This window comes from Orcinus orca, chromosome 19 (assembly GCF_937001465.1).
Source record: "Orcinus orca chromosome 19, mOrcOrc1.1, whole genome shotgun sequence".
NCBI classification, from domain to species: domain Eukaryota; kingdom Metazoa; phylum Chordata; class Mammalia; order Artiodactyla; family Delphinidae; genus Orcinus; species Orcinus orca.
Window position 1 is genome coordinate 48,385,052 of NC_064577.1, and position 131,596 is coordinate 48,516,647.

At 48.2% G+C, this 131,596-nt stretch overlaps 6 protein-coding genes, 1 long non-coding RNA gene and 1 other non-coding gene across 27 annotated transcripts; 2 read left to right on the forward strand and 6 right to left on the reverse strand.

The window, feature by feature from the left end:
• Window positions 1-19,924: 19,924 nt before the first annotated feature.
• On the reverse strand, window positions 19,925-24,113 carry MRM1 (mitochondrial rRNA methyltransferase 1). 2 transcript variants are annotated; one of them, XM_012533751.3, is made up of 5 exons: window positions 23,332-24,111; window positions 23,037-23,130; window positions 21,085-21,217; window positions 20,863-20,982; window positions 19,925-20,658 (listed from the first exon to the last, which is right to left on the reverse strand). In XM_012533751.3, exons 1-5 carry the CDS (start codon window positions 23,892-23,894, stop codon window positions 20,513-20,515), a joined length of 1,056 nt encoding a protein of 351 aa, XP_012389205.1. In that variant the 5' UTR covers window positions 23,895-24,111; the 3' UTR covers window positions 19,925-20,512. The 2 variants fall into 2 exon arrangements, with proteins under 2 accessions (XP_012389205.1, XP_033287490.1); XM_033431599.2 differs by lacking the exon at window positions 20,863-20,982 and having other exon boundaries at window positions 23,332-24,113.
• Window positions 24,114-24,939: 826 nt separating this feature from the next.
• Window positions 24,940-33,452, reverse strand: DHRS11 (dehydrogenase/reductase 11). 2 transcript variants are annotated; one of them, XM_004271722.3, is made up of 7 exons: window positions 32,853-33,452; window positions 29,847-30,056; window positions 27,425-27,519; window positions 26,663-26,792; window positions 25,944-26,036; window positions 25,680-25,745; window positions 24,940-25,555 (listed from the first exon to the last, which is right to left on the reverse strand). In XM_004271722.3, exons 1-7 carry the CDS (start codon window positions 32,982-32,984, stop codon window positions 25,514-25,516), a joined length of 768 nt encoding a protein of 255 aa, XP_004271770.1. In that variant the 5' UTR covers window positions 32,985-33,452; the 3' UTR covers window positions 24,940-25,513. The 2 variants fall into 2 exon arrangements, with proteins under 2 accessions (XP_004271770.1, XP_049557352.1); XM_049701395.1 differs by lacking the exon at window positions 32,853-33,452 and adding an exon at window positions 30,438-32,837 and having other exon boundaries at window positions 24,940-25,745.
• Window positions 33,453-35,286: 1,834 nt separating this feature from the next.
• GGNBP2 (gametogenetin binding protein 2) lies at window positions 35,287-66,632 on the reverse strand. Of its 8 annotated transcripts, none has more exons than XM_033431592.2 (15): window positions 66,498-66,632; window positions 65,737-65,923; window positions 58,408-58,488; window positions 56,604-56,857; window positions 54,445-54,543; window positions 49,806-49,931; window positions 49,603-49,716; window positions 43,473-43,682; window positions 42,267-42,441; window positions 40,924-41,118; window positions 38,796-38,943; window positions 38,317-38,442; window positions 38,086-38,234; window positions 36,964-37,212; window positions 35,287-35,930 (listed from the first exon to the last, which is right to left on the reverse strand). In XM_033431592.2, the coding sequence occupies exons 2-15, from the start codon at window positions 65,827-65,829 to the stop codon at window positions 35,727-35,729; spliced, it is 2,223 nt and encodes a 740-aa protein (XP_033287483.1). In that variant the 5' UTR covers window positions 65,830-65,923; window positions 66,498-66,632; the 3' UTR covers window positions 35,287-35,726. The 8 variants fall into 8 exon arrangements, with proteins under 8 accessions (XP_033287483.1, XP_033287484.1, XP_033287485.1 ...); XM_033431593.2 differs by having other exon boundaries at window positions 43,479-43,682; window positions 66,482-66,614; XM_033431594.2 differs by having other exon boundaries at window positions 40,939-41,118; window positions 66,482-66,614.
• A 52-nt stretch (window positions 66,633-66,684) lies between these two features.
• Window positions 66,685-71,698, forward strand: LOC125962007 (uncharacterized). The gene is made up of 2 exons (XR_007473254.1): window positions 66,685-66,979; window positions 67,118-71,698. It is a non-coding gene; the product is annotated as an uncharacterized LOC125962007 (long non-coding RNA).
• PIGW (phosphatidylinositol glycan anchor biosynthesis class W) lies at window positions 71,683-77,015 on the reverse strand. Of its 5 annotated transcripts, none has more exons than XM_049701394.1 (2): window positions 76,998-77,015; window positions 71,683-73,535 (listed from the first exon to the last, which is right to left on the reverse strand). In XM_049701394.1, the coding sequence occupies exon 2, from the start codon at window positions 73,521-73,523 to the stop codon at window positions 72,015-72,017; it is 1,509 nt and encodes a 502-aa protein (XP_049557351.1). In that variant the 5' UTR covers window positions 73,524-73,535; window positions 76,998-77,015; the 3' UTR covers window positions 71,683-72,014. The 5 variants fall into 5 exon arrangements, with proteins under 5 accessions (XP_049557351.1, XP_033287500.1, XP_004271772.1 ...); XM_033431609.2 differs by lacking the exon at window positions 76,998-77,015 and adding an exon at window positions 75,380-75,516; XM_004271724.4 differs by lacking the exon at window positions 76,998-77,015 and adding an exon at window positions 74,904-75,038.
• Window positions 75,561-110,039, forward strand: MYO19 (myosin XIX). Of its 7 annotated transcripts, none has more exons than XM_033431601.2 (27): window positions 75,561-75,701; window positions 76,360-76,516; window positions 77,321-77,549; window positions 77,723-77,876; window positions 81,285-81,423; window positions 81,728-81,903; window positions 83,734-83,847; window positions 90,372-90,504; window positions 91,146-91,215; window positions 91,750-91,867; window positions 92,520-92,616; window positions 92,755-92,831; window positions 94,495-94,585; window positions 95,048-95,219; window positions 97,201-97,274; window positions 97,972-98,093; window positions 98,291-98,404; window positions 98,652-98,828; window positions 99,157-99,309; window positions 100,265-100,372; window positions 101,270-101,340; window positions 102,953-103,056; window positions 105,086-105,234; window positions 105,357-105,486; window positions 106,809-106,894; window positions 108,111-108,413; window positions 109,300-110,039. In XM_033431601.2, the coding sequence occupies exons 4-27, from the start codon at window positions 77,865-77,867 to the stop codon at window positions 109,426-109,428; spliced, it is 2,919 nt and encodes a 972-aa protein (XP_033287492.2). In that variant the 5' UTR covers window positions 75,561-75,701; window positions 76,360-76,516; window positions 77,321-77,549; window positions 77,723-77,864; the 3' UTR covers window positions 109,429-110,039. The 7 variants fall into 7 exon arrangements, with proteins under 7 accessions (XP_033287492.2, XP_033287494.2, XP_033287495.2 ...); XM_033431603.2 differs by having other exon boundaries at window positions 91,765-91,867; XM_033431604.2 differs by having other exon boundaries at window positions 81,755-81,903.
• On the reverse strand, window positions 107,800-107,929 carry LOC117202133 (small nucleolar RNA SNORA11). Its single transcript, XR_004484318.1, has one exon. It is a non-coding gene; the product is annotated as a small nucleolar RNA SNORA11 (small nucleolar RNA).
• On the reverse strand, window positions 109,923-118,604 carry ZNHIT3 (zinc finger HIT-type containing 3). Its single transcript, XM_004271726.4, has 5 exons — window positions 118,225-118,604; window positions 118,094-118,125; window positions 112,820-112,906; window positions 111,745-111,828; window positions 109,923-110,438 (listed from the first exon to the last, which is right to left on the reverse strand). Exons 1-5 carry the CDS (start codon window positions 118,308-118,310, stop codon window positions 110,257-110,259), a joined length of 471 nt encoding a protein of 156 aa, XP_004271774.1. The 5' UTR covers window positions 118,311-118,604; the 3' UTR covers window positions 109,923-110,256.
• Between the last annotated feature and the right edge of the window lie 12,992 nt (window positions 118,605-131,596).

A 131,596-nucleotide genomic window follows, 5' to 3' on the forward strand; every position in this document is an offset into this window, starting at 1 on the left:
TCTGCCTGCCAATGCAGGGGAGACAGGTTCGAGCCCTGGTCCAGGAAGATCCCACACACCGCGGAAGAACTAAGCCCGTGCGCCACAACTACTGAGCCTGCGCTCTAGAGCCCGTGAGCCACAACTACTGAGCCTTCATGCCACAACTACTGAAGCCTGTGTGCCCAGAGCCCGTGCTCCTCAGCAAGAGAAGCCACCGCAATGAGAAGCCCGCGCACCACAACGAAGAGTAGCCCCGGCTCACCACAACTAGAGAAAGCCCACGTGAAGCAACAAAGACCCATAAATAATAAACAAACTGACCTTTCCCATGCATTATCTTAATTGGTTTAAACCTCACAACAGGGTCCTGGGAGGTGGGCAGAGCAGATGTTTTGAACCCATTTCTTAGATGAGGAAGGTTCAGGGAAGGGAAGGAATTGAATCCAGGTCACACTCTCCAGAGCTAGTGACCATGATAATACCGACAATCCCACAGTCGTTCGTGTTCATTCCGTGCCCGGCCTGGTGCTCAGCACTTTCCAGGCATCTGACGTTCACACAGTCCCATGGGGGAGATGTTATTATTATCCCCATCTCCTCGTTTCACAGATGATGAAACAGGCACTTAGAGATGTTAGGCATTTGGGGGAAGCCACTTGGAGCCAAGCCCCAAGCCGCCTGACTCCACGGACCCTCCCTGGGGTGGGTCCCCTGAATCCCTAGCACCTGTGACAGTGCGTGGCCCACGAAGGGCCACTGAACATTTGCAGCATGTTCATTGGCTGAATAAGTCCGCCCCCCACTGCCCTCGCCCTTGGCTTCTCCTCCAGGGCCGTTCCTGCCCTCTCTCCTGGCTCCTTGCATGGCTCCAGCCAGACGGTGACGCATCTCCCCCAGGAGGTTAGGGTCACAGAACCCACAGGCCCCCCAGGGCGGCTGGGAAGTTGATCCGCCACCTCCCTCTCCACACCTACCAGCTTTCAGGGATTTGTGGTTTGATCCAATGGCTCCCCCTTGCCTCAGTTTCCCCACCTGTGCCAGAGGTGAGGAAAGGAGGCAACCAGACTACCCGAAAGGAGGTCCCTTTACTTCCTTCTGCCCCAAGGGGGTGCTGGGGATCCCCTTTCTCTCTAGATCCCACAGAGCCCCAGACACGCAGTGAGGGGCCTGCAAGGGGAGAGACCCAGGACAGGTATGTGGAGCAGTCAGGCCCAGCTCTAAGGTATGCATTCCTAAACAGGCAAGACGCTAACATCTGTGGGCAGGGGTCTCTCAGGGGTGGTCCACCGAGGGGTAAGGTTTGAAGGCCCCTTTGGAACACTGCCAACTCCAGCTGCCTCCAACCCCAGGCGTTAATCAACCAACATCACTGAGAATTTACTGGGCCTTCAGACAAGGAAAGGATGCAAGATGCCACTCCTGCAAACCGACAGCCAAGAGGGACACCTCACCCGGGCACACTGAGCGCCTCTGCGTGCACAATCTCGTTTAAGCTTCCTAACAACTCTGAGAATCATGCCCATTTCACAAAGAATGAAGCAGAGGTCTCAGTGGCCTGCCCCTAGTCCCATGGCTAGGACACAGCTAAACAGAGACCTTTGAATTCAAGGCCTTTGGCCTTGTGCCTGCATCTTGCCCTGGAGCAAAGCTGTTCCCTTGCCAACATCTCTCAAGGCTTCCTTTTTTTTTTTTTAAATATATAAAATTATTTATTTATTTATGGCTGTGTTGGGTCTTCGTTGCTGCTCATGGGCTTTCTTTAGTTGCAGAGAGCAGGGGCTACTCTTCATTGCAGTGCGTGGGCTTTTCATCGCAGTGGCTTCTCTTGCTGCAGAGCACGGGCTCTAGGCACACAGGCTTCAGTAGTTGCAGCGCACAGGCTCAGTAGTTGTGGCGTACAGGCTTAGTTGCTCCGCGGCATGTGGGATCTTCCCGGACCAGGGCTCAAACCCGTGTCCCCTGCATTGGTCGGCGGATTCTCAACCACTGCACCACCAGGGGTGTCCTCTCAAGGCTTCCTTTCATAGAGGCTGGAGGCCTTAAACATACTGCTTCCTCCCCAGCATCTTACCTGCCCTGGGCTCCAACGGCAGGTAAGGTGGGCAAACCCCACCTCCAGGTGGGTCCTGGGTCTAGAACCATGGGCTTTAGTGGTCAATGACAGGACACCCAGCTCAGGGTCCCCCCTACACAGCTGGGCTCCTCCGGCCTCACCCCCTGACCTCCATCCCCACACAGCACCTCTGGTCTCTCTGTCCCTCCCACTGCCACTGTTCCAGTCTCTACCGCTTGGGGCCCCGTGCATGACCAGGAGTCACGAGTGGGAGGGACAATGCTCCTGACCCCGAGCCCGGCTTCTGACTTCTCCAGTGCCCCTCGCCTAGCCCTAACACCGGCGTCAGGTCCCATGTGACCTGTTTCCCCCTCAAAGTCACTCCTGCCAGGCCCTCAGGCCACAGCACAGCCAGGAGCTCCGAGGATTGACCGATGTCAGAGCGCCACCTAGTGTGCCCGGCGGGCGCCCTGGCCTCAGCCTGACCCTGCCCTGTCTATTCACTTTGTCTGGAGCAGGGGCTCTCATGGGGGTAGGGGTGAAGACCAGGAAGGGTCTCTACCCTGGGACTCATTTCCCAAGGGCCTCAAATCCAGCCTGCTGACATTCTGTCCCGTGACACTATTCCTCCGGTCACAGAGAGACCCCAGAACCTAGTGAGAACCTCACAATTCGAAAGTTTGCCCCATCACAGGAGAGCACTGCCCACAAAGCCCTGATCTGATAATTACTGTAAAGCTTTAAGCGAGCTTTCCAATAGCCTAACCACGTTGCATTATGTTGTGTTCATTGGTGAAAAGTCCTAGCCACCATTTTGGTAACCCCTCTTTATTTTGAACAAGAGCGTCACATAATGAACAGTGTATGGAAACCGTGTTCCATCTTTCTCTCTCTCTCTCTCCCTCCCTCCCTCCCTCCCTCTCCCTCCCTCCCTCCCTCTCTCTCTCTCTCTCCCTCCCTCCCTCCCTCCCTCTCTCTCTCTCTCTCTCTCTCTCTCTCTCTCTCTCTCTCTCTCTCTCTCTCTCTCTCTCTCTCTCTCTCTCTCTCTCTCTCTCGCGCGCGCGCGCGCGCGCGCTCTCTCTCGCTCTCTCTCGAACGGGCACTGAGCATGGGCAGGGAGGTCAGGCAAATTTGGATTTGAAGCCTTGCTCCATACGAGCTGTGTGACCTTGAAACATTCACTTAAACTTTCTGAGCCTTACTCTTCTCACCTGTGAAATGGGGTTGTAATGAGCATCATGTGAGATGACAAACCTGAGGCATTCGCCAGCGTCAGCCACTTACCAGAGGCTCAGTACCGGCCAGTCTCGTCTTCCTCATCTCCCATGGGGACTCAGCACCTCGAGCTGGGTCCCCGCCGTTTTCTTGGTCTCAGAGCACGTGTCACAAGCATGTTGCATCTCTGTTTTCTGTGGATGTGTCCATGTCTGCAGCCCGGTGGCAAGCCAATGGTGTGTATCGACCAGCAGCTGAACTGAATGTCCCCAGGCCAAACGGCCACACCTGTGAGGACAGCCCATTCTCCAGGCCAGGGGCAAGACCAACCCAGATTTCCAGCCCTGTCCAAACAAACATTTCCTCTCCCAGGGCCTCAGTCTTCTCCCCTGTGAAGCGGTACTGAAGCTCCTGGCTTGATAGGGAATAAAAAGGACATATTTGGAGGTACTTGTAAAGTGTGTAACACCCAGCAGGCCCTCCCTAAGTAGCATTTATTATGCTGATAGTTGGGAGGGCCAGTTGGTGTTCAAAGCTATGTCGAAGGAAAACAGAAAGAGCAGTGTCATCTCAATTCTGCAACAGAGACATCGGGGCAAGGAGGCTGAGGGCAAGCTAGGGAGGGTGAGAGATGCTTAAAACAGGAAAAATTAAAACCAAGTCAGGGTCTGGGCCAACAACTTATCTACAAATAAGGTGTCCCACAGGCCAGGGGTAACTGGGTCCGGGAGGCCTCTCTTTCCCCCAGGCTGGGAATGGGGAATGGGCCAAAGCAGGGTGGGGGACAAGGGGACGAACAGCCTCTTTATTAACACAATTATTTTATTTGCTGAAAGGTAATCATCCTAAGTGAGGTCAACGGGCGGCTGGACCGAGTTGCCATGGCAACGGAGACCTATCACTTCCAGCAGCTGCAAGGGCTGGAGGTTCCTGAGGAAGGATCCCCCCAGACCTCTCTTCTCCCCCCAGAGAAGGGCTGAACGAGACCTGCAGGTGTTTGCTCTTCCCCCTCCCAGCTCCAGTGACAAACCAAGAGTCCCTGGGAGAACATCCCAGTGCAGGTTCGCGGGGGGTCCATCCTAGGGGAGAGGGGCCTCTGCGTCCATGATCTCTTTGCATCCCATAATAACCTTGCAAAGAAGTGACTAAGCATCGCCTGACCATTTCACAGATCGCTGTGGATCAGAGAGGCTAGTGACTTGTCCAAAGACACACAGCACTTGAGGATTTGGGGGCTGGAGTCAGAAGACTGAGGCACCATTTGCAGTTGCCTCAGAGACAGGGGCTGTGACATTGACAGGGAGAGATTGGACCAGAGTCTTGAATGATCAGAAAAACTGGTGTGGAGGAAAAGTTGCTAAACTAGAAATCGAAGACGTCTGGGTTTGAGTTCCAGTTCCCCCCTCACAGGTCACGTTACTCTCAGCAAATTTGCTCTGAGCCTCGGTTTATCCAAAGCGTTCTGCATCTGTGACTTGTCAGACTCTGAAAGATTAAGCAATGACCAAGACATGTTTCCCCATCTGTAAAGTGGGCCAACTAAGGCCTGCCCTGGGGACCCAGGACGTCAATGGTGCCTGGTAAACTTGTCCCAGTGTACAAACAAATTAAGAAGCTAGTTCTGTCATTTTCATCCAACTCTCAAAGGGTGTTAGCTCTGCAGAGAAGGGCACAAAACACGCCCTGCCCCCAAATCCTCCAGCCCTGAAGTCCAGGAGACAGCACAGCAGAGGTAGGCCCAAGGAGGGGTACAGCCAGGGCGGGAGTGGCATGGGTGGGGGTGGGGTGTCCATTTGGCTTGTGCCCACGGCGTCTATTGCCCCCTGGTGGAGGAGTCTGACACAGCTACAAGGGACAACTCTGCAACCAGAAGGAATTCAGATGGGGGTGGGGAAGGGACAGACAGGTTCAAAGGGAGTATCTGGGCAGGATCTGTGGGGGCCAGGGGCAGTGAGACTTGAGCTGGGTCTCCCAGAAGGTGGACCCGGGGATGGGAGCAGGAAGGAAGACATTTCAGGTAGTGGAAACCGCCCGCAGTAAAAGCCTTCAGACTGTCAGGTGCCACGGGGGCTTGGGGAAGAGGGTTTGGGTAGGGGGAAGGGGTAGAGCAAAGGGACTTCAAGGGGCCCAAGAGGACGTGGGAACCAGCCTGGGGCAGATTGTGGATAGCTTTGACCTTGAGGCTAGGAAGTCTGCACTTTCTCCTGGAGGCAAGGAGGCACCATTGAAGGTTTCTGAGCCAGGACAGGAAAGATCTGATTTGCATTTTAGGCTTATCATTTGGACAGGAAGTGGAGGCAAGAAGGCTCTGGGAGCCACCTCCTTCCATTAACAAAAGTTAACACCTCATGGCCTGACTGGAGACCTTACAAGCCCTTTTTTAACCACTGCACACGGGCCTCAAGCTGTGTGGGTTCCCTGCCTGGAGGCAGGTGCTGGGGAGGGTGAAGCTCCAGGATCTGCTTCCCACTCTGGCCTCCTTCAGTCAGGGCCCCAACATTGACTGAAGAGCTATGTAAGTCCCCTGAAAGACGAAGGGGGGCAGGGAGGGAGCCCCCTTTACTGAGGGTCTGCTCAGCTCCTTACCTTTTACCCCAGGTCCTCGTGACCGTGGGGCAAGTGCCCTGAAGTAATTATCTCTGTTCCAAAGAAGGAAACCAAGACCTGTCCTAGTTAGGAACAGCCCAGGACCCCCAGGGCTGGGACACAAGCCCAGGTGGGTCTGACCTCAAAACTCCTCAGACCACAAGCAGGAAGAGAAACCAAGGCCTCAAGGAAGCAAGGCCCCCTCCTCCCGGAAGGAGGACCACTCTGGCCCAGCTACCACGGGGAGGCATTCTCAAGACCCCTGTCCCCCTCCTGCACACCCCCCAGTCCCTCCACCAGCCACGTCAGGATCCCAGCCTCCCATGGACACACGCTCACACACACTCATGCTGAGTTCTGGCGTATCGAAGACATTCACAAAGAATGTCACAGTTCCCCCAACTTCCCAGTTTAGATGCGCCAACCTCGTCCAAGGCCACCGATCGGAGTCCCTGTCCTGTGCCAGATGACATTGATAAAGGCAGGACACAGCAGAGGGGCCGCCCAGGGTGGGGTCCGTGCCCCACCAGCCCTGGGGGACCCCGAGTGGGGGACCTGGCAGACAGGAGAACTTCTGAGGAAAGGGTGGGCCCCCGAAGGGGGACAAGGACAGCAGGTCTCAGAGAGGCATCTGGGCAGGAAACAGACTCAGAGGCAAGGAGAGAGGCAGAGAGGAAGCAGACAATTCTAGTTCATAGCTGAGCCTGGCAGCAATGCCCAGGGCGCTGGCCACACTCCAGCCAGGTAAGAGCGCCAGCTCGGGCCTAAATTTTAATCAGTGGATCTAAGCCTTGGCCACAGTCAGCGGCAAGGAAGATTAGCAGACACCTGGGAGGGAAGGAGGAGGGTGCACATGGAATCTCTCTGGGGGGAAGGGGGGCTCAGCACCCCTTCCCACTCCCTCAATCTCAACAAGCCTCAAGTGAGACACCAAGAAGAACTTACCAACCAGTGAGACCCAAGGATGCCTGAGCAGGGGAGGCTCAGAGCGTTCAGGTCATCCTTAGCTGAGGAGAGAGGTCTCAGCAGAGGAGCTCCAGTGTCCCCATTGTCCCCTTCAGGCCAGGCTGTTCCAGGGGTGGAGAACACATTCCCGCCCCCCAAGTGCTCTGGAGACAGGGTGGAAAGTAGGAGGCGACAAAGGGAATCAGCTGCCCAGCATAACTTATTACCATCTAGGTGAGATTAATCAAGCCCAGAAACCTCGAGCACACCCCTAATTAGTTGCTACTGATAACTATATTTGTCATGCTCTCCAATTATTCCACTGTAAATTTCAGAGTTTAATTGCACCTTGTTCTTCATCGAAGTGTCACTGTTTGCACATGCTCCCCTAATTCTTTAGCAAATTTGACAAAATTCAGCATTAAATATAGATTATCTTTAGATTTCCATAATTAACACAACCAAACTGTCTTGGGCCTAAATATTTCTCCCAGCACCATAAATCTGGCCTGTCCCCGGAACCCGGAGAGCCGCTCCCAGCTCTCCCGGCAGAGGCCGTGGTGAGAACACACATGCACATCTGCGAATTCACATGACATGCCTGTGCAGGGCTGGGGCAGAGGTGGCGGGCGAGGCTTCATTGAGGGCACACACCCAGGGCACGTTCCACCCCCAAATGCGTTGGAGGCCCCATCGAGGCTGCTCGCTGGGGCTTCTCAGCTTTGTCCCAGGGCTTAGAAGGCCAGTCCAGCACCACGGCTGACCTCTGCCCCTGGCAGGTGGGCTAGAGGCCAATGGCCCAGCCTACAGTCAGGCCATAAGCCACTTCACCCCACGAAGGCCAAAGGGCCCCTGGGTGACCTTTACCCCCATTGAGGCCATCCTTGACGTTGGATGTTGTGCTAGGAACACGGCCCCGGCAGACAGAAATGCCCTCTGTGCCCACCCTCTCCCTGGCACCCTCCCTGCCCAACCTTCTCTCCTAATCCACTCTCTCCAGACTCACCAGGTGCATATATGTCCATTCAACTCTAAACATTTACCTGGGGCTCTTAGTTCAGGGGGAAGGGAGGGGAGGGAAGAATTCATGCACCGCCCCCTAACATCAGGCTGTGAGTCTTTTCTACCAGCCCCCCAAACCGCAAATCTAACACCCCAACAAAGCCAGCAAGGTGTCCCATTTCCAAGATGACAAAGGGGCAGCAGGGGTGGGTAGGAGAGGACAGGGAAGCCTATGCCCGATTCAGAGCCCTCCCGGCCCTTGGCCCCTTGGAGGACCTAGATCCATATCCCGGGTTTACCCCAAGTCAAGTCCCTTCCCCAGGCTGCCTGGTTCATGGGCAGCAGAGCATCAGGAGTTCAACTGCCAGCCAAGCTCATATCCCCTGCTGCAGCCACACACACACACACACACACACACACACACACACACACACACTTAGATCTATACACAGATACAGAGACAAATGGACACAAAGATGCACAGAGACACACCACCGACACCCAGGGACACACACAGACACCCAACATCACACACTGACACACAAAGACGGACATACACAAACAGAAACACACACCCCTCTGCCCCAGCCTTGTAGGAAGATGGGGGCAGCCAGACAGAGAAATGACTCCCTCCCCAGAAATCAGTGGCATATCCAGAACCTCGCTGTGCTGAAGGGCAAGAGCGGGCTGGGGGCTCTGGCGGACAGCTCTTCAGTCCTCTCACCCGCTTAAGAATCCTCAAAGTGTACTAGCAGCAAGTTTGCAGGAAAATCAATGGCCTTTAATGAGATTTGATTTTTGGCCCCAATGGCGGGTGCTGGGCTGGGGGTTACATGGGGATCTCTGGGTACAGCATACAAGGAGATGGGCCCAGGCACAGCTTGCAGGGCTGGGAGGGACCAGGCAACCAGCCCTGAGGAGGCTCCAGGGCCAGTAGCCATCAGGACAGGCATTGACAGAGGACCAACAGAGGGGAGATGAGGCTGCCATCCAGCCCCACCCAACCAGGCTGAGTGGGCCCCTGGGCCGGCTTGGGCGTCTCCAATGGCCAGGCTGGGTTCTGGATCTGGATCCAGGAGTGTGGATTCCCAGCCTCAGAAGGAATGAGGGGCCGAGGTCCTCCCGGGTCAGAGGGGCTGGCCAAGGCCAAGAACAGTGGGAAGCAGCACCGGAGGGTGGTGGTCGTACAGCCCACTCAAGGTCATTGGCTTTGGAGGGTGGTGAAAGGCAATTACTGAGCACCAGCCAGCCTCCAGGCACTTATCGTCATTCTGCAGAAAACCCTGCAAGAGAGGCAATGGCCCCTTGCTCAGCTGAGGAAAGTGAGGATCACAGAAGTTAAAGAAATTGCCCACAGCCACCCAGGCTGCAAGTGCCCAAGGCAGCACCGGACCAAGGTCTGCCTGAAGTCTGTGTTCCCTCAATTCATTCTGCTCGTTAGCAGCACCTCGCAGGTGATGAAGGTGCCACATCTTCACCTCTCTTCTCCTCTTCCAGCCCAGGGCTCCAAGATCCTTGGGCCATCCAGGTCAGAGCTTGGATTCAGGCTCCAGGGTGACGGGAACTCAGGAAATCTCCTCCACAGCTCAACCCCAAATTACAAGACTTCCCCGGACACAGAAGAGAGGACACTTGTCAGGTGGAATCCTGTCTACCCCACCCCACAGGCTGAAGTTCCCTCCTTCCTTACTGAATCATAGAAGGGATCAGAGGCCAACAACCCAACCTTAACATCATGTGCCTGAGGCCCCTGTGCCACATCCCGCCTGAGTGGTCATCTGAATGCTTGCACTCCTCCAGTGACGGGGAGCTCACTACCTCCAAAGTACCACATTCAACCTCTGGAATCCTGTTAGATTGAGCTGCTATCTGACTCCCCGAGCCTCCTACTGGGCCCAATCCTGCCCTCTGGGTCATTGCTCTGCTCCAAGAAAGCGCTTCTGTAATTTGAATACTACGGCCACTGCTCCTACCACTACCACCCACGTGCTTCCGCTCTCCTGGCTAAACACTTCCTCATTCCCTCAACTGTTGCAAACTGTCCTTCCCTATTCCCTCCCACCCACCCACCCAAAGGTGTCAGCAGAATTGTTGACTGCAGAGAGGAGTGGCAATGGATTCTTGGATATGACACCAAAAGCACAGGCAATAAAAGAAAAAATAGATGAATGAGACTACATCAAAATTTAAAACTTCTATAACAAACTAGTGATATTGCAGAAAAGAAGCAGACTCAGATATAGAGAACAAACTAGTGGTTACCAGTGAGGGGAGAGGGTAGTCTAGGAATGGGGGAGTGGGAAGTACAAACTACTGGGTGCAAAATAGGCTCAAGGATGTATTGTACAGCACAGGGAATATAGCCGCTATTTTGTAATGCTCTAAAAGGAAAGTAATCTATTAAAAATTGTATAAAAATGACATTAAAAAAATTTTTTTAATGTAAAACTTCTGTGCATCAGAGGACACAATCAATAGAGTGAAAAGCAGCCTACAGAATGGGAGAGAATAATTGCAAATCACTATCTGATGAGGGATTAATATTCAAAATATATGAAGAACTACAACTCAACAACATCAACAAAAAAATAACACAGTTAAAAATTGGGCAAAGGACTTGAATAAACATTTCCCCAAAGATGATTTACAAATGGCAACAAGCATGTGAAAAGACGCTCAGGGACTTCCCTGGCAGTCCAGTGGTTAAGCCTCTGCGCTTCCAATGCAGGGGGCGCGGGTTCAATCCCTGGTCGGGGAACTAAGATCTCACATGCCGCCTGGTGCGGCCAAAAAAAAAAAAAAGACGCTCAACATCACTAATCATTAGGGAAACACAAATCAAACCCACAGTGGGATATCACCTCACACCCATCAGAATGGCTACTATCAAAAACAAACAAACAAACAGAAAATAACAAGCGTTGGTGAGGATCTGGAGAAACAGGAACCCTCATGCACTGTCAGGGGGATTGTAAAATGGTGCGGCCACTGTGGAAAACAGTATGATGGTTTCTCAAAAAATTAAAAACAGAGCTACCATATAATCGAGCAATCACGCTTCTAGGGGTATATCCATAAGAATTAAAAACAGAACCTCAAAGAGATTTGCACACTCGTCGTGTTCATGGCAGCACTATTCAACAATAGCCAAGAGATGGAAGCAAACCAAGTGTCCATCAACCGATGAATGGATAAACAAAAGGTGGTATATACATACTATGGAATATTATTCAGCCTTTAAGAAGGAAGGAAATCCTATCACATGCTACATGGATGAACCTTGAAGACATTATGCTAAATGAAACAAGCCAGTCATAAAAAAAAATACTATATGATTCCACATATATGAGTAAAGTTGTCAAATTCACAGAAACAGAAAATAGAATGGTGGTGGGGAGAGGAATGGGGAGTTGTTTAATGGGTGTAGAGTTTCAATTCTGTGAGACGGAAAGCTCCACAGATCTGTTGCACAACAATGTGAATATACTTAACTACTGAACTGTACGCTTAAAAATGGTTAAGGTGGTAGGCAAAAAAGAAGGAAAAAGCAAAGATTTTGGAATTAGACAAAAGTGGGTTTGAGTCCCAGCGCTGCCGTTTCCTAGCTGCATGACCCGGGGCAAGTTGCCAAATGTCTCTGAGCCTCAGTCTCCCCCACTCACCAAGGACTGAGAGATTCTTACTGAGAGGGTTGCTGTGAGCATTATCTGATTGACAAAGCCCATGAAGGACCTCGAACGTGGTCACCGTCGGAGGGATAAATTAGGAGGATGGGATTAACATATACACACTACTATATATAAACTAGATAACCAACAGGACCTACTTTATAGCACAGAGAACTATACTCAATATTTTGTAATAACTTATAAGGGAAAAGAATATATACCTACACACACATATATATGTATCGCTGAACCACTGCACTGTATACCTGAAACTAACACACTGTTGTAAACCAAGTATACTTCAGTTAAAAACCGAAACAAAAAGAACAAAAAAACCCCCAAAACAAACAAACAAAACCTCCGGGCATGGCTGGAGCATCAGAATCATATTCTAGAAGCTACCCTTGTGTGGGAGTTGCTCGGACCTCTCAGATTGGAGCTGGGGCAGCTGACAGCCCTGGACTGACTGTCCACCCCCAGCCATGCACGCGCCTACCCACCCCCCCCATTCTCCCTCCCACCCATTTCCTCCTGCTCTCCTTACTCCTCACTCCACCACCAACCTCCTTGGGAGCCTAGAGCACACCAAGCCTGCCCCCACCAGAGGGTCTCTGCTCATACTTGGTGTTTCCACTGCCCAGAATGCTCTCAGAGGGCTCACCCCTTCTCTTTCTTCAGGTCTTTGCATAAAGGTCACCTTTTCAAGGGGGCCTATCCCTAACTACACTATTCAAAATGGAGCCTTCCCCCAAACTGTACTTCCATCCCCCTTCCCCTGCTCTATTTTTGCATAACACACTATATAATTTTACTTATTGATTTTTGCTGACTCACTCACTGCTGTATCCCCAGCTGGCATATAGTAGATGCTCAATAAATACTTGTTAAATGACAGCATGAGCTAAGCCTTGGCTGTCTGTCCTCAGAGGCCCTCTGCCCCGCCCTCTATTCCCATCCTAGCGGCAGGGTCTGCAGCTTTAAGGACTCCCACTCCCAGGTCCTGGCAGGAGAGGTGGGAGCCCTTCTTGCCTTGCAGCCCCAGGTTCTACAACTGCCACTCCATCAGCCTGGGCACCGATCCTGTCCGTCAATGTTGGCCTCCGGCAGCCACACTTGGATGCCCACCCCAATCGATAACTAGCGGCTGCCATCGATCTGCCCTACAGGGTAGAGCCAGAGGAGAGGAAAAGAGAGGGACATACAGGATGTGGAGACACAGCCCCAGAGAGGGAGCAGCAACAGGGACCCCCAGTGACAGGCAGACAGGATGGAGATCATCAGAAAACAGAGGCAGAGCTGAGAAGGAGAGAAAGAACCAGACCCTGAGCTAAGAAGGGTAAAGAGGCTGACACAGAGGGAGGCCCCCAAGAGAGACAGAAGAGGGGGGCAAGGAAGAGTTCTGAAGGCCTACCTTGTGCCCAGGGCATTTTCTCTCAAGCCCCAGCACAACCCTGGGAGAAAGCCAGTTTGGGCACCATTTTACAGGGAGGAAACTAAGCTGAGAGGTTCAGAAACTCAGCTAAGGCCTGAGCCTTTAGATGTGGGAGCAGAGCCAGGATTTAAACCGAAGTCTGGGTGTCTCTAGGACACATGCCACCCACAGCAGCCCTGGGCTGTCACTCTGGCCTCCCAGCCTAAGCATAACACCCACAACTGAGCCGGGAGCTGGTGGAGGTGCTCCCGCACTGGGATGACCCACTGAGAGCTTGTCGAGATGGTTGGGAAGAGGTGGAGTGAGGAGACAGGGTGGGGTGCTGCATGGGGGTGGGGCCTGGTGTTGGGGTGAGGGAGGGTGGCTGTGTGCAGATGTGGCTTGGCCTCCTGGGCAGCAGCCTCCTAGCGGACGCTTGGGCTGCAGGTCCTCTCCTGCCAACCCCAGCTCCCCACCCTCTCTCCCTTCCCTCCTTCCCTCCCTCCCAAACCCTTCGGACTGCCACACCAGGACCCTGGGCCAGTTACTCAACCCCTCAGGGTCCACTGTCTATAAACCAAAGGTAGTAACAGTGCCCACCCCAAAGCACCCTAAGGATTAATGGAGATGAGGCACGTAAAACTGCTAGCGCGTGGCACATACGTAATAAACATTCGTCCCATCTCCACCATCATCATCATCATAATCATCATCGTCATCACCCTGCTGCCAGCACACCGCTTGCGGGTCCCATACTCACCATGGCGAGACTGTTGTGTATGTGTATGGGTCTCAGGGCTCTGACTTAAACAAGATCCAGCCCCTGGCAGTGCCTGACCTGCAGCTAGTACCCCCATCTACGGGAGGGGCATCTGTGCAAGGCCTGGATGCAGATGGGTCTCAGCAGGGCTGAGGGCTGAGGGGTTCTACAGAGCATCCCCTCAGCCCTCGATTAGCTTCTTTGTTTCAGAGAATCAAGAGCAGCTGTGGCTGGAGGACCATTTGCATCTTGCCTCCTCTGAAAGGTGAAAGGTCAGGACCAGCTGGAAACATGCTGAGAGGTTTGCCCCCCACCCCACCATAGAGAAGAGGAGGGGGAGGCAATTAGTCTCCCATCTCAGGACCTATTTGCTTGTTCATTCATGGTTTTTAAACCCCCAGTATGTGCCTGGCCCTGTGCTGGGACCCAGGAATACAAAAGGAGTAAAGCTAAATAACTCCTGCCCCAGAGTCTAAAGGAGGGGAGTGGGTGTTCCTAGGCAGTGGGAGGGGCTTAGTGTCTGCAGAGGCCTGCGGGGAGGGCTGTGAGGCTGCTTGCGAGAAGGGACCAAGCCCACTGTCTTACTGTCTCCCTCGTTCGCTGACTTGTGTCTCATTTTCTTCTTTCTGAAGGAAACTGTTCAGCCCACTGACGTTTTTTTGAGGTGATAAACCACAAAAGGTACCACTTTTTAGAGTCTCCCTTCTGACACCCACAAACGTCAGCAAAAAGCAGGGTGTCTGAGGCGGACCAGGGTAGGGGCGCAGAGGTAGCAGGAGAACGCAGAAGGGGCCAAGTTCAGCCAGACTGCTGAGTTTGGGGGCGGGGGGTGGGAAGCCCGGGCCCAGCCCCTCCTCCCGGCCTGCCGCAGTTGGCGAAGGGTGTCCTCTGAAATGGAATATTGTGACAGAGAGGGCAGGCAGGGGCGAAGGACAGGCATTTCCATAAGAATCCTTCTTGGAGTGTAGTGGAGGGGAACCTTGTTTAGAAGCAGCCTTCCCAGAGCCCGAGGTATAAATCTCCCCGTCCCAATTCAATGACCAGCCCCACTCCCTTTCCCAGTCTGGGGAGGAAACTGGGACAATTAACTGGGGCAAAGTTCACGCCCTTTCCTGCTTCTTTGAACCTAATGGTCCTCGGGGCTCTGGCCCTGCTCCCCTACCCCAGTTGGCTAAACAAAGTCCTGCGGTTTAAAATGATAATTCTGAGAGCAGTTGTTGTTCCCTGTACAATAACAACAACGACTGCCATTGTAGAGAGTTTAACAATTTACCAGGCTGTGAGTATCGTGTCCCCATTTTACAGAACTGAATAGATGTCCTAGAGGACGGCCACTTGCCTTAGGTCGTCCAGCTAGGAAGAGGTGGGTCAGGATGCGAACCCAAGATCAAGCTATGTTCACACCGAGTCACGGGAGATTCGAGATTCAAAAGGAAGGAAGAAGCGGCCAGGCTGGGATGCAGTGGGGATGAGAGGTTGATGGGGGAGGGGAGAGGAAGGGGCAGCCTCAGGTGCTACACCCCCTGACCAGGCCCCCAGGACCTTGGGGGGAGGGGACAGTGACAGCCTCCAAGCCAGTGGACACCTCTCTCCCACATAAAACTCTCTGTATGTGGGTCTGAACACAGACCCAGGAGTGGGGAGCGGGGAGCTCTAGGAGGCACCTCCCCCAGCAGGATGAGCTGAAGACCACCAGGGAGGTGTTAATGAAACAGAGAAGCTGCGAATAGACCCGGGAGTGATTCCAATCTGACACCTCCACCCAGCCCCCACCAGTAATGAGCTGGGACCTGCCCTTCTCCCCAGAGAGGGGGACTCCTTGGGCATCTCTGTGGCCTCTAATGCCTCCTTTGATCATCATCATCATTATTCTTATCATTGTCATTACTTTCACTGACATAAAAAAGCTCACATTTATTGAGCACCTACTGTGTCGCCGGCACCGTGCTAAGTCCTTTTTATACATCCAATCGTTAATGCTCACAGTGACCTCTATGATAGGTACTGTTCCTATCTCCATTTCACAGATGAAGAAACTGCGCTTCAATCAGGTTAAGTGATTGGCCTGAGGCCAATATTTGGACCCAATATTTGGACCCAGGACTGTCTGATTCAGAAGTGTGTGATTTTTTTTTCTTTTTTTTAATTGATGTAGAGTTGATTTACGATGTTGTGTTAATTCCTGCTGTACAGCAAATTCTTTCCCATATTCTTTTCCATTATGGATTATCCCAGGACATTGAATATAGTTCCCTAAGAAGTGTGTTCCTAACGCTTTCGCCACCGGGCCTCTGACCAGACCCACACAGTCCTCAGCAAGAAGGTGGGAGGGGTGTCTGGGGAGAGGCTGGGAAGGCCAATCCTTGGGGCACTGGGGACCGGCGCACACCTCCACGAAGGGAGGTATGTGTGTGTGGCCCCGGGGCTAGAGCCGGCCTGGTGAGTAAAGGCAACACCGTGTGTCCTGGAAGTTCCAGAACTGGGAAGAAAGAAGAGCAGGATCCCAGCCTCCCTGGGCGCTCTCGCTGGGTCTCCTTTCCATCTGTGTGCAGTAAGAGTTGGGCCAGGGGGCTCTGAGGAAGGACCTCCAGCTCTGCTCACTGCCTGGGGAAGGGGATGGAGAGAGGTGCTGGCTGGGGAGGCCTGAAGTAGTGGGCTGGGGGTGCTAGGAAGACCCCTGCCTCCCGGCCCAGGAGGGAGGGGCTGAGCAGCTCTGAGAGTGGAGTCCCATGTTTGTAAACATCATTAATCAGGGATTAGCAGATGGGCATGCTAACTGCACCTGTGGAAGCCAGAGACCTCAAGGTTGATTACATTTGCAAACTGTGGGGCCCCCTGGTGCCTGGCCCTGCAGGAGTGGGGAGGGGGTCGAGTTTAGGACCCCAGCCTGGGGGAGGGTACTGGCCATTTAAGCTCCTGCCAAAAAAAGAAAAAGATGCCAGCCCTGGAGGGGGGCAGGGGTGCTGGCCACAATTGAGCTGCTCTGGGAACACCAACCTTCTGAGACCTGTCCCCTCTTGGCTGGGGGACCCTGACAAAGGAGGGTCCTGCAAATGTCATTTCAACCCCCGCCCCTCCCCCAACTCCCTCTGTTCTTGGCGGTAAACCATTGTGTATTGCAGCTGAAAGGGGCCCTAGAGCCTATGGGGAAATTGAGGCCAGGTTGGTAGGAGGGCAGAGCCCAGTGCCCTGACCTCTAGGTTGGCCCCCAGGTGCTGTGAGAACACCTTGAAGTCTGAGCGCGTGGGGCTGAGGGCTTTACGTGCACTGTCTCATAATGATCCATACCACGATCGTCCAAGGTGGACACTACTGTCCCCATTTACAGATGAGGAAAACCAAGGCTTGGAAAAGTTAAAGGACAGGTCCGCATTTACACCACTAGCAAGGGTCAGACTTGGAACTCAAAGCAAACACTGCTGAATAGCCAAGGTCACGTTCTCAGCCACCACTGTGCTCTCCTCTGGCTGCATCCCGTCCCTGCCGCCCTTCATACCCATGGCCACAGCCACCCCAGCTCCTGGGCTTTTAACCGCGCTTGCTGAGCTGAGCAGCCTCTATGAAGCCAGCACCAGAGGCCACGTGCTAAGAGAAGCAGGCCTCATCCTCGGCCTTAGGGCCTCAGGTACACTTTCCTCGTCTTGGGAGTGCCTGGTTTGCATGACATAACTACACACCTGTGTGTACCTGGCAGGTAATTAGGGCCTCAGTTCCCTTTGGTCCAAGTGAACCTGTCTTCCCAGAGTACAGCCAGCCTGCCGCCCAGGGGGTGAAGCAGGGAGGAGCCGCCTGGGCCTGGCTGTTTGCCCAGGGGAGTGGCCCTCTAGGTGGCCCAGACCACTGGGAATCAGAAAGCTGATGACAGCAGGCCCAAGGCAGGTTAGATAGGGTTCCAGACACCACGGAGGAGTCCGTGGGAAGGAGGGGGCTCTGGACCCCAAGGACACCAAACCCCAACTTCTAGGTTCCATGCTGGGTTTAGTTCTAGAGAGCAGAACTAAATTCTGTACCCACACATGCAGGGGAGCACCAGGACACCTCAGTTTGTTTTCATCAGGTCTATTAGTCTGGGTTCTCCAGAGGAACAGAACCAGTAGGAGATATATATATATATAAACATCCACATACAGATACACACTATGTATGTTATAAGGAATTGGGTCATGTGACTATAGAGGCTGACAAGCCCCAGGTTCTGCACGGTGGGGCTAGACACCCAGAAGAGCTGATGATGTAGTCCCCATCTGAAGGCCAGCCAGCTCGAGACCCAGGAAGAGGCCATGTTTCAGCTCCAAAAAGCAGGGAGAATTCTCTTACTTGCAGAAGGGTCAGCCTTTTTGTTCTATTCGGATCTTCAACTGATTGGATAAGGCCCATCACACTGGGGAGGGCAACCTGCTTTACTCAGTCTACCAATTTAAATGCTAATCTCATCCAAACACACCATCACAGAACCACCGAGAATAATGTTTGACCAAATATCCAGTAACCCCATGGCCCAGTCAGGTTGACACATAAACTGAACCCTCACATCCAGGTTTGTATTATCATGTGCCAGTCTTGGGGTGCACAGCCCTGTAGTTTACAGAATACTTTTTATTTTTACAACCTCCCTATTGGGGAGGGGGTAGCTGGAGCAGGTAGTGATGGCACTATCCCTATTTTACAGATGAGGAGACCAAGACACCATCCAGATAGGAAGCCACAGAGTCAGGGCTGGATCCAGCATCTTCTGAAGAACCTTGGGGACAGGTGAAAGGTTGCTTGGCCCAAACTCTCAGGCATGCACTCAAAAGCATAGGTGTGAATGATGTGGAAGCAGCTGGACACCTGCAGGTGGTTTGAGAGCCAGTGATTCTCGAACTGGTTGCACGCTGGCATCAGCTGGGGAACTCTTAAGAAATGCTGGTGCCTGACACCTTCCCCAGAGATGCCAATCCAATCAGCCTGGTGCCTCTGGGCACCTGGACTATTAAAGTGATGCCTCCACCCACCCACTCCCTGATCCCAGGACACTAAGGCACAGCCACAGTTAAAAACCACACTAGGCTCTTGGTCAAGAGTGCAGCAGGGATATGGGAGGTGGTGCAGTACACCCAAGATGGACACGTGCCAGCAGAGGTCAGAGCCTGTGTGGCAGTCAGGGGCAGAGCTCAAGGGGGGACCTGGGCAATGGAGATCTATGGCGTTTATGAAGGGATTTCTTCCTCCTTCTTGAGAGGAATAACTTTGAATTTAAAGCCATCTAAGGCATTTTTAAAACAAATTCAAATGTCTTTCTAAACTGGCATCACCATTAGAATTCCAAGATAAATCCATCCCACAGAGAAAGGGCAGTACTACTTACCAAGCACCTATGATATGTAAGGCACTGAGTTCCTATCACCCTCTATATCCTCCCGGCCACCCAAGAAGGTACGATTATCCCCCTCTGACGGAGAAGGGGGCTGAGGCGCAGGTGGGTAATGAAATGGCCAAGGTCACACAGCATCGGGGTCCGCACCTAGGGCTGCTGTCCTCCAGATCCATGCTCCAGAGCACTGGTTCTCAACCAGGAGCGATTCTGTCCCCCAGGGGACACGTGGCAGTGTCTGGAGACATTTTTGGTTGTCACAACTAGGGGGAGAAGTGTGCTACCAGCATCTGGGCCTCTGGGCAGAAGCCAGAGATGCTGCTAAACGTCCTACAATGCACAGGACAGGCCTTCACACCAGTTACCCAGCCCAGAACGTCAGTATTGCTGAGGCTGAGAAAACTAGTGGTTCCCAGTCTGGGCTGCACATGAAACCCATCTGGGAAGCTTTAAAAATTCAGATGTTCGTGTTGCACACTGACCAATTACATCAGGCTGGGAGGGGTGGGTCCCCAGTGTCACTTGTTTTTTAAAGTTTGCCAGGTGGTTCCAATGTGCAGCCAACACTGCTCTAAGTTACTTATCCTAGTGGCCTCTGCTCCACTTATGGGACCCTGGGGGAGGAGTACCAAAGTTGTCTGGGTTGTACAATAAACAGCAATGCTGCGAGGTCCTCACCACCTCCCAGAATCAAAGGCCAAGGCTCTGGTTCAGCGGGTCCCTCCACAGAGGCAGACTGACTGATGACTCACCCATGGGGGTTACTGGTGGGCCAGTAGGGTGAGAGATATTTGTTAATCGTTCCCCTGCCTCTGGGTGGGGGGGTGGGCGGGGCGGGGAGGGCCACAGCCAGGAATCTCCCCAGGTGGCTGTGAAAGCAGCCCGAAGACTATGGACCAAAGAGCGAGGCTGCCACCTAATGGAGAAATCAGATATAATGGCTCACTGGTTGAGGGCCTGCTGGATACCAGGTGATGTTTTATTGGATTCTCACAACAGCCCTGTGAGAGAGGTGGAGACAAGGGCCCCAAGACACAAAAAGATGAAGCCACGTGCGCAAGGCCCCAGTAGTGCAGGGTTTGAGCCTGGATTTGCACCTGTCTGGCCCGCAAGAGAGCCCCGGGCTTCCCTCTACATTCTCACGCTGGTCCAAGAGGAAGAGGACCCCTGGACTGGGCCGCTTGATTCCTTTCTGATGTCTGAACTTCCCCTTGACTTCCAGGCAGGGCCTGGAAAGAAAGAGACCCTCTGTCCCAGCACAGCCTGGAAATTAACAAGCTGCCATCTCCAGCTGCAAGTCCAAAGCCAAAATGGGAAACTGAACTTCCTCTGGTCTCCACCACAAAGCTCCCAGCCCCGGGAGAGCGGTTTCTAAACATGGGCCTGGGTGCACATACTCAGGCAAAAGGCAAGAGACCTTCAAGCGTGTGGATGTGTGTGCCCCCACAGCACACACACAGCGTGTGGATGTGTGTGCCCCCACAGCACACACACACCTCGGACGGTCCAAGTCACCCCCGTCTTGCCTCTCCTCTTCTCATCCGGAGGACAGTCCTGGGTGCTGAGCCACTCTGGGCACTTCAGACGAGGCTGAGGGACCTTGGGGGCCTTGAAGAGGTTGCTCTCTCTTCCCTTCCACCGGGAAACCCGTCCTCTGGCTGCAAATGGAGTGAAGAAGAATTCCTGCACAGACAGAAGGACGACGATGGAGAAGAGGAGGGACCATGTGCCAGGCACTCCCTCGCCTCATCCTCAAGAGGATGCAGGTATTTTCCTCATTTGGCACATAAAGCAACAGAGACACAGAAAGACTGAGAAACGTGTTTAGGATGAACCAGCTGTACATGTGTGATTAAAGGCAGAGAAGTAAGGGGAGTGGAGACTCACCTGCAGCCACGGAGACATTTAGAGATTCGAGTCCAGGAGGCAGCTGCCGGCCGGGCCGGATGCTAAGGAGAAGCTGGCAGGAGGCCTGCACCTCCCGGGACAGACCAGAGCCCTCGTTCCCTGCAGGGTACGGGGGCCAGAGTGTTAGGGAGGCCCCAGCTGTTCACACAGGCACTCAGAAAATGCACGTCTGAGCACAGAAAAGCAGGGGCATCCACCTACCCAGCACTAGAAGAGTAGGCCGGTCCCAGAGGAACTCCAAGCAATTAGTGATGGGGATCTCAGAAGACAGGGAGATCTCAGGCCCCGGGCAGCCCACCGTGCCAGCCACGAGCCAGCCCTGCCGGGCTTTGGCCTGAAACAGGGAAGAAGAAAGCATGCTCTAGCTCACCAAACCTTCATCAGAGCCCCGGCCTTGCCCATATATTCATTCCCTCGCTGAGCCACTAGATTCAGTCAGTAGTTATTAAGCACCTAGAACGGGCAGGTTCTGTTCTAGGCACTCGCATAAGGCAATGAACAAAACAGGCCCAAATCCCATCCTCGTAGAAGGGTGGTCAGGGAAGGCCTCACTGAAGTGACATTTGAATGCAGACCTGAAGGAGGTGAGGGAGCACCACGTAGACATCTGGGGGAGGAATATTCTAGGCAGAGATCAGTAAGTGCAAAGGCCCAGAGGCGGGTGCTTACCTGGCATGCATGAGGAACAGCAGAACAAGGTGGCCAGTGGAAAGGGAGCCACTGAGACAGGAGAGGAAACAAAGGGCCACGTGAGGTAGGACCTCAAAAGCCACTGGAAGGCCTTTGGCTTTTACTCTGAGAGATGCAAAGGCTTTGAAAGTTTTTTGCGCAGAGAACTAGTAACATGGTCTGACTTATGTCTCTACAGAATCACTCTGCCTGTGTTGAGAGCCACTAGCAGAAACAAGCAGACCAGTTAGGTTTCTGCAATGATACAGGCTAGAGATGATGGTGGCTTGGACCAGAGTGGTAACAGTGGAGATGGTGAGAAATGGTGAGAATGTGGAAGTAACATCAAGGTAAAAACAAAAGGATATGCCAGCAGGTGGGACATGGTGAGAGTAGGAAGAATCAAGGAGGGTGCCAAGGCTTTGGGGCGTAAACAACTGAAGGCATGGAGGAGTTGCCATCAGTTGAGCTGGGTAAGTCTGCAAAAGGAACAGGAACATTTGGAAATCTTGTTTGAAATGACCATAAGACAGAAAAAAAGAGCTGTTGAGCAGGCAACTACATATGTAAATCTGAGGTTCAGGAGCAAGATCCAGGAGGGATACAAGTTTGGGAGGCATTCGAATATAGATGGCATTTAAAGCCATCAGATTGGATGCGGCCAACAAGAAATGAATATATACAGAAAAGAGATCCAAGGACTGTGACTTGGGAGCCCTGGGAGAGGATGGTCAGGGAAGCTGCTAAATACAGGGCAGTACTGCCCCCTTGTGTCCAGCAAGGGAAGCACAGCTGAAGAAAAATGTGTATGGACCAGGAGAGGGGTTTTATTAATACTTAGGTTTGCCCCTTCCTTCCTAGGTATTGAAGTGGTTTTTTTGGTGGTGGTGGTGGTTTTGAGGGTTTCTTTTGTTGCTTTGTTTCTTCGCTTGTGGGAAGGACGAGGGGAAGGGCATAGACTAGTCCCTGTTCAGGTTGCCTTTCAAGCCGCGCCCCTCCTGGAGGAACCAGGAGCCATCTGTTCCTCACAGCTGAGCATTTACTGAATACCTGCTTACTGGGCAGTGAGGCACTGCGTAAACCCGCAGGAGGCGCAAAGATGTACGCCTCGGAAGGGAGTGCAGTAAAAGTCCCTAACATCAGATTCTGCTCCGTGCGTGTGTGCTTTCCTTTTTTTTTGGCCGCGCCGCGGGGCGTGTGGGATCTTAGATTCCGACCGCGGATGGAACCCGCCCCCCCTGAATTTGAAGCGCGGAGTCTTAACCACTGGACTGCCAGGGAAGTCCTACCATGTGTGGTTTTTAAAACTCCGGATCTTTCTCTTCCTAAAGGGATTTAGAAGGATGTAGGAAGCGATACCAACACGCCCTCTTCTCTCCCTTTCGTCCATCAGCTGCTAGCTGGGGGCCCTTGGAGAGACTTAACTTGGCTCATTTCTTCTCCTTTACTGACACCCCGCCTCCCCTCCTTCTCCGCGCCATTACCTGTAAAAAACCGGCCAGGTCATCAGTGGAGAACACGTCCATCACCTCCATAGCCCCGGCGCTGGCCTTGCTGACTACAGGACTGAGCGGGCAGCTGCAAGGTTTCCCCATGCCACCGTATGAGGCTGGGTGATCTCAAGCCCGGTGCCGTGCCCTCCCCCCAGGCCCCAAGAGTTAGGGGTGAGAATTTTGGCGTTGGGGAGGCCTGGCTGAGGGACCACCCAAGAGTCAAGGTGCTTAGGAACTCGGCTGCGCCTCCAAATTGGGGCACACGGGGAATAAGGGGAGGCCATGCCTGTTTCTCCGACTGGTGATGACTTTATCCACTCCGAGAAAGTGAGCGGAGCGCAGCACGGCCCCAAGATTCCGGGGATCCTGTAGCCCCTCGAGGACGAGCCACAGCTGCTGGGGGTCGTCTCCTGGCCGAGCCTCCCCGGCCTCAGCCCAGGGCCGGGGCCGCAGCGGGCTCACTTCCATGCAGACGCCCTGGTGGACCTGGTAGCGGCACAGGACGTCCAGCTTCCGCCGACTGGGCCGCAGAACCGGGATGTCCCGCGCCTCAGCCGCGCGCAGCAGCTCGGCCCGCTCCCCCTGCAGCCTGGACCTACCGGCCTGGAGCAGGAGCCGGGCCACGCGTCGGCGGGCGGCCCGCAGAGCCAGGAGACACGGGGACAAGCCAAACAGAAGCTCCAGCCCCCCGGCCGGCCGCGGAGTCGGCGCCAGGTCATCCAGGAGCAGGCGGCTTAGCTCCTCCCCGCCAGGCCGCTCCCCACGCCCCGACGCTTGGGAGAAACGACGCGTGAGGAGGCGGCCGCAGCAATGCCAGGTCGCGCCCCCGACGGCCGAGAGCAGTGCCATGGTCGATGCCCCAGCTGCGTCCTCAGGAGTGGTCAACCCCGCCGGGGCCCGCTCTCAGGCCCCGAAAGCGGGTGAAGGGGACCCGAAGGCTGCTCCCGGCCCACCCCCTCAGATACAGGAAAGGCCAGGATTCCCAGTCGTGTGCTGGCCAGAACCCGGCCGCGGAACCTAGACAGGCCCCTCCCGGCCCCGACGTGAGCCACTCTGCTTCCGCGTTCGGACGGCCCCGCCCCCGGCCTGGAGCCGCACGGCGCATGCCCACAGCGCCCTCTGCAGGGCCGGCTGAGCGACGACTTCCACCGCTCAGTCACTGGCCCGAGGGGTGCTCGCCGGGGAGCTGACCCTACTGTGGGCTGCGTTCTGCACCCTTCAAGGTCCCAGGAGGCTGGAGGACCTCACTTACCCTGGTACCAGCAAAGGACACTTTAAGGGGATGTACTGGCTTTCCTATTCAACCTGGTTAGTCGTGGTGACTCCCTCCCCACATCCGGTCCTCCACCGGGCGCTGGTGACTTTCCTCAGAAGATTCTCCCACATCCAGCCCCTCCTCTACACCTCCATTGCCTGTCAAACCATCGGCACCAGTCAGCAGGACCCCACCAATAACTTGGCTGTGCCATGGTGCTGATTCTCTAAGTGACAGCTCTGTGCCTGACCTGCACCTGCTGACAAACCAACCGATGCCCTTGGCCCACAGGTAATGGCCAGACTCCTTGCTCAGCACTCAGACCTCCGGGGGATCCAGGCAAGGAGCTACCTTTTCAACCCCACCTCACTCCTGCACTAAGTTCTGTGCTGTTCCCACAACACCGCATGCTCTTCCGGGCCTCCCCGCCTTGCAAGCCCCGTTGTCTTCTTTTCTGGCAGGCAAACTCCTACCCATTTTCAAGACCCAGCTCAAAGGTAATGCACACTCCAGGAGTGATGCCCCCAATCCATCCACCTTCCCACTCTCCTGGAAGAAACTCTGAGACACAACCATTCCTGATCACAGCAAGGGGGAAGACCTGAAAGACACTTCCGAAGCCAGGGCAGGTTTTCGTAGTTTTTCTTTTTTAATGATCACAGTGAAACCCACATGGGAGGCAGGCCCTGGTACTCTGCTGCCATAGAGTGGAGTGAGGACCCCACCGGGGGCTGAGAAGCCACAGTGGGGCTGGAGAACTGGGACGGGGAATAGATGGGGTGGGGGGTGGGACGCAGGGAAAGGAGGAAGCCCAGAGCCCCGAAATCCATTCAGATGGAAGGTGAGGGCTTCCCTCTGCCGCCTCATCCTGAAGGGACGGGGGTGGGGTGCAAGAAGATAGGGGAAAGCCCCACTTTTGGCCACAGCCCCTTTCCCAGGTCAACGGGAAGAGGCCAAGGACAGCGAACAAAGGCCAAGGAGCCCAAGAAGGACTCAGCAGGGCAAACAAACACCTCCTCTCCCCTGCCCATTTTGCAAATTCGGTGGAAACAATTTGACAAGATTATATGAAATCTCAAACAAGTTTTCTAGCCCCTGCTGGGGGTGGGGAAAGGAAGTGGAATCCAAGGGTCCAGAAATCAACACCCCACATCCAGAGGCAGGTGCCAAGCCTTGAGGGGCAGGGAGGGAAGGAGGAGCTCCCCACAGGAAACTAGGTCACCTGCTCCGTGGGCCTCATCTGGATGTCTCCGATCTGCAGAAGGCACAAGGCTTGAGGCAGCCAGGACCCTCTCCCCACCCCCTTAAAGCCTCCCTGCTCTTCTCCTCTGGGGACGGTCGGGCTCCTCTGGGGGATGGACATCCAAGGCCAGACTCACCTGGACATGTGGCGGGGTGCTGAGGACATAGATGACAGCCTTGGCCACATCCTCAGGTTTGAGACACTGAGAGCACCAGGGGAAAGGGGTGAGATGAGGGCAGGATGGATCCAAGTCCCCTCCCACCACTGAGGTCCTCTCCAGCACCGCCATTCCCACCCCCACCCTGCAGGAGGGGCGACAGGCTGGCTAGAACAGCGAGGTCTAAAGGCCAGGGTTCCCTCTGCCTTCATTTAGGAAGTGAATGGCTTCACTGGGCCCCACCTTCATGTGTTCATAGGTGGCAGCTGCCTTCTCAGGGTCCTTGTCATGGAGTTTGAAGGCGAATTGTGTCTCCACCACTCCTGGAGAGATGCACTGGGCCAACAGAGACAGCCTGCTCAGGAGCTGAGCCCCAGGCCTTGGGGAGGTTGCAGAGAAAGGATGGAAGCCAAAGGGCCCCAGCTTCACAGTGATGGCTGCCCGATGTCCAGCAGCCACCTCCTCCCTCCAAAGCTGCCACTGGGGATTATCAGAATGATTCCTACCAGCTACAGAGCCATTACTATAAGCCAGGTCAGTTTTACAAAGTGGTGTCCCTTAAAACCTCATAACCTGAGAGGTATTATCATCTCCATTTTACAGATGAGAAGACTGAGGTTTGGGGAGGTTGAGCGAGTCACCCAAGGTCATACAGCCTTCAAGGAAAGAGCCCAGAGTCCCCCTTTCCAGCCGTGGTTTCCCACAATCCCTTGCTTTCCCTCAGTCTCACCCCACCATGTTCCCTTCAGGTCACCCGCCTCCCACCTCAAAGTCTGAGAAATGCGGGAACTCAGGTACTCAGCAGGGCCATGCAAGTAGCCGCAGAGCCCAGTAGATGTGGGCCCAGTACAGACCCGGGAGCTCTAAGCAGTACAGCCAGGACATGGGCCCCCGGGCCGCGAGTGTGTGGGGTGAGCGGGCCTGTGCCTCTCAACCCCCACCAGGGCCAGGCCACCCCTCACCGTGGCTCGGATGTGGGTCTGGGCCTCCCGAAGCTCTTGCCTCAGCCCCTCTGTCAGCGCAGTGACGGCATACTTGGTAGCACTGTAGAAATGGGCCACGGACTGGGGTGGCACTTGGTGGCCAGACATGCTGGGTGGGAGGAAGGAAGGGGAAAGGAGAGAGTGAAGCAGTGCCCCCTGCTGTACCAGCCAACCCCACCCCCTGGACGCCTTCTAAGCGGGACCTCCAGAGGCCATCCTCAGGGCCACTGGCCCAGCTCCTGTAATTCAAGCAGCATCTGTGAGCCCCACTCTTCCTAGAAGTCCTCCCTACGCCGACCACAGCATTCACCCTCCAGTCCACGCAGGTTGTCAAAACACGATTTCATCTGTGTGTTCTCTGATGTGGTTCTATTGGGAGATCTGTGGGACAGAGGCCACGTCTCCGGGGACTCCCCAGTGACAGAGACTGTGCAGTCTTTGTGCCACGAGGTGAGGTTCATGCTGCGGCCTGAGGAATGGAGAACCTCAGTCCCAGGAGAGCCCCCAGGCTTCAGCTGCAAAGGGGCTGAGCTACCCCTTCCAGCCAACTAGGGGCTGGCATTTGACACATACTATTCTTCCCCTCACCACAGTCGTGCCATTTGGATATTAACTGGGTGTTAAATCCCTGTTCTACCACCCAGGAAACTGAGGTCCAAGAGGTCAAATGAGCCGCAGCAGATCACCCAGCTTGGAGGGTGCGTGGTGATCTGAACTCTAGCCCTCGGCCACCGGCCTCACCTGTTGATGTTAATGATGTGCCCGTCATCCACCTTCCGCTCCCTCATGGACTGGTAGGCTTCCCGTGTGCAGATGCTGAGGGCCAGCACGTTCACCTGCAGGCCAGAGGGGCAATGGGGTGTCTCCAGCTTGGGCCCATCTGAGCAGGTGATGGAGCCACAGAGCACCCTGCGGTTGGGGGGGCAGGTGGAATCCAAAACAGAGTCCAGATCCTACCAGAGACCAATGAAGGGGACAGGGCAGCTGGCTTTAGGTTCCTCCCCCTCAAGTCACCAGCCCCAGCTGACAGCAGAGGAAGCACCTCTCCCTGGACGATGCCCCCCAAACGCACCCACGACCCAGGAACCCTCCCTGTCTTGGCCGTCTCCTGTGCAAACAGCGGGACCTCTACCTTAGGGAATCATCTCCTTTCTTCTCCAAATGCCCTACTCTTCACTGGCTCGCCTCTCTCCTAAACAGCCTAAAATCCATCCAAAAAAGACTTTAAAAATCTCTCTCCTCAGGACAGATCTTAGCCTCTCCCCACCTTACCCACTAGTCTCTGTGCCTTTCCTGTCCCTCCCCTGAGACTACAGTGGAGAGGAGAAGGCCTGATCCTCCTTCATTCCACGCCTTCCTTTAACCTCTGTTCCATCTGTAAGACTAGGCACAGAGACTCTTCAGAGCGTGGGGTAACTTGTCACAGGATGGCAAGGGACGTCCCAAGGGCATGGGGGCTTCCTGCCTTCCTTGGCCCCCTCCCACTCCTGCTCCTCTGGCAGAGGTGACCCCAGATCCCCGCCCTTCCTGGAGCAGAGGCCTGAAGAAGTGTCGCTGCTCTAAAGCTCCTGCCCAGCCCCACCCCTTTAGCCTCACCCACGAGGACAAGCTGCGATAAAGCTTTCAGCAGGTCTTCGCTCTCTCCTCTGGGGAAGAGAGGAGACCAGCCGGGAGATTAGATGTTTCTCTTTATCGGGTGTCAGAGCCAGGCATCAGGACAAATACTTCGGTGTAAACCTGCCCCAGCATTCACGGCAGGACATAAGAGGTTTCCAGCCCTGCTTCTGGCCCTCTTAACAATGTGGGTTTCTGGGGCAGAGAACTGAGCTCCTGAGGACGGATGGATGGAGTAAGAGAAACAGATCTCCTTGGGCCAGGGGAGTGGATTCTCCTAGGTACAGGGGTCAGGGGTTCCCTGTGTGTTCAATGATGTGGTTCTATTGGGAGATGCCTCATAAGACGATCCTAAGAGAATTACATAGTGTTCAAGCTGAAAGGGGTCTCAGGGATTTAATATATGTGCCTCGCTTTACAGATGGGTAAGCTGAGGCCCAGGTTTAAAGACTCCCTTACTGCAGGTGACGACCGCAACTCGGATCTCCCAGAAGGCTCTCTGAGGGCAAAGGCAGTGCTTCATCTCCCGTTTATTGTTTCAACTTCCATTGCATATTTCTGGGCCCAAGCCCCTGTTAGGTGCTAAATCTATTGTGAGCACATGTGAAAAGGATTGTGAGGGGAAAGAAGCATCCCATTTACACAACGCTTTCGACGTCTCAGAATATTTTCATACCCCAATATCGCCTCACAATACAGTCTAGAAGTTGAAAACCCATGTCCTGAAGGCTGTGTTTGGTCCACACATGGTTTCGAAACATTTTAAAATTCACTTCCAATATGTATTGGAAGGTTTCATATATTCAAAAATTACCTGTGGAGCGTTTGCAGGCTGAGGCTATGACAGAGAGTACAATAGACAAAACTCCTTGCCCTCCTGGAGCTGAGGTTTTGGTGAATGGGCGGGGTGAGGTTCCACATGAAAATCTAGGTCCCCTCTGCTCTCAGAGAAGTCACAGGATCTGCCCGCACTGCCCAGACTGCAGCGCAGCCACCCCCAGACATCCATGTGCTTTCCCATATGACCCGCCTCCCTCCTTTATGTACCTACCCAGCCCCAGGGGACACTGGAGTTTGTGACCCCAGATATTGATGGTCTAGGTGTGTTTCATCCCAATTAAATGTGACAAGACTGAAGCTCAGACAGCGTAACTACCTGCCTGAAGCCACATAGTTACTGGCGGGGCTGAGTGAGATCATCATCTTCTTCATCTCCTGTCTCTTGGTTCCTTTTCTTCCCATAAGACCATGGTCCCAAGGCCTCAGCACAGTGCTGACACTTGGGGACGTTCAATAGAAAGAAATCAGCCTACACTTTAAGAACTGCCCCCAGGGGCTCAAAGGAAAGAAGAATGAAAAAGATATGGCCATTCATCCACTCTCTCTCCTTCAGGGGAGGAGAAGCAGGGGAGAGTGCCCCAGGTAGGAAACTGAAGGCCCCTCTCAGTAGATGTCTATCCCCAGCAGCCCCCTGGCTCCTGGCTCCCCGCTCTTCTCCCAGCCTCTCCCCCATCCCTGTCATCCCCAGCCACAGGCCTGCAGCCCTTACATTGAACATGTCCTTCCAACCGCTGGTGCTGCCTGAGAGCAGGGTGTCAGGCCGGGCCAAGCCAGCGTTGTTGATACAGATGTCCACACCACTGTGCTGAGAGCGGACCGCCGAGAACATGGAGAGGATGTCCTCCTCATTTGACAGGTCACATCTGTAGGGCATCAAAGTCCCGGGGTAGCCTGCACTCTTACATTCGGCAGCCAGCTCCTATGAAACCCAACAGGGGTCTAACTGAGGTGAGCCGCTCACTCCACGCCTCCCCACCCGGAGATAACCTCCCACCGGTGTCACTGCTCACAGAACTCTCGCCTTTGGTGGCCAACTTGCAGCCACAGAGATGTTGGGACTGCCCATCCCCAAAGCGTGTCCTCTTTGGTCAAAGTCCCGGGGGTGGGGGGTGGTGAGAGCTCTCCCTGAGGGAGGGAGGGGAGGCTGAGACCATCCATGGAGGAACCTGAGGGATTAACTCGAGTCTTCAGGTCTAAAAGGGGAGAAGGGCTGAGGCTGTGAGTGTGTCAGGGAAGGGGCCCAGGGATCCTGGGAATGGAGTGATATCTCTTTTCTGACTCTCTCCCAATAGGAACACACCTCCGCTCATAGGGGAGATGCAAGCCTCCCCTATGTCCCTCTCCGGACTCAACCCCCTGCTGCTTCTGCCAGTGCCAAGAGTCACTGAGCTGGTTACACCAGGGCCTCGATTCTCTTCTCTCCCATCACTCCATCCAGTCCCTCCCAGAAGGGCTTATATCTAAACTATCGCCCTCCCTCCACAAACTGCAGCCAGTTGGCTCAGAGTCCTCACACGTACTTTTCAGTTGAGCCCAACTGCCAGTCTCCCCTCATTCCGTCTATAGAAAGGGTCAGGAAGTCGGGACGGATTCTTTCTCTCTGACCCACGGTGCACCACCTTCCACCCCAAAGTTTCTCTGGATACCATGAGCCAAGCCAGGTGGCAGGTGACATTGGGTACCCCTGTGCATTGCCAGGGTCCTCAAGACACTGAGGATCCCTGAGAGAGAAAGATCTGAGAAAGACGGGCCATTGAGAGATGGCTATGAGGGAAGCTGCCATTCAGAATCAGGAAGAATCAGGAAGAAAACAAGCTATGTGGTAGCCTTGGAGGCCAGTGACCGGGCACCCGAGCCTCGTGAAGGTGACTATGTACATGTGTGGGAGGGAGAGGGTTGGCGGGTGCAGGGTGCCCTAGAGGAAGGCCGGCTTGGCCAGCCGCCCTGGAACACCTTCCTTCCCCCAGACCAAGCTGAGAGTAAAGGGTCGGGTCAGGTGACATAGGAAATTCTTTTCTGCTTTAACTTGCCAAGAGCTTAAGAGGTACAGTCCTCAGGGACCCAGAAGTCCCCTTTCACCTGATTTCACCTACTCAAGACCACCTCACGAAATAGGGCTGCTCACTGTAGGAGGCCAGAGCTCAAATTTTGTTTTAGTATCGACGAATGAGTGAATCAACCAGCCAAAGCAGCCTGGAATTCTCCCCTCCGCTGGCATTCAACTTCTCCCTTCCTCCTCCGGACTCAAAGCCCTGCAGGAAAGCCAGAATGGAGGGACTCCCTGTCACTGCCTTCTATGCTCTACCTGTCCTCATCTATCCTCAAAAATGACCCGAAATCATGTCAGTCCCGTCACAGCAGAACCATTCTTCCCTCATTAAAGGAGATACCCTGGGGCTGAGTGATCAGCCTGGGGATCTCCTTTGGGCTCAGGAACCCCTTTCCTGGCTGGTTTGGGGTCGGGAAGTGGTAGGAAGAGAAGGCAAGAGTGGCTTTAGAATTAGGGAATCAAGTGGTCTAATCCCTGGTCTGATCCTGTAGGCTCCAAAGTGCGGGCTGGGCCCTGAGCGCCTCAGGAAAGGAGAAAGGGAGGGGCAGAGTGGGGCAACAGTATAGCCAGGTGACCTTGGGACTATCTAGGAGGCTATAAAGTGCACCTTTGGTCAGCAGCAGGGCGGCGGGGTGGGGGTGGGGAACCGGGGGGAACCGTCCTCCTTCCGGTACACCTTCCCGCTCTGCCCCCACCCAAGGCCTCCTCACCCTCTCCCAGCCCAGGGACTTTGAGCAAGGGTGGAGAGAAAGCTAAGCACTAGCCCAATTCCTGAGAGGGGTCTTGCCAGGGGCAAATCCAAAGTGATCCTATGATGGAAATTGCTTGTATTCTTCCTCCCTGCTCCAACATAGCCAACTTCATTTCAGTTTTCTCTGAGCTCTTATCGCTCACAACTCTTGGGGGTCCCAACCCATGTTAAGACAAAAACCAGGAGGTTCAGTTCCACAATGCTTTGTCCCCCAGGGCTCACATGTTCAATGTCCCATTTCACCTAGTCAGTCCCACCTGGGACAGTGAGATTGCAGAAAGGTCTACCTATATATCCCATTTGTCCCTTATGTCCATCGGGTAGGGGCTAACCCTCACATTTTGGGGGAAGATGGAGCTGAGCCTCTTCGGAAAAGTTCCACTCCCACCCCAACCCCACTCGCAGTCCTGGGTGAAAATGATCATGATCAAAACCTGCTCACTTTGCTTGGCTTTGCGGGCTAGGTCTGGGGACCAGAGGAAGCAATCCAGTAGCCAACTTAGCCACTGAGGCGGGAAAGCTTTCTTTCCTTCTCCCTGGCTTAGCCCCTGATCTCTGGCTTCTCCTTCCTCAGCCAACCCGGGCATGCAGGTCGGAGAGAAGGAGAAAGATGCCAGTGAGTCAGAGATTTGGTATACTGGAGTAGAGGCTGTCAGGAAAAAAGGCTCCTTAAAAGACTGGACTTTGAAAAGCGAAGGTGGAGTCCTGCCCTGAGGGGTCCAAAAGCACCTAGGTCCCCTCCACCTAGGCATCCGTCTCTCTTGCCCCTGAGCCTGCTGCAAGTGACCCTGGGGTGGCGGGCAAGTGAGGGCAGCGTGACAGCTTGGCTCCGACCACTCCCCATCCCCCACCTGGACCCTAGCGCGGCCTAAACGACGCCACCCAGAGCGACCCTTTCCCCAGCAGGGCCTTACCTCGATGTTGCTCACGGTGCGGGCACAACCCACCACCTTCAGTCCCTGCTGGACCAGGGCTCGGGCCACAGCCGCGCCGACGCCCCCCGAGGCTCCCGTCACCAGTGCCAGCCGGTCACGCCACCGCTCCATGCCGGCCCTGGCCAGGGTCCCGAGCCGCCCGCCCACCTCTCTTGGGGAGCCGAGCACTTGGATCGCAGAGCTCCGCCCCGGGTCGTAGGGACCCGGCCACTCTCTTGTCACCACCGCGGCAACCGCCCCCGACCTGCCCCAGTAACAGCTGCGCCTGGACCTGCCTCCACTCTGGCCTGCCTCCGCCCCCGGCTCCACCCTCCGCTGCTCCGCAGTTGCCAGAGGACCAACAGCGGCCTGGCCACCCCGCCCCCTGCGCGTGCATTGAGGGCACGACCCCGCCCCCTCCGGCCCCGCCCAGTCTGCGCCGGGAGGAAACCGCTCTTCGCGGGACAGGGCCGGAGGGTGCTGGGAGCTCGCGGTCCTGCTTTCCTGGTGAGCTCCTACCCTCCGGGGAGGAAAACGAAGTTTCGCGGGGGCTTGCACGAGGCCCGAGAACGCACGTACTCCTGCCTCCTGCTCGGTCTGCCTTCCCTGTTCCTGACCCCTAAGGCCAGGAAGAGAAATTAAGGGCACTTAAGGTGACTCCAACGCCTTCCTAAACCAGCCGGTGGCTGATGGGAAGGATTCAGCTCAGAAAGGGCTGAGTGTCTCAGCCATAAACGCTGGGTGACCTTGGGAGGGGCTTTCAACCCTACCTGACCCCTTGGCCTTACTAACCAAGGAGAACTGATGGTTAAAAATGCAAAGACCCCCAAGTACACGGGTATTGGGGGGGTTGTGTCCCTAATGGCCTACAGTCTACAACTTTCCTAAGCCTTCCCACTCCCATTGGAGCAAATGTATCACTGTGTATGTAAGAGATTAAAGCAATAGCTAACATTTATTGAGCGCTTACTGTGTGACAGGCACTTTTATAAGCACTTTAAATATATTAATATGCCCAAGAGCCATATGAGACAGTACCTATTAACACTTTCATTCTATAGACTATACTGAGACAAATGTGAAGCCTGGCTTGGATGGCAAGCAGTCCAGTATTAGGCCAGGGGATGTGCTCCTAAACTGCCTTCACTCCACTCTCCTTTGTCTCTTCTTAGGTTGTTGGTTCTGTCCAAAGTAGAACTCACTTTTCTGACCACTAAGGATATTCCATCAAAGCATGAAAACTGCTTCACTTCTGCATTCTTTATATAGCCATCCTTCCAAAGAGAAAACATCTCTGCATAACTACTGGAATCCTGCTACTGCAAGCAATGGAATAATCAGTGAACGTGGCTGGTTTATTCATTCAACAAGCACTCCTGTGTTTGGCCCCAGAGGCAAAGATTAAAACAAAATAAAACCAGCCCTTGCTTAATTTAGGGATCTCAAGAGAACCTGACTGCGACAGGGTGGTGGAGAGGGGTTTGGGCTCAGAGCCAAGGGCTGTGGGAGACCCTTAGTCATTTTTTATGGATTCCAGGATGAAAGCAAACAAGAGTCAGAAAGAAATGACTCACTTTATCTGCCCCAATCCCTATACAACACTTCGATTTGAAAAGACAACTCAGGGGTGGATCAAAAAAATGCCACCAACTACAAAAGTTAAATCTCACTAAGCTTCTGCTGTTGCCCATTTGAAATCTGATTAGTAGTCTGATTAAGTGGTAGAAAGCCTATAAAATTCACTCCATCCCCACCGCACAGAGGTATTGGCCGTCCCACTATTTGTCTGCTGCCCACCAAGTATCAACCTGTAGACACAAAACTCTAAGCACATGAGTTTACTGAATTATTGACTCAACCTTTTAAATGGCAGCCAAATGCTACTCCTAGGGGAATCTCTCCTCCTTTAGTACTCACAGACAGCTTGTGAAAGCAGTAAACTGTAATGCCACAGTGACCTTATTGTTGGAAACCAGATAAGGAACAGGCACTTATACAGACTGCAGTGTGGTTAGCCCTCAGTGCTCTCAGTTCTCTACATGCTGAGTAATTACTTATCAGCAAACCTTTGGTTGAAATTCTGCCAAGTTTTGTTCTCATTCTTCTAGTTCAATATGAACCTCTGAATTTAAGGTGCTTTGTGTTATGTATCAGGGAACTTTATTAATAACAGCAATTAAAAGTCTCATGAGGAAGTAAGATGCTAGCCAGTATTTAAAGGTATCGCAGCAAACTTATTCTTTCAAAGCAGAAGCCTGGAAACTGCTTTTCTCGGTTGTCAACTCTGATGAAGGGAAGAATTTGTCTTCAGCAATCTGTCTCTCTCTCCTCATTTGCTCCTCATCCTCTCTAACATCAACACTGGCCAAGTACCAAGACCACAGGTGGCAAATTAAAATACTGCCACACATTAAGCAGAAACATGTACACCAAATTTTACTATGCGTATTAATAAATATTCTTTATTTTAAATTTTGCACATTGCGCTTTAACATTACATCCAAACATTTCGCAAGTGGATGTCTACTTTGTAAAACCATATATTCAGCTCATTGTCATTTCTGTACAGAAGTATAAGTACAACATTACTTTTTGCCACTAAGTTGCTTTTTAGTAAGTCTCACAGGAAGAGAAACATTTAATGAAAAGGGATGGCTTAAATCATACGGCAGGCCTGCGCAGCCACACAACTAAAGACACAAGCCTGAAGAAAGAACAAACTAAGGAGGTTACCTCCACCGTCTCCCAAAACAAGAAAGAATCACATTGATTTAAGATAAAATTTTGCCATAAGTCACTAAGAGTTTTTTTTGAAAGAGAAGGCGCAGTAGTCATCTTGAGTGTTTCATTGAAAGACAGAGCTATTTTATTTATTTAATTTGCTCCAGCTGTTGTCAACCAACCACTACAAATGGGGCTCTTGTGATCATTTAAGCGGCAGTATTTATTAAATTTCTCCTTCAGATGCTGTCGGTATTGTTCTCTATTGCTGTAGAAAGACTGGTTATTAGCCATAAATGACTGTATTTCATCTTGTGAGATAAAGATTTCCTCATCTGAAGTACATTCAGACTCATCCTGCAAATTAAAGCAGTAGTTAAGACTATGACTTAAATTAAGAATGCAAAATGCTATGGTGATGGAGGACAGAGAAAAATTAAAGCAGTCTAACCTTTAGTTTAATTGGAATGTTTACAGGGTAAGCATAATGTCACTCTGTCTTAGAAAGTACTAAGTAAGAATAAAAGGCAACTCAACTTGGTTTAAAACTCTGGATCTGTAATTTGTCCTAGAAGCCTACAAGCAGACTCCCAACACACTTCAGCCTTCAAAAGTGATTAGGGATGGTTACAAATAGCTACCAAACTTTAAATAACCTGACTTATCTCTGGCTGGTTCTATGTTGAAACTTTTATCTCTACACATTAAGTAAAATATAACCTTTTTTAAACTTATGAAATACATAGCATCACCATTAAACTTTACAACCATATAAAAAAGAAAAAACCTAATATTCTAAAGGATTTGGTTCCCTTGGGATCCCATAATGACTACAGAAAAGATACCACCCTTCTCCTTCTTTGCCCCTCCTCCAAGTCCCACACAAACTATGCACTGGGTCACTTGCAATCAGGTATAATTCATCTAAAGTATCAAGAATTGGAGTCAGTAATAAAAGATTTTCCAGGTTCAGTTATATGCTTTTATCCTACATGACACCTAAAGGAAGTAACCTAGAAAGTGGGCTCTAGTTCAGATTCTATATTCTTTCCTGGTCTGGAAGGGTAGCTACCATAAATTGCCACTCAGAAAGGCAGTTTGCTTATAATAACCCTCGTCAAGGAGTCAGACTCCTGGACATAATGCAAACTCTATCCCCGTCTCCCAAGTAATCTTTTCTACCTCTGAGACAAAGGAAGACGAGGAAATGTGCTCCAGAGTAGTTAAGTGGTAGAGCAGGAATGAAGTCACCAAAAAATAATGAAATACTGCCCTTAACTGCTTAAAAGCCTCCTCCCATTCCCAACGTTAAACCCTCAAATACGTTCCCTCCCACATCTACCCCGTGAACAATCAGTTATCCACAAAAAGATGATCATGGCTTACTTACAAGGAGTTCAACTAAGCTCTTGGCACCTTTTCCGGAATCAGGACCAAACGACGTTTCTGTATGTTCTGCAAACTGTGGTACATTTTTCCTATGCTCAAACCAAGGCAGTGGCTGCCCACCCTTTTCAGAGGTACAACAGCTTTCAGGATGTGTATCTTTGGTCTTGTCACGGTGAAACACTGTGTGCACGGTATTTCCTGAGGCCTCTCGATTGCCTGGATCTGTAATACAGCTTCCAAGCTTTTGGATCTGAAACCACAGCAAAAGGACTTCTCAGGTAAAAAGGCAGGGAATAATAGCAATTATTATTTTTTAAAGAAAAAAAATACCCTGAGAGTGTGTTAAGATTTTAGCAGGAATACTGAATAACAGCAACAGCTGGCAGTTACCAGGCATTTACTGCACACCAAACACTATGCTAACCCACCAATATAATTTCACTTCATCTTCACAGAACCTAACCTGACAGGGACTATTATCTACATTTCACAGATGGGAAAACAGATCAAGCAAACTGCTCAAGATTACAGAGCTAAGGGGCTTCCCTGATGGCGCAGTGGTTAAGAATCCGCCTGCCAGTGGAGGGACACGGGTTTGAGCCCTGGTCCGGGAAGATCCCACATGCCACGGGGCAACTAAGACTGTGTGCCACAACTACTGAGCCTGCGCTCTAGAGCCCGTGAACCACAGCTACTGAAGCCCACGCACGCAGACCCCGTGGTCAGCAACAAAGAGAAGCCACCACAATGAGAAGCCCGCTCAGTGCAACAAGGAGTAGCCCCCGCTCACCGCAACTAGAGAAAGCCCGCGCATAGCAACGAAGAGCCAATGCAGCCAAAAATAAATAAATAAATCAATCTATTTTAAAAAAAAGATTACAGAGCTAAAAGATTAAAAACTATTATGAAAAGAATGAATTGGATTTATGACTCACATCGACTGTTGGACAAATGACCACATCAGACATACACATGCATATAAATTCACAAGATGAGCAACCAATGGAACTGCATAGGTACTCATTCTTAAAAAAAAAAAAAAAAAATCCTAGCAGCTAAGCTGCACACTTGCCACTCCAAGGAAAAGAACAAAGGTTTAAGGATTCCAGGTTATGACACTTACATGTTCATCACATTTCAACATCTTGCTTTTCTTTTTCTTCTTTTTATTTTTTCCTTTGGTGGTGTTCTCTTCAGAATTTGCCCAACATTCAACACAACTATCGCCATCATCCTCTTTATCTTCACAGTGATGAACACAGGAGTCATCACCTGCAGAAATCAATAATCTCTTATTTGGGTGTTTAAATCAGCCATGTAGCAGAAATAATTGGGAGGCTTAATCTGAACCTACCGTGTTCATCATGATTACAAATGCCTTCAGTGCAGGCAACGTCCGAACCCTCCCGAGAACCAGTTTCACTCCCTTCCATGCTAGATGAATATCCACAATCACTACCATTACAGTGTGGCGATAAGCCTGAGTATAAATCAAGTGAGAGTTACAATTAACATGCCAATAAATATATTAAGACAAAGAATGAACCAACTGGGGACCACAGAAAAATTTCAAAATTGATGGCTTACTGAAAGTAAAAAGTGCATTAAATAATGAAAATATGATTGGAGCTTTACAATTTTTGATTTTGTTATTATTTAACAAATCAAACACCATAAAGAAAAAGGAAATACTAAGTGTCTGACTAAATTTTATGATATTCTTAGGGCTGTAAAGCAGTTCCTAAGTTCTAGGTTACAGGATCTCTAAAAGCTCTTATATTTAAAAAAAAAAAAAAAGAATAAGGAGTTAATTTTTTAAAACTATTTACTTACCTTTCTTTATTTTAGGAGACCCCAAAAGATTGCCACTGCTAGGACAGGTACATGATGTATTTTCATTGGTAACAATTACTTCTACACAACTATTACCATCTTCAGTGCTGCCACAGGCTTTGCAGCTGTTTTCTATGAAGTCTGTTTCCTTTAAGGATCAATATTAAGAGATAGTAAAAAGCTTTACCTCCATAATGGCTATATTTTAATTTTCTTAACCTAAGATAGGAGTTACAAGGTTAAAAATTGAAAAAAATTATTCTCATGAAAAATCACTAATTCATTTCAAGACCAAGAACCAACAAAAGTAAGTTAAAGACTTAATGGTATCAGGGAAGTCTAGGAGAGCTATTCTCAAAGTGCAGTCTGCTAACCCCAGGTCAAAACCATTCCCTAGGTCAAAACCATTTTCATCATAACACTGAGATGTGATTTGCCTTTTTCATTGTCTTGACCCTTACACTGATAATATAAAAGCAATGGTGGGAAAAGTTTCTTTAGCACAAACCAAGGCAGAGGCAACCAAGTATGTACTAACAGTCACCGTATTCTTCACTTGTCAAGCACTCTCATCAGGAAATAAATAGATAAAACGATATTTCACTTATGAATGTCTTTGATGAAGCAGTAAAAATGTGAATTTTATTAAATATGAACTCATGGCGTAGAGGTCTTTTTATTACTCTGTGATAAATGGGAAGAATGCTTAAAGCACTTTTGATGCATACCAATGTATAATAGTTGTCTCAAGTAAAAGTACTTGTGCAACTGTTTAAGTTGCAAGCTAAACTAGCTGCTTTTTCCTGGAACATCAATTTCACTTGAAAGAAAGAATAAGAGACAAATTATGGTTATTCAGACTTGGATATTTAAAAGACATTTTCTCAAAAATGAATGAAATCAGCCTATCTCTTCAAGGAAAAAAATGGACAGTCAATGATAAAATTCAAACTTTCAAACTACAATCAGAATTTTGAAAACTTGCATACACAAGCACAATGAGCTTGAAGCTTCCCAATACTTAAAAGACCTTTCTGATCAGATGAGTAGTGGTTTTAAGATGATTATATGATATTATATAATGAATGTCAATATCTGGAAAGATCTGCATAACTCAGTGAACCATTATCTTTCAAATGACCAATGCATGATGTTACAGAATAATGCATAAATAAAATCTATTCAAAGTGCCAAGACAGACCAATGGGTTTTAATTTAAAAGTATGAAAAGGTCACTGATAAGGTGTCATGTTCCACATTGCAACTAATCTTTAAGAAACTACCACCTGTCAAGTTATAATGCCAAAGAAGAATATCCACAACTATCTGAAAAGGTTTATATTAAAATACTCCTCCCTTTTCCTACTATATATATCTGGGTGAAATCAGACTTTCTTCACATGCTATAACCAAGCAACATATGCTAACAGACTGAGTGAGAATTTACCTGATTCCTTTTAAGCCAAATATTAAAGAGATTTACAAAAATATAAATTAATGCCACCCTTCTCAATTTTTTCTAGTTATTTTTAAAAAAATGTTCATTTTAACATATAGTGGGCTTATTATTTTTAAAAGAATAATAAATAACTTTAAATTTGTCCATTTTAATTTCTAATACACTAAATGCTGATAAGTATAACCCACATAAACAAAAGCTCACTGGGCTCCCCAATTTTTAACAATGCAAAGAAGGGAATTCCCTGGTGGTCCAGTGGTTGGGACTCCACACTTCCAATGCAGGGGGCATGGGTTCGATCCCTGGTAGGGGAATTAGGATCCCGCATGCTGCGTGGCACGCCCAAAAAAACAAAAACAAAACAAAACAGAAAAATGCAAAGGCGTCCTGAGACTGAAAGTTGAGAACTGCTCTAGGTCATGCATGGAGTTAACTTTTCACATTTGGACTATGATCTAGCAGAATACTAAGGTCATGTAATAAGTTAACTAGCCAACATTGTCTCTAGAAAACAAACAAACGACATTAAAGATTTTGGTTTATACAGATTAGAGTAAGAAAAAAAGCCAATAAAGAAGCCAAAGGAGCCACATTCTGGGAAAGCACAGTAAAAGTGCTGAAATCTAGAAATAAGCTATATATTTATGAGTCAATATCAAGAAATACTACCTTCTCTTGGCTTACTTCCTTTTCATCTGCTGTTTGTAAGGGAGTAGGAATATCACATACACATTTATTTTTTCGTCTATTCTTCCGTTTTTGGCGTTTCTTTTCTTGCTTGAGTTCTCTTACTCGTTCCTCCTCTGAAAATTCTTCACAAAGTTGTTCCAATCGACTGATACCCTGTACTTTTTCCACAGTCATCTATTATAAAACAAAGCTGAGACTGAATACTGGCCCAAACTTGCCTTTATTTTCCATGGAAATTCTCACTTGTTAATTTTAAATGATATCACACACATAGAAACTGGTATTTCATGCTGCAATTTTGTCAGGTTAGTTTTCTCATTGTATGAAGAAATGGATGAATATTTACTTTGCTGTGTCTTGTCAGGCAGTCCCCACAAAGAATTTTAAATTTTAATACCTTAAATGATGACAGTCTTAAAATCTACTCAGTAAATGAATATACAACTAATTCCTACCGGAAAGGTAGACTTACACATACTCCAATTTCAAACCAGAAATATTCTAGTTTCAAATTTCAGAATTTTAACACAGCAAAGTAAATATTCATCTATTTCTTCATACAATGAGAAGACTAACCTGATTAAATGATCTAGTTTCTGAAGACACAAACATTCAAAGAGAAAAGGAATAAGAAATCTGTTCAGCAAAAACTAGCACAAACCTCCTCAGACTCCCCAGAACAGTGTTTAAAGTTCATGGATGGGCTTTTGAAAAAGGGTTTATAGCTTTCGTACCATTTTCAAAAAGGACTGGTGACCAGTTAAAGAGTTACAACCATGCCCTAGAATATAACAAAATATTCACTAGCGAAAACTTTATGTTCTACAGAGTATAACTGAAAATAATGTTACCAAATGACAAACATGAAACCCAATACCAGCATTATAAAGAGCCTTCAGTGTGCTTCTAAAAAGTAGCTCTTATATCATGGCATTCAGACACCATTTACTCCATATGATTGGAAAGAAGCAGGCAAACTGGGACTCATTAAATGTTTCTAATTTTGATGCTTATTTTTGGGTTGCTTTTAACTTGTCAACAGTTATGTTTCATAGCAGCTTCTCATTAAATAATCATCAATTTCAGTTTTCTACTTTCAGAATGTCTAAAAATCAAGGCTGGCAGAGGAACAGGATTAAAAAACAAAGAAAAAAAATCCATAAACAACTTCTAAATTTCAGTTCCCCAGCAAACTCCTCTCCTAACCCCCCAAAAGCCATGACCAGTAGATCACAGCTAAGGCAAGGTAAGAGTGGTGATTAAGATTCAGTCCAATAACTTAACTAAGCAATCTGGACACTGAAGCAGTCCACTGTTCTTACCTCAAAACTCTTGCGTAAAGCATCAACACCAAGATAGAAAAGCATCTGCCACGTCTGCTCTTCTGCCCGTAGTTTTTGCCAGATTCGATGCAGTCTTTCATAAAGATGAATTCCCAAGCAGGTCAGAACTTCTTCTTGAGCTATATCTATTGTCTTAGCATGCCTTTCTCTTCTCCTATAAAGGAGAATAAATCACACATATTTCCTAATACCCTTAAGCTGAAACAGTAAAAGATGGATAGCACCTGTGCAAGTTCAGGTTTTAAACACAGTCTGCATGCCTAGTAACAAACTAATAACAAGACAGTTATACATTCAAACTCAATGTATATATAAATACACGAGCACACATGTATAAAACCAATGAGAAATACACATGCAGGTAGAACTCAGCCTTAATATTGCTAAACATAAGGTAATTCAGGAACTGGCCCTAAAGAGATGTTTTCCGGAGCACAGAGAAGTCATCATATGTTAAGTGTCCAGCTCAAGTAGGCATGACAGTTCACCTTCCAATTACCGCAAATGCCTGTTTGGTTTCTGTTCTTTTTTTTGAGGAGAAAGACAATACCACCAAAGTGATTCAATCATGGGCAAAAGCCCTCTAGGCCAGTCTTCAGTAGAAGTGTTCATGAACTTCAGTGATAAAAGGAGTGTTTGTATTCTGAATGCCTAGCAGAAAGTAGGCACTCAAATGAGAGTTGATACACAAAACACAAGGGGAGGTGGGTTCAATTTATTGTGAATAACTTTTTTGACTTTCTTTTTACAACAAAGCCAGAGATAAAATTTTAGCTTCCTATATAATTTAGTAATAATATACACAGTTCATGAATTACATTCAATGAAGTATTTCTTAACCCCCTGCTGCAAAGATCTCACTTCCTATGCAAAAACCATCATTATAAACAAAATTTAAACATGGAAACGCATGGATGGAGGGGGAAAAAAATTCCTTCTAATCATTTTCAAGTGAAAATGATAAGCTATAATAATGAAAGCCAAAAAAAGCCTTACTTCAAGCAACAAGGAGAAGACAACTGATCGACATTTTCTCCCTGTTTTTACTCAGTCAACTAAATGCATATTTTAAAGAAAGCAAAATCTTTACAGGCACACTTTAATTTATACATGTATCGTATGTACTGAGGCAGAAGGATAAAATGAAGCAAAGCGCTAGATAGCCCATTCTAGCAAATTACATACTCATACCCTCCTGCGAACTCTGGCTCAGCACGACCCAAAAGATGTGCAATGAAGTCTGTCTCACAGCAAACATGTATGTGTCGCTCATGTGGACAGCACCGCAAGCCTTCATAAAGTGCAGCACAGTAGCCCTTCTCTTTGCTGCAATCAAGTTCACCAATAAGGATATTGTATGCTCGGAGGACTTTATTTTTGCAATCAGTGCAAAACCTGTTGAAAAGAAAAACCTCAAAATTAAGAACTGGCTGTGTAATTATTTCATGAGGTATATAACAGTGTACTAGACAATGACACTCCCCTCCCATATAGAGCATTAAAAAAAGCCTCCATACACACATGGAAAACATACACATATAAGGTAAATACACATTTAGGAATTACATGGGTATAGCTAGATCTCCATTTGCAAATGCTTTTTAAACTAGAGAAACACATGGGCCTAAAAGAATGAGGCAGATAAATACCTGTTAGTGCATAAAATACATGGCCAGAAAATATTAGTTGCCAAGGACTAGCTTATCTTCACTTCAAGAGCTATTTGTGCAGGTCAGAAAATAAAACAACAGAGGCTACCAACCAATGACTCTAGGATCCCTCTCCTTTCAGCCCCTGAAGATAGTTGGTATCTTCAGCCAGTACACCTTGATTCAAATTTTTACATTTTAATACATCACCAGCTAAGTATGTGGGGTGGGAAGGGCAAGAAGAATGGGAAAGTGGTACATGTAATTTTTACTTTACTGGTAATTTCCAAAATGTCAAATTCTTTCCTCCAAAAGAAAATGCATGTTTCTCAACACTCAGTCATAATATAGACAACATATATGTAGAAATGTGGTTTAAACTTGACTGTACAAAATGTGGTAAAAGTACAGAAGAGCATGTGAATGTAGAAGGATGTAGAAAAGTTTTCTTTTAGAAACCATTTTTTTTTAAATACAACTTTATAAACAATTGAAAATAACTCACAAATAATAGAATTAGGACTACGACCGAGCAATTTACAGAGAAGTAACTTAAGGTGGTGGGCAATATATTCCACTATAAAGAGCATCAATAGTAATCAAAGAAATGCAAATAAAATCAACAGTAACTAATTCACTATTCAATCAGAAAGAAAAAGAATAAAGCCTGGTTTCTTTATTTTTGAATTCCTGAAATAAGGAAGAATTCGGTCTGGCGAAAAAGGCAGGCTCACAATATTCATAACTCTGAGAAGATCAGCTGTGGTGGAATGAGGAAATTTTGCTCTCTTTGATTTAGATTCATCTACCCACATGAGCTTATCTATTCCCATAGCTTCAGTCAACATGTCTGACTCTCGACTCTACAGCTCTGCTCAAGTCTCTGTCCTTGCCTGAGGACCAGACCCATATAGAAAAAATGGGCAGCAACACAGATGTCCAAAAGGCAACACATTAAATTTGTTGTCCAAACCCAAGGGCAACACGGTTCCCTTCTTATGTTCCCTTCCATCTGTGTTAAGAAATCACCATTCAATATGGGGATATATGTATACATATAGCTGATTAACTTTGTTATAAAGCAGAAACTAACACACCATTGTAAAGCAATTATACTCCAATAAAGATGTTAAAAAATAAATAAATAAAATAAAATGCAATACAAAAAAAAGAAATCACCATTCACACAGTCACCCAGGATGAAACCTCAGTTAATTCCAACTCCTCCTTAGGTCCTGCTTTTAGGGGTGGAGCCAATTGGTATCAATTCTTTCTAAAATTCCCTTGAAGGTCAATTCTTTTCAATTGCCTAGACAGTTTTTAAAAATGCTTAACAGGTTTCCCTGCTTCCACTCTTACTAGCTCTAATGCATCTCTCATACCAAAATAATTTTTTTAAACAAATCTCATTGCCTCAATCTCAGCTTAAAAAACTCCCCACTGTTTATGAATAAAGTTCAAACCCATTAAGGCCTTCAATGACTTCTCTTACCCAATCTACTATTTCCAGCCTTATTTCCCAAGATTCACCTCTCCCTTCATGGTCCCTCTACTCTACCCCGCCCCCCTATACACACCAGATATATAATGGACTTTTTTTTTTTTAATTGAAGTACAGTTGACTTACAATGTTGTGTTAGCTTCTGGTGTACAGCAAAGTGATTCAGATATATAAATATATATATTCTTTTCCATTATGGTTTATTACAGAATATTGAATATTGTTCCCTGTGCTAGACAGTAGGACCTTGTTTATCTATTTTATATATAGTAGTTTGTATCTGCTAATCCCAAACTCCTAATTTATCCCTCCTCTATTCCCTTCACCCTTCGGTAACCATAAATTTGTCTACGTCTGTGAGCCTGTTTCTGTTCTGTAAATGTTTCACTGTATCATATTTTAGATTCCACATACAAGTGATATCATATGGTATTTGTCTTTCTGATTTACTTCACTTAGTATGATAATCTCTAGGTCCATCCATGTTGCTGCAAATGGCATTATTTCATTCTTTTCTATGACTGAGTAGTAGTCCACTGTGTGCGTGCATGCGTGTGTGGGTGTGTGTGCATGCACGCACACAGGAAAGTTGAATTCTAGTTATGGGAATTACAGAAGGCTTCTTTAAGGATGGACGTGAAATGAAATGAATATATGTTAAAACAGAAGCTCTAAGCCCATTTTGTGAACAGAGGCAATAATGTTGACAAGTAAAGTTAAATCATTATGTTTCACTAATGCTTAAAAAATAGACACAGAAATATACAAAAATTAACCCAAAATGGGTTAAAGACCTAAACATTAAGACCTGAAACTATAAAAGCCCTAGAAGAAAACATAATAATTGAATAGATGATGATTTCTTGGATATGGCATCAAAAGCACAGGGAACAAAAGAAAAAATAGACAAATGAGACTATATCAAACTTAAAAACTTCTGTGTAGCAAAGGAAACAATGAATAGAGTGAAGGACAACCTATGGAATGGAGAAAATATTTACAAACCATATACTGGATAAGGGGTTAACATCCAGAATAAATAAAGAACTCTTACAACTCAATAACAAAACAAACAAAAAAAGAACCTGATTAAAAAATGGACAAAGGACATGAATAGACATTTCTCCAAAGAAGATATACAAATAACTAATAAGCATATGACAAAATGCTCAATATCACTAATCATCAGGGAAATGCAAATCAAAATCACACAATATCACCTCAAACCCACTGTATGGCCACTATCAAAAAATTAGAAAATAGCAAGTGTTGGCAAGGATCTGGAGAAACTGGAACCCTTGCACACTGTTGATGGGATTGTAAAATGGTGCTGCCAGCATGGCAAATATTATATTGGGTTGGCCAAAAAGTTCGTTTGGGTTTTTCCGTGACATTGTACAGAAAAACCAGAATGAACCTTTTGGCCAATCCAATAGTATAGCATTTCTTCAAAAAATTAAACACAGAGCTATCATATAATCGAGCAATCCTAGTTCTGGGAATATATACAAAAGAATTAAAAACAGGATCTCGAAGAGCTTTTTGCACACACTCATGTTCACTGCAGCATTGTTCACAATAGCCAAGACGTGGGAACAACCTAAATGTCCACTGACAGGTGAATGTGGTGTATACATACAATGGAACATTATTCATCCTCAAAAAGAAGAAAATTCTGTCATCTTTTACGAGGATGAACCTTATGGACATTATGCTAAGTGAAATAAGTCAGACACAGAAAGACAAATACTGCATGATTCCACTCACATGAGTTATATAAAGTAACTAAACTGAAAGTAACAAAAAAACAGAATGGTGGCTTGCAGTGGGTGAGGGGAGGGGTAAATGAGGAGTTATTGTTCAATGGATGTGGTATAGCTTCAGTCATGCTACATGAAAAAATTCTAGAGATCCACTGTACAACAATGAGCAAATAGTTAACAATACTGTACTGAACACTTAAAAACTGTTAAGAGGGCAAGTATAAGTTATGTTTTTTTATCAAATTAAAAAAAATCTTCCCCTTGGTGGGAGAAATGGTCACGAACACAGAAATAAAAATACTTCCGCGTTTTCAAGCTATAATGTAAGTTTAGATTTTTGAGTAAATAAATGGTTAAATGTCATACAGTACCAATAATGAAACTTGAAATATCTTCCCCATATCTTACTGCTTTAAATCCTCAGTCTAATATGTTTGTACGTAATCATAAGTAACATAAGTAAACAGCAATTCAAAAATTTATATGTAAGCCACAAGAATGAAAGTGATTTTTCCTGTTTTCAAAAGTAACCTTGCACACAAATTTAAAAAACATTTTCTTGGGCTTCCCTAGTGGCGCAGTGGTTGAGAGTCTGCCTGCCAATGCAGGGGACACGGGTTCATGCCCCGGTCTGGGAAGATCCCACATGCTGCGGAGCGTCTAGCCTGCGCGTCCAGAGCCTGTGCTCCGCAACGGGAGAGGCCACAACAGTGAGAGGCCCGCGTACCACAAAAAAAAAAAAAAAAAATTTTCTTAATTCAGAGGTTTCAGTTTCCTAACACCTCATTTCCAATAATGTACTATCATAAAATTTAACTGGCTAAATAGTGTTATAAAATCTTTATTATAAAGTGCTCAGAAAAGTCCCCTAAATAAAGTAGAAGTGCCAAGAAGGTCCATTATTCAGACGTTTAGAAATCATTTTCAACTGACTGTACCTCAAAAACTCAACCTGTACCTAAAACAACTAGATACACAAGATTAACAAGGACTTGCAAATCTGGCATGCAAAGGTTCACTGATGCGCTTACTGTGTGCCAGATACTGTTCTAAGTAAGTCTTATTATGTATCATCAATCCTCACGACAAATTTAATCTTATAATAAATCCTATTAAGACCATTTCTATCATTATTTTTGTCTTAAAAAAGAAAAACACTGAGGCACAGAAAAGGAACTTGTACAAAGTTATAATCAGTAGAACCCAGATTCAATGCAATCTCCCTTAATTGCTCTCTTAATTGTACTTCTCCCCTCATCCTTAACATATTTATAAAATGGACTCCACCTTTCTTATAAATTACTGCCCCTTAAACACAGGAAATATCTAAAACCAATATAGGAAATTCCAAAACATTAGCTATAGTAACTAGTAATTTATCACCCGAAAAAGCTATCTTTTGGGGACCAATTCATATTGAATACAAGGATCAATTCATATTGAAAGAGAAAGGAATCTATAACAGACCTATACATTTATGTTTTACGGTTAAAAATCCCCCTCCCAAACTCCAAATAATTGACATATTCTCTACTCTCTTGGGTATAATCAACTAAGGCAAAAAACAAGAAAGTTTGTAATTCTAAAAAAAAAAAACACTTAATAAACTTAGTATGCAGGTAAAGTCATTAGCTCATTGCCATACAAACATCAGTGTTGATAATGCCCGTTTTTATTATTTACATGTTTTCTAGAAGTATCCCCAAAGTAATTGTGTATATCTCTCCCAAAGTCAAAGAACACACAACTACAAACCCAACATGTGACAAATTTATATGAAAACAGTACAACTCCCCCCCAAGAACGCCATCTCTAGATGGCTCCCTTACCAGTTTCCTTTCCTACTGCACTCTCCCTCCCTATGAATTTCCAAATGTTAATGACACTTAGAAAATTCCTTTGTAAAGTAGTATTCTAAAAAGAAAAATCTGAAGTTACTTTTATAGTACAGGAAGCACATGAATTCCAACTCTATTTTTAGGTCTTCACAATTAAAGAAAATTAATTCAAAATACTACTAAGTAAAAGCTGTTATTTTAACTTTAATTTTGAAAAATGACATCATGAAATGCTTCTATCATAAAAACAAGGAGTACTAGAATTTCCACAGTGATTAAGTACACTTTACTTGATTTACAGTTATTGTGCGTTTCTTGAAAGGCTGGCCTGGAACCAACAGGTAGAAATTACAAAAAATGGAAATGCTGGCCTAACACAAGTCAGCCAACACTGAGAGTCATCCTATAAAGGAACTGCCTACCCTAACATTAAACTCCGCCTCATGTCAGGTATTAACGGGAAGGCTGGAGTACTATTATGTGAAGAAGGTCAGTGACAGGTCAGTCTGGAAGACTGACAGCTAAGGCGCCTTCCAACTACACCATGATGATCTTTGGACTTACCTGTGTTTTCGCAGATACGTTTCTAGTGTTTCCAAAAGACAACTAGAGTCAATTAAAACTACTTCATCCCTGCATTCTTGGGACATTAGTTCCCATACGTCCATCCAACAACCTCTGCAGAAAGAATCAAATCTTAGTGAGAAGAAGGAATATACAAGGGTAAAACATTTAAAAAAGGTGAGTAAAGGATTGCTTGATTTTACCTGGCTGTTCCCTGGAAAGGTCCATAATGGAAAATGATCCTACACTTGCTGTCCTTCCTGTGGTCTTCACTACTTCTCTTATATGTACTTAACTTCTCTGAACTGAAACTGCTACTGCTCCCTTCACTGTAGTACAGTACAGTACAAAGCTTAGTGACACTGAGATAATCTGAAGGAATAATTTCTATAGTCTAAATTAAAATCATGAACTCTTTAATACATTAAGATATTAGTACGATAAGTTTGCAAATTTGTATATAATTACATATTTAACCATATTAAAATGTTACTTAGACAGGTGCTCATATCTTTATACAAAAACTTCTGCTCAACTATTAAGTTTACCTGATATAATTTAACAACATTTACACTTATCAAGATAGTAACTGGTTAAAATACTAAGCATTTTATGAGCAAATCTACTTGGAATGTTTTAAACTCAAAAGGGCTGAAAAAAAATAAAATATTTTCACCTATAAACATGGATCAATCTTCCACAAATTGAAAATTCTAAAAAGTGTTGATCTACTTAATGTGATTTTATAGCTAGCCCATGGCAACAAAATTCTTATCTACCTTCACATTTACAAGTAACTGGGAAAGTCACAGATTAATCTAATTATAGTAAATAAATTTTTATTTTTACTAAAATAAAGATAGCATACTAAGATGAACACTTTACACAGCCTAAATTAGTAGTAAGTACTATACAAATAATTTTTTGAAAACTTCCTAAAAACTTCCCAGACTCTCCCTCCCCCACAGGTTGCAATGTGGCACTGGTCATGCATTTTGCTTGGCTGCAGATGTGCATTCCAAGAGAAATATGTTTCTATATTCCATTCAATGATAGTCTTCTTGATTTTTCATGATTCTGAACAACTGGCTCCTGCCTGTTCTTCTGCAGGGTCTCACTACAGTCCTAGAAATTCATTACCTGGGATGCTTGAGATGGAAAAACTTCTGAATCTTTACTTAACCTACTCTATATACCTAAATAAGTATTTCTCAACCCCCTGCCCACCCTATAAGGTCATACGTACAATTCAGCTCCCTACTCCCATCTCACAAGGGCTCAGGCCAAGGATCAATGGTTCCTTATTTTTGAAACAAAAACCTCAATTCCTGCTCTGCCCTGCATCTTATATCCTTCTATTCTCATCTCCCAAATTTGCAATTTTCTATGCCTGAGTGATCCATAATCTAAAACTGAGTAACTCTCAAACTCAAGTTCTCATTATTGAGGAAAAGGTTCATGAAATCAGAGCTGGGGAATGATTATTATACCATCAGAATGTGAAAGCATTATTCTAAAAAAAGCTTGAAAAAAATTTCTACAGCTCAAATCAAGATTTTATCCATAATCTCTCCAGACCAAATGTCTTTATATCACTCCTTCCTTTCAAGATCAAGCTCTCTAAAAAAGGAAGTCTTTTCACTTCCTTGTTCTACTCCCACACCTTCCACTCACAGTTTAACCCATTACAACCTTGCACTGCATGCACTTTTCTACCCATGCTGATCTAGATTGTTTCCATTCAACCACAGATCTGCTCATCAAGATCACCAATTATCTCAGTGTTGCTATATCCAACAGACACTTTTGGGTCCCTGATAACTCAGCAACCTTCAACACAGCTTACCAACCACCGCCCGCCCCCCGCCGCCCCACACTCTTTTCCCTTGGCTTCCTCCTACCTCTCTGGCGATTCTTTCTCGAGTTTCTTTAGGCTTATTCTTTCTACCATTAAACTGAATTCCTCAGCATTCTTTTCTACTACTCTACTCTTCCTCTAGGTGATCTTATACAGTTGAACAACATGAGGCTGAATTGCGCAGGTCCACTTATGCACGGATTTTTTTCAGTAGTAAATACCACAGTACGACACAATTTGCAGTTCGTGGAATCTGAGGATATGAAGGAACCATGTATACAAAGGGCCAACTAGAAGTTACACAAATTTTCCATTGCGTGGAGGGTCGGTGCTCCTAACCCCTGCACTGTTCCAGTCAACTGTAGGGACTTCCCTGGTAGTCCAGTGGTTAAGAATCTGCTTTCCAATGCAGGGGATGCGGGTTCGATCCCTGGTCGGAGAACTAAGATTCCCACATGCTGCAAGGCAACTAAGCCCGCGCACCACAACTACTGAGCCCAGGCGCTCTGAAGCCTGCGTGCTGCAACGAAGATCCCACATGCCCCAACGAAGATCCCACGCGCCGCAACCAAGACCCGACGCAGCCAAATAAATAAATTAATTTTTTTAAAAAAAGAGTCAACTGTATATCATTCATCAGCTACAGGCCTACAACTCTGGCCTAGACCTTTCTTTCAGACCTCGCACTTACTCCCAGACAGACAATAACTTGGGTTTACTTGCATGAATGTGAGAATACTCTCAAGAAAACTGAACTAGATTGTTACTACTGATTAGGCTAAAAGGTAATTAACTGTATTACACTTTCCCCTGAAGAAAATCTAGAGAGAGAAAGGGGGGAACAACACAGGGAAAATATAAAAAGAAAAGTCATAGTAGCATATAATGGCAGTGACCATCCAAAGTGGAGGAGAAGTCTTGGCTAAGCAGACTAAACTCTCTGGCCTGCTATCTACATGGCTTGTGGGAATAACTGAAGCTACCTTAGGAGGTGTTGCTTAACTAACTCCACTCACACTGACTGCATAACTCAGCAAACAACCTTGCAAAACATTTGTCTTCCCATGTGGTGGGGCTAGAGCTGAAGCAGGATGTGAAGTCTGTGGAGGACTGTTTTTTGTTTTTAAGCTGAAATATAGGAAAACATAGCTGTATGTCAATTTAATAAAAGTAGATAACTGATGAAGCAAAGTCAGAGAGAAAGAGAGAAGAGGTGGAATCCGGAGCAAAAGTGGAAGGACTGGTCTTTGAAGGAAGGTGGCAATGAGCACAGATGTTTAAGATGTTGGGGTAGCTGTTGCTTTTCAGCTCCTCAATGAAGAATATTCATAACAAAAACACAGAAGGCAGCCTTTGTATTATATCATACTACTCTGTGGCTTTAGTCAACAGGTTATTCAGAAAAGGTTACTGTCTAATGAGAAAATTAGAATGGATTCTGCATTCAGAAAGTCAGGAATTCTTTAAAGACATTGGTAAATCAGGTATATGAAATAATTATCCTTAGATAAGCACTTTAGGTTGTGTAGAGCTTTACTGGGTTCAGAGCTCTCACACTTAGAAATCATATAAAGTGTGGTTCTTGTTTAGATCTTGATTCTAACAAATCAGTGTAAGAAGACACTTTTAGAGAGAGTTGGGGAAATCTGAATATGAACTGGGTATTAGATTATTATAGTTAAAAGTTTTGTTAGGTGTTACAATGGCACTGTCATGAAAGAAAATATCACTGCATTCAGAGATGAATGTGGAAATATGTAGTAGTAAAATAACATGATGCCTGGAACTTGCTTTAAAATACTTCAGCAGGGCTTGCCTGGTGGCACAGTGGTTGAGAGTCCGCCTGCTGATGCAGGGGACACGGGTTCGTGCCCTGGTCTGGGAAGATCCCACATGCCGCGGAGCGGCTGGGCCCGTGAGCCACGGCCACTGAGCCTGTGTGTCCGGAGCCTGTGCTCCGCAACGGGAGAGGCCACGGCAGTGAGAGGCCCACGTACCGAGGGAAAAAAAAAAAAAAAAACTTCAGCAAAGGAAAGGTGAACAAATGAAATAAATGTGGCAAATCTTGATAACTACTGAGTCTAGGTGAAGGTATTTGGGGGTAAGAGGGTCCTTGTATAGTCTCTCTACTTTTCTATGTGTTTGACAGTTTTCATAATAAAAGTTTAAAAACTTTTTTGTTCCTGAGTATAGAAAAAAAAAAGGATTATTAACTATTAACACACCACCACCTGGTCATCTAGGTCTTTTTACCAGAGCGGAAAATGTCAATTTAACAATGGTGTCAACACTACTAATGAGATATCCAAAATAAACTAATTTTTAAAATTAATTCAGAAGTATAGTTTTACATCATCTCATTCTCTCCCCAAACAAAAGTTACTTCTTAGAAACTCCCTTCAAATTCCACTGCTTCTCCTTACCACCCCCAACCCCAAGCAATTTTGAAGGGGCAACTGTGACACTGTGCTAGGAGATGGGGGCAGAAGCAGCCTTGGACACTGTAGCTCCTAACCAAGAAGAAAACTGCAAGTTAGTTACATAAATTCACATTGCTATAACTGATTCAAGATTTTTTTTTAAATCCTTGATAAATTATTAGGGAGACCTAGAGACAAGGAAGACAAGAAAAATAATTTATACATTATGACTATTACATAGATTAAAAAAACGATACCACGACTTTGAAAAATTTAATATTGGCTACATAAATTTCCACAAAGATCTCAACCTCCTTTCTCTGAAACATATTTAATACAAGGAAAAAAAAAACTTAAAAAAAAAAAATCAAACCTATGTAGTCCCAATGCAAAAAGGCCTACAGAACCAGGAGACATTTATTTTGACCAATTAAATGGTTTTTATGTTACAGTGTAAACAATTAATGAAATAAAACTAGCAGGGCTTCTTTTCTTTTCACCAAATGTGATCAACATTTATAATCTTAACACTGACAAAGCATCCTGATAATCATTTCTACTTACCCCAAAGGTTTTGGTTTGTGCGTATCTAAGGAGTGCAACTGACATCTCTTGTTCTTTTTACTTTTTGGAATAGCATCTATCATGTCATTTAGTTTGGACCTAATTAAAAATAAAACATTAAAGGTTTGATTAATATTAACTTTTCTTTAGAATTTTCAAAATCTCTATGCCTTTTAGTGAGAAGTATATGTAAAGTATTAGACATATCACTTACTTTGAAAATTTCTCATCAAACTCTAACCCAAGAGTCAGTACATTTATATTCCCTTTCCATTCACAGCCTATCGAAACATTGAAGACCTGCCCTATTCAACATACTCTTGCCCCTAGACTACATGTGTCTCATTCATCCCTGCATCTGCATTGTATCTAGCAGTGTGCCTGGCACTCAAATATTTTATGACTGATTGCTACCTGACCCTCAGCCATACTCCCTTGTCCAAACATTAGATATCTAAACATACACTATCCTTGGGAATTCCCTGGCGGTCCAGTGGTTAGGACTCCGTGCTCTCACTGCTAACAGCCCAGGTTCAATCCCTGGTCGGGGAACTATTATAAAATCCCACAAGCCACGTAGTACGGCCAAAAAAAAAAAAAAGGAAACAATAAAAGATACACTATATACACTAAAAGATACACTATAAACAATAAAAGATACAGTATATACACTATCCCTGATGAGGAGCCTTCAACAGAAATTTTATGCAAATATAGAAATACATAAGGCTAACTATCCAAACCCTGCATCCAATCAGCAAAGCTTGTCAACTCTAACTTTTAAATATATTCAGAATCAAATCATGTCTCATCACCTCCACCGTTACCACCCTTGTCCAACTCGCCTCTCTAGCTTAATCAACTGCAACAACTGGCCTCCCAAATGGTCTCTTTGCTTCTACAGTTTGCCTTTACACACTATGTTTCACTTAGCAGCTGGAGTCATCTTTTCAAAACAAAAATCACATTATGTTATTTCTCGATTCAAAAACCCTCCAAGGCTTCTTTTCTGAGGGAGAGTAAAAATCCGAAGTCTCTACCACCACCTCAAAGTAGGTTTGGTCTTCAGACCTCTTCTCTTTTCCTATTTACACTTACCCTTTGGTGATCACATCTCATCTCATGGGTTTAAATATACATATAAATACTATATATATGTTGATGACACAAATTTATATCTCTAGGCCAGAACTCTCTGAACTCTACCTGGACGTCCAACTGCTATCTCAAATTAACACATCCAAAAGTGAGTTCTGCAAAAGTGCTCCTCTCTCCTCCAGGCCTACCCACTTCAGGAAATGGAAACCATCTGTCCTGCTCTTTAGACCCCAAATCTGGGAATCATCCTTGATGCCCTCCTCCATATCCAATCTACCCAGAAATCCTGTTGGCTCATTCCTCAAAATATATCCAGGATCCAACCATTCCTCATTATCTCCGTGGCCACTATACTGGTCACTATTATTTCTTGCATGGACTACATTAAACAAGCCTGTTTCTCCACCCTTCTATGACCCTTCTACTTATTCTCAACACAGAGTTGACAGTAAGCAAAACTTCAAGGGAGACCATGTATTCCTCTGCTCAAAACCTTCCCAAATCTTCCCATCTCAGAGTTAAAAATACAAAAGACCTCAAGATGGCACTCCATAATTAGGCCTTTTAGTACTCCTGTGACCTCATCTTTTATTACCATTCCCTTCATTCATCTGGCTCCAGCCACAATGGCTCCCTTGCTGTTCTTCAAACATTCCAGGAAAACTCCCACCTCTGAACCTTTACACTTGCTGCTCCTTCTTTGCCTTCCCCCAGATATCTACATGCTTCACTCACTTCATTCAAGTCTATATTCAATGTCATTTTATCAGAGAGGCCTTCCCTGACCACTCTCCATATGAATTCTACCCACTCATTGTCTATCTCCCTTACTGGTTTGTCTTTGTAACTTAACATGCTTGACAAATTATGTATTTGTTTACTGCCTGCCTCTCCCCACATGAGAAAAGAAACTTTACAGTCACTGGCACATAGGAGTTACTCAATAAAAGTGTTGAATCTGGACTCAAGCTTTGCCCCAACCAAATTTAGAAAAAAAGCTGCCACTGTCACCAAGTTTAAAAATTTAACAAACTCATTGTTTCTTAATTGATTATACTCACCCATGTACATAAAATAATGTATAAAGCTTCTTTGCATCAGTCATGCAGCTTCGAGTTACAGATAGGACTCCCTTGGGCCCCACAGTCAGGGGTTCAAGGGCAGGATTTCCAGACTCTACAAGCTGGGAAAAGAGGCGCTCCACACTTCGACGACAACCAACACATGGGACAAGCTGAGAAAGTGCGCTCAAGACTTCACGCGATGTCACCACCATGGCAATACTTAGATCTTGCTGCTTAAGCATACTATGTCGCTGAGAGAAGAGGGAAAGAAAAATAGAGTTTGTAAGAAAGACATGAAATGACTCTTTCACCACTCTTTCTGGTTCCTATCCTTGTGCAGTGAGTACAGCCTGGGCAGGGCTTGCCATCTCTATCTGCAACTGAGTCAGTAAGGCAAGGCAGTCGGCCTTGTCCATGCTGTACTGAGTTTGCTCCACAAATCCCCGTTCTAGAATCTAGGGTATAAAAAAACTCCACTTAGGATGACAGGGCTATGCAGTATGTGACCCAGCATAGGAAAAAGAAGCCCTGCATGTGGAAATTTAGTGCCTGTCAAATGTGCATTAAGCTTAGTACTCTCACTTAAAATAAAAAATTTCAGAAAGGAAAGAAAGAAAAGAATAAAGACACAAAGCAGCTTTACCATGTCTTTTTCTCAACCTTTAGCAACACACTACATTTAGCTACACAAGTCAAGTCAGGATAGTGATCATGTAGAGCAGCAATTCTCAACCTGTAGGTATGGGCAGGTATGTCATGGATTAGTGGGAGAGAACAAGGCCTATCTTACCTATGTAGGAGCCTGCAGTGAGTAACTAAAATGCTGGTGCATATGAATGTTATCTGTTGTTATGACAAGGAAGAGAAATGACTGAGAACCATAGCTGTAGAGAAATGGGCAAAACTCATAAATAACTTCTACTTAGATGGAGTTATAGTTATACTACAAGTAATACCTCCAGTTTACAAAAAAAAAAAACAGATGAGAAAGTAAGATAACTCCCAAAAAGGATATTCTCACATTTACTATTAACCTTTAATTCAAAGTTTTCTCCAAAAGTTGAAATAGAATTTTGAAATAAAGTAACCATTTATCTTCCTTTACCTTGATCATATATAGTGTATTTACAAAGTATCACACTGTTTAATAATGAAATAAGACTGGGAGTTTTGGGTTAGTAGATGCAAACTATTACATTTAGAATGGATAAACAAGGTCCTACTGTATAGCACAGGGAACTATATCCAATCTCCTGGGATAAACCATAATGCAAAAGAATATAAAGAACATATATATGTGTATAACTGAGTCACTGTGCTGTACAGCAGAAATTAGCACAACATTGTAAATCAACTATACTTCAATAAAAAATTAAATTAAAAAACAAATAAAAATCAGAAAATTCACTATACAAGATTAATTTTTTTTACTGAACAAAACAATTACTACAGAAAAAAACGAAGTTCTCAATGAAAAGCTGTCTGCTCTACCTTCTAAAAACAGGGAAATTAAATTTAAACTAAATTTAAACTGGTGAAATTAAAGCCTTACAGACATGTAAAATGATAACACACCACCACCAAATCTTTCACATCACAGGTATGTAAATATACCTGGAACAATAGTAAAAGAAAGCAACCTCACTGCAATCTTAAGACCTAAAGAGTCCTAGGTAAAACAAAATTAATACTTACAGGTAAAATTTTAAATGACTCTTTAAAACACACATACATACATACACACACATGCGCACATGCGCACACACACACCATTTAAAACATTAATTTTTAAAACTATTACCTGAATGAACTGCTTTAGTTGTGCACCATTATTTTGATGCCCATCGAGATTTAACACATTGTCAGGAAATTCCATCACCATCTTAATATGCAAAAAAATAAAAATCAATTATTTTATCCTCTTTGAGCACATGATACAGACTATTTTATAGTCTCCTAGGATAGAAATAGACCCCTAAAGCCCAATTTGCTCCCTCCCACTTCCATCAAAAAGTTAAAAAAAATCCAAGTTACAGTTTCTAAAGCTAGAAATGGTATAGTCATTAAAATCAAGGGCACTGAAGTCAGGCAGACTTGAATTCAAATCCCAGCTCTATCACTTACAATTTATGTCATAATTCTGGGCAAGTTATTTAACCTGATTTTCAGCTTCCTCATTTGTAAAATGAGATTAAATAATAATTTTTCGTATCTCTCATCAAATGGGTTGTGAGGATTAAATTATATTTTAAAATGTTTGTTGCAGTGGCTAATAATAGCATTTAATAAGTGAAATAACCTGATATCTTACATTAAATATCCTGATATTTTCAGTTATTCCTCAACTACAGAATATAATAAATCTTACCATGTAAATGACTATATAATGACTACACACACACACACACACACACACACACACGCACACACACACTCAGAATAATACCCAGCACATAGTAAATGTTTGCTCTAATCATGAACCGAAAAAAATATACTGTGATATTTATTCGATTATCAAAATTCACTACCAGAGGAAGAGGGATACATAAAGCTTAAGGATGTCGCAGGATGTCAGATAATGGGAATTAGTAATCAGCACATTTCACTGATTTGTGACATCACCAAAGTACCTTAGTTATGTACCACTAGAAAAGAGCCATTATAACTGGAAAATGTCACCAAACGAAAGAAGCATACCAATTTCAGAGATGTTAAATGTGAAAAAAAAGTATGCCTTCAAAACAATGAAATAAAGTAACACATTTGTATCTTAACTAAAACACTGTTAAACATATCAAACATACTGTGCTAGAACAAACTTCTATTTCCAGATGACAAGGGGCACAAACTCCTACACACCCAAAGAGTGAAGTCAGGATAAAGAGACCATTTGAGGCAAAACCAAAAAACTAAAAAACCCCACCCACCTGAATATGATCTTAAAAAGATTCCTCCCTTCACCAACCAGCACCACAAAGACCTGCTTCTTTAATCAAGTGACCATTCTTTCCCCTCCACATTAGAAATGAGAGCCTAAAAACATGCTTGTCCTAGCAGTAAACTGAGGACTAAACAAGTAAGGCAAATATAAGCAACAGATATAAGATATTTTCTTTATTAAGAAGGGACTACTGGATATGTGAACTAGAAAGACAAGTGGATACTAAGGATGGACAATGACGCCAACACCGATTCAACAATCCAGAGGACTTCAGTGTATTTCACAGGCTCAAAAACTGCATGTACAATATGATTCAAATTTTTATGTGTATATTTTCTTACAGAAAAAGAAAATACATAATATATTAGATGTGGCTATCTCTAGGCAGTGAAAAGATACATGACTTTTTTCTTTACATGTTCCTATCTTTCCCAAATGTATTATAATACACATATACCACTTATTACCGGGGAAAGAGCTACTGTTCCTTGTTTCCAATTCTATATTCATTATACCATATTCAGAGACATGCTTCCATTTCAATAGCTTTTACTATTCTGGAAGTTTCTTCTTCCATACATACAGACTACATGTCCTTATCTCACAATTTTAGGATCAATTATCCAGTTTTCAGGTTAATCAACTTCTCTCCAGTTTTCCCTCTCAGAGTTGTCTTATCTCCAAAGAGTGGTGGTGATAATAATAAAGACATTTAATGTAGCTTTATGCATACTAGCCATTGCTCTAAACACTGTCATATATTAACTTTGCCAACAGTACAAAGTAAAACTGGTCATCTAGTCATCTTAATAATCCTGGTATTAGAAATCCTGACCCATGAAGACTGAAAAAAGAATAGTGCAATTAACTCACATTATGTTTTCTGGAATCACCACATGGTTTAAAACACAAAGAAATTAACTGTCAAGTCATAAAAAAGGTATAGGATAAACTTTTAAAGCCACATAGCTCAACAGAACACTGCAGGTCACTCCACATCTACCATTTAAGCAACTAATACCTTGATTTGCATTTCTACTTGCTTTATACAAATATACACCATTTCACCACATATTAATTGCCACCATAAAAAAAAACTGAGACAATTACCTATACTACTTTAAGATCAAAGTTACTCAATTTACCAAATCAAGGTCTCTCCAGTCCAGTTCATAGGTGAAATCCTAAATTGACTCCGTGTAAGTGAATTATTTTTATTCTGATCAACCATATTTTATTGTTTTAATAATTAAAGCAGGGGCTTCCCTGTTGGCGCAGTGGTTAAGAATCTGCCTGCCAATGCAAGGGACACGGGTTCGAGCCCTGGTTCAGGAAGATGCCACACGCCGCAGAGCATCTAAGCCAGTGTGCCACAACTACTGAGCCTGAGCTCTAGAGCCCACGAGCCACAACTACTGAGCCCACGTGCCACAACTACTGAAGCCTGCACGTCTAGAGCCCGTGCTCCGCAACAAAGGGAAGCCACCGCAATGAGAAGCCCGCGCACCGCAACGAAGAGTAGCCCCCACTCACCGCAACTAGAGAAAGCCTGTGCACAGCAACGAAGACCCAACACAGCCAAAAATGAATAAATAAATAAATTTATAGGAAAAAAAAAATTAAAGCAGAGGTCAAAAAATACACCTAACATACTGAGACCTACCAGCTGACCTTTAAAATATATATGTATGGGGCTTCCCTGGTGGTGCAGTGGTTGCGAGTCCGCCTGCCGATGCAGGGGACACGGGTTCGTGCCCCGGTCCAGGAAGATTCCACATGCCGCGGAGCAGCTGGGCCTGTGAGCCATGGCTGCTGGGCCTGGGCGTCTGGAGCCTGTGCTCCACAACGGGAGAGGCCACAACAGTGAGAGGCCCGTGTACCGCAAAAAAAAAAAAAAAAAAAAAAAAAAATATATATATATATATATATATATACATATACGTATATAAAATTTAATGGATAATACCTACTTTAGGAATCCTTTTTAAAAAGTCTATAAACAGGGTTAAAATTTAAAAAAAACCAAAAACCCCTCATTTCCAATCATTTCATTTTCACCTAACTAGTACAGATAAATGTCAAGATCAGGTCTATTACTGCATCTTTCCTGGGTTTCACTGGCTTGGATAATACTAAATTTTCTCTTGTACATACTCAATACCACTGGGTTAGAAACTTTGCACTCACACTAAGTAACTACTGTCCTTGCCTTTCACTTAGGACAATGGCTTTTTACCTTGCTGTTTACTGGCCAATCACTATATGCTCTTCAATGATGACACCACAATAAGAAAAAGGGAAAAAAGAAAAAGAGGAAGATAGAGGATAGCAGCACTATTTTTCCCCATTCTTTAAAACCACTTCCTTGACTTAATCTTCAGATTCTAGGTTACCTAAAGGAAGATGGTCATGTAAAGTATTTCAGGTGTGGTCTCACAGAGGAATCATTAGTGTTTGGCTTCATGATGAGGTTGCCTATCCCTAGCAAGCCAAAGATAGAACAAGTCATTGTCCTGCAATTACTGCTTTATAAAGTGTATTGAATCCATTACCCACTTTCACTCTTAAGTATCTGTCCTGGTTTCTCCTGACCACAAATAATCTGTTCTTAGCACATTCTCACAAGCTCTAACCCAACAATACTAAGCTTGTATTTATTAAAAATCATTGTCCCTTTAGTTTTAGTTTTTTACTTCCTTATCCTCACAGCCACCTGCAACATCTATCACCTTTGGTAAATTAGTTAAATATTTAATCAAGAGTTGAAAGCAAACAATAAATACTAAACTTCTAACTGATGCTAAATACCTAATCCCCAAAAGGATATGCTACATTTTAAAATCTTTTTTAAGTCTCAATCAAAAAACCTTTATCAGAGTTTCTAGTCACTTTTAGATTGGTTTGAATTAGAAGGGTAAACTGTGTTCCAGAAATATTGTAGCAATCTGACAGTATGCATCAATAATTTTATAAAAGGTTTTTATCCTTTGACACGTAATTTTCCTCCAAAACCCTGAAAAAAAATTGTTAATGCAAAGATTTATGCATTATTTATATTCTTAGAGTATTATTCATAGTAAAAACTAGAACCACCTCTACGTCCAACAAAGGGAGAATGATTACATTATGGAATGTCACACAACAAAGTATTACATGGCCACTAAAGCTGTTTAAGAATGACAAGAGAAAATGTTCTCAATATTACATTTAGTGAGAAAAAAGCAAGATATAAAGTGTTACAGAAAACGATACATCTCAACTCTGCATCTGTGTCTATGATGGGAACTACACCAAATGCTGCTATATTCTTAGCTATCTCTTGGAAGTAGGGTTAAGAATAATTTGTTTTGCAATTATTTTTCAAGATTATTTTATAAGGAGTATATATTTTGACTATTAATTCCTTTAAAAATACTTTAAAAATCTTAATTCTTCAAAGATGTCTTTAAAATAAAATCTGTATTCTGTCCATCTGCTATTCTATAATTCTAATAACACTGAAAAGCATTTTGGCTACATAGCGTACCACTTTCCTGAATATTCCACCAGTTTACTTATTGGAGATTTTCTGAAATACACCTACGTCAGCACTGTACTCAAGTATTCAAACCCACTGAACTGCCATATGAGTCTTTTAAATGCGGCTACAACATACCACATGAAAGAGGAGGCTACTTCCTCACATACAAGCTTGTTAATTTCATTTTACAAATCCAACTTAAAATTGCCCAGTTTACCTAAGTAGAGGTTTCAGCTTCTGTTACTAAAACGACAAATATTTGTAACTGATTGTAAACATTACAACTAGACTTAACATCTAGAAGCTAACAAGATTCTAAGACTACTGGAAATAATGATCACACAATGTTTCCTCAGTGCATTACCTATGGACCCTAGGAACAAAGACCAAACCAAAAGTTAACTTCAGGGTGACAATGCCATCAAACTAACAATGGACCCGTGCAGAACCCTCTGCTGCAGGCTTCTCCCCTCCCTCTTCCCCAACAGGTGTTTGCTCTACATTATTCCTTTAAGTAGCGTTTGGTAGAATGGTTCTGAAACTTGTTTCCCTAAATATGATGCATTCTTGACAAGATTTTTCACTAACCAGCATTCAATGACCGTGCATAAGTTCCATAACAAAGCAATATATAGTCTCACTCATTTCCTAGTGATAAAAACCCTTCCACAGTAAAGAAAAACTGCACCTTTTCCTAAATAAAATGCTATTTTAAGATATTTAAGTTGAGTAAGCCTAAATTTTATTTGCCTGGGTCACAAGTCCACAATACAATAAAAATGAAACTCAACCACCAGGTCAGTCCAATCCCAACTTCTCTAGAGAAATAAGTACAAAAACAAATCACAGGGCAGGTTACCTCTTTTTCTTTGGAAAATTTTGGAAATTCATCATTGTATAGAGAATAGAGTATAAAACCCCCCAAGCTGACTATTTTAAAGCACTACATGATGGATGTATCAATGCTACATTCACATTAAAGGTGATTACGTGAGCATAAGGAGAATCAGTGTCTTTTAAATTTTTGTAAATACTCAAACTTATGTTTGATTTCCCCTGTTTTGATAGTATACACTCAATAGTAATCTTATGTCCAAACACACAGAACTTTTTTTTTTTTAACTTCAAAGGCTTTCTGGGACAATAAACATAAAAGGTTGATACCAAACTATGTGCTCTAGAAAAGTGTCTGTGTTGGAGGGAGAGAGAAGAAAGAAAATATCAACACATGAACTCATATTAGTTTTCAAACTGAAAAATGCATCATTTAATTTGATCAGTGTTAGTTTTTTAAAAAACTACTTAAAATACAAGTCCATTATACTTTTAATGCAAAAAGTGCAGAAATCATGACCACGGCATACAAGTACACTTTCTAATTCAACAACACAAATTCTATTTACCTTATATCAGCCCAAATCATTCTACCTTTTTCCATGAAAAAAAAATGCACGTGGATAATTATAGATGCTTTCACTTAAAAAGTTCTAACAAATTAAGTCATTCAATAGCTCTTCTAATCCTTTTAAAGGTACTGCAGCTCAATCAAGTCTTAACTGAGACTGGCAAACAGAAAGGCATAGACTGGCATCTCTACAATGACTTGCATTTTATACAAAATTTGAAAAAAGTTCAGTAGATATTTGCAAAAAAGAAATTCAGGAACAAAACAGATCAACTGCCTTTGAAAAGGAAAAAAGCTAAAGGTGTTACGATGAAGACACAACACCTTATCAAAGCAGGCAAATGTATAATCCAAAGCTTCAGCATCATCAAAACGCAGATTTCAAGATATTCAGAAAAGGTTCATTTCATTTCGTAAGAAATTGTGGCAAGCAACTGCACTCATTTCCTGTTCAGATTCAATTCAAATTTCTACCATTTCCTTTTAAAGGAAATACTACAGCAACACAGGGCAGAGGGTCTGTAATGCTGTACCACGCTAAAAAGGAAAACTACTCAGAACTGGGTTTTGACATTCAAGATGAGCAATCAGCTTTTTACAATGCTCTTACACATTCAATCACTTTGCTTCCTTTGAAAAGGCTACCTGTAAAGAATAACTAATGACAAGAAAGTCCATTTTGAAGAGTCATGGCCTAGCAATACAATCATTTCGAACAGTTTTAATGTACGGGCATATTGAGACTATAACGAAATCAGATCATTTTAGTGGAATCTTTACTGTGCAAGAGCATGTCACTCTGCCCTCAGTAATTATGCTTATGAAGAGCTGTAGTATTAAGATAGAAAATAGACAGGTAGCAGTGCAGCTGCGACATTTCCAGATAATTAAGCCTCCCCGAGGGTAGGTCGTTTCTGTAAGGGATAGGCCCCTGACGCCCAATATCCTTCAACCCGTATCCGAGGCGCGTGCTTTGGCAAAAGCACCGTCTGCTAAAGGGAAAGGGTGAAGCTAGAAGGTTGAAAAAAGCAGGGAGAGCTGGGGTGAGGGGCTCAAAGTGCGTACGGAGCGCTAGCCTGGGGCCCCGCAAAGGTTAGCGAGCCACCCACTGCAAAGGCGAGTTTGCGGGGCCTGCCGGAGAGAAGGCCTCGCCTAGGAGTTGCAACACTCTTTCTCCAGTGCGCAGCGCTCGGCCTGGGGGAGGGGGAGGAGGGGAAACAGCTGCCAGGGGAGCGGCGAGCCTGGCCCGGCCCGGCCCGCTCACCGTGAGGGTGTCGTCTATGTAGAGGGGAATCTGCCTCCTCTCGAAGGGGAACTCCTCCTCCCCGTCCCTGCACACTGCCACCAGTCGCGCCATCGTCCCCGACGCTGCCGTTGCCACCGTCACCACCTCCTCCCAGCTGCTGCCGCCGCCGCCGCTCCTGCCGCTGCCGCCTCCTCCCAGCTCCTGCCTGCAACAGCCAAACCCCGCGAGCGTAAGCACCCGCCGCCGCGCAGCACATTCGCCACGGGGGGGAGGGAGAGGAGCAGGAGAGACGGGAGATCTGAGCTGCGTTTCCCATCACCCGATTCCACACGCGCTCAGCCAATCAGCGCCGAGCAACGCCGGGACCCGCCCCCTCGCGCCGCTCTCCCTCCCCACCCCCCACACCCACCCCGCCGGCCTCCAGTCAGGGTCCAAAGGAGAGGCGCAGGGAACCCGCCGGCCCTGGGGCTTCCCTAGCCCGTCAGCGGAGTCCCGGCTCTAGGACCCCACCCCCGGCCTCCGCTCCGCTGCCCGGGGGCCCTCAGCCTCCAGCTGACCCCTTCTCCCCCTTTAAGGGCGAGCCCCGCCCAGTGAGTCCCCTGGGCTGCAGTTGCCCAGCGCGACCCCGCCCCTGGGAGGGGTCGACCCCGCCTCAGCTCTGCGGAGTCCGAGGTGGGAGGCTCAGACCATTTCCTGGCCATTCTCGGAGGAGCCTCCCGGTTCTGACTTTCACCGTTTTCGTGGTCGCCTCCCTGACCCCCACCTCGGCTCCCCGTTACCGGCTGACAAGGCCCGCGTCAGGGCCGGCCTGGGCGGGAGCGCGGCTCCGAATACCGTTTCCTCTCCAGGCTCAGTCAGCCGCTGGCGCCACGGGGAGTGGGGGAGGGAAGGCGGGGGACGTGGGGAGGGAAGGCGGGGGACGTGGGGAGGGTGGGGCAGGGAGGGGCCGAGAGCGCCGGGCGGGGGCCCCGCCTCCTCTCGCGAGACTCCAGACCCACGCTCCTGAGTCGCGTTTTTCGAAGCCCTAGCGGAGGCGGTGGGTTGCTCCCCCGGGTGTCTCCAACGCGTTACCGGCACCTTCCACTGAGTCTAGCTACTCAAATAAATACGAAATAGGGCTGCTATGAGGGATGAGTAGGCCTAAACTCAGTCCTCCGCTGCGCGGGCCTGGAAACCGCTCTCCCGAAGGCCGAGGGGCGAAGGGAGCGGAGCCGAAGTGACTCAGGGCCGATCCGAGGGTCGGGGCCCAGTGAGGACTTGGGTAAGTGGGCAGGAGCTGAGGCTTTCCAAATCAGTGAGAGCAAAAGGTGGGAGTGAGGGAGTGGAGACGTGCATCTGGGGGCTAAGGGACAAACTTTGGGTCCTTGACGCCGCTTTCCCTGACCCCCTGATCTACCAGGAGCCCCCCGGATTACTGTTTCCCAGACTCGATTCGCGATCTCGCCGAGGGGGCAGAAAATATTTAAGTGCTGACAGCTTTTCGTTGTCGTTGTTACACTAGAGACAAATAGAAGACTATGTGGAGAGTGGCTTGTGTATGCGTCCTGGGCAGAGAAACTTCTTGGACTGGGTTAATATTAACTTAGAGGCTCAGAAAGGACACTGATTCCCTTGGGCAAAGTGCTGGTGCTGGCCAAAGGCCCTTCCCTCTGACCCTCTCCTGAGAAGCAGAGCTGCTGACAAGCCACAGCGTGCCATCATGTACTCGGTTCCTACCCTGAAGGCTTTGGAGGCCAATATAGTTGTTGGAAAGTATTGTGCCTATGAAAGTCTTCACGATTTTAAGGATCAATACATTTGCTGCTCTTACAACTAACTAATCCTGGTAGAATAGGCTAGAGCTGTGATACTGATCTTTAAAAAGTATTTTGGTCACCACATGAAACCGTAGAGATTCGCAACAAAAAACCTCATAGTGCATGCAACCCCTTAGCCACGTTGACTTAACGACATTGTGTGGTCACTGTTAGGTTAGGTAACATAGTAAACTGGAAGAACCATTGTTCAGTCCCAAAGGTGTGATTATCCAGTAAGTATTTATGTCTTTGGCCATGTTAGGAGAGCAGAACAGTGTATGGTCCTTAGCTTAAATTTAATAGGCATATAGGATGTGCATGTAGGTTCTGACAAGTTAGACTACATAGCCAAAACCTGCACATTTTTAGAGAATCTTGTGTTTTATGTAAAACGCTCCCAAGGAAAAAGAATACTGTGGCTTTTAAGATCTGTAGGTGCTCCTCTAAAGACTATGTCGGTTAATGTGCCTACTTTATACCTTTTAAACTTACTTTGGATGACGGTTGGTAAAGGACATTGAAAATGACAAGTTCAATATATAGGTGCTAACTTTAATAACTTTCATTACTGAGTACACAATGGGTACTAGCAAAGAAAGAGTATTCACCCTGGGGGTTTAAATCTAAGTTAGAAAAGGCATTAAAACGCAGATATAAAACGTAACAAAACGAGGAGACCAGAACAGTCTCTTTCCATCTGAGATTACTTTCCCTGATTTGGATTTGAGCACACTGCTTAGTATCTTTGGACAATGTTTCACATACTATAGGTATTTAATAAGTACTTATTGTAAGGTTAAAAAGCTAATTTTGCTTGATAAATTGCTCTTTCTCAAGGAGGTAGCCTGGGCGCTACAACTGTGATAAAACCAACATTTGAGGGGAAAATGCTTAGAAAATTACTTCCCTGTAAAACAGTTTTTAGACGTTTTAACTATGTATCTTCATTTTAGAGCAGGCACTCTTTTTCGCTATTGGTCTATTTTCAACTAAGCAAATATAATATTTAGTGCTGCAGCAAATATTTCATGACTAAGTATCTGCCTCAGAGAGCTTACCTTTAATTAACAAAATAAATGATTGCATAAAAAAGCCAGGGGCTTCCCTGGTGGCGCAGTGGTTGAGAGTCTGCCTGCCGATGCAGGGGACACGGGTTCGTGCCCCGCTCCGGGAAGATCCCACATGCCGCTGAGCCTGCGCGTCCGGAGCCTGTGCTCCGCAACGGGAGAGGGCACAACAGTGAGAGGCCTGCGTACCGCAAAAAAAAAAAAAAAAGCCAGTTGTTGCCTTTTTTAAATTTCGATATTGGCAATGTGAAGGGCAAGGGTAAAGAATTTTAAAGGCCAAGAAAGAGTGGGCAATCAACAGCAGAAGATATTTTGCTGGTACCTCGTAAAGAACAGTTGGTGTGATGGAGATGTGGTAAATTATCAGCAAAATACCATTCTTTTTCTTCTCTGGGAGGTCAACAATGTGTGAGAAGCCAAGCACAAAACTCCGACATAAATGAGATATGACTAGTCTCCAAGCTACCTGAGTTTAAAAGAAAAGAAGAATATTGATTTGAAAAAAAAAAAAAAAAAAAAAGAATATTGATTTGTTCCTTATACTCCTATCTTCATAGACTATACACAAATTCCTAGGGAGCAAAGTATGTTTTTGTATAATTTATACAACCTATTGGACAAGGTGCTCAATAAAAATTGTCATTTTCTGAACACAAAGCTATTAATATATATGTGGTAGACATCCCCAGTTTCTAATTGTGTAAAATTAAAGGCATGGGAATGAGTCACTTACTGAAGGTCATAGGATAAGGTCCTAGACTGGATTATATTCTTCCTTTCTTCTCTTTCCCCCTCGCTTCTCTGTCCTCAAAATTGACAGCTGAAAATTCATTAGAATACATACTGTTGTTTTCACTGTAATAACCACATTGTTTTATGTGGTAGCAAAATCAACAGCAGGATGTTATTTAAATTGCCACAGTTGTCCAGATCTGAGTATCTGTGAATTGGGTTTTCTTTTTCATGACCTGACAGTGGGAAGTTGTGTTCTATCTGTCAAAAACAGAGGTACATTTTCCCCACTAAACAAATTTTAAAGGAAAAATAAGATCCACAAGTTAAAATGTAAGCTCCTTGAGGGCTGGATCTTATTTTCTTTTGTCTCCCCCGGGACCTATATCTGGCCTACTGGAACTCAGTAAATCTTTATTGAATGATCTCTTTCTCTTCTATAAAATCAAGTCAGAATGGTCTTTTTTTTCCTTATTAATTTCTGTTTCTATTAATGCAATTTCATTAGCTTTCTCTTACATGACTTCCCTAACTGGAGGTGGAATAAACACACAGTACATTTCATTCTTAGTTGTGATTCAATGTCTGTAACTGGGAGACAAACTTACTGAGAGATATTTAAGACCTAGGACAAGAAGCAGCAGACCAATTAGACACATGCTCATTGTCATCAAATACTTTAAATTACTACTTTTTTAATGAGAGGACAATATGGTTAGAGCCTCTCAGCCTCCTATGAATGCTTTGAACAGGTAAGTTGTAGGATATTAGCACTGTGACATAGCAGGAAAACCAATCACCTTTCCTAGTCATGCTTAATTTACACACTATAATCTTATTGATTAAATTTCAAGGTTTTTTTTTTCAGTCTTTATTGAATTCGTTACAATATTGCTTCTGTTTTACATTTTTGGTTTTTTGGCCCTGAGGCATGTGGGATCCTAACTCCCTGACCAGGGACTGAACCCACACCCACTGCATTGAAATTCGAAGGCTTAACCATCGGACTGCCAGGGAAGTCCCTCAAGTTTTCCTTTTTTTTTTGCCGTACGCGGGCCTCTCACTGTTGTGGCCTCTCCCGTTGCAGAGCACAGGCTCCGGACGCGCAGGCCCAGCGGCCATGGCTCACGGGCCCAGCTGCTCCGCTGCATGTGGGATCTTCCCGGACCGGGGCACGAACCCGTGTCCCCTGCATCGGCAGGCAGACTCTCAACCACTGTGCCACCAGGGAAGCCCCAAGTCTTCCTTTTTAATTGAAAATAAAATCTGACTTTTGTTTTTATAGCTATATAACTGTTCAAAAGACTGATTTTTTTAGGGGGAAACTTCTTTTAATAATAGATTACCTCCAAATATAACTGATTGTAGTTAGCAAGGATGAAATGCCACATAAATACCAAATTAGCCATCATCAATATAACAAATTGAAGTAAACTAATTAGTATAATAGTCATATTTGCTGTTTACCCCCACCCTTACCAGCATATGCCCCTCTAGTCCGTAGACACACAAACACTAACTCCTCGTCCCATCCATCAGCTCTAGCTCAAAAAATACCATCTGTGGGGAAAACTTTCTTGACTCTACTGTGAAGTCAATTCTTGATTTGACACTCTTGGCAACCTATACTTCATGACTTAACATAGTTTATAACAGTTGTTTAATGTGTTTCCCCCATTAGATTGCAGGATCCAAGATATCAGGAAATTTTTGCTTATCATCCCTAGCAGAAAGTAGGCTAAAAAAATGACTAGTTTTGCCTTGAGGCAACAGCTTTGTCTCAAGGCAAAACTATTGTCTCATTAATTATGAAGTATATAAACCACAACAAATAATTCCATCTATTCTATGGAGGATTTAACTGTTTTCTGACTTTATAAGTATTTGATTTTAAACATTTGCTTTCTTATACTGAGGTTTCTTAAAGACTAAAATTGAGCAGTAGTGTTGACAGTTCCACAACTGAGATTTTAATGTAAATGTTATAAAATACATACAATAAAAAATACAGAATAATAGGTGATATAAGATGGAAAGTAGGGGCTTCCCTGGGGGCGCAGTGGTTAGGAATCTGCCTGCCAATGCAGGGGACACGGGTTCAAGCCCTGGTCCAGAAAGATCCCACAGGCCACGGAGCAACTAAGCCCGTGCACCACAACTACTGAGCCTGCGCTCTAGAGCCCGCGTGCTACAACTACTGAGCCCGTGAGCCACACAACTACTGAAGCCTGTGCGCCTAGAGCCCGTGCTCCGCAACAAGGGAAGCCACCGCAGTGAGAAGCCCGTGCACCGCAACGAAGAGTAGCCCCCGCTCACCACAACTAGAGAAAGCCCGTGTGCAACAATGAAGACCCAACACAGCCCAAAATAAAATAAATAAATTTATTTAAAAAAAAAAAAGATGGAAAGTAAAACTCCTCCTCCTCACCCTCCAATCTTCCAGTATCACAACTGTAAACACAACAGTTTCTTTAAAATACTGAAATTTATAAATATTCTAACAAGAGGCTTTGTTTCTTCTGTATTGGTTTGTTTTACATGGTGTTGAGATACATTTAAAATATTAAGCATCACTACTGTTAGAGTAGGAATGAAAATTTTATAATAAAATACACTTAACACTGAGTTGCCAAAAGGCCATTTTGTATTTATTCTTCCTCATTAAAATAATATTGCTCAAAACATATACTACCTGTACTGATCACCAAAATTTTACCGTCTTATCTTGCAAGTGCAGCACATATATAACTAAGCAGTTGGTAAACATGTAGAGATTGAGTACAAATAAGGCCCACAAGGTACTGCTGTGTAATGTATCTACCAACAGGTTGACTAGGCCAGTTGTTACATTTGACAGCAAGAAAAAAATTAACTGGTTTCTGTTCATTGCTGTGATTAAACAAAGAGTGGGTTCCTTTCTTTCAGCTTCAGAGACTAGAGATTCTGAATACTTTCTATTTGCAGCAGGTGACTGGATAATTTTCCAAGAACATGGTACTGTTGCCCCTTTAATTAGAAATTTGGCAAAATTCAAAATTATATCACCCAGTAATAAACTACTAAGAAGGATCAGGCAAGAAGCAACTATCCAAATACAAAAGGCTAAATTGGCCATTCTTCGAGATGCTACTTCTACATTTACCTGAACTATGTAAAGAGATATGAAGAAGCCAATAGCTGTCAATAGAATACAACATGCTACTTTTATCCAGTCTTTGATATGTGATCTTTTTTTAAGTACGTATGATCCTGTTTGAACACCAGCCATGTGTATTGCCACATACCCCAAGGTAGAGCTTATTCCTTCTCGGTTGGCATTTAATAAACCAACCCTTGTGCCACTGCCATCACTGCCATACAAGATTAACCTTTTCAGTGGGGTAAAATCAAGGGCTAACTGGTAGAATACAGTAATGCTGATAGCCACAATCCAGGATTTATTTAGGGGAAAAATAATCAAAAGCAGTGATGTTATCAATTTCACAACTATTAAGGTAAAGAAAAAATTCCAGTGAACTCCATACTCAGTTAAATGTTCCTGATAGCCTATGGATTTTATAACGACTAATCGTCCCACTCCTAGGAAGACTAATGGCCAAACAGAGTACAATGACTTTGTAAGATAAAGTCTGGACCCTTTTGTATATTTTCTCCTAACCTCTGGACAAACCATTGCAGTCCCAAAAATAAAGCCTCCTACTCCAAAATCCATTGCTCCTGTCCCATAGAGCTCGGTTTTGGCAAATCTTCTGGGAAAAAGAGGGAAGTCCACAGCCAAAATGGCAACAGCAGTAAATGCACTGTTAATTACACGGAAACAGGAGATGGCTGGAATGTATTCTGATTCTATACTGATTTTCAAGAATTTTTCAAGGATTTTCCCGACAGGCATTCTGGCATAGCAAGTTCTCCTGCAGTATGTTTCATAGAGCAGCCCTGCCCCAAAGGTAATTACAATGAGATACTCAAGGAGGACAAATGAAGCGAAAATGGTCAAAGTGGTCACCAGGGGAACTATTAGGAAAGCAAAGTCAATGAAGAATCGAGTTCTCCAGGTATGTGAAGAACAACGTAAGTGCTGTGAGACAATGATCAGGAGCCCTCTACACAGGATACAGAGTGCAGGTAAGCACAAGCCCTCGGTGATTTCCAGCACGCTCGTTCCATTGTGGTTACTGACAAAAGCTTCCTTCATCTGCTTTTGAGACATTTTTTCTTCTTCCTGTGAAAACAAGAGCAAAGGGATGGGGCTAATCTGGCAGTCCAGTAGTTAAGACTCTTTGCTTCCACTGCAGGGGGCACGGGTTTGATCCCTGGTAGGAGAACTAAGATGCATTTGTGGAAAGCAACGTTCCTGTGGAACTGGCATATATATGTACATGACTTGGTAATTTGCATAAATATGCACCTGACTTGATTTTACTCTTATTCCTGAGTTTCGGAGCAGAACCTAGGACTTGCGATTCCCCTTACAAGGACTGCTGGAAGAAGCCTAACACTAATATATGAGGATAAGAATGTCATACTAATAGTATGAAATTACTGGTTAAAATGTTTTAGCTATTCTCAGTATAAGGCAGACTCACAAAGAAAGTGAATTTGAGATACATAACCTGAGAGTGGACTCACGGTAGGATAGAAATTCCTACTACAGGGCTTCCCTGGTGGCGCAGTGGTTGAGAGTCTGCCTGCTAATGCTGGGGACATGGGTTCGAGCCCTGGTTTGGGAAGATCCCACATGCCACGGAGCAACTAGGCCCGTGAGCCACGACTACTGAGCCTGCGCCTCTGGAGCCTGTGCTCCTCAACAAGAGAGGCCGCGATAGTCAGAGGCCCGCGCACCACGATGAAGACTGGCCCCCGCATGCCACAACTAGAGAAAGCCCTCGCACAGAAACGAAGACCCAACACAGCCAAAAATAAATAAATAAATATATATAAAAAAAACAAAAACAAGAAAAGGAAATAAAAAGTGTAGAGATTGGAAAAAGAAAAATGTCCCTATAAAAAAAAAAAAGATTCCTACTACAAAGCATGTAAAGGTCATGAAGATAATATAATGAAAATTGAATATAACCTCACTAATGATTTAGAGTCAAATCTGAGACGGGAGGAGAAGAGGGACAGGGAAAGAGAAGGTATTTAAGTATACTTTGGAGTTGGGGGCCCTGGTTTCTGTCCTGAGCCTCTCTGAACCTCCTGCCTCTAGTACAAAATGCGAATCCTCCAGTGATCTCCTGAGCCCCAGGCTACTCTTTACCTCATTTACAGGTTAAGGTGTAGGTAGGTAGAATGGATGCTAATCGTGGAGGAGGAGTAGGGGCCGTAAAGTACACACTAGTGTTAATTGTTTTAAAGGGATATAAAACACCTCTCTGTCACATATCCATGTCTGAAACGTGGCACCTGGGAAGAACACATTTGTTGGCCAAACAAGAACCATATTGAATAAAAGAATGCATGCATGCGTAATAGCCTATCTGGGCCCAGCAGCATTACCTCCCGAGAACAAATCGATCCAAACCTGCTGGCCTTTAAAAATAAAAGAGCCCTTTTCCCGACAGACACGCGCCCCCGCCGGCCGTTATACCTCACGTGTTCCTGGTGGTCTCTGCGCCCAGAGGTAGAGGGACCCGTAAGAGTGCCGGGGCACGGGATACCCCCGCAAGGGCGGGACACGCGCGAGCCAGCCGCTTCCGCCTCCCGAACAGCGCTTCCGGCCGACACCGGGCGGCCTGCGTTTCTGGGCCGGCCCCCCGCGCGCGTCCCCGCCCACGAGGGTGCGCGTTTCCCACGCCCTGCAGGCTCCCCATGCGCGTCCTTCCCTGTCAAGGGCTTGCCTAGCCCAGGTGCTCTCGGGCCTTGGCCTCCGGCAGGTCGGTAAGAGGAGCTCGGGCGGGAAAGGCGCTTTCCGCACCTCACTACTGGCCCTCAGACCCCACGGCGAGGCCTCGTCAGTGGGGGGTGGGGGTGGCCAGGGCGCCTGGTCTCCCTACGGCGAGACCCACAGCCCCGTGAGGGCCCGGAGGCCCTGAAGCCCTCCCTCCCTTCTCTTCTGCATCTTACCCCAGGTTCTCAGAATATTTTGTCCTGGAGCGAACCCCCAACTCCGGATGCCGGAGCCCCGGGCGAGCCACGTGCGCCCAGCGCAGCGAGTGCGCGCCCCGCCCCAAGGGAGGAGCGTGCCGGCTCCCAGGCACTTGGCCCCAGCTGCAGCCCGCGGCTGCGACCCGGCGTTCCCTGCTTTTCCTCCTCTCCGGCTGGCTCCTGACCCCGCCTGCGCCCTCCCCTACCCGGGCTCTTCCCGCCGCCTCACCCGGCCCGCCCGTCTGCCTTTCCAGTCTGGCCGGCGGGGGCTGCACGCTGGGCGGCTCAGGCCGTGGGACCGGTGAGTGCCACCCCCAGCCGGGTCCGAAGCCCTTTGCGTGCCCGAAGGGACAGGGGAGGCCGGTGGGCCCCCGCGGCGCTGGGGAAGAAGGGGGGCGTCTCTCCCTCCCCTTTCCAAAGCGCCGTTTCCCTTCCCTTTGCATTTTCTTTTTGACCCTCTCGTATCCCAGGAAGAGGTAGCCCAGCTCTTTGCCTTTTTCCAGAAAAAGAACCTTTCATAGTCACTCACCACCGAGCCGGCAGGAGGCGGCCCGGGGTGGGGGAAAGGTCCCGCTCCTCTCCTCTCCTTGGCTAGGGACCTGGGAGGGGGCGGCTGGCCCCGGGAGGCGTCGGGGCAGCCGTGCCCTTGGCTGGGGTCACGTCCACCTTCCCAGGAAGGACATACTGTCCCCGTGCCAGGTGCTTCCGGAGCGGCATCCCAGCCCTGGGCCCGGCGGGCACCTCGCGGGGACAAGGAGTGTCTGTTCCCGCCGGGAACCTGGGGGCGGGGCTCCCAGGACCCTTACCCTGCTCTTCTCGTCTGCCCTCCCACTGTCGTCTCAGCCGAGGAGAACCGGAGGCTGGAGGGGAGGAGGGAGGGGGAGAGCTGTTGTTCAGGTTGCCACCTGCCCTGACTAGGGGTTTTCATCTATTCATTACCGTCTCCCTCCTGCCCACAGTGGTCACTCCCTTACCAGAAATTCTTGGCTGGTAATCGCGAAGCCAATGGGGAGCAAGAGCTGGGAGAACTGGAGAAAACCGCTCTAATCTGACTTGATTCTGGCAAGAAGTGGACCCTGCGTCATAATAACCAGCATTTGCAAAGCGGTCTCAGAGGTACTATCCCATTTGATCCTTAACTCAGCATTGTGAGGTCTGGGTATTAGTGGTCCTTTTTGCAAATGAGGGAACGGAATAAGGCTGCTTTTGAGGGGTTGTGGGCTTTGGATTCTAACCCTACAACCTGTTGTGTTCCCCTCTGATCCTCTTTCTTAAGATGAGCTTCTAGTTGAGGGAACTTTGTCGGCCTTGAGTCTCTGGAGCTCTCTGCATGGCTGTCCCCTGGATGGGGTCCAGCCAGTGTCCAGGGTGAATGTGTCCACCACAGTCCTGATGCCCTCTTCTGCCTGAATTGTCGTTTTTCCAGTTTCCATGGCAGCCCCTATCCCTGAGGTCTTTCAAAGGCTGGATGTATTCAGGGGCTCAAGAAAGTCTCCACCAAGGTCAATTCATTACTGACACCCCTCATTCTCATCCTCATCCTTCCTTGCTGGGGAGGTGTGAAGCCTGGGAAATTCCAAGTCTGTGAGTCACTTACAGTTTTTCAGAGATTGGCCTAAGCCCAGCTTCACAACACCGGCTCTCTCGGACGGGTTCCCCTTCTCTGAAATCTTCGCCTTCTTAAAGTTGACACCGAACTGTTCCACTTGATTAGTGCTCCCAAATGGATCCTCCATCCTTAGTACTAACAATATTTCCCCTCTGAATGAATATTCAGAGTTGTACTTTGTAGGGTGCTTTCACCTGGTTGCCCTTCACAGCCACTCCTTGTGAGGTAGACAAGATGAGGAATGAAGGTGCGTGGGGAAGGTGTGATGGCTTACCAGTGAAGGGCTGAGCTGTGGCTTCCGTCCCACACAGCAACTTTCCTGGAACATCAAAAGTTGACTCCAGCCTCCCTGCCCCACTGACTACTGACGGTACTAAGATAGGACATTTCTGTGTGCTGGAGAGGATAGGGCACGAGGCATCTCTGTCTTCCGGTGTCCTCATCCTGCATGGCACGCTGACTCAGAAGATTTGCAGCCCCACCTCACACCCCGTAGTAAAACTGGCCCTGAAGGAGCCCAGGGCGCCTCTGGAGGCTCCTGTAAGTTTCCCCTGTTCCCTCATCGGCAGGGGGCGGCACAGACTCTCCCTCTCTGCCCAGGCTCACCCGGGTTCTCATTTTGGTTCTTCCTGCTTGGTGTGAGGAGCAGGAGTGAGTCACCCTGGAGAAGCCATCACCTGTGTGTGCCCCTTGTCTTCCCTCTCATGCCACAGGCTCTAGGGTGATTCGTCTCAGAGACTTCTCAAGAACTGAGCCCTTTGCAGGACTCATGCCCCAGCCTGTGCCCCCATGACCAGGTGGATAGCACTCCTTGTGCCTGCGACCCAGAACCCTGGCTGACCACATTGAAGCAGGATGCTCCAGCAGGTAAACCCTCACCCTTCGATAACCCTGGCCCTCAGGCACCTGAGGCACCTCCGCATCTTTCATTTACCTGAATGAAGCTTCCACTGCTCTGACCTGGAAAGAAGGGAAAGACCCCTTAAAGGTCTTTCTTCTTTTCTGTCTTCAGATAGTCATTCCAGTGCCTTTCACCTGTTTCCAAGAAGCTCTTCCTGATACCTAATTTGAATCTCCCCTGTTGTGGTTTTTAGCTCTTTTCCCTGGGATGGGTAAGATGGGCTGGGTGAGGGAATCCTTAGGGCGTTTTGGTGACCTTACAAGCCTGAGCCGGTGAGGGAGTCCTGAGAGATGTCCCTCACAGCCTGAGTTAATAAGGCAAGTGGAAGGCTGTGGCCTCCAAGAGGAGGTGTTCCTTGAAGCTGAGCCTTAAAGAATAAGTAGGAATTGGGACTTCCCTGGCAGTCCAGTGGTTAAGACTCCGCCCTCCCACTGCAGGGGGCACGGGTTCAATCCCTGGTTGGGGAACTAAGGTCCTGCGTGACATGCAGTGTGGCAAAAAAAAAAAAAGTAGGAATTAGCCAGGTGGAGAAGGAAATAAGCAGTCCAGGCCAAGAGGTCAGCCTGTGCAGAAATGTGAGAGAAGAGGACGTATGTGGAAATATACAAGAATTCTGATGAATGGATCATGGAGTCCACGGTGGGTTGCTGTAGGGACTTGAAACCTGCCCTTACTCCAGGCCTCAGCCTCTGAAAGGCTCCTATGGCCCCCGTCCTGCCCTTCACTGTGGAGCCCTATCTCATACCCATATCATCCTTCACATGCACCTCTTGGTCCAAAGACAATGCCAGTAGATATTTGCTGAATTTGTATTTACTGAGTGTTGCCACTGGCCTGAGGCAGATGATTCCTGCCCTTTAGGAGATCACGGTCTAGTGGAGTCCTAGGCAGGTAAGGCAGGATAACTGAGAGTGAGGTCAGCCAGCCTCAAGGGAGTCATGGTAGACTCTGCTACTTGACCTTCTCCCAGCCTTTTGGCTGATGAAACAGGCTTGAAGGCTGGAGAGAAGCATGCAGGACAGTCATCTGCTCTGGGCTTTTTTTATTGTCCATTTTTGACTCATTTCTTATTTAAAAAGCAGTAACATTTATCGTAACTGTACTAGCAGCTGCTCTGTGTTGAGCCCTTGCTGTATAGTAGGCACTGTACTAAGCATTTTACACATATAATTTTGTTTAGTCCTTGAGAAAGATACCATATTATATATATAGTGCTATTATATCCCCATTTTGGAGATAAGGCTCAGAGCAGTTAAGTGACTTATTCAAGGTCAAGTTCGTTATAAGCAATGTGGGAAATATAGGTAAGCAAAAAGAACATTGAAGTTACCCATAATTGTACTGCCCAGAGATAACCGACATTTCAGAGAATATCCTAGATTTTTTTCCCTAAATATGTATTTTTAAAATATTTAAAGGTATCATTCTCTTTGTAATCTGCTTTATTCCATTGTAAGGATGTACTATAATTTAAGCTACTATTTGGACATTTGGGTTATTTTCAATTGTTTTGCAGTTGTAAATGTCTCTATATATACTGAACATTTTTATGACCTTTGCATAGGATCATGTTCTAGAAGAAGAATTGCAGGCTTAAGGGACATACGTAGTTTTAAGGCCTTTAATATATTATTGCCTAATTAGAAGGACTGCTTTTAACAAAATTATAATAGCTAACTTTTGGTGGAAGAGACCAGATGCCTTTTCTAAATACTTTATGTGCTTGTTAGCATCTATGAGGTAGATGCTACCACCATTCCCATTTTACAGATGAGGAAAATTGAGGCACAAAGAGATTAAGAAACTTACACAAGATTATACAGCTAGGAAGTGGTAGAATCAGGATTCAAACCCAGGCAATCTAGCTTTCAAGTCCAAGTCAAGGACCATGATACTCAGCTGCCTCTCTGGAAGGATAAGAGCTGTTCATAAATTATGGATGAGGGACTTCCCTGGTGGCGCAGTGGTTAAGAATCCGCCTGCCAAAAAAAAAAAAAAAAAAGAATTCGCCTGCCAGTGCAGGGGCATGTGTTCGATCCCTGGTCCAGGAAGATCCCACATGCCGTGGAGCAACTAAGCCCGTGCGCCACAACTACTGAGCCCGCGTGCTGCAACTACCGAAGCCCACGCGCCTAGAGCCCGTGCTCCGCAACAAGAGAAGCCACCGCAGTGAGAAGCCCGTGCACCGCAACGAAGAGTAGCCCCCACTCACCGCAACTAGAGAAAGGCCGCGCGCAGCAACAAAGGCCCAGCGCAGCCAAAAAAAAAGCAAAAAAAAAAAAAAAATTATGGATGGCTTTGTGAGTGATTTTCTTTTTTCCCCTAGAGCAGAGGGATTCGCACAGACCCAGTCATGCTCTGACCTTGGCAGTTATCCTGGAGGCCAAGAGCCTGCTTTGTACATTCATCATCGTGGGCCCAAGTTCAGAGAACAAGCAACATCTTTGGAAAGAAACTTATTACTGGGCCTCTCAAATGACACTTGCCTCCTTGGCTTGAGGGTTTGAACTCTAAGGTTAAGTAGTATCATTAGAAACCCACACATGTTATATCACGGACCCCTTCCTCCAGAAGCAGATTTCAGCCAAGTTACTGTCTTCTTTTATTACTCACACCATCTTTCCTGCAGCCCCCAGAGAGAAAAGAGGAGCAATGGGATCACAGGAGGAAAACAGGGAGAGGAAACATGTGGAAAGTGTTGGCATCGAGGATGGGCAAGGGAGAGGGAGAAAGGGCCACTTCCCCTTGGTGCTCGTTCTTGGCTTCATCTGACTTCTGAGCCAGGCTTCTTCTCAAGTAGACCAGGGCAGCAGGAGCTAATTAATTAACCAGGCTAAATTTAAGCCCCAAGAGGCAGCTGCTGAAGGCATGGGGCTACCTCATAGCTGAGTTTTCATCTTAAGCTGAATGGTCTCTTTCAAAAAAGGGCCAAACCATGGTTCTTTTCCTTTGCAGTTTTGTAGCAGCCCCCCACCTTGGGCCCCACCCCTGCCAGCCCAGTAATGCTGGTAGCTGGCCCGGCTAGAAGCTGGAACTCATGGCAGAGGAGAGGGGATAGCATTTATTGATTTACTGAGTACATGTTATATAGCAGGCACTTGACTAAGTGCTTTGTATATGTCTTCTTATTTTTCTTCCAAATAGCCCTGTGAATTGATTTTATTTTTCCTAATTTACAAATAAAGAAGCTGTGGCTCAGAGAGGTTAAGTAACTTACCGAGTCTCACAGGCCTAGTAAGTGGCAGAGCTGAAGTTTGAACAACGAGGCTATGATACTAGAGGCGTGTTCTCTTTCTGCTGTACAGGCCCCCACCCTTATGTAGCTGCCAGCTGGTCTGAGTCCCAGCTCTCCTGGCCCTGTTACTCCCTCCCAGGTTAATGGCCACAGTTCAGGCTCTGATGCCCATGGCGGGGAATCCCTCAGAGAAGATTTGCAGGAGTTCCTGGGCGGGGAGGCCCCGCTGCACCAGCTGGATGACCTCACCAAGGTGAATCCTGTGACGCTGGAGACAGGTATGGGCCCCCCCTCCTCGAGTGTGCCGTCTCCAGTGGGTGGAGGTGTGATGAGGGTATTCAGCACTGCTGCCCCTGGCCAGACTAAGGCAGGCAGGACTCCTGACCTGGAGCCAGACCTCTGCCTGGCAGCTGCCCCCGGGCTCCCCAGTGCAGCCTTTGCTCCAGATGTGGGGCTCGGCTTAATTAGATCTTGTACCTACTCTTCAGGGAACTGCTGGGATCTAATGGCTCTTGGCTAATTGCAGAGGGAGCGCTGTTAGGCGGGTGTTTGTATGTGCAGTTATGTCTCCATTTGAGCCAGAGTTTGCTAAAGCCACCTCTGCCTCAGTCCTGAGGTGTCTGCAGGCCCGGTACATGGCAGACACGTTCTACACCAGCGCTGGCTGCACCCTGGTGGCTCTGAACCCCTTCAAGCCCATCCCTCAGCTCTATTCACCAGAGCTGATGCAAGAGTACCACGCTGCTCCTCAGCCCCAGGTAAGACTCACCGCTGCCTGTGGCCTCAGGGCTCCCCCTCCTCCCCTAGGCTACCCTGTCCTTATCCATGTATTCACCAGCCAGGTAGTCATTCAGAGTCTACTGGTGCCATGGCCCTGCCCACCAGGAGCTCACAGAAGTTTGGACATATACCAGTAGGTGCAAAGTTGGAGATAAATATTTGTTCAACTGATTTTGGAACTTAAAATAGGGACATAGGACAGGTGATTTTTATTTTCTTTGTAAGTTTATTAGTAGGAAAGAATTTATAAGGGTACATTTGTGTATTTAACAAACCACTCTTTTGGGAAAAGGATAAAATGACATGTGATAAGGATTGCCCTAAAAAATTCAGCACATGTTCATCTCCACTGATTGGAATACCAAGTAACTTCTTTTTTATATAAATTTTATTTATTTATTTATTTATTTATTTATTTATTTTTGGCTGTGTTGGGTCTTCGTTGCTGTGCGCGGGCTTTCTCTGGTTGTGGCGAGCGGGGGCTTCTCTTTGTTGCGATGCGCGGGCTTCTCATTGCGGTGGCTTCTCTTGTTGCGGAGCATGGGCTCTAGGCCTGTGGGCTCAGTAGCTGTGGCTCGCGGGCTCTAGAGCACAGGCTCAGTAGTTGTGGCGCACGGGCTTAGTTGCTCCGCGGCATGTGGGATCTTCCCGGGCCAGGGCTTGAACCCGTGTCCCCTGCATTGGCGGGCAGATTCTTAACCACTGCACCACCAGGGAAGTCTGCCAAGTAACTTCTTGTGGCGGTGAGGATGGAGCTGGTGCGGCAGGGAATAGACCAGTTGATGTTAAAGTGCAGGGAGAAGCAAGAGCAGACTTGCTGGCCAGAGGGAGGTATTGCAGAGAGGCAGGAGATGAGATAAGCCAGGACTGTTGAAGGGTCTGATGCACCATAGCAGGCAGAGTGTCCACAGAGGTTCTTCATCAGGCGTGGGGGTGGGGCTGTGAACGGAGCCGACTGTGGGGATAATTACCTTGGAAGCTGGGGGAGTTGGGTTCAGGAAAGTGAGACGGGAGACAGAGAACAGTTGGAGGCTTTGTAACAGTCCAGGTGGGAGGTGGATGGGGTGAGGACAGGGGGGAGAGAGGGACGGTTCTGACACCATCCAGAGTGATGTCCTATCAGTCATTCCTGGCCAGGTGGTGCTGCGTGGGCTGTGCGTTGTGCAGGTTGCCTGGCTCACGCGTGGTTAGCGTACAAGTGGAAGCCAGGAGAGGCCTGGCCAGAGAGCCCATATCTGACCGACTCTCTGCTTCCTCAAAGGCAAAGCCATGTCCTGGTCCCCTCTGTTTCCTCAGTGCCCAGCACATTGAGGGCAATTAATACTCGTTGATGGAAAGGAGAACAGTGACTTTGGAATTCAAATCACATGGCTGCACTTATTTGCTGTGGGGACTTGAGAAGGTTATTTAACCTGTCTGAACCTCAGATTTCCCATCTATAAAATATAGTTAGCTATCCAACTAATGTACAGACTTCTTAGGCAATACCTTGTAAGAAAGTTCTTGTAAATTGCAAAGTACAATAACATAAAATAATAAATAGCAGAATAAGACTGTTGAGGTAAGATAAGATGGGAGGATAAAGTGTTAATGTCATAGACTGGTCAAGGCCAGCACTGCTTCCAAACTGAGAGAAGATGAATGGGTAAAGCCCACAGTTGGGCTAACATTGTTACTTCCAGGAAATTTTTCTAGACAAAGCCTCTGCCACTGCTGTGGGCAGGCTCCCCATCTCAGCCGTCATTGGATCAACCACTCCTTGAAGATAGGTGTTTGCTCACATGACCTTTCACCCCTTGATGTTTCAGAAACTGAAGCCCCACATCTTCACTGTGGGTGAACAGACCTACAGGAATGTCAAGAGTCTGATGGAGCCAGTCAACCAGTCTATTGTCGTCAGTGGAGAGAGTGGTGCCGGGAAGGTAAGAGGGCCTCTTTCCCACCCTGTCAACTTCGTGACTGGCTGGACGGGCAGGGAGGCAGAGGAGGTCACTCCTCTTGGATTCAGTATGCAGCAGTGGGCGGGAGCTGGGCAGGAAGTCAAGAGGCAGGGTTCTAGTCCAGGCTCTTCCACCGGCTCTGCTGTAACCCTGGGTGAGATTCTTTTTTCTCTGAGCCTTCATTTTCTCATTGAAGGACTCTCTCAGCTCTGACACCATTGGAAACAAAAGTCAGCTGTTGGGGGGTTCCATCATAGTGCTTAAGAGCACATCAGAAAGATATTTAGCTTTTGCAAACCTCATTTCTTTCGCGTGTAAAATGGCAGGGAGGGAAAGACCAACACGTAACTCATGGGACTTCTGTGAGAGTTAAATGAACTAGTGTGCATAAGGCACTTGGTGGCATGCTGGGCACGTGGAAGCACTCCTCCAAAAGTAGTTAGGGTTCCAATAAGGAAGTAGCCCACCTGCATCTCTGGGTTGCCCTTGATGGCAAGGGCAGTGCATTGGGCCAGCTGTGGGGAACGACAGAATCTCCTGATGTGGTCATGTGGTCCCTAGGTGGCAAAATCTTAATAGGTGAGACAGAATGTTGTACGAGGATGAGTGAGGAGTTGCACGGCTTGTCAGAGGAGGCCGCTGGCCCAGGCCTCGCCACCTTCTCATCGAGCCTCACCAGCCACCCCACCCCTTCCTCAGCATTACCTTCACAAGGGATTCTTTGGACCATAAACCCCCTCTGCCTACACTCATATGTGAAAGCATTGCTGAGCACTGAGCACCTGCCAGGTTCTAGGCTCTGGGCTAGCCAGTAAGGAGTGGCAAGGGGAGGAACAGAGGAAAAATGCAACGTCTGGCTTTCAGGGGTCTCTTAGCTCACTGGGAAAGACAGACAAGGAAACAGATGGAGACAGCAAACTTTAGGGATGAGGGCTAGGACTTGGGTGAAGAGGGGATCTTTGAGAGCTATATCAAGGTCGCCGGTGTAGTGGGCTGATGCCCAGCTCCTGGATGAGCCCATTGTCCTCCAGAATTGCTCTGGGCAGCTGAGGCTGGACCTGGCCCTAGACCCGTGCAACCAGAGCTCAGTAACCCTTTATTGAACAGCCACTGTGGTCGTGGGCTGGGCCTGGTATCCTTTTCAATTTTAATTAATTAATTAATTAATTAATTTTTTTTTTTTTTTGCTGTACGTGGGCCTCTTACTGTTGTGGCCTCTCCCGTTGCGGAGCACAGGCTCCGGACGCACAGGCTTGGTGGCCATGGCTCACGGGCCCAGCCGCTCCGCGGCATGTGGGATCCTCCCGGACCGGGGCACGAACCCGTGTCCCCTGCATCGGCAGGCGGACTCTCAACCACTGCCCCACCAGGGAAGCCCTAATTTATTTTTGAAAAATAGTAACATAGTGGCATAGCTCAAAAATCAAGCAATACTACAAGGCTTACATAAAAAACAGCAACCCTGCCCCATATCTCTCAGCCCTATGCTTTCACATCTTTTAGCAGTTTGTTTGGGTGTCTCCATCCATATTTCTAAACAACATGTTTATATTATTAGTTATTGATTTTTCAATTTTGACCTTATCTGTTCATTTCCTACTTTGATGAGGATTTAGCCCTTTTTCCCTGCCCCCAAATACATACATACATATCACGATTTCTGGGTAAGTTAACATATAGTACTTGTAATTACAAGTATGTATGTATTGTTCCCAGCAGAGCCCTGTAACATACTATGATTATATTTCTTTTCTTGTGTAATTTTTCTTTGCCTCTACTTAATAATTGCCCCCACTTTTTCACTTGTTTACTTTCTATATACCTATTATTAATTCATTATCAAACTTGTCACCAAAACTGGAAAACACCTACCCAACGGGTGCTTTTTTTTTTTTTTTTTTTTTTTAATCGCACCACTTCCAGGATCTTAGTTCCCCAAGCAGGGATCGAACCCGTGCCCCCTGCAGTGGAAGCACGGAGTCTCAACCACTGGACCGCCAGGGAATTCCCTCAGGTGTTTTTTTTTCTTGGCGATGCCCTTCCTAGAGTTCTCACGTCTCCTACTCGCATCCAGACTGGTGGCTGCCAAGGGCTGCTGCCACACAGCTATTACCTGGGAGCTGTCTGCCTCACTCTGGGGATCCAGATTGTCCTCTGTTCTATGGTAAATCTCTTGCTGTTGGAGCCCAGTGGATTCCTCTTCTTCCTTTACTGCCTTGTTCTTATGGAGCGTATTCTTCAGTAGCTTCCCGACAAAGGTTCCTTGGAGGGCATACTTTTGAGTTGTTGCACATCTGCAAATGTTTATTCTGCCTTAATTTGACATGTTGGCTGGACATTATAATTTCAAATTGGAAATCATTTTCTTTCTGAATTTATAAGTTATTTTCTTATATATTCTTTTGAGTGTTGCTGTTGAAAGTCCCAATCCATAAATGGTGATTTGTGTTTTCTTTCTGAAAGTTTTTAGGGTCGTCTTTTTTATCCATAGGTATTGAAATTCACAGTGGCGTGTCTTTTCTCACTTGCTGTTCTGGATACTTTATGTGGGTCTTTTTAACCTTGAAACTCATGTCCTTTAGTTTGGGAAAATACTATATCTGTTGATAATAATTTACTCCCCTTGTCTTCCGTTTCTGGAATTCGTATTAGTAGGAAGTTTGATAAATTGTCTAATATCCTGTTTTTCTCATCTTTTCTTCTATCTCTTAATATTTTGTCCTGTCTTCTGGGAGATATTCTCTACCCTTCAATCCTTTTGAGTTTTGAATTTTTATTAAAAATTTTAATTCTAAGAGTTCTTTCTTGTTCTCTGAATATATTCTCCCCCCAGCATCCTGGTCTTATTTCTTCTCTTATCTTTGAGGATATTTCATGATTTTTACTTGTTTTCTGTTCCTTTCATTTCTATTTCCAAAATTCATTTCTGTTTCCTTCTAGTTCCTTTTCTTCCTTTGTTGTGATATTTGTCATTCAGGTAAAAGAAGTTTACCAAATAGTTAATGATCCTTGAATTTCTGTTCATACTTCAGAATAAGGCATTAAGCAACTGATTAGAATCTCTTATGTTTATGGACAGGAGGCCTCACTATGGATAGCTTTCTAAACTGGTGGGACCCTGAATGTTCATAACTTGTTTTGTGAGCTTGTCAGTATGTCCAGAAAAGATTCTTCCAATCTCTTCATGAGAGAGGTGGAAACTATAGTTAAGTGGAAATGATAAAAGCATGAACAACTCTTATTAGCAGACTAGACATGCAGAAGAATACATCAGTGAACTTGAGAGTGAGTCAATAGAAATCAAAAAATAAAGAGAAATTTGGGGAATTCCCTGGTGGTCCGGTGGTTAGGGCCCGTGCTTCCACTGCAGAGGTCACGGGTTTGATCCCTGGCTGGGGAACTAGGATCCCACGTGCCACATGTTGTGGCCAAAACAAAACAAAACAAAAAAGAGAAAATTGAAAAACAAAAAGAAAAGCACATTCAGGAGCCTTGGTACAATATCAAATGGTTTACCATACTTGTAATTGATGTCCCAGGAGAAGAGAGAATGTGGGTCAGAAGTAATATCTTAGAAAATTAGCAAAAGATAACAAGCACAGATCCTAGAAGCTCAGGAAACACTAAGTAGGATGCATACAAAGAAAACACACCTAGGCACGTTATAGTCAAATTGCTGAAGGCAAACATAAGGAAAAAATCTTAAAAAAAAAAAAATCTTTAAGGAAGCAGGAAAATATAATAAAGAGGAACAAAGATAAGAATGATAGGGACTTCCCTGGTGGCGCAGTGGTTAAGAATCCATCTGCCAATGCAGGGGACACAGGTTCGAGCCCTGGTCCTGGAAGATCCCACATGCTGTGGAGCAGCTAAGCCCACGCACCACAACTACTGAGCCTGTGCTAGCCCGTGAGCCACAACTACTGAAGCCCGTGCACCTAGAGCCCGTGCTCTGCAACGAGAAGCCACCGCAATGAGAAGCCCGCTCATGGCAACAAAGAGTAGCCCCCGCTCACCACAACTAGAGAAAGCCCGCGCGCAGCAATAAAGACCCAACGCAGCCAAAAAAAATGAATGAATGAATGAATAAATTAACTTCTAAAAATCATTCATTCTAAGGTGAAGATAGTAACAATTTATTGTAGAGGTACAATGGAATCATAGAAGTTCACAATTCAACCAGAGGCAATAAAAGGAGAAAAAAGTAACAAAGATCACATGGAACAACTCAAAAAGAAATAATAAGATGGTAGATTTAAACCCAACCATAGCGATTATTAAATGTAAGTGGACTAAACTCTTCAATTAAAGACAGAGAATGTCAGAGTGGTTTTCTTTAAAAAGGCAAGACTCAAATTATATAATGTCTTAAACCACTATAAAGATACAGATAGGTTCAAAGTAAAAGAATAAGAAAAGATATATCATTCCAACACTAATCAAAGGAAAGCTGAAGTAATTATATTAATATGCAAAGCAAAAACAATTGAAAGAAGTAAAATCAAAATTAATAGTTTGATATTTGTGCATTCTTTTCAAGTACACATGGAACTGACATGGGCTATCTTCTGAACCACAAAACAAATCTCAATTTGAAAAGATTAAAATGCAAACTGTTCTCTGCCCTGAGTAGAATTGAACTAGAAGTAAATAACAAAGATACCTAGAAAATCCCAAAGCGTTTGGAAATTAATACCTTTCTAAATATCCTTTGGGTCAAAGAAGCAACCACAAGGGATATTAGAAAACACTTTGAACTGAGTGAATATTAAAGCAAAACACATCAAAATTTGTGCTTAAAAGAAAAAAGCAGTGCCTAGTAGGAAATTTGTTGTAACATTGAACACTTATATTCGAAAACAATAAACTCAAATAATTGACCTGAGCCTCTACCTTAAACTAAGGGAAAAAGAATAAAGTAAACCCAAAGTAAGCAGAAGAAGGAAATAAAGTTAAAAAAAAAAACCAGTAAAATAGAAACAAAAATAATAAAGCAAGTGAAATCTATGGTTATTTCTTTGAAAAGATTAATAAAATCTAGTCAAACTTAGAAAGACAAATTACAAATGTCAGAAATGAAAGAATAGACATAACTAAAGATCCTACAGATAAGAGATTTTTATTAACTATTACAATAAATTCTACAATTTAATAAAATGGAGAAATATTTTGAAAGACACAAACTGCTGAAGCTCACATAAGAAGAAACATATAACCTGAATATGTAAATCTATGAGACAAATTTAAGTCATCGTTAAATATCTTTCCTCAGGGCTTCCCTGGTGGCACAGTGGTTAAAAACCCACCTGCCAATGCAGGGGACATGGGTTCAAGCCCTGGTCTGGGAAGATCCCACATGCTGCGGAGCAACTAAGTCCGTGCACCATAACTGCTGAACCTGCGCTCTAGAGCCTGCGAGCCACAACTACTGAAGCCCACGCACCTAGAGCCTGTACTCCGCCACAAGAGAAGCCACCACAATGGGAGCCCGTGCACCACAATGAAGAGTAGCCCCCACTCGCAACTAGAGAAAGCCCGCGTGCAGCAACAAAGAGCCAACGCAGCCAAAAATAAATAAATCAATCAATTAATTAAAAGAAAAAGAACTAAAGGAATAAGACACAAAAACACAAAGGGAACAGGAGAGACATGAGTGAGAAGTAACACAGCATGGATATGCAGGGGCCCCTGAGTCTTCAAAAAAAAAAAAAAATTTCCTCATAGAAAGCTCCAGGCCCAGGTGCCTTCACTTTATGGATTCTACCAAGTATTTAAGGAATTAATGTTTACCAGTTCTATACAAATTCTTTCAGAAAATAGCAGAGAGGGAGCACCTCCCACCTCAGAGGGAGACCTAAAAGAATTTACCAAAAAAGCTACCAAAAAGACCCAAAACCAAACAAAAACAAAGGTAAAAACTTGTAGTGAGGTGTAGGGAGTTTATCAAGGTGACAGGGTACAGTCAGTATATTAAAATCTATTGTTTCTCTGTCCTAGCAATGAACAAATGGAAATTAAAATGAAAATAGACCTCATCTCAGGTGATTAAAAACAAAAAGTGAGAATTTTGTAACTAGATTGCCTTGGTATAAATCAGAGCCCTATCATTTACTAGATATGTACTCTTCAATAAAATTTAAATTTTTTCTATGCCTGAGTTTCATCATTTTGAAAACAGGTAGTATGTAATTGCATCTGTGTCTGTAGGGTTGGCAAGAAAATGCATGGAAAGTCTCCTTAGGTCAGTAGCCTGCTCAGGTCAGGGTGGGTTGTCCTCCTCTGCCCCAGCCCCCCTCATTTCTTAAATGCATCCTCAGGAGCTAGGAGAAGCAGAAGCAAGTGTCCCCATTTCACAGACGGGGAAGTGCCTTGCCCAAGGATACAGTTGAACTCAGCATTCACCCTTTGGTCAGCAACGTACATGGTGGAAAAGAGGGCTGTATCAGGCAGGCTCAGAAGTGGGAGGGAACGTGGACACAGCTCCCACAGGGCTGTTTCTGCCACAGACATGGACGTCCCGCTGCCTTATGAAGTTCTACGCTGTGGTGGCCGCGTCACCCACATCCTGGGAAAATCACAAGATTGCAGAGAGGATCGAACAGCGAATCTTGAACTCCAACCCTGTCATGGAAGCTTTCGGTGAGCTTGGTGTCCTCGGCACAGTATCTCAGTCCCATTTCCTCTGGGATTTGCCACCTTCCAGGGAAAGGAGTAGGGTTCTCTTTAGGAGAGGGGTGGAGGATAGTTTATCATTCACTGCCATGGATCCCCAACTTCCTCCCAGGTACCCTTAGCCTCCTTCCAGTAGAGGTGACGTCACTCTGTCGTCCCCTCCCTCTAGCCTAAGCAGGTGTAGCAGTGGTGCTGGAGAGGACCTTCTGGCTCACCCAGTCCAAGCCCCATCCTTCCGAACAGCTTCCTGATGGTTCAGGGAAGGGGACTTGTCTAAGGATGCACAGCAATTAGTGTCCATGTTGGCCCTCTAGACGTTGTGCCTTACCGTCTGCCTCAATAGTAACAGCTTGTTTTTGATCCTTCTCCTTCAGAGAAAATAGTCCCTGACTGCCTAGATTGGCTCTTTCCACTTCATTGCCAGGAAGTTCTAACTCAGCTGAATCGCATTTGCTAAAGCCCGAGTGCCCAGTCCATAGTCCTGTCCCTTGTGACATGGAAACCAACAAAGGGGCCTTTAGGTGACTTGAGGATAGAGACCTGGCCCCAGCAGACCTGAGGCCACCTTAGCCCCTGGGGACTCTGTAAACACAAGGTGTGATCTGTAGGGAACGCGTGCACACTGAGGAATAACAACAGTAGCCGCTTTGGGAAGTTCATCCAGCTCCAGCTGAACAGGTAATCTCTGCTGCCAGTCTCTGTGCCAGTCTGGCTGCTGGGGGCGGGGGAGTGTGACAGTGGCTGGGACAGTGCCCCGCCTGGGCCACCCCTGTGGGCAGAACTCAGCTCCTCCTGGCATGTTTTTATGTGTGATAAGTGAAACTGAGGGTGATCTTTGAAGCTGGAGAACTCTAACTCCTCCAGCCTGAGGGACCCTGGGGCAATGTGCCTGTGCAGCCCATGTGTTCTGACTTCTACCCTTGCTCAGAGACTTCTAGCTAAACTGCCACCTCTTGGCCACACCTCTGAGCTTGAAGCTGGGGCTCTGTTCCTGCCTTGGGATGGGGCAGAATAATGTACAGAGGCCTCGGTCCTGCCCCTGAGCTGGTTGGAGGGCAATGTCCCAGACCCCCAACCAAGGACTTGCTGAGTGGTCCCTAGTCCTCACAACCCCCATTGCCTAAGTGGAAGAGTTGGGGGAGGTTGCAGTCTGGCACACAGTAAGTGCCCAATAAATGTCCATGGGATGAACAGGCAACTAATGGGCTCCAGCCTGCTTGTACCCAGGGCCCAGCAGATGACTGGAGCTGCAGTTCAGACCTACTTGCTAGAGAAGACTCGAGTGGCCTGTCAGGCCTCCAATGAGAGGAACTTCCACATCTTCTATCAGGTCTGTACCAGGTGGGGCCCACAGCTGCCCAGATGCAGGGCGGAGGTGGGTCTGTGCCCCTAAACCTTCCCCTCCCTGCCTTGCTTCATGCCTGCCTGTCCACCTGGTTTCAGCAATGCCACCACTTATTCCTACAAACTTTATGTAACACTTCTGCCACACACTGGGTCTTGGCTCCCAGGATGGTTTTGGCATGGGAACGTGCTTGCCTTCTCTGTCAGATCAGAAGGTCCTTGAGGCTGGGACTCTCTCCGCAATGGACACTCTCACTCTCAGATGGAGGGTTGTCCTCGAACGGCAACTGGGAACAAGGACCTCCCTAGACTGTGCCTCCTCCATCAGACTGGGGGACCCCCAAGGCATGGGTAGTATGTCTCCCTGCTCTCAGATTGGGACTGGGGGCTCCCCAGGTGGAGTTTTGCTTTCTTCATCAGACTGCAGACCCCCTCAGTGAGTTTTTTTGCATCGGGTGGAGACGCCCAGAACTGTTCGCTGCTGCTTTTGCCCCCCTGCCTGCCCTGGGCTCTCTACGGGAACCTCTCAGCCTTGTGACATTGCTGCCGTTTCTCACTGCTCTCATCCCAACCCCAGGCTTATACAGGCCTAGGCTTCCCCAGCACCCCCAGCTCAGCCCCCGTCCCCATCCCCACAGATCTGCAAAGGAGCCAGTGCGGACGAGAGGCTCCAGTGGCACCTCCCTGAGGGAGCCGCCTTCTCCTGGCTGCCCAACCCAGAGAGGACCTTGGAAGGTAGGGGGAGCCTTACCCAGCACCCTGGGCTGGCCCGGCAGCACCCACCCATCCCGACAGGGCCTGCCTCCCTCACCCCTCGCTGCCCCTGCTGACCTCTGGTCCTGACTCTGGGCTGTGACTTGGATTCCTTTTCAGAGGATTGTTTCGAGGTGACCAGGGAGGCCATGCTTCATTTGGGCATCGATGCCCCCACCCAGAACAACATCTTTCAGGTCAGAGGAAAAGCCACACCACTGACATGTGGCAGCGGTGATGGTCAGCCCCTTTCATAGGGCCCTTCTCTCAACGTGTGAGACTCTTTTCCTGAGGCTCTAAGATGTTAGGCCCCACTGCACAATCTCCAAGGAGTCGCCCGCCTCTCTGTGAGGCTGAGCCTGGAGACCGAGGCTCAGGGTGGACGGGGGCAGAGAGGACAGTGGCAGGGCACATAGTACTATAGAACAGGCCAGCACAGTGACCCACGGAGGTCAAAGGGCAAAGTGCCTGGGTCAGTTACTGCTCCATTAATCAGAATAGAGAAACGATGCTGCCATGTGGTTGTCTAGTGTGTTAAACGTTTTGAAATCATGTTCACACCTCTTAGCTCACTTGGTTTTTTTCAACAGACCCATGGGTATGGAGATTATTCCCATTTAATGCTTGAGAAAACTAGAGACCTGCCCACGGCCAGACAGCACTGAGTGCTGCAGATAGAGTTTGTACTGGACGTAGTAATTCCGACTTCCCACCCTCTTCCTCTTCCTCCTGGGACACAGTGCTCACCCAGAGGAACTGGGCCCCGCTCATCCCCACTGGTGGTCTCCCTTCTCCCATCTTTCTCCTCACTCCTGCGGAGTGCGGGAGGGGATCTGTAGGATTGGCTGGCAGCAGAGACAGGGATGCCGCTCCAGGGAGACGGCAGTGCAGTGGAAAGAGACCTCCACCTCCACAAGGGGGCTGCTCAGGCTGTAGGGGGAGATCGCAGCCAGTATGGGTACTGCCAGCCAAGAGCTTGGCCAGAGGGACAGCGCATAGGACAAGTTGACAACAATAGGAGTCTGGACAGGAGTGCTGTCTTGAGGGTGGCATGACCTTGTGTCCCAGCCACACTGCCCATCAGCACAGTAGTTTTCTCCTGGGGTGGGTTGTGGCCTGAAAGCCAGTAGCATGTGGGCACACCCTTTCTGGGACCAGACAGGGATGGTAGGAGAGGCCCTGCTCTACCGATACCAGGTCCAAAGGTTTCCAAGTTGCTGGACCCAGGGGTCCCCTTTCTACAGCCCCTGGGGCCTCATCCATGTGGGTCATTGAGTGCGAAGGCAAGGAAGCACCCACTGGACAGAGACCAAGATCACAGATCCTGCCCTAGGCTGGGCTGTCAGAAGCCCAACAGTGCTGAGAAAGAGCCAGAAGGAGCCAGAGCCAAGCCCCCAGCAGCCACACTGAGGTGGGGCCGGTCCACGAGGAACAGGAGTGGCCTTCCCACACGGTCTGCTCCTGGAGTCGGGGGGCAGGGGCGCAGACTGTGGGTGACGTGGCGGCCCCGGTGGCTGCCCCGGGAGGGGTCTGAAGTTGAATTGCCTGGGTTCTCATCCTGCCTTTCTCCTTTACCAAGTGTGTGGCCTCGGGCTTGTGATTTAACCTCTCCCCATCTCATCTATTATCATGGGCACCACCATAGCACATGCCTCATTGGTTGTTGAAACGATTACAGGAAATGATGCATGTAACTTGTGTAGAATTGGGTCTGGCCGAGTCATGGAGTAAGTGGGCAGTAATTGAGAGCTGTTATTACTGTTATCATAATTCTCATATTCAGCAGGAGAGAGACCCTTCCCAGGCTGGGCTCCAGCCCTTGAGAAGGGGCCCACTTCGTGTCCTCTCCTGCCCCCTCAGGCCCTAGCTGGACTGCTGCACCTCGGCAACACCCGGTTCGCTGACTCCGGGAACGAAGCCCAGCCCTGCCCCCTGATGGATGACGCTAAGTGTGAGTGCAAGCATGGGGGCCCTGCACTTCAGGCTTTGGTCAGACACCCAGGGAGCAAGGCAGGCCCTGCTGAAAAGAGGCAATATTTGGCGGGATCGGGTGGGAGGGAGGCCAGAAGGTGAAATTTGGAATCAGTGCCCTTGAAGCCATAAGCTATAGGGCTCTGCCCTGGAGAAGTTACTCCTCACCCCATCTCTGCTGCAGCAGATAGCATCACCCACATCTTACAGATGAGAAAACGAGAGTTGCAGGGTTTATAAGGTGGTTTATCCCACTCATGGCTGTGTGGACTCGCACACAGAAGCCCTGGGTTCAAGTCCTGCCTCTGCCTTGGCCAAGCCTCCTCACCCACCTGCACCTGGGTTCACTCTGCCCCATTGGGTGGGTCGTGGTTCCACTGTGATGACTTCACGGGGCCTTGTGCAGAGGGATGTTTGGATGGAGGGTGTTTGTGCCTCCCAGGCTCTGTCAGGACATCGGCCTCACTGCTGCGGCTCCCAGAAGACCCTCTGCTGGAGACACTGCGGATTCGAACCATCAGGGCAGGCAGGCAGCAGCAGGTGTTCCAGAAGCCCTGCTCCCGGGCCGAGTGTGACACCCGCAGAGACTGTCTGGCCAAACTGGTCTATGCACGGTGAGTGCTCTGGGCCCTGCCCTCCTCCCAGGCATCGGCATCTGGAGTTGGAACAGACCCCTTAGGCAGTACGGCTGGGCCCAGGGTGAGGGCTGCCAGATAAAGCAGCCGGGTTCCCTGCCCTTCTCCCCAGGCCCTCGGGGCAGGAGGGAGTGGCTCCTGGGCTTTCCCCGAGCAAGGCCCTTGGCTTGTTTCCGGACTACTCTATGTGGAGAAGTTGCCACCTGGCCTAGATTCAGCATGTTATTAAAGTACAGGAGCCTGGCTTGACCTTGGTGATAGGTGACGAAGGCCTGCCTGCTCTGCTGGCAAGGCCAGCCCCAGAGGTGATGTGGGTCCCTCCCAGGTCCAGGTGCAGACCCATGGGTGAATAGGCTCCTCTGTCTCTGTGTGCCCTTGTACTCTTGGTAGTCACCTGGGGAATTTGATAGATGGTGGTAGAGCCAGAAGCTTTGCCCACAGTCTTGAGCAACACTGTGCGGCAAGTGGAGCCCAGAACAGGGGGAAGGCGGGGGTCCTGTCCTTTTCCTGTTGGTTCTGTGGGCATCTCTACCCTTTGGCCATGTGGTTAAGGAGTGATTTGTTACTCTGGGTTCTGAGACCCTTTGGGGTGCCATTGAGGGTGTCTGGGGGCCCAGGCTCCTCTGAAATTATGGGACAGAACACGTGTGTGTGTGGGGGGGGGCACGCGCACGTGCATGTGCTTATAGGAACTTGGGTACCTGTGGAGAGGGTCCCCCTGGTTTCACGAACTTCTCAAGATCTAAGAGCCTGAGAAGCTCTGCTAAGCGGACAAGATCCTCTGAGTGAAAATGGCCCAGGGCAGCTGGGCCCAGACTGAACCCGGTTCAGCAAGGTACTCTGTTCTCACTCCCTGGAAGCGAATTTCAGGTCAGAATTTGAGGCCAAAGATTTTTAAAGCTTTTGTGTCAAATCACTGCAAGATGAGCAGGTAAAGTGTGATGATCACAGACACAGTGAGTCTCTAATCATGGATCATTTTACACGCAGCAAACAGGTCATTGTATCACTAGCTTACTCATTTTTAGTACCTCAAAAATCTAGTACCTCAAAAATTTGAAGCCCTTGTTGCAAAAATAGGAATCATTTACTGAATTGAAAAAAAGTTGCAGAGCAATTACTTAAAGGAATGGTAAGGAAGAAACCCTTATATAGTATCATATGTGTCACCATGTTGTACAGCAACCATCCCGTCATCTCAGGGGCGACGGTTCCAGAGTGCAGGTTGCCATTGTCCACCTCGGGTGACTCGGGCGCTGGCCTCCGCAGGCCGAGGTTTGCAGGGGAGTCCAGTGAACTCAGTTCTTCACAATCCCACCCAGAGCTGCCTGTTAGCCCCTTCTCATCGAGATGCAGCTGGGTGTCGGGCCAGGGGACTGAGGCAAACCCACTCCCTGTCTAGCACCAGAGGCTATACCGGACCTCAGTGGTATCACAGGTTCAGTTCCAGACCACCACAATAAAGTGAGTCACACGAATTTCTTGGCTTCATGGTGCATAGCAATGTTATGTTTACACCATACTGTAGACTATTAAGTGTGCAATAGCTTTATGTCCAAAAGAACAATGTGCATAACTTAATTTTAAAATAACGCTGTTGGGAAAATGGCGCTGTTAGACTTGCTCGATGCAGGGTTGCCACAGACCTTCAATTTGTAAAACACGCAATAAAGCAAAGCACAATAAAAAGGGACGTGCCTGCAGTTGGTCCCGTGCTCAGTCTTGCTCGTGGACAGGCCAGGTCTTCGTGTGCCCGGGAACGTGCGTGACCACAGCCTGCATGTGTAGTAGGTCAAGACAGGATGGGCAAGACACGACAGTGTTTAGCCCTTGACCTGTCAGGCTCAGAAGACAGGCCCTCCAAGGTGTGGCACCCAGGCTGGAGGGACAGTCTTGCCACCCCTCAGGCTCAGCCTGACGCCTCTCACCAGAGCCCACTCCCCCCGCCCCACCCCAACAGGCTGTTTGACTGGCTGGTATCGGTGATCAACAGCAGCATCTGTGCGGACCCCGGCTCCTGGACCACTTTCATAGGTAGCAGGGGATAACCCTCCAGGAACCCTCCTTCAGAAAAAGGACAGGAGGGCCCGGCACAGAGAGCAGAGCCCTGGGTCTACTGCGGGACTCCGGGCAGCTCCTTTCCCTCCTCTGCACCCATCTCCTCACCCTCCATCAGTGTGTGGGCGAGGTCTCTGCTCTCTGGTGCGCGCATCTGACCGTCCCTAGCCCTCCAGGCAGGCTCAGCTGGCGGCCGGGCCACGAGGGCCCCTCCTCTCCCCGGAGACCCAGCTCTGGTCTCAGGAGAGTAGTGGGGGACGGTGAAGGAGCTAGATTAGAAGGGACATGGGGGACATGGTAACGTCATTGGAACCTGCTAGGGGAGGAAGTAAAGCTCAGAAGCGTCGGTGAAGTTTGCTCACAGAATGGAATTCTAGGCACCAACTGAGCGCGTGAGACTCAGGCCGTCCAAACCGGGTTGGACACACAGCGTTCCCCAGGACCTGGTTCCTTGACACCTCATTCGGCCTCTTCCTGCTCTGAGCTCTGAGGGGACAGGAGGCTGCCCTGGGAACCACGCTGGGGTGGGAGGTGCTCTGCTCGCCGCTGGGTACCGTGCTCACCCCACCTCAGCTCTGGGCTGCCAAGCATGAGGCTTTACCCTGGGCTCCTGTCGTCCCGCGGGCCCCGCCTCCTCCTGCACTGGCCCCACGGGGTCTCCCCTTCCTGCCAGGCCTGCTGGACGTGTACGGGTTTGAGTCGTTCCCCACCAACAGTCTGGAACAGTTGTGCATCAACTACGCCAACGAGAAGCTGCAGCAGCACTTCGTGGCTCACTACCTCAGGGCCCAGCAGGTGAGGGGTGGGGTGGTCCTGCGTTCTCTCTTTCTCCCTGGCCCACAGCCCCATCCCTGGATCTGACCAGGCGTCTTCGGTTCCTTCTTTCACACCGCTCTGGAACGGGCTGTGGTGCTGAGGCCAGCCGTGGGATGGCCAGCTGGACCTCAGACCACAGTTGCCTTCTGCCACCCCACTCCCACCTCTGCCCCCAGGAGGAGTACACAGCTGAGGGCCTGGAGTGGTCGACTGTCAGCTACCAGGACAACCAGACCTGTTTGGATCTCATCGAGGGGAGCCCCGTCAGCATCTGCTCCCTCATAAACGAGGTCGGGGGGTCAGCTAGTGTGTAGGACACCCGAGTGGGGCTTTGGGCTTCTCTGGGACCTTGAAGACCATCTGTGTGCTCTCTGTGTGCCTCTTTCTCTCCATCTGCATAATGGGTTTGCTAGCCCTATAACCCCTCCTTTTCAGGGTCACTGCAATGCTTCCATGGGTCCACGGGGTGGGGACTGTGAGGGTTGTGAGCCCCTCTCACCTTGTGGCTGACCACCTGTCCCATCCCGGCCCACACAGGAATGCCGCCTTAATCGGCCAAGCAGTGCAGCCCAGCTCCAGACACGCATTGAGAGTGCGCTGGCAGGCAGCCCCTGCCTGGGCCACGACAAGCTCAGCCGGGAGCCCAGCTTCATCGTGGTGCATTATGCGGGGTGTGTGCGCTACCACACCGCAGGCCTGGTGGAGAAGAACAAGGTGAGGGCTGGGCCGTTGCTTGTGGCCCCTGCGTGAAATGAGACGCTGAGTGATTGCTGCATGTGTGTGGAAGCTTCTGTCGTGCGTCCTCCCCTCCTGAACGTCCTCCCGAGTCCAGGGTCGCCCCTTGGCCCTCCTCTCTGAGGTCTCTGCTCATCAGGCACAACCTGCCCAGAAATGGCTGCATTTCCTGGCTTCTAGGCACCCAGTAGACCAGCTCTGAATCTCTTGGGCTCAGGCCCTGCCCTTCTTTTGGGGCCTGGGTGAGCAGGGCTGGCAGCCCGTGGGCAGCTCCACGCCTGCTCTCACACTTGTCCTTTCCCCATAGGACCCCATCCCCCCTGAGCTGACCAGGCTCCTGCAGCAGTCCCAGGACCCCCTGCTCAAAGTGCTGTTTCCTGCTGACCCTGAGGAGAAGTCCCAGGAGGAGCCCTCTGGCCAGAGCAGGGCCCCTGTGTTGACCGTGGTGTCCAAGTTCAAGGTGGGTCCGAGTGCTGTTGCGACGTGCTTGGTTCACTCATCAATCTCCAGTGCTTACCAAGCACCTCCCAGGATCAGTGCTGTGTGCTGGGAGCATTGAGGAGTCAGGTAGCCGTGGTCCTGGTCCACGGAAGACAGAGACCGGAAACTGACAGAGGGACTGTGTGTGTAGTTGACGTGACAGGAAGCCTAGGGGCGCGTGGGTGGCAGTGCGGCCTTTCGCCCACGGCTGATAGGGTGATCGTGGAAGAGCAGTAGTTACCTGAACCTCTGTGACTGGCCCACTCCCAGTTCCCTAGCTTCCTGCTCAAACTCTGTCCTCGGCCAGAGCAGACGGGTCCCCTCCTGCCGTCACTCCGCCCTTGCACGTTCGGCTGCACCACCCCTCGGCTCCACCCTCACTCCCGCCCTCCATGCCCCTTCTCTTAGTTTATTCCTCGTCCTCCTTCCAACCGCAGCCTTCTCATCACCTCCCATGGGAGGCAACCAGGGGAGCCCAGGTTTGGTTAGCCCTTTCCTGCCCAGCCTCAGACACACCACTGAGAGAGCCCAGCCCACGTCTGCAAGGCCCGTTAGGCCCCGAGCTGTGAGATGACGGCAGACGGCCATGTCGTAGCCCTGGCAAGGCTTCCAGCACACAGGACGCGCTTAGTCACCCGAACAAATGGCAGGGGGTTCTGAGATGCTTCTCTCCTGGAAAGGTTGCTCTGGTCGGGGGCGGCTGAGACCAGATGCAGGGAGACCAACCCGGTGGGGAGGGCCACAGGTCAAGAAGGGTCCCTGGAGGCGGAGGTGAGGAGTGTGCTCTGGGCACACCCAGTGAGAGCCGCCAGGACTCATTCAGGGTGTGTGAGGATCCAGCTCTCGGGGCTGGGAGGGCTGCTTGGAGGTGTCACTAACCAGGGCCCAGCCGGTGCTCCCCCAGCAGCCTGACCCACGGTCTCTCCCCTCTGCAGGCCTCCCTGGAGCAGCTTCTGCAGGTCTTGCATAGCACCACACCCCACTACATTCGCTGCATCAAGCCCAACAGCCAGGGCCAGGCGCAGATGTTCCACCAGGAGGAGGTAATTCACACTGGGCCAGAGCTGCTTTGTGGAGGGTCCCATTCGGCCAAGACCCTGGAGGGGTAAGGGGCAGGACGTCTGCTCCAAATGGAGTGACATTAGGGAGGGCTTATCTCTCCAGCTCTGGCAGGACAGTCATGTACAGTTGTGTGGTCTGTGTACTGCACGGTGGCCCAACCAACCACAGGCAGCAAGTAGGGGCTACAGTGCATCTTGCTCTCTGCTCACCAAGCCATGTGCCCTGACAAGAGACAGGCTGCCCAGAGGAATGGGTGTCTTTTGTGATCAGCTGAAAGTCTGTGTCACCTTACAGACCAGACACAGTGCACTCTTTCTGATGGAAGGATAGTTTCTAAAATTTGCACAAAAGCACTCTGTGGCCAGCAGCTGCCCTTTGCCCTTTGGAGGGATGTGGTAGAGATATGAGAGCTGGATGATGCTGGAGAGTGTCCCACAGTTGACTGGCAGATACGACCTTAGGGTTCATAGTCAGGACCACTGCTCTGTGGTAAAGACCTTGGTTGGGTCCCAGAAGCATCTTCACAGTATAACCTCCCCTGCCTCTTAGCTGTGACTCACTCTGTTGACTGCAGAATATAAAATAAATAAAAAAGAGGAACTGGATTGGGCTGCATTGAGAGGCAAAGACGGGAGCGGTGAGACAGCCAGGACTAGCATTGGCCTCAGTTGTACCAGAAGCCAGGCTTCAGATAAGGGGACCTGGGGCCACCAGGACCCTTTCTCACAGGGAGATTTTCTCAAGGTCCCTTGATTTCTCACTGCCCCAAAGACTGCCCATCAGGAGAGCCTGCAGATCCACACCAGCAGGGCCACAGGAAGGGTGGCATTTGGGGCCTGCTGGCCCCATGCTGCAGCCCTGTCTCCCTAACCCTGCAGGTCCTGAGCCAGCTGGAGGCCTGTGGCCTCGTGGAGACCATCCACATCAGTGCCGCCGGCTTCCCCATCCGGTGAGTGGGCCGGTCCATCCAGTGCAGGGGGCAGGGCCAATGCCAGGGTGGAGCTCAGGGCGCAGGTCAGACGAGAGCCTGACCAGCCCAGAGCAGGATGTGGAGATGAAGAGAAAGAGGCAGGTCCACAGAAGTCGGCCTGGAGCTCTAGGGCTGCGCTCACTTTCTGTGGCCTGTTTTGTGGAGGCACGTTGTCTGGTGTGTATCAGTGAATAAGAAAGGTGAGTCTTGCCCTCTTGGGATGTACATCGCTGTGGAAAGGAACAAAATGTGCCATTAGGTGGACAAATGGGGAAGGGGTCAGGACTGCTCAGGGAGGGGCCCACTGAGCAGCTCAGGCCTAGGGAAGCAAAGCCAAGGGGCCAGCCTGGGAAGACTTGGAGGAGGGGAGAGTATTCGAGACCCTGGGAACAGCAACCCCAAAGCTCCCAGGTTAGGACCTGAGAGATGCTAAAGTGACCGGAGTGCACACAACAGACGGGGGGAAGCAGGCAGGCTCTAGGCCACGTGAAGACTGCTGTCTTCCTGAGGGCTGTGGGAGCCGCTGGGCGTTGTAAGCAGGGCGCGCTGCGCGCTCGTTCGTGTTCCGTGGCTGCTGTGTGGAGGCTGCCCTAGGGTCAGGAGAGGAGGTAGATGAGCGGGCGGCTGTTACAGGTAAAACAGGTGTGATGGTGGCCCAGTGAAAAATGGAGAGAAGTGGGTAAAAGTGGAGTGTGGCTTGCCATAGAAATGGGACTGTGAATGGATAGACCGTGGGGTACGGGGCAGGGGAGCAGTCGGCTTCCAGGCTGCAGAAGCGACTTCCAGGCTTCCATCTGAGGCAAGTGGATGAATCGGGACACAGGATGGTCTGGGGGAGAGGGCAGGCGAGAGTCCGGTTTGAAATGGAGGGGCACGTGAGGGTCTGTCCTCAGTGACTTTTAACACCGTGAGCAAGGAGATCACAGGGGGAGAGGGAGGTCTGAGGCCATTCCCTGAGGAACACTCACGTTTAGAGGGTGGATGACGAGAAACCAGCAACAACTTGGAGGGGATTGGGGTGAAGGAGGAAGCCAGGACTGTGGGTGTCCTGGAGGCTGAGAGCAAGCTCTACAAGGGAGAGGGGTCAGCTGGGCACCTGCTGCTGAGAGGCTGGTCAGAGCACTGACCCCTGGAGTTGGTGGCCACGCTGGTGCAGTTTTGGGGACAGAAGCCAGACTCAGGAGGAGGAAGTACTGATGTGTAGGGAAGCGCTGCCGTGACGGGGAGCCGAGACCCCAGGCGGCAGTGGAGTGGGCCGTGGCGTCAGAGGGGAGATGTGCTGAGCCCCTGTGCACGGCAGGAGTGACCCAGGTGTCTGGGGAGAGGCTGGCGAGCCCCTTTGGGAGGGGGCGGGCTGCAGATCCCCTCCTAAAAGACCAAGACTCCATGTGGGTAGGGCCAAGGCTGCAGGAGCAGGAGGCCCAGCATGCACTGGTCTCCACCGGCTTCCCGCCAAGGGGCCTAGTAATGCCATCCGCTCAGTGGGCACAGTCAGGGCAGTACCTCGCTGGTGGTTGAACAGGTGAAACAGTGACTTCTGGCTCACGGCCAAAGTCACTTCCTCTCTCCTTCCGCCTGCTTTGGCTTCCAGGGTCTCTCACCAGAACTTCCTGAAGCGGTATGAGTTACTGAGAAGGCTCCGTCCTGGCACAGCCCCCAGCCCCCATGGCCCACCTCCAGATGAAGGGCGCTCAGGTGAGGCGCCCCTTTGCCAGTCACTTGTTCACCCAGTTTCCTGAGCACTTACCTGGGCCATCTCAGGGTGAGGGGCTGGGGCTTCAGAGATGAATAAAACACAGCCCTGCCCTCGTGGCTCTTGGCTCAGGGGGGGAAACAAACTAAAAGAAGACAGACGATGGGGAAAGTGGAGACACAGAGTTAGGAACAGAATGCTGTGGGTGGTGCTAGAGAGGTATGAATCGGGAAGGCTTCCTGAAGGAGGTGGTGTCTGAGGCTAGATGGGATTAGCCAGGTGAGGGGCATTCCACAGGCAGGGACAGCACTGTGTGTACGAGGAGCTCCAGGCTGTTCAGTGTTCCTGGCTCATAAGGGCAAGAACAGTAGTTGGTGAGGTTGGGGGACAGGCAGGCCCACTCGCAGAAGCTGGACTTTCTCCTCCAGGCAGATGGGAGGCACTTCCGGGGATGAAGGGAGTGGCGTCAGCCTCATGCTTTCTGGAGGCCACCGTGGGGCGCCCCGTGGTTGGCCAGAGGGCAGATAAGCTAGAGATTTGGGCACAGCCGGGAAATGTTGGGGAGAAATTGGCCAGACTTGGCAAGCGTGTGATTCGATGTAGAGGAAGAGGAGAGGAGAGAATTAGCCACGCCCGGCCAGTGGGGAAGAGAGGTCTGGGGAGGCTGCCAGGCCCTTCCCAGCCAGTGGAGACATCCTCAAGGTACCGGCCAGCTCCCACCTCAGGGGAAAGGCCTGGTCTGCTGGGGTTGTTGCATGTGGCGTCACTGAGGCTGTGCGAGTTGGTGAGAAGGCCTGGGCACAGGTGGAGAGAGAAGAGGCCAAGGGACAGACGCGCACACACACACACACACACACACACACACACACACGGAGGGAGTAGAGGCCAAGGAGAGGACACACACGCGCATACACACACAGGGAGGAAGAAGACGCCAAGGACAGGACACACACACGCGCATACACACACGGAGGGAGAAGAGGCCAAGGACAGGATGCACACACTCAAACACGGAGAAGAGGCCAAGGGCAGGACACACACTCGCACACACACACAGAGGGAGAAGAGGCCAAGGACAGGAGACACACACTTGCACACACACACGGAGGGAGAAGACGCCAAGGACAGGACACACAGACACGAAGGGATAAGAGGCCAAGGACAGGACACACGCGCGCGCGCGCGCACACGGAGGGAGAAGAGGCCAAGGACAGGACACGCACACACACCACGCGGAGGGAGAAGAGGCCAAGGACAGGACACACACCCGGGGCCAGCAGAGCCCAGGCACAGTACTGCTTTGTATTTCCCTCTCTTGGGCACGATCTTGTCACTTTCCTTTCATCCTTTCTCCCCACCTCTCCCGCCCCCTTTCTCCATGGTGTGCTCTTCTGTTCTGTCTCTTGCCCAAAGCCCCTGGTTGATTTTGCTGCTGTTTCTCGTCTGCGGCGTTTCCTTTGGCAGCCTCCAGAGAGGCACTGGGCAGCTAAAGGTGGTCAGAGCCCTCAGGTAAATCCTCCCTCTACAGGAGCCAGCCCTGCCAGGTGTGGGAGGGCAGGCAGGGGGACCCGGTAGGCCTCCAGGGGACTGGGATTTGTTCCCCCTTTTCCCATCAGTGGCGGGAGGGCTCAGGGGCAGAGGGAGTGGCCCGGCTGCCCTGTTTGGCCCTCAGCATGTTTGGGGCCGTAGAAACAGATGCTGGCTAAGCAGCCTGGGAGTCCACGTGGGAGTCAAGGCACCCGGTGCCCTCTGCCACCCTGCCCAAAGGGACCCACAGGAATGGAGGCTGCAGGCCAGTCCAGGGCACAGCCTCAAGTGGGATTTGGAGATTCCTCAGAACAGCCAGGGACCTGAGGGACAGTGGGAGGCCACCTCTGGCCTCCTCCCGAAAGGCAGGAGGTAGAAATGGTTAGAGGCAAGAACAGCAGGAAAGAATCCTGTGGAATGTTAGGGAGACCAGACCAGTTTCTTAAGGCCACAGAAGTGTGTAGACAATGAAGCACTTATGGGACCTCTGTCTCCGTCCCCCAGAATGGTCTCCACACTCCGAGCAGGCCACGCTGCAAGCCCTCCTCCAGGACATCCTCCACACTCTGCCAGCCCTGGCTCAGGCACCAGCTGAGGCCATGCTGGCCCCAGTGCACTGTGGCAGGACCAGGGTGTTCATGACTGACTCCACGGTAAGCTGGCTTGGGATGAGTGGCCAGCCACATGCTGTCCTTAGCAGGACAGGGTCTGGGCCCTCCTGAGGGCAGGGGGAGGAGAGGCTGAGGACCTCAGTGGATGATGCCCTTTCTCCCAGCTGGAGCTTCTGGAACGTGGGCGTGCCCAGGTGCTGGAGCAGTGTGCCCGCAGCATCCAGGGTGGCTGGAGGCGACACTGGGGCCGCAAGCAGGAGAGGCAGAGGCGGGCCGCCGTGCTCATCCAGGCAGGTAGGAGAGGTGGGGCCCTGGGCCGGCAGTCATCACTCCTGGCCAGCAGGTGGGCCCAGGTGCGGCCACTGTCTGCAGCTGCACACAGCCCACGTGATGCCTGTTTCTTTCGAAATGCTGCTGCTAGAGTCCCCACAGACCAAAGCTGACTGTGTCCCAGCCCCAAGAGGTTAACTGCATGTCTCTCTGGTGCGCTGGGATTCGAATTCCCTGTCCAGTTCACCCAGAGCATCTCCAGTTCAGTGCATACCAGGCCACACCACAACTAAGGGTGCTTTGGAGGTAGGAGAGGCTCAAAAGTTGCCTTTAATTCCCCTTTCCCAGTCGTAGATAGCTGTTTATGCCACCTTTTTTTCCCTTTATGACAACTCTTATCATTACCTGGGCTCCCAGGCGTGTTGAGTTTAATTAAGGAGAAGGTAAAAACTGAGAAGATCTGATTAAGGAAGCAATGTATGAACCATGACACAGCAGCCTCATTTTGAAAAACAAAAATACTAGAAACAATCCAAATATCTGACAGTGGTGGAGTCATGGCTACATTATGGACGATCCTTATCTAGCTAAGAAGTGTTTTTGAAGAATATTTTTAATTTACTGGGAAAACATTTCCAACATGATGTTCAAATCTGAATGCTGAACTACACATCAAGGTGATGCCACCTTCATAAGGTGCGTTTGTGTGTACAGGCCTGAAAAAAAATAAGGAAATACTGTAGAACTATCTGGGTTGGTGAGATAATAGGTGACTTTTATGCATCTTTAAACTTTATAGTTTTTCAGAATCCAAATGTGTTAGTATTTAGTCGAATAGCCCATTTTCTGAATATGATTGTACCAAAAAGAATCAGAAAATGCTGAAATTTCAAAAGAAGAAAATGAAAATTGCCCCATGATCAGCTCCCCATCCAGTAGTTATTACCTTCACCAGTGCATGGGTGTATGCTGGCATCGTTTGTGGATTCATAATGCACGCAAGCAAATTCAATTAAGGGTTTCCAAAAATACAGGTGAAAGATGCAGACAATTCAGACCCCTCTTGTTCCCTGGGCATTACCTCAGACTGAGCCCGAGGTGGGAGGTGACCCCGTGGCAGCTGCCCGTTTGATGTGTAGGTATCTATGTCCAAGTCTGGGCAGTCTGAGCTGTGGTTTGCAGAGCCAGGTCTGCTTCACGTGTTGACTCAGTCCCTCACCTCATGCGGTGGCACAGGTGGCCATTCATTCAAACGTTTACAGCTGCTCTGGTGTTGCTGCAGCCTGGTTACTGAGAGCTCTGACGAACATTTACTCTTATTTCCTGTTTCTGGACAAACCCCTCAGCTGTTCGTTCCTGGTTGACTCGGAAGCACATCCAGAGGCTGCACGCAGCTGCCACGGTCATCAAACGCGCATGGCAGGAGTGGAGAGTGAGTACTGACCCGAGAAGTCAGGGTGGGCAATGATGGACCCAGGCTGGAGTGCTGGCCCCGCCACTGCAAAGCGGGCGGCCTTGTGTCCTCATGAGTGAAGTGGACACACCGCCTCCACTGCAGGACGGTTATGACATGGTAGAGTGGCACAAACAACTTTGGGAATATGCTAAAAAACATGGAACTGTACGCTTTAAAAGCATGAATCTTATGGTATTTCAATTAGATCTCAATAAGGCTATTATTTTTAATTTGTGCTTTTATTTGCCAGTATAACTACAGTAACCTGCAAACTTTTTTATTCTAAAAAGCACATTTTACATTACAGTCCAACAGACACATATATAATGTGTATACATATATAAAAGTGAAACAAAGGTTTTGCCAAAAAGTCTACCCTGAGTGTTAATTCTATTTAAGACTTTTTTTTTAAACTAAGGCTGAACTGCACTGACATCATAATCACCAAAGTCCCTAGTTCATCTTAGGGTTCGCTTTATGAAGTGAATAGTGTTGCACGTTCTATGGTGGGTTTCGACGATAGTATGATGACATAAAATCATTATTGTGTCATACACAGTATTTTCACCGCTCATAAAAACTTCTGTATTCTATGTATTCATCTTCCCTCCCCTGCAAACTCCTGGCAACCACTGATCTTTTTATTGTCTCCATTGTTTTGCCTTTTCCAGAATGGCATATACACGGAATCTATTTTTCTTTTTTCCTTGAAGAGAGGGGTTCAAAGTCTTTATGCCTATAACCACTCATGGCCCAGCCACACGTGGACCGCACAGGCTCCAGGTGGCAAACTCCCCCACTGAATACTGTAGCTTTCCTTCCAGTACTGAGGCCTGTCCCACTGGTCCTGCCCAGCAGCCACGTGCAGGTGAAGGGGGGATATGTGTTGGGTATCTGTTCATAGGAAGGCCACAAGTTTTGTGCCCCTTGTCACAATGAACCCTGATTCCTGTCGGGTGTGTTGTAAACAGACGAGCCATTTCTTCAGACTCCCTGCTCTGAGCACACCCCAAAGGCTGTTATTTTTTGTAAAGCAGCATATGTAAGGCCTCAGCACAGCTGCCTTGGCCATAAAGTTGTGCCACATCAAACCAGGTGCCCTTCAGTTCACCTTGTTAAGCTGAATTATTAAAGAGACTTTTGGATTCTGTTTTGCATAGAGAAAGCTATAAAGTGGTGTTCTCTTTTTAAGATTAGAATGGCCTTCCTGGCTTCTAAAGAACTGGATGGTGTGGAAGAACAACACTCGTCTCAAGTCACCTGTTCCCCGAGTTCCTTGCCACTGCCCCAGGCACAGACCAGGCTCCTGGGGGCAGTAACCCGCTTCTGGCCCCTGGGACTGGTCCTGGCCAACGCCGCCGTGGGTGCTCGTGGCTTCCGGAGGAAGCTGGTGGTCTTCGCCTGCCTCCCGCTCCCCGTGGGCAGCCCCAGCAGCTACACTGTCCAGACAGCACAAGAACAAGCTGGAGTCACGTCCATCCGAGCGCTGCCTCAGGTGAGCCGTGTGACGGGCTGGCCATCCTGCCAGGACAGCTCCAGATCCCTCACGCCCCACTGTGGAGGGCAGGGGGCAGAGCCCGGGAGTCACAGCAGGAGCAGGACCGAGGCTGCGAGAAGAGCCTCCTGACCCTGCTGGGGAAACCAGAAGCCTGCACGTCCCTCGCATTGTTACGAGGAGGGGTTTTCCAGAGCCCTTTCACTTTTTAAAAGCTGCCTCTAAATGATCTAGCGTCTCCTCTGAATCGCCTTTAAATTAGCCCAACTTCCAAAAAATTGTGGTTGTGATGACGGCACCTTGTTCTCCCCAAGTTGTAGTCTTTGGTTTATCCTATTCCAGCCGAGGAAATGACAAGCACGTGAGTCAGTGGGCCAAGAATTTATATTAAGAACAGCCAGGGAAAGAGCCAGCCAGCACAGAAAAGGGCTAATACCAACCTTTTACAAGGATTAGGTGACACTGACAAGGCAGAAAGAAGGAAACACTGAATTTCCTAATCTAGATAAAATCTCCATGACAACACACAGGCCAGCCAGAGTGTAAACAGAAGTGCAGTTCTTTGATCTTCCATCTTTAAGCAGGCATAAGAATGTAACAGGCCATACTCCTAGTACGGGGGAGCTCCCTCCTAGTGTTTCCTCATCTGTCTCACATTGAATGGATGTGGAATTTTATATTTTAATACTGTTTTGGACTTTGCCATTGTTTTAGAATAAGGAGAAGACAACAACATTGACTAACTCAATCGTGCTACTGCTGTGACTCTCACTTGGGTACTTACTTACATGTCCCTGCCTCCCTGCATTTCTAGCGTTCACTCTGTCAGGTACCTTTAGCCCTGGCACTCCTGGGAGCTGGGGTTAAGCTGCATCTCTTTCCCCAGGGTTCGATAAAGTTTCACTGCAGGAAGTCTCCACTGCGCTATGCTGACATCTGCCCTGAACCTTCGCCCAACAGTGTTACTGGCTTTAATCAGATCCTGCTGGAAAGACACAGGCTGGGCCACGTGTGATCTCTCCTCACATTCCATCCTCACCTGGCTGGGCCCTCCCTGGTGCCTTTGTTTCTCCACGGCCTTTTCCTGCCAGCTGCCTTGCCAAAGACATCTAATCAACACACAGCTGCCAAACAACTCCCACAGCGACTCGGAGCACACGTCGGGAGCCGTGGCTCCAGCCTGCAGGCCAGGCCGGGGCGGCAGCTGCACCAGTGGCCCGGGGCGCCGATCTACGCCTCCAGCCCTGACAGGTGTCAGGGCTGGTAGCTACCAAACCTGGATTAAGAAACTTTAGGGCCTTCACAGAACCCACTCGGTGGTGCTGGACAGCAGGCACCCCCTCCTCCAACCCCAAAGGCAAAGTCAGCTTGAAATGAGCTCTAAAATTTTGGCTGAAATTTTGCCTTTTAGTTCCTTTAAAAGGAACAAAGCTTACTATTTAAATATTTGTTGTTTAATGTAATTTCAAGCAACTAGATTATGAATCAAGAATGACAAGCAATGCAATGCACCACAGAACCACCACACTTCAATTTTGAAACACTGATCAAGTTTTAACTCAAATGGGTGTGAAAACCATATCATTTATGTCTTAATTGTACCGAAAATAAAACATTTAAAAACAACCATCTGAATGTCAAGTTCTCTCTCCATAAAGGGTTTGCCACCTGGGTTTGCCACCTGGAGTACCTCCATCCGTGTGCACCCCAGCCTGCAGCAATGGACATAAGGATGTGCAGGACCTACCTGAGGTCAGCCGCTCAATGTCCGGAAAGCGCCGCCCCTGCTAGGGCCCCACGCGAGCTGGCCTCCTGGGAGGAGCAGGCAGCACAATAATCCATCTTAAGAATCCTCGTTCGGGGACGGTTCCACAATCCTTAAACAGCAGTCAGCAAACTCCAAAAACAAAGGCTCCTGCATGCAGGCTCGCATGAGCTTTGCCTTGTCATCTGCCTGATCGAGGTTGACCATCAACTGTCTAAGGTGTGGACTGAGCAGTAAGCTTCTCAGCGCTGCAGACTCCCCTTAAAAATGAACAGGGAAAGAGAACCAAGCTGAGTTCAAGTGGGAATAGGCAGAGATAGCTGAAAGCCAAATGTTTCAAATGTAATAAATACCAAGGATGTGGCATCCCCTTACCCTTTAAACCCACAAATTAACCCAGCACTTCACATAAGGTGAGATCAGCGTATCAGATAAATTTCTAAGTTAAACGCTATCAGATTTTTATTCTTTATATCTCTGTAAATATTTTAACTTAATTTTTTCTTAGCTGAAATGGCATTATTTTACCAGCACAGATACAAAGAATAGCAGCATGTGGGCATGTTTTCTCTCTATAAGCATGAAGGTTCCCAGCGACAAGGACAGTTACACCAAATCTCTGAATGATGTTTAAGTGTGTGCTTGATCCAGCATAAAGCAGGATGAGTAGCAGTGAACTGACACTAACGTGTACGGTGCTTTACAGTTTACAAAATCATTCACACATACACCCAGCTCAGCTCCTACCTCAGTCTAACTAATCACTCCCCTGGGACTGGCTACAAAGCACCACCTCTGTGAAATGGGAAAAATGAAAATAACACCACTTTTAGGAATTACACTGGCCAGTTAATTATACACATAATAGAAATGCAGTCCTACAAAAATGCTGGGCATTATTAACACCGCGTCCCTCTGAAAAATCAAATCCTGGGATGACCCAGTCCGCGTGAATGACTGGACTGTAAAGCGAGCACTGGGACCAGGAATAAACGGAGGCCCCTGACTGTGTGAGAGACAAAACGTGGGGGGTGGTATATTACAGCGCACCATGGGAAGCTGAAAAAGTACCTAATTCTGGGAGAGACCACAGGTCAAGAAAAGTTTAGCTGAGGAAATTTGAACCAAGCCTCGAAAGAGGAGCAGAATTGGGCTTCCCTGGTGGTGCAGTGGTTGAGAATCGCCTGCCGATGCAGGGGACACGGGTTCGAGCCCTGGTCTGGGAAGATCCCACGTGCCGCAGAGCAACTAAGCCCGTGCACCACAACTACTGAGCCTGTGCTCTAGAGCCCATGAGCCACAACTACTGAGCCTGCATGCCACAACTGCTGAAGCCCGTGCGCCTAGAGCCCGTGCTCAGCAACAAGAGAAGCCACCACAATGAGAAGCCCGCGCACCACAACGAAGAGAAGCCCGCGCTCGCCACAACCAGAGAAAGCTTGCGTGCAGCAACGAAGACCCAATGCAACCAAAAATAAATAAATTTATTTTAAAAAATCACATTCTGTACAATCCAATGTATCTCAATGGTTAACAAAGAAGTAAACAAGCACAGCACAGACTTACCTAAATTCTTTAAATTCTGCAAAGAAACTCTGTCCTCTTCCTCGTCACTATTGAGAAAATCAGCTACAGAGTCGTCATCATCATCTGAGGAATATAACACAATCAACTGCTTATGACTGAAAAGGAAACCTAGGTGCCAGGTTTTAATAACTCCTCCAATAGATAAAAAATATATGTGCACACACGCAACAGGAACAGAGATATGCAAGTGGGTACAGAGAAAAGTAACCTCTTCTCTGGAATTTGTGACTAAACCAACACTCCTTTTAGGAAAGCAAAGAACTGGTGAGTAACAAATGCATCCTAGTGTTCACACGCTTACTCTATGTGTTTCCCTGTGGTCTGTGGGCTTTAGGGCCTTATTTTCCAGTTCTTGCCACCCCATCTCCCCTCACCATGGCGGCTCCAGCCCTGTCATGGCCAAAAAATTATATGCTCTGTAAAAACCCACTGACATGATTTCCCTGTGTTTTCAGCATGGGCAGAAATTTCTGAACCCAACAACAGTTTATCAAAGGGCAGAAATGGGCCATCCCCTGGCTGTGAATGTTCAATGCCTCTTTGGTGGCGCTGGGAGGGGCTGCTTCCAGAGCCTGGCATGGTGCATCGCCCGCAGGAGGCATTAAAGAAAGGCTAGATGGATGAAGAGGATGACAGCCCACTCCCGCTGTGAGCTGTGAGGGCCCCAGCAGCAGCGAGACCAAAGGCAGCACCCCACCTAGGCCCAGCTCAGGTGAACCTACAGCCCCAGCCAGGCCCAGGGAGGGGGACCCGAAGCCGTGACTGGAGGAGGCTCCCGCCAGCAGTGTCCACCACTCACCCCCAAACCATGGTGATGGCCTTTCTCCCCCTCTGCCTCCTGCCCCCATCTTTCTTCTCTTGAACCGTCAGGCTGCTCTGTAACATCACCCGTGGTGACGTGTGCCCCCAGCCCCAGTGCTCAGGGCTGAGGAAGCTGCTGCTCCCTAATGAACTTGACTCCTGGCCCCAGCCCAGTCTCCTCTCCTCTCTCCTTTCAACATATTCTATTTGAAACCCTTCTCTAGGTTTGTTTGTTTGGAGTCAACCAACCCACCTGTGTTTTCCACAGGCTTTTTAGTTTTTGCAGTAAGATGCGATCTTATTTCTTTCTTGACAGGACGAGTTTCAGGGTTGCACTGCTCTGAAAAAGACACAAATCTCAGGTGCACATTGCCTCCACTTGAGTGACAAGGCTGCACACGCCACCACCAAGCCAGCCTCTAGGGGGAAGCATATGTATGGGGTAAGGGACGTAGGTGGGGGTGGGGATGAAGGAGAGGAAGTGAGAGATCCAGTGAAGGGCCAGTAAAAGCCTGAGCCCCGCAAAAGGGCTGAGGAAGCAGGCCTCGTGCACCCCTAGGGCCTGTCTCCAACCTCCCTGCCTGGCCGAATCGCACAGGGCTTTCACCACGATTCAGTAGCACACTGACTTCAATCAGCATCAAACTGTGTTCTCAGCAGTTTCTGATACCAAATTTGCATGTACCACATGCCACTGGGGACACACAGATGAAAGCCATCAGGCCCTCGTTTGCATGTACCACATGCCACTGGGGACACACAGATGAAAGCCATCAGGCCCTCGGAGGGGTTTAGTCGCACAGATGACAGAGATATGGACAAGATAAGGAGAGTCTGATCCCAGTCACCTGAGAGGGCGGGGAGATGAGAGGGGAAGGTGCTGCCAGGTGGAAAGAGCATGTGGGGCAGAGGGAAAGGTCCATGGCTGGACCGGACCCTTGAAAGAGTAGGCAGATGCAGGGAGATGGGGGTGAGCAACTGGTAGCTGATGGGCGGGGCAGGCCTGGCATGTGGCCGGGGCACAAGAGGAGGAAGCCGAGCAAAAGAATGCCACACACAGGTCTGTCTGTCTTCCCCAGACCAGTGTCTCTCAGAGAGGGCGCTACTGTACTCAGGTTGGAAAGATCTTTAATGGTGTGGGATAACTTCACACACCCCAGGCGGCTTTTGTGAGTCAACACGAATAACCAGAAGTACCACCATCACCTCCGCTACTGTGAGAACAAAAACACTGTGACCACGTGTCTCTAGGGAGAGCAATACCCAGGTTAAGAACCACTGCCAGAAGACCTAAATAGACAGTCCTCCAAAGAGGACATACAGATGGCCAACAGGCATATGAGAAGATGCTCAACATTGATAATTATTAGAAAAATGCAAACCAAAACCACAACAAAGTTATCACCTCTCACTGGTCAGAATGGCTATCATCAAAACGTCTACAAATAACATGCTGCAGAGGGTGTGGAGAAAAGGGAATCCTTCTACACTGTTGGTAGGAGTGTAAGTTGGTGCGGTCACTATGGAAAACACTACAGAGGTTCCTCAGAAAACTAAAAATAGAATTACCATATGATCCAGCAATCCCACTCCTGGGCATATATCCAGACAAAACTATAATTCAGAAAGATACACACACCCCTATGTTCACAGCAGCACTATTCACAATAGCCAAGACATGGAAACAACCTAAATGTCCATCGAGATGGATAAAGAAGATATGGTATATATATACAATGGAATACTACTCAGCCACTAAAAAGAATGAAATTATTCCATTTGCAGCAACATGAATGCAACCAGAGATTACCATACTAAGTAAGTCAGAAAGACAAATACCATATGATACCACTTATATCTGGAATCTAAAATATGGCACAAATGAACCTATCTGCAAAACAGAAGCGGACTCACAGACATAGAGATCAGACTTGTGGTTACCAAGGAGGATGGGGTTGGGGGAGGGATGGAATGGGAGATTGGGGTTAGCAGATGTAAGCTATTATATATAGAACGGATAAACAACAAGGCCCGACTGTATAGCACAGGGAACTATATTCAATATCCTGTGATAAACCATAATGGAAAAAATTGTAAAGAAAAAAGAATTTTATATATACATATATATATATATGTATAACTGAATCACTTTGCTGTACAGAAGTTAACATGTTGTAAATCAACTATACTTCAATAAAAAAAAAACATAAAGACCACCAGACATTATGCACCTTCTATAGTCATGCCTAAGACCACCTGTAGTTTTGCCAGAGAGACTGACCCTGAGCTCTGATCCAGTCTCTGATCTGTCAATTTGTAAGAAACAGAGGATTGAGGAGTATGCCTAAGTGTACCATGAGCTTGCAATCAGCAAAACCCAGACTGTGGGTAACTGTACAAGTGGCTTGAATTCTTCAACAGAGAAATTGTAAAGAAAAAAAAAACAAAAAAAAAGGATGGAGGAGGAATTTACAGATTAAAAGAGACTTAAAAGAAATATCAGGGGCTTCCCTGGTGGCGCAGTGGTTAAGAATCTGCCTGCCAATGTACAGGACATGGGTTTGAGCCCTGGTCCAGGAGGATCCCACGTGCCACGGAGCAACTAAGCCTGTGTTCCACAACTACTAAGGCTGCGCTCTAGAGCCAGCGTGCCACAACTACTGAGCCTGTGTGCTGCAACTACCGAAGCCCGGGCGCCTAGAGCCCGTTCTCCCCAACAAGAAAAGCCACTGCAATGAGAAGCCCATGCACCGCAACTAAGAGTAGCCCACATTCTCCGCAGCTAGAGGGAGCCCACGCGCAGCAACGAAGACCCAATGCAGCCAAAAATAAATAAATAAAATAAATAAATATTTTTAAAAAAAGAAATATCACATTTTTGGGGAATTCCCTGGTGGTCCAGTGGTTCAGACTCGGCGCTTTCACTGCTAGGCCAGGGTTCAATCCCAATCCCTGGTCAGGGAACTGAGATCCTGCAAGCTGAGCAGCATGGCCCAAAAACAACAAAAAAAAAGAAAGAAAGAAAGAAATATCACCTTTTTTTAATGGGCAAGACTAAATGATACGCTTTCAGGACACGTATTTACATAATAAAACTGAAAAAGCAAAGAAGTGATTACTATAAAAGTCAGGACAGTGGTTTCTTTTTTTTTTTTTTTAAAGATTTTATTTTTTTGATGTGAACCGTTTTTTAAAGTCTTTATTGAATATGTTACAATATTGCTTCTGTTTTATGTTTTGGTTTTTTGGCCCCGAGGCATGTGGAATCTTAGCTCCCCGACCAGGGATTGAACGTGCACCCCCTGCATTGGAAGGCGAAGTCTTAACTACTGGACCACCAGGGAAGTCCCAGAAGAGTGGTTATTTATAGGAAGCGAGGGCACTGGATCGGGACAGGTCATGTGGACGGGTTCCCAAAGTGGATGGCAAAGTTCTATTTTCTTCATCTGGGTGGTGTTTGCCTTGTAATAAATAATTCAGTAAGCCAAAAAAAAAAAGTCTACAAATAATAAATGCTGGAGATGGTGTGGAGAAAAGGGAACCCTCCTACCACTGTTGGTGGGAATGTAAACTGGCACAGCCACTATGGTGAACAGTATGGAAGTTCCTTAAAAAACTAAAAATAGAGTTGCCATATGATCCAGTAATCCCATTCCTGGACATATATCCAGAGAAAACTCTTAATTCAAAAAGATACATACACCCCAATGTTCATAGCAGCACTATTTACAATAGCCAAGACATGGAAGCAACCTAAATGTCCACAGACAGATGAATGGATAACGAATATGAGGTATATATACACAATGGAATACTACTCAGCCAATAAAAAAAGAATGAAATAATGCCATCTGCAGCAACATGGATGGACCGAGAGATTATCGTACTGAGTGAAGTAGGTCTGAGAAAGACAAATATCATGATACCTCTTATATGTGCAATCTAAAAAAAATGATACAAGTGAATTTATTTACAAAACAGAAACAGACTGACATAGAAAACAAATTTATGGTTACCAAAGGGGAAGGGGTGGGGGAGGAATAAATTAGGAATTTGGGATTAACAGAAACACATATATGAAATAAACAATATAGACCTACTATATAGCATAGGGAACTATATTCATTATCTTGTAATAACTCATAATGGAAAAAAACTGAAAAAGAAATATATATATATCACTGAATCACTTTGCTGTACACCTGAAATACTGTAAATCAACTATACTTCACTTAAAAAAAAAAAACAACACTACTGCCAGACAGACTGGAGTGTTCACCAAGGGAGTGAATTGCTCAAATCTGCATTTCAGAAAAACTACCCAAGCAGCTGCCAGGTCTCACAGTTAAGAGCTCCAGATTGCCCTAGGGGGTCTTGGTGAGGCCTTACAGGGCTGCAGGACTAGAGGGAAGCGTTCCACACCCAGCTCCCCAACCCTGTTTCAGCAAAGCATTTCTACTTCTTTTCTATCTTGAGCTGACAAGTTTCTTTTGAAAATGCTCCAGAGACATTAGGGTTAAGGAAAAAAAGCGGGGCGGGGAGTGGAGAGAGTGGTGCTTGAAACACACAGCTGTAAATCAGAGACTGGAGGGGATGAAACTACAGGCAAACCACCAATGAGGAACTTTAACCGAACAATCACTGAGAGAGAGGTCCTGGGAAAGAGTCCCTAAGGACTAAGAGGCGCGGATGGAAGATACTTTAAAAATGCAGGCTTGACAAAGACCTTGCTCCTTATTGTAAACTGAACTACCTCCACGTTTCTATCAAGATATTATGTAAAAGAAAGAAAACGAAAACAAAAAAAAAGAAAGAAAACGTCGTTAACCTCAGCCAGCGCAGCAAATGATGCAGAGCTGCGTCAGAACACTAAGAGGAAGGAACAGCTAGGGGAGACTTCTACGGCAAAACTGGTCGACTATTTTTAAAGAAGAAAAAGAGGATAGGGGACTTCCCTGGCGGTTCAGTGGTTAAGACTTTGCGCTTCCAATGCAGTGGGTAGGGGTTCCATCCCTGGTCAGGGAACTAGGATCCCACATGCCACGCAGCACATGCAAAAAAAAAAAAAAAGAGAGAGAGAGAAACAAAGAGAGAGAGAATGGTACGTAGAAGAAAATGCAGGGCAGAAGAAAGGTTTTTTTTTGTTTTTGTTTTTTTTGCGGTACGCGGGCCTCTCACTGTTGTGGCCTCTCCCGCTGCGGAGCACAGGCCCCGGACGCGCAGGCTCAGCGGCCATGGCTCACGGGCCCAGCCGCTCCGCGGCATGTTGGATCCTCCCAGACCAGGGCACTAACCCGTGTCCCCTGCATCGGCAGGCGGACTCTCAACCACTGCGCCACCAGGGAAGCCCCAGAAAAAAAGGTTTTGACTGTGCAAAATGTGGAGAGACATTCGCAGGTAGAAGTATCCGCCCTCCCACCCCGCCCAGGAGGAGGAGCTCCCACAGTAACAGGCGTTGCAAGGGCGGGAGGGAGCAGGGGACAACGACGGGACGTGGGGGCTGCCGTGCACGAGGAGGGGACCTTACCTTTGTGCTCCCGGAAGCAGGTCAACGAGCAGCTGTAAAAACAAAGCCACAGGCCGCGTCAGCCCCGAAGGCCGCGCGGACCCTCTCGCCACCCCGCCACCCGTCCGCAGCCCACAACCCCCGGCACTCACTAGGGCACGCGGCAGGCGGGGCAGCGGTATTTGGGTTTCTCCAAACAGATAACGCAGACAGCGGTGCTGCAATTCAGCGACGCCATGGTCTCTCCCAGGACGCGCTCCTTCCCGGCGCCCAGGCCTCTCGCCGCAGGTCCCACGTGCACACCTTTTCTTCCGTTTCCTTAACCGGGACCAATCAACGCGCAGCACTTATTGGCAGTCAAAAGCAATAGATTGATCCAGCTCATTGTTTCAGGCCTGAGAAGTAGAAAGTCGATGCACTCGATGCGCAACCAGTACCCCCACCAGAGGTTCTCTCTGATTAGGTCACGGCCTCGAAGAACTTGTTATGTAGCCCTGTCCCAGTCCCTACGCGGCCCTGTGACTTGCAGCAAGTCATTGTCACTCTCCAGCTCTGTTGCCCTGTATGTAAAAAGAATACGTGGGATTAAATGTCCTTTACCTTCTGGCTTGGACTTTCTCAGTCTTGCACCGGCATTGGGTTCTCGCCGCGCATCTCATTTGCTTCTCCCTTTGTGGAGCACAGGCTCCGGACGCGCAGGCTCAGCGGCCATCGCTCACGGGCCCAGCCACTCCGCGGCATGTGGGATCTTCCCGGACCGGGGCACGAACCCGTGTCCCCTGCATCGGCAGGCGGACTCTCAACCACTGCGCTACCAGGGAAGCCCCTCATTTGCTTTTTTTAGCAAATGAGAAGTCCACAGATTGGCCGTTAAATCACATGACACACACGTGCCCTTCCCAGCCATCTTTCGCACAGGAAAGGAAGATGAGGCTTGGCCGCTGATAGATGTTTATTGCGCTCCAACTGTGAGCCCCGCACTGCCCAGATGCTGGGCTAGGGACACCCAGGGATTAGCAGGCACGGTCTCTGGGACCTTAAGGCTTAGAGTGAAGGCAGGAAGGAGAATCCCTGGGTGGGATTGATTAGCCAGGGAACAGATGAGTCACCTCTGGCCCAAAGGTGGGGATCCTGGTCCAGAAAGGTGAACTGTGATGGGCCTTGAATGCCACCTCAGGCTTTAGGAATAGACAAAGTCACATTTTATTGGGAGCCCTGCTCCTCCTCAAAGCCCTGAGCATTGTCCAGCCTAACCAGCCCACACATGTGGGGTGCCCTCTTAGGGCCATAAGTCACCCTCACCCCAAGAACCTCCCCTTTGTGTTGGTCCATCAGCCCTCAGGATCTCACTATTATAAAAGCCCTGAACCACTGTCACAGTCTGTGGGGATGAATCTGCTACAACCAAAGCAGTCATTCAAGTCTTAGCTCCAACCCCTCTCTGGCTGTGTGACTTGGACAATTGTCTACCCTACAACTATTAGAGTGGATGTTCAGGCCTACTTCCCTGAGCTATTTAAATCAGAGAGGAGACTGTAAAAAGGTTTGTGATCTGAAGTGCTACAAAAGGTTATTTATGGGATATCTAGGAAGAGTCTGCAACTCTCCTGGAGGCCTGGTCCCTACTCCATGAGCGTGGGCTCCAGGCCCCAAGTCCCTGGAGCCCAGGTTGCTGGACCTCAGGCCCCTCTAAAAGGGTTTCACTGTCAGCCTCGGTGAGCCATGCTGGGGTTGGGCTTGAGTGACTATCCATCACTCCTTTGGCTTTGCCAGACTGTCCTGAGGGCGCTGTCCAGTCCTCAGTGCTGAAGTGGCACCGGCCCCTCCGGTTGCCTACCTGCCCCAGCATGCAGCTGCCCCTGCCTCCAGCCTCCAAACAGAACTCAGGCCAAAATCCAACGTTTCCACACTGACCTAATAATCTGCAGCGTTCCTTGTATTCCTCAGCAGTTGTGACCACTGCTGGTTTGACCCAGAAGTATTCCAGAGAGCCCATGCTTAACAGGGAAGGCCAGAGGTCAGTGACTTGTCCAGGTCACATTTGAACCTCATGCCCTGTCTGGCACCAGCACAAATTCTCCTACTAGGTACATCACCACTGCCCACCCAGACTTTTCCTGTGAGTGGTGTTTGGAGGCTGAGGCCATGGAGAGTCTCCACAATCTTCAGGGGCTCAACCTGAGCCCACCCACACCCATTCCATGCTGACTCTCCTACCTGTGGGTCCAGAGATGGTGACACCAGCAGAAAGAAAATTCCTGGAATTCATCCCATGCACATTGCATTCGGTAAAAATACCTCTTCCTCTACTCTGGGTGACCTCCAGCTTCCCTGGAAAGACGTACCCCTCCTGCTCCAATATCCAGGAAAGAAGGTGGCTCATCTCTGATGGTGATGACGTTGGGGAACACCAAGAAGTGAAGGACGCCGGGTACAGCTCCTCTGGGCAATGGCTAGTTCAGAGAAGAAAGACGGGTATGACTCTGGGCCCCAGCAACTAGAGGTCCACACTGATGTGGTCTGGCTCTCCCTGGTCCCCCATCACGCCCTCCTAGCGGCTGTCTAAGGCTGCCTCACGCCTTCTCAGCGTCAGCCGAGGAGCAGGGCCAGACCTGGAGAGAGGCGAGGTAATAATCGAGGCAGAACGGTTTCCAGAGCTCCGCTGCTTGGCAGACGCTGTCCAGCAAATTCCAGGCGGGCCGAGCCCGGCGCCAACGCCAAAGACTGGAGACGCCCGTGGAGTCCCAGGCCCGGCACTCAGCACCGCCAGAGGGCGCTCCAGATCGAGATTGGCCCTGGCGTAGCCTGAGCTGGACTGGAGCACCGCTCGCACCGACCTTGCGTGGGAGGCCATACTGTCTCGCCATTCAGGGAAGAGTAAATACAGGCCTGCCCGGCGCCTCGATCATCGCCAAGTGGCGGGAGAGAGGGTCGAGAGTGCGGGGCTGAAGCAGACGACCGGATGGGCAGCGGTGTCTCTTCCATGAAAGTAAGGCCCACGCAAGGCCAGCCGAGGGCTCCAAATGCGCCTGGCTGTCCAGGGGCAGTTCCCGCGGTGCCCACCGCCCCGCGCTTCTCGGCAACCCCTGGGGTGGATATCCAGCTGGAAGGTGGCCACCCCACATTGGCCTGGTGAAAGGTTAATAGTACTTCGGGAGTTTTCAGGTTACTAACTAGGGTGCACCACTGCCCTGCACCTTCCCTGATGCCATGATGGGGAGGGCACGCGGGCTGCATGTTGCCCTTATCTGAGGCCAGATGTTGATACGGCTGGGCTCTCGGTGTAGCCAAATCTCAGCTTCTTTCTGCAGCCCTAACATCTCTATCCCTCTGCCCTCTTGGCGGCAGCAAGAGAAGTGTCTAGGATGGTATCTTTAGAGGACCTATACTGCCCGGTTCTCACCTCCTCCCCTCCACTTACTCTCTGGTATCTAAGAGAGTAGTTCAGATGTTAAAGGGGGTGAGGTTGCTGGTGCGAATCAAATAAAGGAGGCCTGAGGTTATGCTGGAGTGGTTTCCAAGTCATCCATTTCCAACTCTCTGCGTGTTATTTTATCTTGAAAATGACATTCATTCCCCAACTCTAGACAATGACAGTCTGACCTTCAGTTAGACTCCAAGGAGAACTTCCAAACAACAAAAGAAAAATAATAGCATTATCTACAGCAGAACGGATGGGAGAGCACAGACCTTAAAGGTCACCATTGTTTCATGAATACACGCTACTGCCCACAACCCCACACTTTTCTCCCACCCTCTCCCACTTGCAAATCAATATATATCTCCCACCGTACATTTCCTAGGACAGAGATCAAAGGAATCAGGACTTCCCAGACAGATTCTCCACGAAACCTCTAAAGGTCCCATATGGAGTGGGAGTGGGGCTTGCACAAACCTCCTAACTCACCTCTATCTCCCACATGGCATGTCAGGGAGGGAGAATTTCCCCCTCTATGCTTCCTGAGTTCTTGTGGTTGCCGCTAATAATAAATAGTGCACTAATAGTAAATAGTGCACTAATAATAAAATTGACACAAGAGAAAAAGAAACAAAATTTAACTCATACGCATGGAGGTCCCATAGAAATGAAACCTAAGAATAGGCCAAAGCAGGCAGCTTTTATACTTTCTAGACAAAGAAACAATACATTTGTGAGGAATTGACAAGACAAAGAAACAGATTTTGGGTGCCCAACTAGTGCAGAATTAGAACAGAGTTTGGGCTTGGGATAGTAAATTGAAGTAACAAGGATTGTTTATGTAGGATTCTCGGCCCGAATTCCCTATCTTTGGTAATAAGGGGGTCCTTCTACCTCCAGATGTAGGGAGTGCATCTTTCACATGAAACGTTTTTTTCCCTGCTTTCAAGGAGACAGCAAGGAGGGTCAGAGCATCCCTCTTGCATTGGCCATTTCTTAAGCAACTTTAATTCAAAATAATCAATACACCACTGAGGAACATTTTGTGGTGGACTACTCTGGGTCCCAACACAGAAATGCATAGGAACTCTGCTCAGTGGCGAGCAGGGAAAAGGACGTAAGACCCTGTTTCCTTCCCCATCTTTTAAAACTAAATACAAAATAACAACTTTCAGACAAATAAAAGCCATGAGAATTCTTCATCAGCAGATCCACACAAGAAAGTTATTCTGGCAATAGGAAAATGATACCAGATGGAAATTAAAATCACAATATAACACCACACACCTACTAGAATAACTAAAATTACAAACACTGGCAATACCAAGTGCCTGTGAGGAGGCTGCTATGAACTGGACGTTTGTGTCCCCTCAAAATTCATACATTGAAATCCTAAACCCCAATGTGATAGTATTAGGAGGTGGGGCCTTTGGGAGGTGATAAGGTCATGAGGATGGAACCCTCGTGAATGGTACTAGTGCCCTTATAAAAGATACCCCAGAGAGTTCTCGTGCCCTCCTTCCACCATGTGAAGACACAGTGTGAAGATGACAGTCTGTGAAGCAGGAAGCAGGTTCTCACCAGACACCAAATCTGCTGGCACTGTGATCTTGGACTTCCCAGCCTCCAGAACTGTGAGAAAAAAATGTTTGTTGTTTAAGTCACACATCTTATAGTATTTTTTGTTACAGAAGCCCAAGTGGACTAAGACAGAAATTGGTACCAAGAAGTAGGTACTGCTGTAATAAACCGAAAAATGTGAAAGTGGCTTTGGAACCACATAATGGGTAGAGGCCAGAAGAGTTTTGAGATGCATGCTAGAAAAAGCCTACATGGCCTTGAAGGGACCTTCAGAGGTGATTTGAGTGAAGGCTCAGAAGAGGAGGAGAGCTATATCTTAGAGAATACGTAAGTGGTGGTGAACAGAATGTTGGTAGAAATACAGATGGTAAAGGCCGTTCTGATGAGGTCTCAGAAGGAACTAAAGAACATTGGAAATTGGAGGAAAGGTGATCCTTAGTGTAAAGTGGCAAAGAACTTGGCTGAACGATGTTCCTGTTTCAGAGTTCTGTGGAAGGCCCATCTTGCAAGTGACGACACTGGATGTTTAGCTGAAATTTCTAAGCAAAGCGTTTGAAGGTCTGGCTTGGCTCCTCTTGACTGCATCTGATAAAATGTGAGAAGACAGAAATGACTTAAAGGAGGAATTGCTAAGCAAAAAAAGAGCAGAACTTAAAGATTCTCAGCCTATGCATATTGAAAAAAAAATGAAAACACTAACGGTGTGGGCAAGCAACCATCTGATCAGCAAGCAACCCGTGTGAAAACACACACGGGTTGGTTGACTTAAACTGCAATGAACAGAGAGATGCATCTACTACAAATCCTTACTTGCTCCTCCTTCGGCCAAAAGTTCCAGCCACATTTCGTTCTGACTTTGCCTGGGCAGCCATACCCTTCTCTTCCAAAGTGCTCATGGGGAATCCATAAAAACGCTATCATAAAACGTCGTGGAGGACGTTATACAACAATTAGAAAAACTTTAAAGAGAACCTAAGTAATGGAATGCTAATCTTCTGCACTAAAAACGCTAATTATCCCCTAATTCATCTAAACATTCAAGGAAATTCTAATTTATTTTTTAATTTTTGCTTTATTTTATTTTTTTATTTTTGGCTGCACTGGGTCTTCGTTGCTGCGCACGGGCTTTCTCTAGTTGCAGCGAGCAGGGGCTACTCTTGGTTGCGGTGCACGGGCTTCTCATTGTGGTGGCTTCTCTTGTTGCAGAGCATAAGCTCTAGGCACCCGGGCTTCAGTAGTTGCAGCACGCGGGCTCAGTAGTTGTGGCATGCTGGCTCTAGAGCGCAGTCTTAGTAGTTGTGGAGCACGGGCTTAGTTGCTCCGTGGCATGTGGGATCCTCCTGGACCACGGCTCGAACCCATGTCCCGTACATTGGCAGGTGGATTCTTAACCACTGTGCCACCGGGGAAGTCCCAGAAATTCTAATTTAAATGCCCCCATAAGAAGTCTTTGGCTAGGAGGGATCATGGTTGAATGGGCCTGTGTTTTACAAGCAGGATTTCATTTGAGTAAATCCAGCCACACCTTAAGCCTTGAGCTCAGGGACAGTGTGGGTGACCATGTGGACATGTCCTATAATGGACAGAGGCTAGGAAGAAAGAGATGCAGCCTTAGCCCTGGTCTGGGAGCACCAGGGCCTGAGATACCTCCCAGAGGTAAAGCTGCAGTGTGGGTGGTGTCACCCACACCTCACACACGAGGAACCCGAGGCCCAAAAGCGTTTCATGACTTGCCCGAGCCACCCATGCAGCAGCGGCAGAGCCGGCCTTCCAACCCAGCTCTGTCTGGTGCCTGGTCACCCTCCTCTGCCCTCCTCGTCCCCTCAGGCCGGACAGTCAGACACTCCCCACTCCGCCATGTGCACTTGGTGAGGGAAGCAGTTACCTGCAGCCTCCGGGCATGTTTCTGAGCTGACCAAGAGCTAGTTGCTAATAATTTCAGCCTCAAACAGAAAAAGGAGAAAAACAAAAGTGTCATTAGAGCTATTAGCAACCTGTTCCTGCAGGGATGCCAGCATTGCTGTAAACGTTTGAATATATTAGACTCCTTCATAAAGGTTAGGTCCTCAAGTAAGCACAAAAGTCAGAAATTACTTGTAAGAACAACCCTGGAACAACCCACAGCCGGGAGAAATCCCTAAGCTTTTAAGAGGCAGCGGGAGCTGAGACTGTCTGAGGCCCCAGCCCCCTCTCAGTCTCCGTTAAGGACACTCACCCAGGGAGCACAAGGGAGTCAGGGAGTCCGATTTACCTGCGCCTTTTTTTTTTTTTTTTTTTTACATCTTTATTGGAGTATAATTGCTTTACAATGGTGTGTTAGTTTCTGCTTTATAACAAAGTGAATCAGTTATACATATACACATGTTCCCATATCTCTTCCCTCTTGCATCTCCCTCCCTACCACCCTCCCTATCCCACCCCTCTAGGTGGTCACAAAGCACTGAGCTGATCTCCCTGTGCTGTGCGGCTGCTTCCCACTAGCTAGCTATTTTACGTTTGGTAGTGTATATATGTCCATGCCACTCTCTCACTTTGTCACAGCTTACCCTTCCCCTGAGCCTTTTGAAATTCCTTCTTCAGTCTGTCTCTCTTTCCTTCTCTCTGTCTCTCTTCCCCCATCTCTTCTTTGTTTCTATTTACTTTCAAAGCCCCTGGTTGAGTTTGTCCTTAACCTCTCGCGGCCCCAGTGGGCAGCAAGGCAGCACCCCCGGGGGCCACAGCCCCACACCCCCGAGCCCCTGTCCCCATCCCCGTGCCCCAGGAGTGCTGTGCCTGAGCCTGCAGCTGTCCTCATGCTCCTCTGCTTCCCGGGTGACTCAGACATTTCCCACACAGACACTGGTGAACTCCCGGGTGGTGTCACAGTGCACTGGAGCAGGAGTGGTTTCATCTGGGTGGCAGATGTGGCTACTGCTCTAGTTAGAGAATGTTCTGGAAGAGAGGCTGCAGCTTGACACCCTTGGGACTTGGGGGCCATCCCAAGGGCAAGAGACTAGAGCCCCTCAGTGCACTGCTGTCTGCATCCCCGTCCCCAGCCTCAAGGATGCCTCTGCACCCTCAACACTCCACCGGCCTCTCCTGCCGTTCCTGCCTCTAATTTCCGTCTGTCCCTTTGGGAAGGGGAAAGCCAGAGGTGGCTCCCAGTCTTCTGAGGAGTTCAGGGATCCGGCCATCCCGAGGAGTCTTGTAATCTCACTTGAGGCTACCCTGGACTGGCCTGTGACCTCTATTCCTGTGGGTCTCCCTGGGCAGGGGGCAAAGACTGCTTGGTGGCCAGCAGGGTGGCTCCTTCCAACTTGGAGTCCCAAGCCTCCCAGTGAGTGCCCAGGAGGGCAGCCTCTCCCAGCCCTCTCACCACCCCGTGTGCAGGAGTAAGAGGTAGATGAGACCTCCCAGCACTGTGAAGCCCGAGTGGGTCCCACTGCCTGTCCTCCTGCATTCATGGGGCCCACTCCCGTGGACTTGGAATTTACCTGACAGCTCTGATCACCTTCAGCTGTCCAGTGCCTCCCTGGATACACAGCAGATGAGAAACAGCAGCAAGATCAACCAGAGGCCCGGGGACTTTGGGCAAGAGACACAGAACAGGAGAGCACACTATGGAGAGAGGGGGAGAGAGGGGAGAAGAGAGAGTGAAGGGAAAGTGACAAAACTGTGCCCAAGACAGGAGGAAAACAGAGCAGAGCTGTCTCAACAGGGCCCACTGGGCCCCAGGTAAGGCTGTATGGGTGTCCCACTCTGTTTCGACAGGACCCATTTCCTGTTCCCAATGCCCCACCTGTCCTCTCCCACCAAGATCCTGCTCCCACTAAAGGGACGGCACGTAGCTGAATATGGTAGATGGTGGTCAGGAAGTGGTAGGGGGATAATTCAGTCCCCTCCCCAACTTCAGCCCCGCAATGGGAGCTTGCACACCGATTTAGGGACTAGAATTGGCTTCCTCCCCTGGTTGGGCACTTCCCCTGACAGAGGCTGGGACCTTGCCTGCCTCCTTTTGAGGGATGCAACAACCTGCCCCACAGGCTCATTAAAGAGATGAGAACCATGAGATTCAGGCTCCCTCAGTGTCTCCACTGAACTTACCACTCTACCTAGATCCCTACCTACCCCCTCCTAAGTCTCTCCAGCTCGCATAGGCTGATACCCCACTGGGCTGTTCCTGGCAGCAATGCCCAAAGACCTGGCTCCTTCACAAAGACCCCTTATGGGTAAGAAATATACAACTTATTTACAAATGCTTCGAAAACAATAGTGATAATAACAAATGTGTGTGTCTGCCAGAGAGACAAAGACAGCGAGAGAGCGAGAGAAAGACACACAGAGAGAGAGAGGAAGCAGAGAATCGTGAAAAGTTGGCAAAATATTAAGGATAATTAAATGAACGATGGGTTTACTGAAGTTCTTTGTACCACCTTCTTCTGTACATTTCAAAGCAGTATTTCAAAGTAAGAAGTTTAAAAATGAACATAGCTTTAAAAAAGTGGCCGCTCCTGCATCGGGGTCTCCCCTGGAGCTTTCTTATCATACAAACATGCTGGAGCCGTGCTGCTCATAGGCCTTTTCTGATAGCACAGCACCATCCACCTCTACCCGGTTGCTCTTCTTCAAGAGAACACCTGGAGACAGCTGACATCTGCACTTCGTCTTCCCAATTAGGTCCAAACAGCTCTGGTTCTCCTGGCAGCTGGCAAGTGAGCTCTCCTTCAGTCACATTCTCCGCTTACGGGGACTGGAGGGGACAGCTGTGACATGAGAACCAGTCCCACTGCCTCACAGCCACAACAAACCCCAGAACAGTGTCCAAAACGCAAGGCTGGGACTTCCCCGGTGGCGCAGTGGTTAAGAATCCGCCTGCCAATGCAGGGGACAGGGGTTCGAGCCCCATAACCCACAACTACTGAGCCTGTGCTCTAAGAGCCCATGCGCCGCACCTACTGAAGCCGACGAGCCTAGAGCCCCTGCTCTGCACCAAGAGAAGCCACCGCAATGAGAAGCCCGCGCACGGCAACGAAGAGTAGCCCCCGCTTGTGGCAACTAGAGAAAGCCCCGCGCAGCAAGGAAGACCCAATGCAGCCAAAAATATAAATAAATAAATAAATTTAAATTACCAAAAAACCCAAAACACAACACTTAATGCTGCCAGGACCTTGAGAGCTTGTCTGGAGTATCTAGCACAGCTGTATGTGTTGCCTTGATAAAGGCGAGAAGTGGTCACACAGACTGAGGGTCCACAAGTCCATAGCGAGAGGCTAAGTTCGGAGCTGCTGTTCAGCGGTTTTCCCGCATAGATCTGAGCTGGAATGACGTTTCCCCAGTGCTGCAGGTCCTACCCAGGAGAACCCTTCCCCTGCCTCGCTGTGTGGCTTGGAACGATTCGCAGACCCTCTCTGGGCCAGTAGCCCGACTGCACACCCTGCGGTACGTAAGACCTGGCGGCTGGGGCGACAGGCAGCACACGTGCCTGCGGAGCCGGGTTCTCCCCGCCTACGTCATTTGCATAACAAGTCCCGGCGCGGGCTTAACGCGACTCTGCGACTCAGGCTAGGTCAGGTGACATGCCTCACAGCGCCGCCTACACGGTTTCGCAGGAATCTGCACTTCGGGCTTGTTTTCCAGCGCCCGCCATCCTCGCCGAAGAAAGAAAGGCGAGGCTCGTCCCCTGACAAATAATTATGGAGCTGCCTTTACTTTCTGCCCGGCACAGAGGGGCGCTGGGGCCGTGGACAGAAGCCGATCGGGTGCCTTTCCTGGGGGTGGGGATGGGGTGGGGAGACTGAGCAGGGAGCAAACCAGTGACCTGCCCCGTGACCTCTGCACCAAGGGAGTGAAGTCCAGGATGAGGGGCCCCAGCCGGGCAGAACATGCCCAGGAAGTTCTGGGTCCAGGAGCCTTCGGGAGTGGACTGGTCAGAAATTAGTCCCTGCAGGCGGGTTGTGACCGGCCTAGAGCAGCCAGGCTTAGGAGACTGGGCGTTACGTATAGACTGAATCGCGCTTTAACAGGAGCCCTGCGCCTCATCTCAGCCCCAGAGGGGATCCCAACCTGTCAGGGTTTCTCGTGCCACGTGCGCTCGCCCTTCCAGAGCCTTAATTCGCCACCCTCTTTGCCTTCCCTTCTTTGGTCAAATCCTGGGCCCGCGTGCGGTCGAGGATGCCTTGTCCCCTCCCTCCCCCTCCCCCCTCGGGGCCCGCCCCAGAAACTCCGCCGTGTCCCCTCGGTGAGAAGTTCTGACAGAGTGGACAGTCATTCGCATAGGGCGCCGCTCGCTTGCTCCGAAGGCGCTGTCCAGCCCACGGTGCTGAAGCGTCCCGGGCCCTGACAACTGAGAACAGAGATCATTCCCAACCTGGCAGGCTCCAGGCCTCGTCCATATTGGCCTAATAATCCACAAGGAGCCTTGTATGCCTAGCGGGCTTAAACTGGAATCGCCTCAGGGGCCCGAGCTTTCATGAGGAGGCCCAGGGAGAGTGGACAGTAGTCAATTCCTGTGCTCCATCCTGAAACCAGTAGAACTATGGGCATCTCCACTGACCCCTCCTGACTTATCCTATGAGTCATATGGGGAGACTGGGCCCAGAGGAGGGTCCATTTACTTTCCAGGAACTCAATTCTTCCCACTTGCATCCAAACCCAGCAGGCCCTGCTACCTGAAGGGGGTGGGGTGAGACCATCCCAGGAATTCCTCCCATACACATTCCCTGTAGTGAAGATGCCTCTCCCTCCATTCTGGATGACCCTCAACTTCCGTGGATGTTCACAACCCTTCCCCCCAACCCAACGTCCAGGCAGGCAGGGGAGATCAGGTGTCCCCAGTGAAGGGCTCTGCAACTTGGAGTCTAGAATCTTGCCCTCGAAGGAGTAAATGACACGGTTGCCTAGTGACTTGAGCATAATTGTGATGGCAGTGATACTGGGCAGCATGAAGAAGCTGGGTACAGGGCAGAAATCAGACCAGAAAAGAGGGCTGGTAAGATGCCAGAAGGAGTAGCCACTGGTGTCCAGGACCAAACCCACACTGGAGCCCACAGAGCTATCGTGGCAGCCCAGGACCCGGTCGTACCTCCTTAGCATCAGCCGAGCCTCCGTTCAGGCCTGGAGAGAGAAGTACGAGTCTAGGCAAGAGAGTTTTAAGAGGGTGCTCCCGAGGAGCGGACTCTGTGGCCAGCACGCATTTGGCAAAAGTAAATGTCATGGCCTGGTCTCCTCAGATGCGTGAAAGTACCCAAGTTCAGTGCCCGTGACCGCCAGGCAACTCCAGTTTAAGGTTCTCCGGGGTATATAGTGCATTCTGGCTGGATGTGGCTCGAAGAGCCCCAGGGGACAATGCACGGTGGCAGGGTTGAGTTCACACCATGAGGAAGAGCAGGCGGCAGCCTCAGGATTGTTGAATCATCCCAGAATGAGGATTCTTAAAATTGTGCTGCATGGTGAATCAAGTTGCTTGACCCCTCTCCTTATTCAGGGTGCCTGCTGGTGCACCCTGGATGAGTGCCTGAAGATGGCCAGTGCCACTTAGCCCCTTGAAGGGACATACCTGTGTGGGACAGCAGTGGACAGTCAACCACAGAATGAGAAGGTCTAACCCCATCCCCCAACACATGGGCCCCATACTGTAGCCCCCATGGCAATGGATTAATAACTAACGTTGCCCTGGGCATCACAGTGACCCCAGGAGAGCAAAGTGGATATTAGCAAACCCATTAGGCAGATGGGAAAACAGGGGCAGAGAAGGCATGGGACAGTCACCAAAGCCCCAGAGAAAGTCCAACTTTTTTTTTTTTTTTTGGATCTAGGTCTCAGATCAGGGATTGAACCTGGAGCCATAGCAGTGTAAGTTCCGAGTCCTAACCCTGGTCTCCTAGGTAATTCCCCCAACTATCCGATGTTCAGCTTATTGCAACACCCTCCTTCCTGTCACGTGCTCTCCACTTCATCCGTCAAGGAGCCGATGCTAATGGCGGTCCCCTCCTTCAAAGCCAAACAGCCCTGGTTACCACGGTAAGTAACAAACAGCCACTCCAGACTCTCAACAACAGAATCCTAGGAGGACGTAAGGAGGGCTCCTGTGGCCTGAGGGTCAACATGCCTGACCTTGGCTGGCCCCACAGCCATGGCAAGGACATGGACAGCATCCAAAGAAGGAAGGGGGCTGCCGGGCAAACTCTGGGAGAAGCGTAGGGGGCCTGGTGCAAGTGCTGACACCTTCCGCACGTGCTGGGCCCTCAGGTGGTGAGCCAGAAGTGCTGCCTAGGCTTCTTATTGCAGTAGGAGAGCCACAGCTGGGCCAGGCTCTTGTTGGGGAAGAATGTGAGTCCAAACACATCCAGCAAGCCTGGCAGAGTGAGGACAGCAGAGGGGCCACTGCAGGGGACCACCAAGAAAGTTTCTCTAAAGGCCAGTGTGGCAGGGATCCTGCCAAATTGAATGACTGGGCATCCATGTGAACTAGAATTCCACAGCCTGGATTACCGGGGGCGAGGTTGGGAACATCACACTGGGCAGTGTACAGAGCAGTAACAATGCCA

Excerpts from the sequence above, each read along its gene's own strand:
- MRM1 (XM_012533751.3), bottom strand. The coding sequence starts at position 23,894 with ATGGCACTGCTCTCGGCCGTCGGGGGCGCGACCTGGCATTGCTGCGGC. Across the intron at positions 21,218-23,036 it reads ACCTGGCCGGTTTTTTACAG|GCCAAAGCCCGGCAGGGCTG; the intron begins GTAATGGCGCGG and ends TCCCTGTTTCAG. Across the intron at positions 20,983-21,084 it reads GCCTACTCTTCTAGTGCTGG|GGAACGAGGGCTCTGGTCTG; the intron begins GTAGGTGGATGC and ends CGTACCCTGCAG.
- DHRS11 (XM_004271722.3), bottom strand. The coding sequence starts at position 32,984 with ATGGAGCGGTGGCGTGACCGGCTGGCACTGGTGACGGGAGCCTCGGGG. Across the intron at positions 30,057-32,852 it reads GCACCGTGAGCAACATCGAG|GAGCTGGCTGCCGAATGTAA; the intron begins GTAAGGCCCTGC and ends TGGGTTTCATAG. Across the intron at positions 25,746-25,943 it reads CCACCTATGAACACATGAAG|TGTCTCAAACCTGAGGATGT; the intron begins GTGGGGCCCAGT and ends TGGTGCTCTCAG.
- GGNBP2 (XM_033431592.2), bottom strand. The coding sequence starts at position 65,829 with ATGGCGCGACTGGTGGCAGTGTGCAGGGACGGGGAGGAGGAGTTCCCC. Across the intron at positions 49,717-49,805 it reads CCTTTCCAGGGAACAGCCAG|AGGTTGTTGGATGGACGTAT; the intron begins GTAAAATCAAGC and ends TTCTTTCTGCAG. Across the intron at positions 43,683-49,602 it reads ACGTATCTGCGAAAACACAG|GTTTTGCACTGATTGCAAAA; the intron begins GTAAGTCCAAAG and ends TCTTTTCAACAG.
- PIGW (XM_049701394.1), bottom strand. The coding sequence starts at position 73,523 with ATGTCTCAAAAGCAGATGAAGGAAGCTTTTGTCAGTAACCACAATGGA.
- MYO19 (XM_033431601.2), top strand. Across the intron at positions 100,373-101,269 it reads AGATGTTCCACCAGGAGGAG|GTCCTGAGCCAGCTGGAGGC; the intron begins GTAATTCACACT and ends CTAACCCTGCAG. Across the intron at positions 103,057-105,085 it reads TCCAGATGAAGGGCGCTCAG|AATGGTCTCCACACTCCGAG; the intron begins GTGAGGCGCCCC and ends TCCGTCCCCCAG.
- ZNHIT3 (XM_004271726.4), bottom strand. The coding sequence starts at position 118,310 with ATGGCGTCGCTGAATTGCAGCACCGCTGTCTGCGTTATCTGTTTGGAG. Across the intron at positions 111,829-112,819 it reads AAAGCCTGTGGAAAACACAG|ATGATGATGACGACTCTGTA; the intron begins GTGGGTTGGTTG and ends TATATTCCTCAG. Across the intron at positions 110,439-111,744 it reads GCAGAATTTAAAGAATTTAG|GGGAGTCTGCAGCGCTGAGA; the intron begins GTAAGTCTGTGC and ends TTCATTTTTAAG.